Genomic DNA, 144179 nt, shown 5'->3' with positions numbered 1-144179 from the left:
TTTGTTTGCGTTTATTCTACAACATGCCATGACATTTATTGAAGCATTGCCCCATCCTGTAAAGTGGCACAAAATGTAATTTTTTTTACTTTGACAAAAATTCAGTAAATGCAATACGTATTAGATAAAGATTCAGAGCAAAGAAAATCCAAACGCTTATTGAGAGAGTTATCATATTGACAAAGAAGTTTACTTCTGTAACAATGCTAACAACTATTCAGAGACCTCTCTCAATAATATTTAGTACAGACTAGGCCTGATACAATGTAGAAATAGTAGCCTACTTTGACAGCAATTCAGTGAAAAGAGAAAACACAAAACACAGTTTTTAAAATGACACAATTTCCCTATAAGACTTGAAGGACAAATGTATATATCACACTGTCATGGTACATGGCACAGCCCCATCCTGCAAAGTGGCACAGAACACAGAACACCCAAAGGAGGTTTCTACACATTTCCCAGTCTTAGCCCTGCGTCCACTCTGGATGCACGCCACACACCCTCTCTTGCGCTCTTCAAAACTTCACCGGGGAGTGGCCAGCTTTCAAATTATGAGTAACAGCTCGGGTCCACACCCCATGGTGCCACACAATTGGCACTCTGTTTCCTTCCACTGTAGCCATTACAAAGTGAATGCACAAGCTGAAATTTGAATGCCTTCAGGGACCAGTACCTGTCGTTTCTGGGAAGGGGCCTTTGCAGGGTCCCCCACACTGGTCTACTGACACCACTGTCGTGTCGTGACTATCATTAATGCGATGGCTATTCATTGAATAATTACATACCACATTCAATTATTACGAGATTAAATTAATCATATAACAATTAATTAAGTAGTAATCTGGGGCACCACGGGAACATTTTGTTTAATGAGTTGCTGTTTCCCGAATTAACTCAAGGATAGGTCGGAATATCTCTATCATAGCCGTCATCCATCAATCATTTGCTAATTGTTACCTTATCAGTCCCATTCTGAATGTCGCAAAATTCTTGGATATATGCACGAACCCTAGCATTAATGAGGAATCAGCGATCTGCAAATTAGCTTAATTATTTGTTTACTAACTAACTAACTACACAGAAAAACACACACACCAGATAGTATATATTGGTTACTAACATGATGCAATGAAAAGTCCCTAGTTGACTAACCCGATATGATGGCTTGTTATACAATGAAAGAGGGGGGGAGAAATGGCGGGAGAAGAAGAGACAAAGGAATTCAACTATCGTACATACTGTTGAATAATACGCTCATTTTAAATATGGATATTTAGCACCCCAACAACCGCTCATTCGGATTTAGAAATGCAACACATATTTACGCTTGTATGTCCTTGTCGTCTCTGTTGAAATCAACCGGTCCATCTATGGAGAGTAATTCATCAGAAGTCTCTGGTTGTGTAAGTCTCTGGTTTTCCACCAGAGGTCACCATGTCCTTTGTAGTTGTAGTAGGTTGGTCTCGGCGTGTCTGTTAGAACTGGTCTTCCAGACGTACCAATGGTCGTTCGATAGGGAAATGTTCTTATTTGACTATTTTACATCTACAGCTGCAGACTGTGAATGTAAGGCCACACGTGGTCCCGTGTGGCTCAGTTGGTAGAGCATGGCGCTTGCAACGCCAGGGTTGTGGGTTCATTCCCCGCGGGGGGACCAGGATGAATATGTATGACCTTTCCAATTTGTAAGTCGCTCTGGATAAGAGCGTCAGCTAAATGACTTAAATGTAAATGTAATGTGTAGTCTTTATCTTCTACACTCGTCGAGAGTTCCTGACCATTTTTGACGTATTCAGCTCGTGCTGCACATATACTGGTCTGGTAACCATTTGTGACGTCCGGTTCAACACCGTCCGCCTGCTTGGTCTGATAGAGACTTTCTTCTTCTCTGATGAAAGTTTCAGAGCTTCTAGCCATTCCGTACCTTTCAGCTCACGTTGTCGGTCACGCTGATCTAATGTAAAGTCTAACCATTTTAAACATCCGGCTTACAGTCCGTGTTCTGGTACCAATGGTTGATTATTCACTGTACAGTTAGAACCATTTAACACGCCAGTAGCAACCCGGCAATGTACTGGTCTGATGTGAATTTCAGTCATTTGTTTGGGGAGTCTCCCACATGCCTTTTGGTGAACACCAAACGTGTCTGCTTATTTCTTTCTTTAACTTCTCTGCGCTACGGATCCCTTTTACGGGATCATTTTCCTAAACAACCGCTGAATTGCAAAATATTACTAAAAATATTTATAATCATGCAATTACAAGTGAAATATACCAAAACACAGCTTAGCTTGTTGTTAATCCACCTATCGTGTCAGATTTTGAAAATATGCTTTGCAGCGAAAGCAATCTAAGCTTTTGTGAGTGTATCAATCAATGCTAGAACAGTTAGCCTTATATTAGCTTGGTTAGCTTGGTCACGAAAGTCAGAAAAGCAATCAAATGAATCCACTTACCTTTGATAATCTTCAGATGTTTGCACTCACGAGACTCCCAGTTATACAACAAATGTTATTTTTGTTCGAAAAATATTACTTTTATAACAAAAGAAACACCATTTGGGTTGCGCGTTATGTTCTGAAAAACAAATCCTCGTTCTGTTCGACGAAAATTCCAAAAGTATCCGTAATGGTCGTAGAAACATGTCAAATGTTTTTTTATAATCAATCCTCAGGTTGTTTTTAAACAAACATAATTGATCATATTTCAACCGGACCATAACCTACTCAATAAGAGAGAAAAATAAAATGGAGAGCTACCCTCTCGCGCGCAGAAACTAATCTGAGGACACCTGACTACTTTTGAAAAATCTCGTTCATTTTTCAAAATAAAAGCCTGAAACTATGTCTAAAGCCTGGTCACAGCCTGAGGAAGCCATTGGAAAATGAATCTGGTTGATACCCCTTTAAATGGAAGAAAGACAGGCCAGGAAACACAGATAGAAAATAATAAATAATCACATCCGAGTTAGATTTTCTCAGGTTTTCGCCTGCAGAATCAGTTTTGTTATACTCACAGACAATATTTTGACAGTTTTGGAAACTTGAGTGTTTTCTATCCTAATCTGTAAATTATATGCATATTCTACGATCTGGACATGAGAAATAGTCCGTTTACCTTGGGAACGTTATTTTTTAAAAATAAAATAAATCTGACCCCTAGCGTCAAGAGGTTTTAAGCAATGGCTTTTTTTGGCCTCTCTTCCGTAAAGCCCAGCTCTGTGGAGTGTACGGCTTAAAGTGGTCCTATGAACAGATTCTCCAATCGCCGCGGTGGAGCTTTGCAGCTCCTTCAGGGTTATCTTTGGTCTCTTTGTTGACTCTCTGATTAATGCCCTCCTTGCCTGGTCCGTGAGTTTTGGTGGGCAGCCCTCTCTTGGCAGGTTTGTTGTGGTGCCATATTCTTAATTTTTTTAAATAATGAATTCAATGGTGCTCTGTGGGATGTTCAAAGTTTCCAATATTATTTTATAACCCAACCCTGATCTTTACTTCTCCACAACTTTGTCTCTGACCTTTTTGAAGAGCTCCTTGGTCTTCATGGTGCTGCTTGCTTGGTGGTGCCCCTTGCTTAGTGATGTTGCAGACTCTGGGGCCTTTCAGAACAGGTGTATATATACTGAGATCATGTGACAGATCATGTGAGACTTAGATTGCACACAGGTGGACTTTATTTCGCTTATTATGTGACTTCTGAAAGTAATTGGTTGCACCAGATCTTATTTAGGGGCTTCATAGCACGCACCACTTTTCCATTTTGAATTTTTTTAAACAAGTAATTTTTTTCATTTCACTTCACCAATTTGGACTATTTTGTGTATGTCCATTACATGAAATCCAAATAATAATCCACTTAAGTTCCAGGTTGTAATGCAACAAAATTGTAAACATGCCAAGGGGGATGAATACTTTTGCAAGGCACTGTACATACACTATAATACAAAGGTATGTGGACACCCCTTCACACAGCCATGCAATCTCAATAGACAAACATTGGCAGTAGAATGGCCTTACTGAAGAGCTCAGTGACTTTCAACATCACACTGTTATAGGATGTCGCCTTTCCAACAAGTCAGTTCTTCAAATTTCTGCCCTGCTCGGGCTGCCCCGGTCAACTGTAAGTGCTGTTATTGTGAAGTGGAAACGTCTAGAAGCAACAACGGCTCAGACGCAAAATGGTGGACCGCCGAGTGCTATAGCACATAGATAAATTGTCTGTCCTCAGTTGCAACACTCACTACCGAGTTCCAAACTGCCTCTGGAAGAAATGTCAGCACATGGACTGTTCGTCGGGAGCTTCATGAAATGGGTTTCCATGGCCGAGCAGCTGCACACAAGCTTGAGATCACCATGCGCAATGCCAAACGTCGGCTGGAGTGTCATAAAGCTCGTCGCCATTGGACTATGGAGCAGTGGAAATGCATTCTCAGGAGTGATGAATCACGCTTTACCATCTGACAGGCCGACGGACAAATCTGGGTTTAGCGGATGCCAGGAGAACGCTACCTGTCCCAATGCATAGTGCCAACTGTAAAGTTAGGTAGATCAGGAATAATGGTCTGGGGCTGTTTTCCATGGTTCAGGCTAGGCTCCTTAGTTTCAGTGAATGGAAATCTTAATGCTACAGCATACAATGACATTCTAGACGTTTCTGTGCTGGCAACAGTTTGGGGAAGGCCCTTTCCTGTTTCAGCATGACAATGCCACAGTGCACAAAGTGAGGTCAATCAGAAATTGTTTGTTGAGATCGGTGTGGAAGAACTTGACTGGCCTGCCAGAGCCCTGACCTCAACCACATGGAACGCCTTTGGGCCTGGCTCGCAGACTGCAAGCCAGGCCTAATTGCCCAAGATCAGTGTCCAACCTCACTAATGTCCCCGCAGCAATGTTCCAACATCTAGTGGAAAGCCTTCCCAGAAGAGTGGATGCTGTTATAGCAGCAAAAGCGAGACCAACTCCATATTAACGCCCATGATTTTGGAATGAGATGTTCGATGAGCAGGTGTCCACATACTTTTGGTCATGTAGTGTACATACATATGCCACGCAACCGCTTTGAGCAGCTATGTAGGTACATGCACTTTTCAGATCCAAATTCAACAAATGAGACCAACAAATTGCACAAAGTAAGCTGTGTGATACAAAGGTGAATGGTGAGACTTGGGACAGATGCACTCTAGTGGAAATGTAGGCTCCCCTCTCTGGTGTGCACTCCCTATTCCTCTCCCTCTCCATGTTCCTCTCCCTCCTCCTCTCCCTCTCCATGTTCCTCTTCCTCTTCATGTTCCTCTCCCTCCACTCTCCTCTCCATCCTCTTCACTCTCCTCTTCCTCTCTCCCTCCACTCTACTCTCGCTCCACTCCTCCCTCACGTCACATCTCTATCTTTCCAATCATCTCTAACTCTTCCTTCCTGCCTTCTTCTGCTGAGCCTGTACTCTCCACATCACTTCCCCCGCGTTCACTGACCTAGAGGACAAGAGTAACAAAGGGGGAGATAGTGAGAGAGGAATAGATAGGATACAATTGTGGTCAGGATCATAATCTCTCTCTCTCTGTCTCTTTCACTCACACACACGCTCTCTCTCTCTACCTTCCTCTCTTTATTTTTCTCAGTCATACACATACTCTCTAATAATCACCTCCTAGGGGTTGCCAAAGTAAATTGTGTGTTACAGTTACAACACGTCTCCCATTACCCTCCTACACACACGCACGCACGCACGCACGCACGCACACGCACACACACACACACACACACACACACACACACGCACGCACACGCACAGTATAATCATGTGATAACCCAGGAAGAGTAGCTGCTGCATGTGCAATAGCTGATGGGAATCCTAATAAACTCAACTAAATCATGATGCTATACAGCACTTTCAATCAATCAAATCCCATTACACACAAACACGTATATAGCATCATCATAACGCTATACAGCACTTTCATTCCATCAGTCAATCATCAATCAAAATGGCCAGATTGGTTTCTCAGTTCATTGAAAGAGCACACAAAAAGACATTCATAAATATGTTCATAGATGAACAGCAGGATTGAATTATAACCGTAAAGACTACATCTGGTACACACACTTCAAGACCTACGGTCAGAAGCTGGTTGTCTTTGTAGAGGAATGATCAAGTGACAGGGTTTTGTTGCCTGACAGACAACTACAGAGTTAGACAATGTCAGCTGATTAGTTCCGAAACTAGGACCGTTTTCAAATGAATAGCACCGGTAGAAACACGACAAAACAAACAACTTGTTAGCTGGCTATGTGAACAAATCCCACTGCAACTCAATATCATTTGAGCTCCACTGCATGGGCTTCTACCATAACACGACAGCTAAGCAAGCTGTCAAATAATAGGAAAATGAGGCAACATACTAGCAAACAAGGCCAACAGATGAACACAAAGTACTCTAATCTCTATTCCATGGCTAGTTAGCTGGTTGTCTGTATGGCTCACGTTAGGTAGTGAAAGTGGCAGCTTGGCATTTTGTGAGCGCAGCACACATTTAGCTAGCCTGACAGACAAACCTGACAGTTAACTAGCTAGTTAGCTGCTTTAGCTAGCTATAGCAAGCAGCTTGGGTCGTTTCAAGACAATGCCATGATAAAGTAATTTAGCCAAGACCATGGACGTATGTAGAATACATTCCAAAGAGCGGATTAAGGTGTGATAACTATATTTTGTATATCTTTTGTTTATGCTTTCATTCCTTTTCGGTTCAGTTCCCTTGACACTTAGGAAGTGATAGAGCCATGAACAAAGTCCCCATACAGCCATCACTTAGTGCCACAACGCCGCTTGTTTTGGAAAGAAATGTAATTATGTATTTTGAGAGTGTGTGTACGTTGCAAACATCTGCCTAAGTTACTGCCCAGATCTACCAGCCTGGACGACCAGACGACATGTCCTGAACGGCGATGCCCAACCCGGACATCCCCGGCCCATCCTTGGAGCGGCCAGAAGCTTGCAGAAATCCTTCCAGGGTAAACAACCAGGGGGGGACAGCAACGGCAATCTCCAACCAGGACATCCTCTGGCCATTCTTGTGGTGGCTTGCAGAAATCCTCCGAGGGTAAACCACCAGAGGGGGACATCAATGGCGATCACCAACCGTATCTCCGCTGCCCATCCTTGGAGCGGCTAGCAGCTTGCAGAAATCCTCCCAGGGTAATGGTATGAACTCTGAACTATTGATCACTCAAGAAGAAGTGAGTCCTAGATGAGAGCCTAACTGACTGCAGCTGGAAAGGTAGCAAATCTAGTACGAGAACACTGATCGACGTGGACGATTCTCCGGAGTGAAATTAACCTCTCAGACCACGTGACCACACGACAACCCGGGAAGATTCCACAAAGGACAGGGCAAACCAGAGCCTCACATCACCAGCTTCATGTAAATACAATGCATTGCTTTTCCGAATGAGCGATCGTAAGTGGCATATGTATTTATGTGAGAATAGCTTCCCATAGAGACCCATGTTCATTAGTTTCCTTCCAAAACCCCTTCTCTTCTCTGAATCTATCGTGTTATAACCAAACTGTTTTTGTTTAGTCCACTAGGGACGGTATAATGACATTATTTATTGTATATTCTGAAATTGTTTAATTAGTTAGTAAATAAATAATTGAGCCAATTGGTGTATGGATGATTTATAGTAAAGGCTGAGTTTGTGCAGATAACCAACAATTTATGACGTTCAGATGAGACTGACGTAATAATAATATTTCATTAATAGAAGACTAATTGATCAGATATTAAAATACCTGAATACCTGAAAAATATTCGGAAAATTATAACTTTGGAATCTGAACATTTTCCTTGGTGCCCCGACTTCCTAGTTAATTACATTTACATGATTAGTTTAATCACGTAATAATAATTACAGAGAAGTGATTTGATAAAATAACAGTCTTCACCTTTAATGATACTAAAGACACGACAACAGCAACACACACACACACACACACACACACACACACACACACACACACACACACACACACACACACACACACACACACACACACACACACACACACACACACACACACACACACACACACACACACACACACACACACACACACACACACACACACACACACAGAGACACTGACCTTTGAGAAAGGCCTTGCATTACAGGAGTGAAGGGAAAATGAGTGGAAAGTTCCGATGGTTTTGTGTGTGTGTTGTTGGATTCGCAAAAGGAGTCTTGTCCTTGAGTGCTTTTTTGTGTTCTGGTGAAGCTGCTGTCGTTATGTAGTGTAGTTATGACTGAGGTTCATGTCAGTGCAAGCCTTAGCACAAAGTAGAGAAAGAACGTCCTCATCCAACCTTTACTCTCTGATGCTAGAAGCCTATGCAGGCTGTTAAAGTTATATGCACACAGACATTCAGTAAACACACACACACTCTCTCCCACACTTCACCTCCATTGAATCTGCTCATATTTGCTCACAGATTCGTCTGCCCATCGCATCCGAACCATCACATCCAATGCCTTTATTAGGCCCTTTCTCCTCCTATCCCAGAATAATCCACTAGTCCTGCTCTGATGGGCATACATAGGCACATACAGCCCAGCCCACAGTGCCCACACCATCATAAAACCAACTTTGATGTTTGTTCAAGCGTGTCACATCAAAAAGGTTCCCCTGCTGGGATTACTGGAGTAAGAAGATTAAGGTAATTGGGGGTTTCAGAGGTGGAACAGAAAGTTTCCCGTTCTAAGGTTCCCTGTCAAAGAGACGCTACGGGAGAGAACAGAACAGTATGTCTCTGAGAACACTAAAGTACTGTACAGTAGGTTTCAAGACATACACATAGAGTCAGTGCTCTGGGTAATTGGTGGGTTAGGGTTTTATCCTATCCTAGGTATTCTTTAAGGAATACCTAGGATAGGATAAAGTAATCCTTCTCACCCCCCCCCCCCCCCCTTAAAAGATTTAGATGCACTATTGTAAAGTGGCTGTTCCACTGGATGTCATAAGGTGAATGCACCAATTTGTAAGTCGCTCTGGATAAGAGCGTCTGCTAAATGACTTAAATGTAAATGTAATGTTGTTGTCATACATTTGTGTTTGGGGTTACGTGAATGAGCTGTTTATTCAAAAACTGGGATTGGTGTTAAGATAATTTTTTTCTCTTTACCTCAGGGAGCTTGTTTGGACACATATGTGTTATTATGTGCTCTGTGTTTGTGAGTAAGTAAATACTAGATAATGATTCATGTGTGTATGTTTTTACAGGCTGGAGCTGAAGCTACGGTGGGTGTGTAAAGGGGTCTCCTGAGTAGAAGCACAGGGGCAGAAGCATAACGGTAAGACTGGGATGCCAATACATCACTCTGCTTTTCAACAGGTCTACAGAACAATAACAGCTCAATATAAATAAGTAGTGAGTGTGTGATTGGGCGCATGGTTATATTTAGTTCAGCGAGATAGAGAGGGAAAGAGGAGGAGAGAGACACACCTGAAAACCAGTGTGTGCTACCATTTTGTTTTTTGGAGGGACCGGCTGCCTCCGCTTTTGATTCCCTCAGGTGTGCGTGCTCGTGTGTGTGTGCTGTGTGTGTTTGCTCCTGTGTGTTCAGTCAAGTATGAAATGACTCTTTTAGTTACAATCTATTTTAACTTTATTGACCGTTCCATTGAACTAGTCTGAAATCAATCATTCTGAAAATCATTATGCCCAAACATGTTTGGTTAAACTGATTGATGGTTTATTTTAATTACATGCCATTTCATTCCACACTTAACTGTATGATCAAGCTAATTTCTGAGCTCTGTATCTTTTGTTCTCCTTGCTAGCGCACTTTAATAAAAAGCTTAGTCACGTACGTGTTTGTGTGTGTGTACACATCAGTCGATGCTGCAATAATCTCGTTCCCAGACACTTCGCCTAAATGCGCGGAAGGTCTATTGGAACACAAACTTGACCTTCGTTAGGATACAACCTCACGTAGCAGGCATAAGAGAAACGCCTGAAACTAGATTCCCCCACATTCTGGTCTTGACGAGATTATTTTTTTTTATGTTGGGGGAGGTTCTCTTCTGCACTGTTCAACCAATCCACTAAATGTGGAGGAGGAGTTAAGATGGAGTGTCGCCTTGTTAACGTCCGAAAGCGGAAGTCACGTCAAAGGCGCTCTCTTCCGTTTCCCCTGAAAACCGGAACATCAAGGTTGTTGATGACCCCGCTACGGCTAGGATACAAGGCGCATTACTCAATTGCTTAATCGGCTTAATCTACCAACCAATCACCTCCCGCAGCACCTACCCCCACGTGTCGAGGGCACCTCTTACGTGCAGCAGCAGCAGCTGAGCTGTCTCGATACTGCAATGACTCGGCGCAGAACAGGCAGTTGCTGCTTCATTAAAACGTGTTAATTGTGATCAAATGATGTCACTACTGTAGCTAGCTAACTAGCTAGCTAGGCTATTGAAGGAACATTGCATTTAGTGTTGCACTAGCTGCTTGCCTTCTCTTTCGTTTCATAAGAAGTGGCCAGGGTCAGTCATTGCTTCGTCCCACAACAAGCCATTGTTTACAGACAGATGGATCGTTGTTGAAACTTCCGTAGACTGGTGTCCTTGATCAACCAAATCTAAACTATTCGGTATCAAATAATAACGTTTCCAATCGGACAAATTGTAATTATTTTTGTAGTTGCTAGGTAACACGCAGAGATTCGTGGGAAGATGCTGCCCAGGGAACGCGTTCACTAAAATGAAATGGTGATAAATACTTTATTCAGTAGGTCACTCCAATAAAATGATATGGTCACTCCCACTAAGGCCATTAACCTGGGGTACGAGGTTAATGCTACAGTACCTTTCTGTTATTATACAAACAGAAGCTCAGTCTGTTGCTATGATGCATCTAGCTCCATGCTTGGACAAGCACATCGGCTAGATTCAATTCAAACTATTATGAGTGCAGTTCAGACGCTGTGAGTCATCCATAGTCCACCTTGCTTGGCTCATCACTAATTCAGCCATTTCATCAGATGCGAGTTGAAGTCACTGTACCTTTCTGTTATGATCTAAATAAGGTGCAGTTCACTGTAAGAACATTAGGTTCGTGCTCCCAATGGCGGTGGTAAGAGTTGAAGGAAGGTTTGACAAATGTATTTTTTTTCCTCTGAGGCTCTGACACCTTTTAGAGTCTCTTTCACTTGGCTAGTGATGGATTCTGGGTTCTGACTCCTAAACTTGGAATAGTGTTAATTATCAGGTATCCTATTGAAATATTGAGTGCTATGGTTCAGAGCAGGGGTGGGCAACTCCAGTCCTCGAGGGCCTGATTGGTGTCACACTTTTTCTCCATCCCTAGCAAACACAGCTGATTAAACAAATTGCATTCTAAACTGAAGATCATGATTAGGTGATTATTGGAGTCAGGTGTGTTAGCTGGGGCCCTGGGGCAAAACTGTGACACCAATCAGGCCCTTGAGGACTGGAATTGCCCACACCTGGTCTAGAGGGTCGACAACAGAAGTTAATGGTTATCGGTAGGAGGAATGTAAATGGTAGAGGCAATTAAGCTTGGAATGTACTGAGCGCATAGCAGACGACCACATGTTGTTATAATCTCCACCCGGCACAGCCAGAAGAGGACTGGCCACCCCTCATAGCCTGGTTCCTCTCTAGGTTTCTTCCTAGGTTTTGGCCTTTCTAGGGAGTTTTTCCTAACCACCGTGCTTCTACACCTGCTTTGCTTGCTGCTTGGGGTTTTAGTCTGGGTTTCTGTACAGCACTTTGATATATCAGCTGATGTAAGAAGGGCTATATAAATCAATTTGATTTGATTTGATTTTGGCAGTCACAGATAAGGGTGGAGAGCTGTGGATAAGTGAGGAAGGTGTGTCGAGGTCAGGTCAGGTCACCTTACGGGAGAAGGAACCGTTTGTGGCCCGTATCACTTAACTTCCTTCCTAGTAATAAAGATGTAATGTTTAGAGAGAAGGAGGAGACTCCACCCAAATTGGGGTATATATACTCAGTGATGTAAAGTACATAAGTAAAAATACTTTAAAATACTACTTAAGTTGTTTTTTGGGGTATCTGTACTTTACTTTGCTATTTATATTTTTGACAACTTTTACTTTTTCTTTGCTATGTTCCAAAAGAAAATAATGTACTTTTTACTCCCTGACACCCAAAAGTGCTTGTTACATTTTGACAGGAAAATTGTTCAATTCATGCACTTATCAAGAGAACATCCCTGGTCTTCCCTACTGCCTCTGATCTGGCAAACTCACTAAACACTAATGCTTCATTTGTAAATTAATATCTGAGTGTTGGAGTGTGCCCCTGACTATCCGTAAATAAAAAATTGAATAAAAACTGTGCCGTCTGGTTTGCATAATATAAGGAATTTGAAATTGATCGATTTACAATCGCTAGGGCCCATTTCTCAATACTTAGGTCACTTTTTCAAAACTCTTCACACAATGAGCACAACAGCCGTTTATGTGGGCTAAACTGTGGATCGTTTTTCATTGCTTTGACACAAAATGCATTCAATGACTACATCTTTCAAATTTCATGAATTTTTTTCTCACTCAGACACAACCACCACCAAAACTCTATGTACATACAGGCAAATTTGCACATAACACAAAATAACATAACACAAAATTGAATAAGACAGCAATTTACTACATTTCTACAGTAATACCGTATTGAAATATATTCCAAATCTAAAAAATGAAGTACTATAAAAAAGAATTTGACCAACCACAGCTGATTCCCATTGTAGCTGAACACCTATCCAGGTGTTAGTCTTTCAATTTCATTACCATCTATACAAAAGGGGACATCTTGGGAATAATGCTGTACTTTAATGTAAACATGGACCCAGCCAGAGAGAGTAGTGGCTGACAGAGGAGAAGAGTGGCTGAGAGAGGGAGAGGAGTACGTACGCGTGGTGGAAGAATACTGAGAGGAAAATCAAGAGCTGTAGTCTCAGATGAGATTAGGGCTACTATAATTGATCATGTAATAAATGGTGGTCTATCAATGAGAGAGGCTGGTCTGAGAGTGCAGCCCAATCTGCAACGCTCAACAGTGGCATCTATTGTGAGAAATTTCCTGCAAAACGACAGGCAAGATGTGCATTCTGCAAGGGCATCTGACTGAACTGCACATTACAGAAGAAAATTGAGCAAAGCCTCCAAACCCACTTGTGTGTAATTGTTTTTGTATTCCTGCTTAGGACCCAACGGTTACCTCCCACAGGCCGGAGAGGTAGGATTTTCACTGCTGTTCAGGAAACTGGAATCGTTGATATGGTCATCAGAAACAATGGCATAAAACTCAAAGAGATTCAGGACAGTGTTGGTAGACAACAGTACATTTGGAACTAACCTCCAGACGAGCTTCAATGCCATACAACTCTCCTTCCGTGGCCTCCAACTGCTCTTAAACGCAAGTAAAACTAAATGCATGCTATTCAACCGATCACTGCCCGCACCTGCTCGCCCGTCCAGCATCACTACTCTGGACGGCTCTGACTTAGAATACGTGGACAACTACAAATACCTAGGTGTCTGGTTAGGCTTTAAACTCTCCTTCCAGACTCACATTAAGCATCTCCAATCCAAAATTAAATCTAGAATCGGCTTCCTATATCGCAACAAAGCATCCTTCACTCATGCTGCCAAACATACCCTCGTAAAACTGACCATCCTACCGATCCTCGACTTCGGTGATGTCATCTATAAAATAGCCTCCAACACTCTCCTCAACGAACTGGATGCAGTCTATCACAGTGCCATCCGTTTTGTCACCAAAGCCCCATACACTACCCACCATTGCGACCTGTACGCTCTCGTTGGTTGGCCTTCCAGCAGGTATATCTCACTGGTCACCGCCAAAGCCAATTCCTCCTTTGGTCGTCTTTCCTTCCAGTTCTCTGCTGCCAATGACTGGAAAGAACTGCAAAAATCTCTGAAACTGGAAACACATCTCCCTCACTAGCTTTAAGCACCAGCCGTCAGAGCAGCTCACAGATTACTGCACCTGTACATAACCCATCTATAATTTAGCCCAAACAACTACCTCTTCCCCTACTGTATTTATTTATTTATTTTGCTCCTTTGCACCCCATTATTCTATTTCTACTTTGCACATTCTTCCACTGCAAATCTACCATTCCAGTGTTTTACTTACTATATTGTATTTACTTCGCCATCATTACCTTTTTTTTGCCTTTACTTCCCTTATCTCCCCTCATTTGCTCACATTGTATATAGACTTATTCTTCTACTGTATTATCGACTGTATGTTTTGTTTATTCCATGTGTAACGCTGTGTTGTTGAATGTGTCGAATTGCTATGCTTTATCTTGGCCAAGTCGCAGTTGCAAATGAGAATTTGTTCTCAACTAGCCTACCTGGTTAAATAAAGGTGAAATTAAAAAGAATTAAAATGTAAGCGTAACAACTTTTTCTAGAGTCCAGAAACAACATCAAGTCAGTTGTACACTGTCCCCTTTGAGAGGAACGCTGAACGAGTCAAGCTACTCAGGAACCAATATGTCCAGGTAAGATGACTATAAAATACAGAACTGGTTTTGAACAAAACCAAACAGGGCAGAGGCATACAATGGCATGTTTTTAGGTATAATGTAAACTACCGTAATAGCATAACTCTTATGTTGCCTCGTGTATTTATTTTAGAGAGTCATGGAGATTGAAGCCAGGCAAACACCCCACGTATTCATCTTTGTGGATGAGGCTGGTTTCAACTTGGCCAAAACACAGCGGCGAGGAAGGAATGTGAAATGGGAAAAGAGCCACAGTGGATGTCCCGGGCCAGAGGAGTGCCAACATCACAATGTCTGCAGCAATATCCTCTGATGGATTTCTGTTACACAAACCGCTAATTGGGCCATACAATGTGTTTAACTCACATCAAGGCGGTGACCCGTTCCTGTAGGTTCATGCTCTACAACATTCGCAGAGTACGACCCTGCCTCACACAGGAAGCAGCGCAGGTCCTAATCCAGGCACTTGTCATCTCCCGTCTGGACTACTGCAACTCGCTGTTGGCTGGGCTCCCTGCCTGTGCTATTAAACCCCTACAACTCATCCAGAACGCCGCAGCCCGTCTGGTGTTCAACCTTCCCAAGTTCTCTCACGTCACCCCGCTCCTCCGCTCTCTCCACTGGCTTCCAGTTGAAGCTCGCATCCGCTACAAGACCATGGTGCTTGCCTACGGAGCTGTGAGGGGAACGGCACCTCCGTACCTTCAGGCTCTGATCAGGCCCTACACCCAAACAAGGGCACTGCGTTCATCCACCTCTGGCCTGCTCGCCTCCCTACCTCTGAGGAAGTACAGTTCCCGCTCAGCCCAGTCAAAACTGTTCGCTGCTCTGGCACCCCAATGGTGGAACAAACTCCCTCACGACGCCAGGTCAGCGGAGTCAATCACCACCTTCCGGAGACACCTGAAACCCCACCTCTTTAAGGAATACCTAGGATAGGATAAAGTAATCCTTCTAACCCCCCCCTCCCCCTTAAAAGAGTTAGATGCACTATTGTAAAGTGGCTGTTCCACTGGATATCATAAGGTGAATGCACCAATTTGTAAGTCGCTCTGGATAAGAGCGTCTGCTAAATGACTTAAATGTAAATGTAAATGTAATACAACACCGAGCGTCTCATTTAGTTCCTCTATGGAAGGGTTGTGCCAGGTGAGGAAAGGGTTACAGTGAGGCGAAATTGGACAACGTTTGTAATTGTATGGGACAATGTGGCATTTCAGTCACAGAGCGGTATGCAGCCCATCCCAGGATGGTGTCACTTTTCCTCCCACCTTACTCTCCACTCCTCATCGCCATAGAGGAATTATTCTCCTCATGGAGGTGGAAGGTTTATGACCACCATCCACATGATCAACTGCCCCTCCTGGACACAATGAATGCTGGATGCCTGGACATATCTGCAGAAGATTGCCAGGGATGGACCAGGCATGCCAAAATATTATTTCCTCTGTGTATTGCCCAAGATGACATAAGATGTGATGTGGATGAGAACCTTTGGCCAAATGCAGTAGACAGGGTTGACTAGCATTGCTACTGTATCTGAATCGGTAGATGGTATATACACAAATTCTTTTATTTTGGAATCACTTAATGCCAAAAAATGACAAATCATATTGAACCATATTGCATCATGTTTGATTCTGTCACGATCGTCGTAATGAGGCAGAGTGGACAAAGGCGCAGCGTGATAGAACGACATCTTTTATTTATGAAGACGAACAAACAAACAAAAACAACAAACAGACGACCGTGAAGCTATTCAAACAAATAGTGCTGACACTAAACACTACACATAGACAATTACCCACAAAAGCCTACTGTCTATGGCTGCCTAAAATATGGCTCCCAATCAGAGACAATGAATGACAGCTGTCTCTGATTGAGAACCATTCAGGCAACCATAGACTTACCTAGACACCTACACTCAACACAAACCCATACACTCTACCAAAACCCCCTATACCATACAACCACCCCAGACGAGACAACTATACACAAACATCCCCCCTGTCACACCCTGACCTAACCAAAATATTACAGAAAACAAAGATAACTAAGGCCAGGGCGTGACAGATTCATTCCTGTAACATATACTGCAGTGAATTCTAAACAGTGGAGAGGTGTCATTCTTGTTTTGTAAAGACATTTTACAAAATAAAACATTGTGTAATGCTACCTGTTGTAGGTCATTGTTTTAGGTCATTGTTTTATGAGCGACAAAGTGTGCTTGTTGGGTGACAACATTTGCTAGTGTTATGGAAGAATGAGTTGATTTGAGACATGTTTGAAGTGTTTTGGTAATTTTAGTCCATTTTGGATGTGAAAATAACTGCTGTGCCAAGCTGAACGTTGGTTAGGAGAACTGTGTGAAGAGTTTTGAAAAAGTGACCTAAATATTGAGAAATGGGTCCTAGCGATTCAAAAAAAGTATATTTCAGCAATTCCATTTACTTTTGATACTTAACACCAAGTACTTTCAGACGTTTATTCAAGTAGTATTTTACGAGGTGACCTTCACTTTTACTCGAGTCCTTTTCTTTTAAGGTATCTTTACTTTTACTCAAGCATGACATTTGAGTATTTTTTCCACCACTGTATATACTACCACTGGTGGAAATACGTCTTTGTCTTATGCAGCTGTATCTACCCAATGGGTGAATAAACTTGGATTGAGCTTTATTAAACATCCGTGAGTTTTAATAGGTTTGTTTAGATCCTAACACTAGGTATTCACATCCTTGTTGCCGCTACGCTTATAAGTGCACAAATACAATATTCACATTCTGATTAGCTATACTGTATGTTTGTAATATACACACCAATAGATGTAATGACCCACTTAGCAGCTGACAAACTGTCAAAGCTTTTCCAAGCATTTGATGGTAATTGTGTCCATGTTAGCGTTTGTACGTGCGTGCGTGTCTGCGTGCGTGTCTGCGTGCGTATCATTATGCGTATAGGTGTGTATTTGTATACAGTTATGTGCACATGCATGTGTGAGTGAGCCCGTGTGCCTGCCTGTAGGTGTGCTTGCTTGCGTGTGTGTGTGTGTGTGTGTGTGTGTGTGTGTGTGTGTGTGTGTGTGTGTGTGTGTGTGTGTGTGTGTGTGTGTGTGTGTGTGTGTGTGTGTGTGTGTGTGTGTGTGTGTGTGTGTGTGTGTGTGTGTGTGAACATATCCTCTGGTGTTTATCCTCTAGTGTCCCCATTATCACTTCTACATCTACATACCGTACTTATGTAGGATCTTCATTTGAGCCAGGGTTGATATCGCGCTGTGCAGACTGGCAGGTGATTGTCCGAGCTAAGGCTGGCTGATTCCAGGGGAAAAAGGTGAGGACAGCTAGCCGTGGCTAACAAAGACTAGTAGCTAGTTAGCTGGCTAGCTCCTGATGGAAGTTCCAGTTATAAGGAATAAAAAGATCCGTACCACATTGGGTGAGGCGGGTTGCAGGAAAGTATATTTAGTTCGTAGATAGAAGTGAGATGAAGATATATATGAAAAAGACCGGCTATTTGCAAGGGATAAGACATGGGATAAGACAAAGACAGATATATACATCCTACTGCGCTGCCATCTTGGATTCCAGATGTAACGTGGATTTTGAGTGTGAGTGTGAGTGTGTGTGTGTGTGTGCGAGCATGAATGTGTGTACTTGTGCTTGTGTGTGTTGTGAAATTTCATGTTATGAAGGAAAAGTCTTGAAAATGTTAATCTTGTCTTTAGTGTCTTAAACAATCCTTGCTTCCTGCCTGTGCCTGGTAGAGATATGACCTTACCCTTAGGACCATCTGGCAGAATGCCCAGACTATGTTCTATAAATTACGATAGGAGACGGTGCCAGACACATGCCAGAACCAATCCTATGAACTATGCCTATGTAACGTGTCTGTAACCAGTATGTAAGGGAACTGACAGGACTGCCCCGTTAGAGCTCCTGACAGACGTTCACTATGATGCATCAAGTTTGTTGGAACCTCTCCAGTTAACTGATAATAAACAATGATTTATTTAAGATTGACTTCCACTGTCCCTGTGTAAGCAGTTCTACAACAGTGTGTTGCGTTGTGCACGTGTGTGGGTTCTGAAGGAGAAATTTCAGAAACTCAGCAACCCATTAATTACATAAGCAAATATCAGACAGGCAAATAAGCACATCAACTATATTGAGTAATAGGCACTAGGACTGTCCTATTATGACTGTGTCAGTGTACTGTGTACCAGTGTTACTTGGGAAAAAAGGATTTCCTAGGACCCATATGACAGTTTGTTAACCCTGCCACCTTCAGTCATTTCTGCTAGAGTACTCTCTCTCTCCATCTCCCAGTCTAGACCACAATAAGCTTTGTGTCCACTTCATTTCACCCTGCCTGCTGTGTAGACATAATCACTGTTTCCTTTTTCGCCTTATTCCTCTTGCTAGGGGCTAATGAGGCGATTTACCTGCCTGATGTCAGTGGGTCTCCGAATTGTCATTAGGACGCTCAACATCAGCTTCCATGTAGCATTTCTTCACTAGAATGGCTGTTGCTATTCTCTCAGGGTTTCCTACTTGTGTGCCTAGATATGGTGATGAGGACAGGGCCTTGAATCAGCATACAGTGCTACCAAAACCAACAATCTGTATAAAAGACCAACTGAAGCCGATGACTATGTGGTCTGCCTCACAAAAGTAAATGTCGGGGGAAACACTTCCCCCTGGATGAGATAGAGCAGGAGAAACACAACAGTAGTAGGAGACAGTAATAGCTGTGCTGAGTTAGTTTAGCCCCTCTGTCTCTCTCAGGACGATAAGGCTATATAGAAACTAATCCCTCTCCAATTCCCCGGAAAAATAAAGGCAAGAAAGAAAAACGAAAGCTGTGCAGCTCTCTCTAACTTGAGAGGAAGTTTCCTGGTCGGGGAGTTATCATAGAAACGGAGCGTGGAGATAACTGGAACTCGCTCCAGAGGGATCAGAGAGGGGATGGAGAGAGAGAGAGAAAGACATAGAGACTCAGAGACAGGGAATGAATGAATGACAGAAGGATATTTTACAAGAGGGATGGAGGAAAGACAGATGAGATTGAGGAGGAAACAGAACAGAAGCAGAGAGAGCGAGATAAATAAAACTGATAGCAGCATGTCAGAATGCCCTCTTAGAATATCCATCCTCTATGATACCCGTCATGGAACACATTATATTAGCCATGTTTCACCCCTGGTGTGTGTGTTGAATAGAGGGAGATTGAGCGTACAGAAAGCACCTCCTTGTCCAAACAGCTAGGCTGCCCATGAAACAGAACAGTACCTAGCCAATTGCTTTGCCCTAGTTTTTATCAGGCCCGCAATCTGGAGGCCGTGTAATGCAAGCCTGTGCACGTGGCCAAGACTGCCAAATATCAGCGCCACCATCTTGGACCTACACCCGAGGCTGAGCAAGCATACCACGAGGGGCTGGTATTTAAGCAGCTTCTCCGGCAAAGGCCTGCTCCATGTTGACGTCGAATGAGCAGGCCACTTCCAAGATGAGCACTCCCCCTGGCCTCCCCCATAACAACAGTATCTGGTGTGTTTGGCACACAGGAAAACACATCATCATCAACATCAAACCAGATACACCTTACACGAGAATGTTTAAACATGTGTGATGTTGGTGAGACTGCTTGTAGCATGTCAGCATGTCTGATTGCCTTTCAGGCCTCTTAGGAGATCCTTCCTCTCTGATACCCATTACATTAGCCATGTTTCAACCCTGGTGTGTGTGTGTGTGTTGAATAGAGGGAGATTGAGCAGCCAGCAGGGCAGAGAAATGCCTATGAACTGTGTGTGTGTGTGTGTGTGTGTGTGTGTGTGTGTGTGTGTGTGTGTGTGTGTGTGTGTGTGTGTGTGTGTGTGTGTGTGTGTGTGTGTGTGTGTGTGTGTGTGTGTGTGTGTGTGTGTGTGTGTGTGTGTGTGTGTGTGTGTGTGTGTGTGTGTGTGTGTGTGTGTGTGCGCGCGTGTGCGTGTGCATGCGTGCGGTTGCTTGCATTCGTGTGTGCGTGTGCACGCTCTGTGTGAGTGATTGAACTGATGGTAATTTGTCCTCTGTTGTTTCTCCTGTAATTCTCTCTGTGATAAGCTGTATACCTCACACACACACACATACCACTCCCTTAATAGACACTGCCATCAAAAACAACACCCACTAAAGACTCTATGAATGCCTATAAACAAATCCCATACGAATGGCAGTACTGCTGGCTGACTACAAAGGAGGGTACACAGAGAGAGAGAGCGAGAGAGCTGGTGGGTTTTTAAAATGTTTATTTGTATTTTTTTATTTAAACTTAATATAAAAAAAAGTATGTGGACACCCCTTCAAATTAGTGGACTCGGCTATTTCAGCCACACCCATTGCTGACAGGTGTATAAAATCGAGCACACTGCCATGCAATCTCCATACACAAACAGTGGCAGTACAATTGCCTTACTGAAGAGCTCAGTGACTTTCAGGAGGAATAATGGTCTGGGGCTGTTTTTCATGGTTCGGGCTTCGGCCCCTTAGTTCCGGTGAGGGGAAATCTTAACGCTACGGCGTATAATGACATTCTAGACGATTCTGTGCTTCCAACTTTGTGGCAACATTTTGAGGAAGGTAATTTCCTGTTTCAGCATGACAATGCCCATGTGCACAAAGCGAGGTCCATACAGAATCGGTTTGTCGCGATCGGTGTGTAAGAACTTGACTGGCCTGCACAGAGCCCTGTCCTCAACCCCATCGAACACCTTTGGAACACCGACTGAGAGCCAGGCCTAATCCCCCAACATCAGTGCCCTACCTCCCTAATGCTGTTGTGGCTGAATGGAAGCAAGTCCCCCAGCAATGTTCCAACATCTAGTCGAAAGCCTTTCCAGAAGAATGTAGGCTGTTATATCAGCAAAGGGGGGGGACCAACTCCATATTAATGCCCATGATTTTGAAATGTTCGACGAGCAGGTGTCCACACACTTTTGATCATGTAGTGTATCTTAAAAGACAATTCCACCACTTTATGACCAGTTAAAAGGAGATGATTGAGATGATTGAGGACTACAGGAAAAAGAGGACCGGGCACGCCCCCATTCTCATCGACAGGGCTGCAGTGGAGCAGCTTGAGAGCTTTTAATTACTTGTTACTTTTATTTCTTATTCTTATCTGTATTTTTTTTAAACTCATTGTTGGTTAGGGGCTCGTAAGTAAGCATTTCACTGTAAGGTCTACACGTTGTATTCGGCGCATGTGACTAATAACATTTGATTTGATTTATTATGCTGCTAGTATATATACACTACTGTTTTGATGTTTTATCATGATTGTTAGTCATACTGCACAGTTCCTATTTTTTGTCATTTTGAAGCTTCTGTATTTCCGTCGTCTATTGCATACTACGATTCCAAGGGTGAATTTCGTCTCCCATGATGCAATGCACTGTATAGTTAGCCTGCAGTTAGCTTAGCTAGCTTGTTATCAGACTAAGCTTAGTCTAAAGCTTAGTCTATAGTGCTTATTATGTCATAAGTTATGAGTGCATTTTACAACAGTCTAAACAAAATGTAGGCCTGTTAAAAGAACACAACATATATTAGGAAATTTACAGGCAAATTATTGCGTAATCCTAGTCTCTCAGCCTGTATCTTTGGTGCTAACGTTAGCAATGCTAGCTAGCTAAACCTGCTGCATCTGAAATAAAGTGTTTTCAATGATAACAGACAAGTACAGCCTCACCGACTGTCCAGTCAACCATCCAACAACACTGGACACCTATTGTAACTAATAAAAGTATTACGTTTATAAGTAATTCAATACAAAATATAGGCTGTTTGGAAAGGGCACAATGGCTTCCGGAGCTGCAACTTTGCTGTATTACATTAGTGGAAATCTGGCGGGTTTTGACTCGCAGAAGCAATTTTTTTTTTACTGGGATGACAGGGCAGCTAAGGTGAACAGTTATACGAGTGTGAGTGGCATACTCTTGTTCTGTAATACAAAGTCTGCAACAATAACAGAGGATGGACCTGCTACAACTCCAATAACTATTCACTTCCTTAAGTAGGGGTGCAGCTCTAACTCTCTCGCTCTCTCTCTATCTCTTTATCAGTGCCCGAATTCTTATCTGCTCCCATCCATTTCTCTACACTCATCCTCCCCCCGGTTTATCTCCTCTCCCTATCCCCAATCAATCACCTCCATATCTTTTCTCCATTTTCCAATATCATCTATCCAATTTACCCGCCCCCACCCCTCTCACCATTTTATCCTTCTCTCCTCTCTTTCTACATCTTTTTGCCATGACCTGTGTGTGAGATGATACAAAGATGGGATATAAAGATGCATCCCACTTCCCCTCTCAGTCCCTCTCTGCCCTTTCTATCCCCTTTCGCTTTCCCTTTCTGTCCCCTCCTTCCCTCTACCCACTCTTTCCTTCATCTGTCTCCTTCTCCTTCTCTCTCCCTCTCCCTCTCCCTCTCCCTCTCTATGTCCTCTGCCTCCCTCTCCCTCTCCCTCTCCCTCTCCCTCTCCCTCTCCCTCTCCCTCTCTCTCTATGTCCTCGGCCTCCCTCTCCCTCTCCTCAGTTCCTCCCCTTCTCTGTTCCCTCTCTCCCTACTGTTTGCCCCCTGTGCAGTGTGGTCTTCTAGCGTCTGTGTGGAGTTTTATTGGATGTAGATTAAACGGGTGGAGCTGTAATAAGATGCCTCTTTACTGCAGGAGTATGAATCTCCATCTACCTCCATCTACCCATGGTTTTCTGAGGTCCAACGCGCACATACACATGCACGCACCAGTGTCGAACCGCGACTATTGGAGCTAGGGCCTCATTCGCGGAAAAAGATCTGACGTCATACATATAGATAGGGAACTCGAATGCCTGTGTATGCAGAGCATGACTTGAGACCTTTCTTTTGCAGACCTATGTAGGGGAAGCAATTCTTTGATGACAGAGTCAAACGGTCCTAAGCCACGCCTCGGCTGTGGCTCACAGAAGCAGCACACGTACACAACGGTTGCAAATATCGATAGCAGGAACCACGTTAGAAGAAAATACGATTGCGTCGTTTCAACGAAACATTTGCCAAAACAAACAGTCACTCAAATAGCGGCGGAATGAATTCAACCACACAAGTAATCACATTGTTTCAAGACCACGGACAGTATATGCTGTCAGAGAGAAAAAAAAGTTGTGCTGTATTCAATGTTCTATCTCCAGCATGCAACAATAAAAAAAAATGCGCCGCAAGACGAAATGTCATGTACCCAGTACGTCCAATTGCAACTTCATTACCTTTGTTTCTACCACACAACCAGTGATCTAAAGTTGAAATAATATTTTACACATTGTATTCAAAATGATATGAACGAGATAGCTACAAAAGGCAAGCTCTAGATGAAAACAAGAAGTCATCATTATGATTATCATTTCAAAACAAAGTCCATTCTCCTGTCCTTCTTTTTTTTTTCTCCCTCACGACGCCAGGTCAGCGGAGTCAATCACCACCTTCCGGAGACACCTGAAACCCCACCTCTTTAAGGAATACCTAGGATAGGATAAAGTAATCCTTCTAACTCCCCCCCCCTTAAAAGAGTTAGATGCACTATTGTAAAGTGGTTGTTCCACTGGATATCATAAGGTGAATGCACCAATTTGTAAGTCGCTCTGGATAAGAGCGTCTGCTAAATGACTTAAATGTAATGTTAAATGTTTATGAAATGGGCAATGACAGGTTCATGTAGCTTGTCTTTTGATTTTAAAACCGAAATAAGTTATTTTTCGATTGAGATCAAAGCCAGGGCTGACTGTCGGGCCTGTCCAGTGGTGTTCCTGGAATATGTTTTCATCCTTTTTAGTGCAGAGACATTTCTTTCTACTGATGCAGTGGACACTGTAATGGTCAAAACTAGACAGGTAAAGCAGATTCAATTGGTGCATACTATCAATTAGTCTCTTCTGCTCGAGAAAGTGTGACAGATCAGCCGGGCTCTTACCCTCGAAGTCAGACTTTGAGTACATAACTGTGAGTTATGTTTTAAACCGCGGCAAATCAAAATTAAGGTCAAAGCTTTCCTCGAGACTTGAGAACGCAGCGCTTGGAAAGTTTGGCGTTTCCCTATATATTGGGAACTTTTGTGGGTCACGGAGGGCAAGGAACATGAGCCTTTCATGGTCATTGAACCTGTTTCTTAGCTGAGGGACAATGTTGTCGATGATCGCACTGTGTAGCTGTTGGTACTGCCCGCGAACGTCTCCTTGCATATGTGTCCCGCGCTCCCTTGGAACTCGGTCTCAATCACAGTGTCCTCGGAGATGGAATCGAATTTTAATTTTTCCCTCTCTGTGGTGTTGCAGAAGTTATCCACCCTGGACAAGCAGAACTGCATGTCAAACTCCCTGTTCTGCAACATTCCAAACAGCACGTCGGAGTATGCAAATATGGAGTAGAACGCGGATAGCAGAAAGCATAACTCGAAGCTTGCCAGGCGCATCATGTGTCCATCTGCGCTGAGAACGGTGTCTTCATGTATTCAAATGTATGTATGTATCTATGTATGTATGTATGTATTCAAAGAGTTCAATGAGTTCCGCCTTTTTTTCATACACTGTGCAAACTAAGCGTGAGGAGAGGTTCCATCCTGTTGGCATATTTCATCCAGTAGTTTTGTTCACTTGACAGATCTTGATAAAAACGCTGCTAGGCCAACAAGATGAGAGAAATGTTTTTTTGCATTTTTTTTGTTTACCAGCACCTTGTGACATGACCAGATTAAGAGTGTGCTCATAGCAATGAATGAACAGAGCTTGCGGGATAGTTTCTTTCACCTTGGTTTGTACTCTGTTTATACCAGAGGCCAGGACTGCGGCCCCATCGTAACACTTTGCCACAACTTTGGCCGTGCCTCTAAAAAGCTGATAATTCGAGCAGCTGCCCGTTTAACCTCAGTTACATCCTCAACATTTGAAAAACCTTTCCTTCACACCACCATCGGTAGTGTAACGCAACACATAAGACATTTGTGCTACTTTGCTGATGGCTGTTGTCTCGTCAACCGTGATGGTTACAAAGGGGGTTTTCATGACATCTGTCATTACATTCGCGACCGCGTGTATCAAGTCATTTTGGATTTTGCTGGAAGTGCCTGTGGAACACGGTAGGCGTAGCAAAATGGCAGTTTAACGGGCTGTCATACTCAGCCAAGAAATCCAGTATTTCCAAGTAGTTTCCGTTATTAGCTGATTCTTTACACTCACCATGACCTCTGAATGCTAATTCTTGCTTGCCTAAAAACACAACCGTGTGAATCTCCCTGTTGTGCCTGACTTTCATTGTGAGCAAGTGTCTCATTGCACCACTGCTCGTTAAGAAGAAGGTCTACTCTTGTTTCAACAAATCTTTTTCAACTCACTGTAGCTCGCAGGTGTGAAGTTGAGTTTTGGTGTCGAAGTGCTGACTTTGTCAAACAGGCTAAATCTTTGAAAACAATTGTCCAGGTTGAGCTATTATCGGTTCTGAAGAGTAGGCATTTCCAAAATGTACTCTAAACTCTGAATAGAATAGGAATGGATGTATAGGCCTACTCAGGCTGGTTATAGGCAGACTATCACATTTGACATATACTGTAGCCCATATAGCCGATATATCCTTTTTAAAAAGGACTGAAGACAGAAAAATATAATTTGGTTCCATTTTAACATATTTATAAGTGAAACCAAAGTTCTGTAACATATATAAATGAAATCACCAGAACTTTTCAAATGTTCAAATCAAAAGGCTATTGCACAGAAAAACGTGGACAGATGGGCACATCGCAAATTCAGAACCGCTGGACAGCAACATTATAAACTAAAGCACTGATCATTGGTAAGGAGTTAAGGCTTGATCCATACATTAAATAATGAAACAGGTAGCCTACAAAACTAAAACAATCCATATGTTCGAAACAAAAAGCCTGATTAACATGACATCAATAACGCAGACACATCCCGAGTCCCCGGTGCCGACACAATCAAATGATGGTTTAGTATTTCGTTTAAAAGGTCTGACTAAGGCCAAGAGAACAAGAAACACTTTTCAATTACAAAACAGAAATCGACTTTAGGTAAAAAAACTTTTTTTTTTAAAGACTTCTGTTTTCAAAGATGTAACCTACGATGCAATACTCGTGATACTTTTAAGGAAAAATAAAAACTACTATTTGAACACCACCACAGAAGCTTCGCTATTCAGCAAATTTACAATGAAGTAGCTTAGTTTTGTTGTTTGGCTACTTGAAGAGATCTAGTGCCCATCACTCGCAGCCCATATCTTCCAATGCATTGTGGAAAAGTGTGCATCGAATTCTACTAGATAAAGTGCCGATATGAGTATAACATCCTGGTATTTAAACCCACATAGTAAAAAACGTTCTATCTTCGCATACTGAGAATGCGTCATGCGCAAAATTTGTTTTCCGCTATTCGTTTATTTCGGTAGCGCATCCCCATTGATCTAATTGATCAGCTGTTGTCAAAGCCGAAATAAGTATGACATACCGAGCATTGAAAATACACTAGACTTTCGAAAATGTCGCATAGTATTCAACTTTATTTTTTCGCATACTCAAAAGGCCTACTATTTAGGACGCAGGTACGGGTATTTGGACACAAGCCAGTATCTATAGTCCTAGATTTTCCCCAAAGTCACGTGACCCCAAATCCCTCACCCCCCCTCACCCTTTTCCCAATCCCCCCACTTCACCCCGTGCCACTTTCGCTGATTGTGTTGTGAACGGATGATTAGGTCCCCCGCCCCCATGTCATGGTGTGGTTCGCTGGTTCACACACACTGCCATCAAAGCATACGGTCCTCTGACTGCTCTCCTCCTCCGCTTCGCTTTCTCTCATTTTTCTCTCTATTAACAGCATCGCTGTTACTTCGCACTTCTGGGGACGCCAGTATGTGATGCATTATGGATGTGTGTGTCTGGCGTGTGATGTGTGTGTGACTAGCGTGTGTGAGAAAGAGCTCTTTGATCTGGAGAGCCTGTCTTAAAGTGTCGAGAACACACACACACACCCGTGTTAAAGATGGCCATTAGAAGAGCCACTGTGCCACCTGGAGACTCATCAAATATTGACCATCTGTCTGGAACTGCGGCTCGAGCGGAACACACACTTCTCTCTCTCTCTCTCTCTCACACACACACACACACACACACACACACACACACACACACACACACACACACACACACACACACACACACACACACACACACACACACACACACACACACACACACACACACACACACACACACACACACATTCATACACACACACCAGTCGAGTGTAGCGGAGGGCACTATGAGGATGCTTGCGGTTGGTGTAACACTACACCAGCTCAGCCTCCCTTCTTTGGGAACTCTGGAGCTCCCTCTCTCAATGTTCTTAATGCTTTGTATACTTAGTGTGTATATGGAAGGCATAAGGTTGTTGGTCATAGCAACAGAAAGTTTGACAACCCCTGTTCGAGACTGAATCAACTTTTCAAGTACTCCCCGTTGTCCTTTACTATACTCACACACACAGGCACACACACACACCGCGCGTACACACAAGCGAGGCGCGCGTGCGCACACACAAACGCAAAATAGATGCACGTACACAGATGCCTACTGTACACACACACACACACACACACACACACACACACACACACACACACACACACACACACACACACACACACACACACACACACACACACACACACACACACACACACACACACACACACCTGCTGTCCAGAGTCCCGGCTCTCTGTGACTGTACAGCCATGACAGTGTCATATGGTCTATTAGCATTTCCACTCATGTTTTCTTATCACGCCTCACCGTGAGTGTGTTTGCACGTCCGTGTGTGTGTTTTAGTGTTTGTGTGTGTGTGCGTGTATACGTGTGTGTGTGTGTTTCTGAAACGGTGAGGGGACAGATTTTGGAGTTTAGAGCAGCAGAAGTTTAAGTGTCACAGCACAAAGTGTCTTTGTATCTGTGCTGTCCTTGAGTGGACCTTCTCTCTGAATTATTTGTGATATTGTGACTGTGTTTTGCTTCCTCTACAAATGTAGTCTATAGGCTAAGCAGTGTTTTCTTTATACGGAAAGACTTGTTACGTCACTTTCTTTCTGCTTTCTGTTGCTGCAGTGTTTGTCTGAGACATATGCAAATGCGGACACACATTCAGATGCACGACACAAACACAGAGGGCGAGAGAGAACCGTTGTCTGCTATTTTCCTGTAGTGCTCTGTCATGTCGAATTTAGCATTAGTAAGTTATATCAATGCTTCAAGTTTGAAGTATTTGTCACGTGCACAAGTACAGTGAAATTGCGAGCCCTGCCAACTTAGTGTATGTAAACTTCTTACCCACTGGAATTGTGATACAGTGAATTATACGTCAAATAATCGGTCTGTAAACAATTGTTGGAAATATGACTTGTGTCATGCACAAAGTAGATGTCCTAACCGACTTGCCAAAACTATAGTTTGTTAACTAGAAATGTGTGGAGTGGTTGAAAAACGAGTTTTAATGATTCCAACCTAAGTGAGTGTAAACTTCCGACTTCAACTGTATATACAGTGGGGAGAACAAGTATTTGATACACTGCCGATTTTGCAGGTTTTCCTACTTACAAAGCATGTAGAGGGCTGTAATTTTTTATCATAGGTACACTTCAACTGTGAGAGACAGAATCTAAAACAAAAATCCAGAAAATCACATTGTATGATTTTTAAGAAATTAATTTGCATTTTATTAGTAGCAGGATACATAGATAAATAGATACTAATATATGCATGTCAACAGGAGTAATAGTGACCAGTAGCAGGATGCATAGATAAATAGATACTAATATATACATGTAAACAGGAGTAATAGTGACAAGTAGCAGGATACATAGATACTAATATATACATGTAAACAGGAGTAATAGTGACCAGTAGCAGGATACATAGATACATAGATACTAATATATGCATGTAAACAGTAGTAATAGTGACCAGTAGCAGGATGCATAGATAAATAGATACTAATATATACATGTAAACAGGAGTAATAGTGACAAGTAGCAGGATACATAGATACTAATATATACATGTAAACAGGAGTAATAGTGACCAGTAGCAGGATAAATAGATAAATAGATACTAATATATGCATGTCAACAGGAGTAATAGTGACCAGTAGCAGGATAAATAGATAAATAGATACTAATATATGCATGTCAACAGGAGTAATAGTGACCAGTAGCAGGATACATAGATAAATATATACTAATATATGCATGTAAACAGGAGTAATAGTGACCAGTAGCAGGATGCATAGATACATAGATACTAATATATACATGTAAACAGGTGTAACAGTGACCAGTAGCAGGATACATAGATAAATAGATACTAATATATACATGTAAACAGGAGTAATAGTGACAAGTAGCAGGATACATAGATACTAATATATACATGTAAACAGGAGTAATAGTGACCAGTAGCAGGATAAATAGATAAATAGATACTAATATATACATGTAAACAGGAGTAATAGTGACCAGTAGCAGGATAAATAGATAAATAGATACTAATATATGCATGTCAACAGGAGTAATAGTGACCAGTAGCAGGATACATAGATAAATATATACTAATATATGCATGTAAACAGGAGTAATAGTGACCAGTAGCAGGATGCATAGATACATAGATACTAATATATGCATGTAAACAGTAGTAATAGTGACCAGTAGCAGGATGCATAGATAAATAGATACTAATATATACATGTAAACAGGAGTAATAGTGACAAGTAGCAGGATACATAGATACTAATATATACATGTAAACAGGAGTAATAGTGACCAGTAGCAGGATAAATACATAAATAGATACTAATATATGCATGTCAACAGGAGTAATAGTGACCAGTAGCAGGATAAATAGATAAATAGATACTAATATATGCATGTCAACAGGAGTAATAGTGACCAGTAGCAGGATACATAGATAAATATATACTAATATATACATGTAAACAGGTGTAATAGTGACCAGTAGCAGGATGCATAGATAAATAGATACTAATATATACATGTAAACAGGTGTAACAGTGACCAGTAGCAGGATACATAGATAAACAGATACTAATATATGCATGTCAACAGGAGTAATAGTGACCAGTAGCAGTATACATAGATAAATAGATACTAATATATACATGTAAACAGGTGTAACAGTGACCAGTAGCAGGATACATAGATAAATAGATATTAATATATACATGTAAACAGGTGTAACAGTGACCAGTAGCAGGATACATAGATAAACAGATACTAATATATACATGTAAACAGGTGTAACAGTGACCAGTAGCAGGATACATAGATTGATACTAATGTTAATGGAAATCAATAAAGATAATTATACTGGTAGTATTACATCTAATCAATAATCATTTTAGCTGCAGTTTAGGAGTGAGAGGCGGTGTGGGTATACTGTATGTGTGTAGTGTCGGTAATGACTGTGTGAGTGAGTGAGTGAGTGAGTGAGTGAGTGAGTGAGTGAGTGAGTGAGTGAGTGAGTGAGTGAGTGAGTGAGTGAGTGAGTGAGTGAGTGAGTGAGTGAGTGAGTGAGTGAGTGAGTGAGTGTGAGTTATTGTGTGTATGTGAGTATGTGTTTGCGCGTGTGAGTTATTGTGTGTATGTGAGTATGTGTTTGCGCGTGTGAGTTATTGTGTGTATGTGAGTATGTGTTTGCGCGTCTGAGGTAATGAGTGAGTGAGTGGTGTGTGTGTCTGAGTGGGTGAACAGGGAGTACAGGAAGTGGCTAAGCGGCACACATCCTGGGGTCGTGAGCTTGGTGACGGGCTTGAACGCTGAGTTGTAGTCGATGAACAGCATCCTCACACAGGTGTTCCCCTTTCTGGGTGGGAGAGGGCAGTGTGGAGTGCAATTGAGATTGTCTTGTCTGTGGATCTGTTGGAGCGGTATGCAAATTGAGATTTTTGGAACAGGAATGATGGTAGTCACCTTGAAATGTGAGGATTACCGACTGAGACAAGGAGAGGTTGAAAATGTCAATTGAGACACCTGCCAACTGGTGTGTGTGTGTGTGTGCATATGTGTCTGTTTGCGTATGTGGGTGTTGAAGCACGTGCGTGTGTCCGAGTTAGTGAGTGTTTAGTGTGATTACTCCTAAGTGTTAACCTGTGCCAATGTCTGAATCACCAGGGAGAGGGAGGGCCTGGGAGTGTGTGTATTTCAGTGTGTGGGTGGTCAGTGCTCTCCTATTGGCTGAAACCCGAGGGGGTGTATTTCGGGGCTGGGCCAGGGCTTATGGGGGAGGGGCCGTGCGTTCAGTCTTTCTCTCGCTCAGTCTAGAGCGGAGTGTGTGAGTGTGCACACCACAGAGAGAGCAGACGATAGAAAGAGAGAGCTGTTCTATTCTGGTTTTTATTCTGTCTATCCGTTTGTCTCCTCCAGACACCCAGGACTCCTCTGGCTCTCTCTACCCCGGCAGGGTGTTTGCTGTTGGTGTAACACTCGACCAGCTCAGCCTCCCTCCTGTTGGGAACTCTGGAGCTCCCTCTCTCGCCGTCTGTGTTTGCTCTCCATCGACTGGCTGATTTTCTTCATTTGGAGTGTGTGAGAGTGTGTTTTACTCGGCAGGATTAGGCAGTCAGTATGCACTGTGGTACAAGCTGGTGGAGGGCGTTTCACTCGTAGGTGTGTGTTGTTGCCTCTCGCTCTGTGAGCCGCACTTGAGTCTCGTACACTCGTCGGATCTAACGGAACAAGCACCCACCATTCCCAAGGATTTGGGATATTTGAATAAAGGTTTAGCCTTCCCTGAATTGTGGATACAGAGAGGGACTACACATTACAACTTCCCTGAGGAGTAACATCGTCTGAGCAGGTGAGAGAGACGTACCACTGCTTTCACTGGTTATCCACATGGACTGAGGTGTGTGCTTACGTGTGCCAGCTTTTAAATCTGTTCATGTTGTGGGTAGGGGATTCCATGGCGAGTTGAATAAACTAGAGTCTGGTTCAGAGGGAGCAGAGCTTATGTGCAGCTTTCTGCAGTAAATCATAAACTGAACTGAATATGTTGACAAGTATTTTCCGCATGGATGTTTGTCTGTGTGGTTTGTGGGCAGATTCCATGTTTTAGTGCGTCTGTGTATGTCAGTGTGCTTTTTTGGTAGTTTTCGTGTGTGTGTGTGTGTGTGTGTGTGTGTGTGTGTGTGTGTGTGTGTGTGTGTGTGTGTGTGTGTGTGTGTGTGTGTGTGTGTGTGTGTGTGTGTGTGTGTGTGTGTGTGTGTGTGTGTGTGTGTGTGTGATCAGGTACATGTGACTGGTCTGTGGGCTATAGCCGAGGAAAGGTTAGAGCTAAATTAACAACATTCTTCTCTGCTGAGCCTCAGAGTATGGAGACCTCCCCCTTACTATCCCCTTATACCCACATCTGCACACCCCTCACCCTGCCCCCTCACCCCCTATCACATCTGCACCCTCCCCTCAGGCCCCCTGCTTGCACCCCCTATTAAGGCCCCATTCCCCCACCCCCATAACCCCTATCCCACTCCTGTACCACCCCCCCCCCTCCCCCCACACACACACACACCCCCTCACACACACACACACCCTTTATTGCTTCCCCATCCTAGCTCACTCACACACACACACCCTTTATTGCTTCCCCATCCTAGCTCACTCACACACACACACACACACACATCACTGACCACCCCTGGGGTCTCGCTCAAACAGCTGTTACTTCCTCGACACTTTAAACACTTCGCTGGTCACAGGTTGAGGAATGGTTCAAAAAAAAAATCACAACATCCACCCGAAATGAACCTTACAAATCGCAGTGTTGGGCGATTTGGAAAGCCATAGTCAGTCAATAAATGTTAGAATAGTACTGGTAGGAAAGGCTTTCATCTTTAGCTCACAATCTGGGGACACTATACGATTAGAAAGGTTCAAAATGTAAAACATCACAGCACAATTGAAAAATGTATGCCACATGGGAACCAAACGAGGGTGGTCTATGGTGATAGGTGGGATGGGCTCAGAGTGGCTGAGGGGTGGGATTAAAGAGCTTATGGTTGGTAATGTATTATTGTTTTGTGATTGCTTTATATACAAGTACCATGTATGTCAAATATGTATGCTAAATGTGTATGTAATATGTATATGTAAAATGTATGTATATGTAGCAGAAAAGCTGTAAAAAACAAAAAAAAGATATGTGTCCTACGAAGGAGGTGGGGGGGTGGGTTAATAGTAATAAACGGAAAAAAATTAAAAAAAATCTAAGGAAACAAAAAAATCCAAAAAACTCTTGGTTGCTGCTTTTCTGCTCCTCTCGCCCTCCCTCCACTTCTCCTCTACCCTTCCTTGCTTCTCTCCCTCCCTCACTCGTCTCCTCCTCCACTTCTTCTCTCCCTTGCTCCTCTCCTCCCTTCTTTCATTCCTCATCTCCCCTGCTGCCATTTACCATCTACCACTCTATGGGCTACCGCTGCAACGAGCTCCTGTAAAACAGTAACCAGGTTGTGTGTGTGTGTGTGTGTGTGTGTGTGTGTGTGTGTGTGTGTGTGTGTGTGTGTGTGTGTGTGTGTGTGTGTGTGTGTGTGTGTGTGTGTGTGTGTGTGTGTGTGTGTGTGTGTGTGTGTGTCAGGATATGTTTTATGCCTTAGACCTTGTATCTTCTGGAGGAATACTGTATTACTTCTCTCCCTGGGTTCTTTACCTCCTCTCTCTCTCTCTCTCTCTCTCTCTCTCTCTCTCTCTCTCTCTCTCTCTCTCTCTCTCTCTCTCTCTCTCTCTCTCTCTCTCTCTCTCTCTCTCTCTCTCTCTCTCTCTCTCTCTCTCTCTCTCTCTCTCTCACTCACTCACTCACTCACTCACTCACTCACTCACTCACTCACTCAATTTTTCAATTCAATGTAAGGGCTTTATTGGCATGGGAAACATACACTGCTCAAAAAAATAAAGGGAACACTAAAATAACACATCCTAGATCTGAATGAATGAAATATTCTTATTAAATACTTTTTTCTTTACATAGTTGAATGTGCTGACAACAAAATCACACAAAAATGATCAATGGAAATCAAATTTATCAACCCATGGAGGTCTGGATTTGGAGTCACACTCAAAATTAAAGTGGAAAACCACACTACAGGCTAATCCAACTTTGATGTAATGTCCTTAAAACAAGTCAAAATGAGAATCAGTAGTGTGTGTGGCCTCCACGTGCCTGTATGACCTCCCTACAACGCCTGGGCATGCTCCTGATGAGGTGGCGGATGGTCTCCTGAGGGATCTCCTCCCAGACCTGGACTAAAGAATCCGCCAACTCCTGGACAGTCTGTGGTGCAACGTGGCGTTGGTGGATGGAGCGAGACATGATGTCCCAGATGTGCTCAATTGGATTCAGGTCTGGGGAACGGGCGGGCCAGTCCATAGCATCAATGCCTTCCTCTTGCAGGAACTGCTGACACACTCCAGCCACATGAGGTCTAGCATTGTCTTGCATTAGGAGGAACCCAGGGCCAACCGCACCAGCATATGGTCTCACAAGGGGTCTGAGGATCTCATCTCGGTACCTAATGGCAGTCAGGCTACCTCTGGCGAGCACATGGAGGGCTGTGCGGCCCCCCAAAGAAATGCCACCCCACACCATGACTGACCCACCGCCAAACCGGTCATGCTGGAGGATGTTGCAGGCAGCAGAACGTTCTCCACGGCGTCTCCAGACTCTGTCACGACTGTCACATGTGCTCAGTGTGAACCTGCTTTCATCTGTGAAGAGCACAGGGCACCAGTGGCGAATTTGCCAATCTTGGTGTTCTCTGGCAAATGCCAAACGTCCTGCACGGTGTTGGGCTGTAAGCACAACCCCCACCTGTGGACGTCGGGCCCTCATACCACCCTCATGGAGTCTGTTTCTGACCGTTTGAGCAGACACATGCACATTTGTGGCCTGCTGGAGGTCATTTTGCAGGGCTTTGGCAGTGCTCCTCCTGCTCCTCCTTGCACAAAGGCGGAGGTAGCGGTCCTGCTGCTGGGTTGTTGCCCTCTTACGGCCTCCTCCACGTCTCCTGATGTACTGGCCTGTCTCCTGGTAGCGCCTCCATGCTCTGGACACTACGCTGACAGACACAGCAAACCTTCTTGCCACAGCTCGCATTGATGTGCCATCCTGGATGAGCTGCACTACCTGAGCCACTTGTGTGGGTTGTAGACTCCGTCTCATGCTACCACTAGAGTGAAAGCACCGCCAGCATTCAAAAGTGACCAAAACATCAGCCAGGAAGCATAGGAACTGAGAAGTGGTCTGTGGTCACCACCTGCAGAACCACTCCTTTATTGGGGGTGTCTTGCTAATTGCCAATTGCTAATTTCCACCTGTTGTCTATTCCATTTGCACAACAGCATGTGAAATTTATTGTCAATCAGTGTTGCTTCCTAAGTGGACAGTTTGATTTCACAGAAGTGTGATTGACTTGGAGTTACATTGTGTTGTTTAAGTGTTCCCTTTATTTTTTTGAGCAGTGTATATACACACACACACACACACACACACACACACACACACACACACACACACACACACACACACACACACACACACACACACATACACACACACACACACACACACACACCTTTGTGTCTTTCCAAATCATGTCCAATCAATTGAATTTACCACAGTTGGACTCCAATCAAGTTGTAGAAATATCTCAAGGATGATCAATAGAAACAGGATGCACCTGAGCTCAATTTCAAGTCTCATAGCAAAGGGTCTGAATACTTATGTAAATAATGTATTTTAAAGTTTTTTGACATTTGCAAAAATAAAATAAAAAAACGTTTTTGCTTTGTCATTATGGTGTATTGATTGTAGATTGCTGAGGATTATAATTTTTTTTAATACATTTTAGAATAAGGCTGTAATGTAACAACGTGTAAAAAGTCAAGGGGTCTGAACACTTTCCGAATGCACTGTACTTGCACATTATAACACCGCTGTACATAGCCAATAACATGATATTCGACATCTACATTTTTTTTACAACTTTTGTGAATGTAATGTTCACTAATGATTCCCTTGTTTATTCAATTTTGAGAGAGCGAGGCCACTGTGAACGAGCTGAAAGACAAGGCAAGAAGGGCCTTCAATGCCATCAAAGGGAATATCAAATTTGACATTTGGATCTGGCTAAAAACAGAGCCCCAGGACAGCAACACAATTAGACCCAACCAAATCATGAGAAAACAAAAAGATAATTACTGGACACATTGGAAAGAATGTTCACCTCATTTAAGTTTGGGTCAGTCACAGTGGTCAGGTATTCTGCCACTGTGTACTCTTTTTAGGGCCAGATAGTACTCCAATTTGCGCCGTTTTTTTGTTTGATTCTTTTCCTGTGTGAAATATTTATATTTTTGCTTTCTCATAATTTGGTTGGGTCTTAATGTGTTTCTGTCCTGGGGCTCTTTGTTGTCATTGTAAATTGTAAATAAGAATTTGTTCTTAACTGACTTGCCTAGTTAAATAAAGATTCAAATTTAAATTCTCTCTCTCTCTCGCTCTCTCCCTCTCTCTCTGTGTGCTGATGCTTGTAATGCTTATAAAGATTTGGCATGAATTCAGTCATTGCACTTCAGACGTGTGTTTGGTTAGCCCAACAGCTAGCTGTGTGTCCTGGATGGACGGCGTTAACACCTGGGACACGATCAGGAGGCAGACGCTGTGGAACGTTGCAGATAGACATGTAATGAATAGAACTGTATCCACTTTATATTATGTTCACTCTACCTATTTGTATATAATGTTTGTAAACTTTGTTTAAACTCCTCTGTATGTCTTCTCTCTCTAAATCTTGTTAATCACTAGCCGCACCATATTACCAAGTAAAATTCGGAGTATGCGTCAATGTACGTGGTGAATAAAAGTGATTCCGATTTTGGCACGATTCCTAATTCTACATGTCCGAGAGGCGTGTTTGTTCTACATAATGTATTTCTATTCCATGCTCCCAGTCTACACTGATTGAATTCCAGCTTCAGTCTTTTGCTTTACCTACACAACTCTGGACATCCATGGGTTCTCCCAGTCCATTTCCCAGGTAACCTCTAGTGCCTAATGCAATATGTTAATGTGACGCTCTGATAAGAGCCACTGATGCGTAGCGTAGCGTAGCTGCCACCGTGAAGGAGCTTATCAGCCCATGTTAACTGGTGCAGCCTATTGGTAAGGTGTGTGCATCCGTGTGTGTGTCTGTGTGCATGCACGTGTGTGTTTTCTTCAGCCCATCTCTATCAAAGGCCCAGCCCTCAGCAGCTGAGACGTACGTATGCATGTATGTTTGTGAATCCGATTAGACTAAGTGTCAGTGCCACAAGATATGACTTTTTATGGCAGTATCAGTTTTAAGAGGAGTTAAAACTGGACCCTTCTCTTCTCGTATGAATGTGGAACCGAGATGAAACTCCGTGGAGAGATTAAAGATTAAAGGCGGTGACCCGTTCCTGTAGGTTCATGCTCTACAACATTCGCAGAGTACGACCCTGCCTCACGCAGGAAGCGGCGCAGGTCCTAATCCAGGCACTTGTCATCTCCCGTCTGGATTACTGCAACTCGCTGTTGGCTGGGCTCCCTGCCTGTGCCATTAAACCCCTACAACTCATCCAGAACGCCGCAGCCCGTCTGGTGTTCAACTTTCCCAAGTTCTCTCACGTCACCCCGCTCCTCCGCTCTCTCCACTGGCTTCCAGTTGAAGCTCGCATCCGCTACAAGACCATGGTGCTTGCCTACGGAGCTGTGAGGGGAACGGCACCTCCGTACCTTCAGGCTCTGATCAGGCCCTACACCCAAACAAGGGCACTGCGTTCATCCACCTCTGGCCTGCTCGCCTCCCTACCTCTGAGGAAGTACAGTTCCCGCTCAGCCCAGTCAAAACTGTTCGCTGCTCTGGCACCCCAATGGTGGAACAAACTCCCTCACGACGCCAGGTCAGCGGAGTCAATCACCACCTTCCGGAGACACCTGAAACCCCACCTCTTTAAGGAATACCTAGGATAGGATAAAGTAATCCTTCTAACCCCCCCCTTAAAAGAGTTAGATGCACTATTGTAAAGTGGTTGTTCCACTGGATATCATAAGGTGAATGCACCAATTTGTAAGTCGCTCTGGATAAGAGCGTCTGCTAAATGACTTAAATGTAAATGTAAAAATTAAACACCGTGATGTAAATGAATGTGGAACCGAGATGAAACTCTGTGGAGAGATTAAACACCCTGATGTAAATGAATGTGGAACCGAGATGAAACTCTGTGGAGAGATTAAACATCGTGATGTAAATGAATGTGTTTATGCAATGTAAGTGTAATTACGTGTTATGAGCACAGACGTGCACGTGCGTGTGCACGCACACACACGCTGCTCAGCCAGTGGTGGTCGGATGTGCTCTTTGACATTGTGACCTGTTGCCGTATCAACGGATGGACATTAATCATACCGAGAGAAGGGGAGACGGGCGTCCAGCCTCTCTAACGTTTTAGAGCGGTGGGCCAGTAACCGAATGGTCGCTGAGCAAAGAACTTAACCCCCTAATTGCTCCTGTAAGTCACTCTGGATAAGACTGTCTGCTTAATGACTAAACGTTCCCCCTCTGCCCTCCATGACTCATGCATGATGTATGACTTCAGAGTGACCCCTCTTTGTCCCATGGGAACCCCACAGTAAACCCTGTAAGTTCAAGCTTGTAAGTACCCTCCCCCCGGTTCTTTTAGTACTGATTGATGAACTGGTGGCGTGCTCTCTGGAGCGGATGACAAAACAATGATGCTTCTATTAGTTATCGACTAACGGAGATTACTAGGCCTGTACCTCACTCTCTCTTTCTCATACGCCCACATTCTCTCATTAACACTCTCGCTCTCTACCTCGTGCACTTTCTCTCCGTGGTTCATTCTTTCTTTCCCTCTGCAATTTCCTCACCATGTGTTCTGTCTCTCCCTTCGTTTGATCCTGTTTTCTTTCGATTCCTTCGCTCTTTTTGCTCAGCAGTAAAATGGCAGGGATGGCAGACATTTCCGTATTAAGCCAACATCTCTTTATTACACCCATGGCTGATTTATGAAAGACCACGCCCCACCCCCCTCTCCTCTCTTTCCCCCCATCCCTCTCAACCCTCCTCTAGACGCTCCCCTGTTCCTCTAATGGTAATGCGTTCTCCATTAACCCCACCTGATGGCTATGCGAGTAATTATAAGTCTATTGACGGCCCTGTGGCCACACACAATGAGAAATAAATAACGCGTTCGCCCAAGCAGAAACGCATTGGTTAGCTCTCTCCCTCCCTGCTCCCACCTCTCTCTCTCTCTCTCTCTCTCTCTCTCTCTGCTCCCACCTCTCTCTCTCTCTCTCTCTCTCTCTCTCTCTCTCTCACAACTCAAGAAGCTATAGGCCTTGATTTTTCCACAGAACTGCATTGTGCCTTACATCTCTCTTATTGGCTATTGTATGAGTTCTGACTCTCAGAGAGCCTCGCTCTATCATCTTCCCTTCAACAGCGAGGCTGTGTCCTTTATCCACATACCGTGTGTGTTCCACTCCTCGTCCACTCCACTTTCAACTCCACTCCCCCACCGCCATTATTATACGTATGCTGTGTTCACAAATAGAACTGGTGAATGATGTGAATAGGTTGTTGAGTCCATCTGTATTCTTCTCTGATGTATGTGGAATATTGTGTGTATGACCTATAGCCGTATCATTTTAGAGTGGAGCCATGGCCATATTATCCAGCCTTTTTCCCCCACATGGGCCGTCTTCCTATAGTATATGTAAAGCTTTACCGCTCTGTTGGTAAATCTAAATAGGCATATGTATGTGACTCCTATCCTTCCTTCACACTTGACTCCTTGCCTTCCTTCCTTCTGTACTGGTGAAAGCATACATTTGGTTGGCGTCACACTTGTCACTTTGACTTATCACTTGCTTTTAGATCAGGGCAAGAAAAAGTAGAGGAGAAGAAGCCACTTTATTTTGAGATGCAAACATTGACACTATTGTTATCGTTTCATAGTCATCTTTTCCAGAGGTTAGGGGTCATAGCGTCCTACATAACGTCAACCCGTGCTCCTCTGGACCTGCTGATGCTGTTAAGTTATTGAGGCAATTTCAAGTTGTTATAACTCATATTTCATTCACTTTGGAGTCATGCCACATTACTTACACTGGTATGATTTATCGTTGGTTGTTGGTCACTAAATCTCCACCGTGTGGTGTTGTGTGAGACATTAGGCAAGCCTAGGCGCCAGGATGATTTGCTGTGGTAGAGAGTCGCGCATGAAGACTTCTGATTGCTTGATTGATTCGAGGTCGTTGTTGTTTGCTTACTCACTTTGGATGTTTACTTCCACAGTATGCCCGAGAACGCTTGTCAGACTCATGGCTTAGGGGTCGGCAATAACCATTAACTAGTGTAAGTCAAACTATGCTGTAACTAAGATGGCGAATCAACGTTTTTACAACTCGTTTATCGAAGGCCCCCTTCTTGATTTATGCCATGTTGTGAAAATATCGTCCGATGCCGTTGTGTGCTCAATAATTGAATTAGGCACTCTGTGTACGCAGTGCTATTTCACTTCACTCTGCTTGGAGTTTAAGACCCTATCCTAGTTATAGAGACTCAAAGAGGGAAGGAGGCAGAGAGAGAATGGGGTTGGTAGAAGTTTAATATGAAATATTGAAGTACTACTACTTTGTTCCCTCCCGGTGCACGAAAGCATGCAGGAGGCATGTTGAAACAACGTGTTCACATCTAACGTTCATCCAACATTCATGCCACATTGTGGTGTATGTGTGTGTGTGTCTGACACAGAATGCCTGAGAGTAGGCCTACACTCCTCCAACAAACTACTTTCGAAAGGAGTGGGAACAAAGCAGAACACAGACACACAAAGAGATGATATATATTTTTTTAATAATAAGTTATATGATATAACTGTTCCTCCGTGTTGGTTCAGATTCTTATGGGCGTGTGTAATCACTATCAGCCAGGATATGCTCTCGATACTTTCTAGTTCTGTGTGCGTGTGCGTGTGCGTGTGTGTGTGTGTGTGTGTGTGTGTGTGTGTGTGTGTGTGTGTGTGTGTGTGTGTGCGCTTCCGAACTGAGGTCATTTCACTGCACTCGTTTTCCTGTAGACATCCAAAGCAGAGTCTGACGAGATAGCCTTGCAGCCATCCCTCTCTTCCACATGGTTGAACAGAGAGAAATGGAAGACAAGGAGGGATGAGAGTGGGAGCAGAGTATAAAGAGAGACTGGGGAGGATGGTTGATATCATGGCCCCTGTCCAACATTTTCCCACTCATCCTGCTCTTTTCCTATTGAGATGGGTGAAGGGAAGGGTCCCGCCAGGCAGACAGAGAGGAGTCAGAGTGTGCGCATGTGCATGTTTGTGCACGTGCGTGCATGTGTGTGTGTGTGAGACCTGTAGAGGAGTTGCCCCTCCTCATGCCCACTATTGTGCTCCGAAGAGATGGGCAGCACTTACTCAGTACCTATTATGTCGAACACTATAGGTGAGTGTGAGTCCAGGGTCATAGAGCTGCAGAGACATGCATGAGACTGAACGTGTGGCTGATTATTCAGTTTCATTCAGTGAATTTAATCCATGACACTAATGTTAGCTAGTCCTTTAGAATAGGGGATAATTCTGTTCTGAATAGGTAACTGGCACCTGCTTTATCCTCTCTTCCCCCTGCTCTATATAACATATGCATAGCTGTTTAATTGCTAATAGCCACTAATAGCTCTACAGGCCCCGATGCCTACATGACTGAATAGGCTGATAGGTGCTTTACATAGAAATACCCCCGTACTGTTGTGTGAGCGATTGTGTCTGTAACAGCTGCCCCAATAAGACCAGTAAATTCTACTCAATACGGCCCAGTACATCTTTTTTGAAGGTAAATACAGTATAATGTGACACAACATAACTTTTGTTGTACAATGCATTCTTACGTCCGTACAGTTACGTAGTAGAAAAATAACACTGCTACCTCTATGGCTCAAACTGCTATGTATTGTTTTGAAGTGGTGGGATCTGTGTAGTACAATATAGATCGGGTTGGAGTTCCTAATGGCATGACTTTCTATTGCTGCTCTGTGTATCTGTGACCCAGTTTGTAGATCTGTAAAGTCAGAGGGAGATGCTTTGTCCGCTGGCTGTGTTCCCGACCTCCCTATACCCGCGTGTTTAAAGGAGAGGTTCACCCATTTTGAATGTTATGGTTTTTGTGCGTCTCTGAGGGGTGCTCTATTGATTCCCAGGGTCATGTTTTCATGTGTATCTGAGCTGTTGCCATTCAAGCATGCAGAAAGTATGACGTAACGTTGCGATAAAGCCACTCTCACTACGCTGGAGGTTAATAGGAATATGATTTTTAGATCACGAAAAGCTCTGATATATGTCAGATTTCAATACTGGCCGATGCCATAGCGCAGAGCGTTGTCTTCTCTTGAATGAGCCATTGGTCGTATTTTTGCGATTTTCCTACTTCGAGAAATGTGTAATTTAACAGAGGATCTAGCACATTTCTCCTGTTTGTCTGCCTCTTCAGTCCAGGGTGCATTGCATGGTGCTGTTGCATGGCTGTTGTGAATGTCAGACTCCATTCTGTGAGGCACATCGATCTGCAGGTTGAATATGGTGAGATTGTTGACTCCTAAATTGATAGTGCAGTTTGTTTAGGCGATTTTACAGTAAACTAGCTACTTCACATGCTGATACTGACTTTGGTATTATTGTGTGTAGCTACGTTTGCTAGCTAGCTAGCTACCTAACTAGCCAGCCAGCCAGCTCAGAGAGAGCATTGCATTGTGGGTTTTGTAGTTGACTTGAGCTGCAACATATTTTCACATGTTGCTACCAACCTTATTATAATGACAAAATGAAACATTTGTTCACAAAAAATATTGTTCTCACATATTAGTGTTGTTTAACACTGTAAATGAATGAATTCATGGTTCTGGATAGGTTTATCCTTTTATCAGGAATCGTTGATCTACAGTGGTTCCTCCTTTAAAAGTTGCGTTGTACTGTGGCACGTCATTTTATCATCAGTCATTTTTTCTGTCACTGAAAGTTATTGCTAGTTTGACTACCAGAGGGCATCTTTGAGAAGCATTTGATAGCATTCCATATTGGCATTACCAGATAATTTTAAACCTTTTTTGTAATAACATAAAATATGGGATTGATTTTAAGAAATTTGAGTTAATTAATTGAATTAATATTATGGGGTTTCGATTCAGAGAAAAACAAAAAACTAAACCCTCGGGGTTTCCGTTAGGATGGAATGGAAAATATGGCGCTGTACAACGTGACTGTCGGGAGTAGGCTACAGGATTGGAGGATTCTACATTGTTTGCCTTCATTTGACAACTTGGTTCCAATATTTCTGTAAATCAGTGATATTTATTCCCATAGTAATTTGTTATGGGTCATTAACTAAATCAACATCTGCATTTTGAAATAGTTTTTTAAATCATTATTTTATTAACAAAATGTGTTTATTTGTTTATTAGGCTACTGTGCAGTCTACAATACACACTGTAGTCAATATGGGTAAGGGCCTAATTTTTATAACATTAACCGTGTGTATGTAGATGTGGACAGATAGATACCAATGATTTGTTTAAAGTTCACACCTAGCTCAAGTTGGGGCGGGGGGGTGTTTCTCACCTAGCTCGGCTATTAGACAATTCTTTAGTAAAGGTTGAATAGTCTATCGTTCAGCTAATAGCCCACCCTGCTACGTTTGTGAAAAACGAATAATAATTATTTTCCCCCTTTTCACATGTTAAAGACTCCAATTGATAAAGTGTTTTTAGCCACAATCGGCCCCAACCCCAATTAATACATTTGGGCACAGTCGATAGCGTTCTGGACTTCGGGCTAGAATGTTGAGGGGTTTGAAACCTGCTCCTGCTTGTTTCATTACATTATTATGCAGGTCTCAGAGCAAATAGCCTGGATTGTTACTCCCATCTCGTTTCCCGCTCTCTTCCACGCGTCATTCAGCACGCTTGTGGGCGTGCTGGCAGGATGTAATGTTTTTTATTCTGTATATATGAATTACAAATCAGCCTTTACTGAAATCATGTTTCTAGTCTATTGCGTAGTTACAATGTGTAATCATTGATGTCTCAGGAGCAGGAGTGGTAAACACTGTGTATAATTGTAATACATACATGCGGACACAGCAAAAGTCACAGAATGGAGTTTGATACACCTGGTATTGGATATGACAGAGAAAAAAAACTTGCTAAATAGCGATATTCGTAAATTAACTTTATGACAGAAAAATATGCACAATCGTTTGTCTCTACATTAACTAACATATTCCTCTCAATTGTAAATGTTTTGCTTGACTCGTTATGATGTTATAACTACTTACATTTGTTTCCTCCGTAATGTTTTGTCAGCCATCTTTGCTGAAGAAAGTCACCAGGGAGGAGTGGCTTGCGTCAAATTCGTCATTGGAACCACTCAATATGATTGGTCAAATAAAATTATTGGGACCCAAATGCATAATGAGTGCTCTAACTCCCCCTTGTGGTGGTTTGGAGAAGTGAAGCCATGACGCTGGGTATCTCCAAGTCCCGCGGTGTAAGCCCACAACTTTTAAAGGAGGAGCCACTGTATGCTCTCATCTTGTCTTTATAGTCTTTTTGATTGGCATGTCTATTCTGTGCCACGGTGTTGTGTGTGTGTGGCAGTTTGTGATGTAGCTGTTTGAGAGGGTGTGCGTGTGTGCGTGCCTGTGTGTGTGCTTGCGTGCGTGTATAGTATGCCCTCAGTTTCTTGACACACAGGAATAAGTGTTATAAAGATCTGTTCAAATACACCCCCAGGACGAATATGACACTTAAAACAAATCTGACAAGCTACCACTTAGATAAGGTCATTTTCAGTTTTTCATAAATTCTTAGAATGTTTGGGAGTTATGTATACTAAGGCATTTGTGAAAATTCTATAGCAATATAGAGTGGGAAAGCGGCCGTGCATTTGGACAATTTATAGACACTGCAGTAAATAAAACCCAAATAAAAACATCTGTCTTGTCCAGGACCAGAGTCTACACACAGACGTGTGCTCTATAGCCGATCAGAGCTACAGTAGGCCTTTACAGTGCATTCGGAAATTATTTAGACCCCTTGACTTTTTCAACATTTTGTTATGTTACAGATTTATTCTAAAATGGATAAAACAAAATAATCCTCATCAATCTACACACAATAACCCCAAAAAACAGGTTTTTAGAGATGTTTGCAGATATATTTCAAATAAAAAACAATAAAGAAATTTTGCTATGAGACTCAGAATTGAGCTCAGCTGCATCCTGTTTCCATTGTTCATCCTTGAGATGTTCCCAAAACTTGATTGGAGTCCACCTGTGGTCAATTCAATTGATTGGGCATGATTTGGAAAGGCACACATGTGTCTAAATAAGGTCCCACAATTGACAGTGCATGTCAGAGCAAAAACCAAGCCATGAAGTCGAAGGAATAGTCCGTAGAGCTCCGACACATGATTGTGTCGAGGCACAGATCTGGGGAAGGGTACCAAATAATGTCTGCAGCATTGAAGGTCCCCAAGAACACAGTGGCCTCCATCAGCTCTTCCTAGAGCTGGTCGCCCGGCCAAACTGAGCAGGCGGTGGAGAAGGGCCTTGATCAGGGAGGTGACCAAGAACCCAATGGTCACTCTGACAGAGCTCCAGAGTTCCTCTGTGGAGTTGGGGGAACTTTCCATAAGGTCAACCATCTCTGCAGCACTCGACCAATCAGGCCTTTATGGTAGAGTGGAAAGATAGAAGCCACTCCTCAGTAAAAGGCACATGACAGCCCACTTGGAGTTTGCCAAAAGGCACCGAAAGGACTCTCAGACAATGAGGAACAAGATTCTCTGGTCTAATGAAACCAAGATTGAACTCTTTGGCCTGAATGCCAAGCGTCACGTCTGGAGGAAACCTGGCACCATCCCTATGGTGAAGCATCGTGGTGGAAGCATCATACTGTGGAGATGTTTTTCAGCAGGATCGAGGGAAAGATGTACAGAGCAAAGTACAAAGATATCTTTAGGCGCTCAGGCTCCCCTTCCAACAGGACAACAACCCTAAGCACACAGCCAAGACAACTCAGGAACTCAACTCACAACTCAAGTTTCTGAATGTCCTTGATTAGCCCAGCCAGAGCCCAGACTTGAACCTAATCGATCATCTCTGGAGAGACCTGAAAATAGCTATGCAGCGACGGTCCCCATCCAACCTGACAGAGCTTGAGATGATCTGCAGAGAAGAATGGGAGAAACTCTCCAAATAGAAGTGTACCAAGCTTTTAGCGTCATACCAAAGACTCGTGGCTGTAATTTCTGCCAAAGGTGCTTCAACAAAGTACTGAGGAAAGGGTCTGAATATTTATGTAAATGTGATATTTCAATTTATTGATTTATTTTTGTCCCAAAATTTCTAAAAACCTGTTTTTGCTTTGTCATTATGGGGTATTGTGTTTAGATTGATGAGGGGGAAAACAACTATTTAAACAATTTTAGAATAAGGCTGTAAAGTAAAAAAAAGTGGAAAAAGTCAAGGTTATTTGTTATTATATTAAGATCCCCATTAGCTGTTGCAAAAGCAGCAGCTACTCTTCCTGGGGTTCACAAAACATGAAACATAATACAGAATTACATATTACAGAACATCAATTGACAAGAACAGCTCAAGGACAGAAGTACATACATTTTGAAAAAAGGCACACGTAGCCTACATATCAATGCATACACACAAACTATCTAGGTCAAATAGCGGAGAGGCATTGTGCCGTGAGGTTTTGCTTTATCTGTTTGTTGAAACCAGGTTTGCTGTTTATTTGAGCAATATGAGATGGAAGGAAGTTCCATGCAGTAAGGGCTCTATATAATAATGTACGCTTTCTTGAATTTGTTCTGAATTTGGGGACTGTGAAAAGACCCCTGATGGCATGTCTGGTGGGATAAGTGTGTGTGTAAGAGCTGTGTTTAACCTCTAACGAGCCTCTACCCCGGGTCCGGGATCACCCCCCACCCCCCCACACACTGATTAGCATAGCTAGCATAGCTTCACAAGTAGATAGTAGCATCTAAATATCATTAAATCACAAGTCCAAGACACCAGATGAAAGATACAGATCTTGTGAATAAAGCCACCATTTCAGATTTTTAAAATGTTTTACAGGGAAGACAAAATATGTAAATCTATTAGCTAAACACGTTAGCAAAATACACCACTTTTCTAACTCCATCAGTTTCTTACTACTTCAGGTGCTATCACCAATTCGGCTAAACTAAGATATTGATAGCCACTAACCAAGAAAAAACCTCTTCAGATGACAGTCTGATAACATATTCATGGTATAGGATAGTTTTTGTTAGAAAAAAGTGCATATTTCAGGTAGAAATCACAGTTCTACATTGCAGCTGCAATCTGAAATAGCGTTGGAAGCAGCCGGAATAATTACTGAGACCGACGTCAATTACCAAAAGAATCATCCTAAAACACTTCAGAAAAATAGACAGCCTACAGCAATCGAAAGACACAGATCTTGTGAATCCAGAGAATATTTCAGATTTTCTAAGTGTTTTACAGCGAAAACACAATATAGCATTATATGAGCGTACCACAATAGCCAGAATCACAACCGCATTTACCAGCTGTAAATGTTAGCGATCGTAACAACCCAACAAAAGATATATAATTTGACTAACCTTGATATACTTCATCAGATGACAGACCTGTAACATCATATTACACAATGCATATAGCTTTTGTTCGAAAATGTGCATATTTAGCAGCACAAATCGTGGTTATACTATGTAATCACTACAAACATTGCATGTATTCTGGCCGGCGCCATTTTGGATTAGCGCCTATTCTTATAAAAATACTATTCATAAACTTGACTAAAAAATATAAGTTGGACAACAATCGAAAGATAAATTAGTTCTTAATGCAATCGCTATGTTAGATTTTTTAAATTAACGTTACTAGACATATAGTGTGCGTTGCAGCCAGACCAGTGCCTGCAAAAGTGGCGCGCAAACACTATGACATTTTTCCACATAAATACATAATAACATCATAAATAGTTCCTACTTTTGGACGAGCTTCCATCAGTATCTTGGGCAATGTGTCTTTTCTTCAAAAGAATAGTTGCTTTGTTGTAAAACGTCCTCTTCACCTTTGGAACTAGCTGCTACCATTAGCTATGTCGCACACACATGTCCAAATCCTCAAACTAGATACAAAGGAAATTCAGAAAAATAGCACTATACTCGCATAAACTGATATAAATCGGTTTCAAATAACATCGTTATGATGTTTCTAACACCTATATTTAATTAAATTACAGACGGATACATCTCTGGTCGATAACTGAGCGTTCCAAAATTTCATCCTGACTTCTTGCCAGGCGCCATGACGAACGAGACAAAGAAAGGTACTCTCGTTCCATCCGGCTTTATAACCTCGGACAGCTACGCAGACAGACCATTCCACTTCTCATTGGTTACTGACATCCAGGGGAAGGCGGGTGCAGTTCAATTCCAGCCATAGGATATACACAGGCTTTAAAACTGAACCCAGATCAGAGGATAATTCTCAGACCTTCGCAAGTCATGTCAGGATTTTTGCTGTAGAGGTAGTTCTGGGTCACCCACAGACAAAATTAAAACGGTTTTAGAAACTAGACAGTGTTTTCTATCCAATATTAGTAAGGATATGCATATTGTACGATCAAGAATTGAGCAATAGGCCGTTTAATTTGGAGACCAAAATATGCTAATGCGGAACAGCACCCCCTATAGTTGCAAGAAGTTAAGTTGACTATGCAAACCAATTTGTGATTTTCAACACATGAATGTTTCAGTATAAAATAAAGAAGTGATGCAGTCAGTCTCTCCTCAACTCTTAGCCAAGAGAGACTGGCATGCATAATATTTATATCAGCCCTCTGATTGCAATGAAGAGCAAAACGTGCCGCTCTCTTCTGGGCCAGCTGCAGCTTAACTTGGTTGTTCCTTGCAGCACTGGACCACACGACTGCACAATAATCAAGATTAGACCAAACTTGAGCCTGCAGAACTTACTTTTTGGAGTGTGGTGTCAAAACACCAGAGCATCTCGCCATCTTTACAACCATTGAATCTATATGTTTTGACCATGACAGTTTACAATCTATCAGTTTTGAATTTGGCGCCCTGCAATTTCACTGGCTGTTGTCGAGGTGGGACGCTGTACCAGACAGGTTAATACCAGTGGCAGGTCATTGGTAAAAACAGGAAAGAGTAGAGGGCCTAGAGAGCTGCCCTGTGGTACACCACACTTTACATGTTTGACATTAGAGAAGCTTTCATTAAAGAAAACCTTTTGAGCTCTGACCAATCGTATCGATGACCAATCGTATCAAGTGGTTTCCATGACGAATTTGACGCTATACCTTAACATGTTTGGTATAAATATTAGTTGTGAACCTAGCTATGAACCTCCTAAGCGGGTTGAATGAACTTCAAAATAGTCTGAATGAGATTAAGTAGAATATCATGGATTGAGTAGAATATAATATATCTTTGTTCCAAGGATGCAAGTCGTAAATACATGTAGTTATTATCAAGCATGAGATCCCCACATTGTAGCTTGTACATTGAATATATTCACTGATCATGTACTCTACCTAGGCAAATAAAGGTTCAGTTTAGGTATGAATGTCTGAGATATTCTTTTTCAGTCATATCCAATACCAGGAGTATCAGACTCCAGTCTTTGAATGATACTGTGTCTGCATGTATGTATTACAATTATACACTTCAACAGGGTTTATCAATCCTGGTCCTGGGGCATTGTTACACATTGTAACTATGCAATAGACTAGAAACATGTTTTAACTAGTTCAAGGCTGATTTCTAATCCATATATACAGAAACAGAATTTTAAAAAACTGTACACTGCACTTCCTATACATCATGTAAATACTCTAAAACCGGTTCCTCTCAATATCTATTTTCCTTCATCTGCATTGATCTGATAAACCCAGGATAGGTGTAGTATTTCATACAATTAGATACTTATTTTCAACCAGTAGAGAATGTGAAAAGCTTTATTGAAAGAAGTTCCTTATCCAAGTGTTATAAATACATAATGCATGCATTATATTATATTTGTAATATTATATTATAAATACAAGTTCAAATTGAACTTCAATGCACATCTGGTGTCCATTATAAAAACAGAGGGAGAAAGAGAAGGTGGGAAGGGATGTGCGAGAGAGTGTAAAAGACAGAAAGGGAAAGAGGTAAGAACAGAAGAACAGGGAAGACAACATATGATTAATGAATCACAGTGCTACTAAACTTAATATTCTCTCAGTTCCTCACAATTACATTATACATTATAGTTATAGTGTTTCTAGCTGTGTCTCCTTACCAGCCTTGGGCTCCCAGTTGGCATGAAGGTTATCTTAAGAGGGGATGAGGTGACGATGATGGGACTGGGGATTGGCATCCTCTCTCACATCCAAACATGCCTGCAGACAAGCGACAGATGGATGGAGAGAGAGCATGATTAAGCCTTGTGTTTTTTTTTTATTCTAACACTATCAGTCATCTTAATCATCAGGAGGTGAAATGCAAAACTGACCTTGGATCATTAACTCTGGGACTACTACATCTCTATCTGTATTTTAATGTGAAGCATCTCTTGAATAATACTTCATGTTGACCCGACCAAGTGACCTCAAACCTCTGATCACGCTGTGCCTTCTATGTAGCCAGTTCAGATGCGGGAGGGTTCACTGACAGTGCTGATATAACCTAGAGGATTTAGGGAGAAGGGGGGGACAGGTGTAAAGTGAAGGAGAGAGACTGTTATTGAGAAAATCAGGTAGTTAAAGAGACAGTGTTCAACAGGCATCTGTGTGTGTGGCCTCACCCGGTGTCCACACTAAGTGGCTGCAGAGTACTTTATGCTGAGAAACATGCACAGACACACGAGGACAAACAATATAGCGTAGTTATAGAAATAATGACGTGTCTTACTATTCTCCATGGTTGGTCCTCCTGCCTATTATTTTAAGGTGGAAGGAGACACAGTAACACACCTGAGCCTGCTTACTGCACAACACAATCCGTCAATCAGATTGATACACGAGTGTGTAGGTGTGTGTTATAGGGTGTCTAATTGTTCCATATTTTTCCAATATGGGTGACTCTTAAAAGAGCCTGTTTTGTTTTTGTACAGACATCACCCTTACCTAAACAGCACCCTCACCTGAGAAGTAGAAGTCAAAGGGAGAGAAACTGGGAATTGAATAACTGCAGTTGACATAGCTAAGTAAATGGGAAAAGACTATTTTTCCAATGTGGGTTGAGCCTTTGGTTGTGAGCCTTTGGTTGTGTATAGTGTAGTCTATGCTGTTGCCAGGGTATAGCACCCTCTTCGATAAAGTAGGAGGTGAAGATCTCCTACACACGTATTGCCTCCCATGCTGCGATGTTGGCCCCCATCCTTGAAACATCCTGCAGAGCAGCAGACTTCTCTGGCACATGGTGGCGAGCTGCAGATCCCCTCCATCGTCATGAATTTATTCAGGACACAGTTAGCTTTCACATGCCTGAATTCCCCTAGGAGGCAGTCCCAGATGGCCCTGGTCACCCAACCTTGCAGTGCCCTACACAGTGACTATAGGCTATCGAAATGAAGGAATCTCCAGTTGCAAGGTATCTGTAGGAATATGGAAGATAATGTTATCATTAGACTTTTACACCAGGTCATTATGGATTACTGGAGTATGAGTATATCTCTTCTAACAAATCATGATAACATTGGATAGATAGATGCATGCACACACATGTGCACATGTAGCATGTGACAACAGCATGGTCATATCAAGAATAGCATCACAAATGAATACATAAATACCACTTGAAGCTTGATGATGAGTTGATCATTTGAATCAGCTGTGGAGTGCTAAGGCAAAAACAAAAATGTGCACCCCTTTGAGTTCCCAGGACTGAGAACCACTGCTCTTCATTGGGACATCTTCATCTACAGACAGGCTTTCACAGCTCTCTGTATCCGAGGACAGAAGATATCACAAGAAACAGACTTCATTATACTCAAATTAGACAGCACTGAATATTATGTTACTATTATATCTGTCCTCACTTCTATGGACTGGAACTACACAAAAGTACCTGCCCTATCCAGAATAGCTTACTCTCTCACTTTGACAGTTGGGGCTGCTATCCTTTCACCCTTCTCCATGGCTGGTAGCTAGCTACCTACAAATGCACATATAGATAGCTAATATGAAGTTAGGTAGCTGGTGATATGGAATCGACTTAGCTAGCTAGCTATACAGTATGTAGAGTTTGTTAGATAGCTAGCTAGCTACATTAGCAGCTCATTTTCGAAATGTATTTACTTACTTGAATAGGTTCTCCCAGCCATGTGGACCATTGGAAACAACGCAGCAAAGTTTTTTTTGTGACCAGAGCAGTTTAGAGCATATTATAGTGCCTTGCTAAAGTATTCATCCCCCTTGGCGCTTTTCCTATTTTGTTGCATTACAACCTGGAATATAAATTGATTTTTATTTGGATTTCATGTAACGGACATACACCAAAATAGTCCAAATTGGTGAAGTAAAATGAAAAAAATAACTTAAATAAAGTCCACCTGTGTGCAATCTGTGTCACATGATCTGTCACATGATCTCAGTATATATACACCTGTTCTGAAAGGCCCCAGAGTCTGCAACACCACTAAGCAAGGGACACCACCAAGCAAGCGACACCATGAAGACCAAGGAGCTCTCCAAACAGGTCAGGGACAAAGTTGTGGAGAAGTACAGATCAGGGTTGGGATATAAAAGATTATCGGAAACTTTGAACATCCCACATAGCATCATTAAATCCATTATAAAAAAATGAATATGGCACCACAACAAACCTGCCAAGAGAGGGCTGCCCACCAAAACTTACGGACCAGGCAAGGAGGGCATTGGTCAGAGAGGTAACAAAGAGACCAAAGATAACCCTGAAGGAGCTGCAAAGCTCTACAGCGGAGATTGGAGAATCTGTCCATAGGACCACTTTAAGCCGTACACTACACAGAGCTGGGCTTTACGGAAGAGTGGCCAGAAAAAAGTCATTGCTTAAAGAAAAAAATAAGCAACATGTTTGGTGTTCACCAAAAGGCATGTGGGAGACTCCCCAAACATATGGAAGAAGGTACTCTGGTCAGATTAGACTAAAATTTAGTTTTTTGGCCATCAAGGAAAATGCTATGTCTGCCTTAAACCCAACACCTCTCATCACCCCGAGGACACCCTCCCCACAGTGAAGCATGGTGGTGGCAGCATCATGCTGTGGGGATGTTTTCATTCGGCAGGGACTGGGAAACTGGTCAGAATTGAAGGAATGATGGATGGCTTTAAATACAGGGAAATTCTTGAGGGAAACCCGTTTCAGTCTTTCAGAGATTTGAGACTGGGATGGAGGTTCACCTTCCAGCGGGACAATGAACCTAAGCATACTGCTAAAGCAACACTCGAGGGGTTTAAGGGGGAACATTTAAATGTCTTGGAATGGCCTATTCAAAGCCCAGACCTCATTCCGATTGAGAATCTGTGGTATGACTTAAAGATTGCTGTACACCATCGGAACCCATCCAACTTGAAGGAGTTGGAGCAGTTATGCCTTGAAGAATGGGCAAAAATCCCAGTGGCTAGATGTGCCAAGAGACTTGCAGCTGTAATTGCTGCAATAGGTGCCTCTACAAAGTATTGACTTTGGGGGGGAAATAGTTATGCCAGCTCAAGTTTTCCGTTTTTTTGTCTTATTTCTTGTTTCACAATAAAACATATTTTGCATCTTAAAAGTGGTAGGCATGTTGTGTAAATCAAATGATACAACCCCCCCCCCAAAATCTATTTAAATTCCAGGTTGTAAGGCAACAAAATAGGAAAAATGCCAAGGGGGGTGAATACTTTCGCAAGCCACTGTGCTATTTACCTGTGAGTAAATTAATGAAATAGAGAATGGATTAAACTATTTACCCATTTAATAACCAGATCATACAAACTTACAATGCTGGATTCTTGATGCACAATCGAACGTGCTGCTACATTCTGCCAGCACACCCACAAGCAAGCCACTCTGGGCTTCCGGAGTGGCACACAGCAATTTACCACATACTAATGTATCCAGGGAATTAGTGTACGTCATGGAATGTTGAGTCAAATATAACCTTTTTTTAAAACCTATTATGAAGTTGGTTTTATAGCATAAAATGTGCATTTGATATTTTTGACTGATATTATGATTGTCTGTTTTTTCGTATCTGCAAAGTAGTTAAAAACGCTGTCACTTTCACTTTAAACGTTAGGTCACCGGTTACTTTGTGTGCCAAATGTGAAATGTTTTTTCGCAATAGGAGGTAATAGTTGTACATTTCAATTGAGAAATGCTTAATGGTTGTGTTTTTGTATTCTTATGATTGGGACCGACTGGCTTATTATGTCCGAGTTTATGGACTGCTTATTGTTTAACATCATACTGTGTGTGACTGCTGTCTTTCCATCGGCCCTATGCAATGGTGTAGTGGTGCCTGGAAGTTCCCAAATGGCCCGCCCAGTGAAGCAAAGGCACCCTGTGTGGAAAATCCTATGTTTTCCAATAGAATTTTCAGATTTTCATCCTCAAAATCAGACCTTTATTTATATAAAAAAAATATACAGTATTTGATGGTCTAAGGCCACAACAATGCTTAAACCACATCAATCTCCCCAGTGGGTGGGCCTTGTCCACCCAGGCCCCATCCATGTGTACACCCCTGATGCAAACAGTGCATAATGACAATTGCGCAACACAAATAGCCTAGCAACCAACACTCCAGACTAATTTTTTTCAATATCCGGTTTGCATACCAATTGTTGCCGTAGTTAGCATTTACTGGTAGACAAGTGCACAACTTTGGTTTTAGACGTGGGATTTTTTTATCCAAGCAGATAAACACTCCAAACAGCCTACCCGACCACGCATTTGTATGGTCCTAAACCACACCGTTGCCCGGTTTTGTATCACATTCGAATGATAAAACAGGGGGGGGGACAAAAATGCTATTTAAGAATGTATGTGTGTGTTGGGGGGGGGCATGTCCCAGTGAAAGTTGTGCCCCTGCTGGTAGATATCTTCAATTGAAACGTCTTTCCTACCCTTCAGGCTACCGATGTCTTTCTTCTGTGAGCTGCTCCATGCCAAAACCAGTTCAGGGCTGCACAGTCTTGCTCCCTGCAGATTATATTCTGCTGAAACTAGGCTATGTGTGCGGCGCACATTTGAATATAGTTCATATGCTTTGCCATTGTGTCGGCTACTTTGTTCATGATTGCTCTATTGTACTACATAATTGATAAGTCGTATACCTCCCCTGTGCTACTTTGATACGCATCGGTAGGGATTCAGAAGTGAGTATACACAATGCCCACTGAAAATAAAATGTGTATACCCTCCGCTACACCACTGGCCTTTGTGTTTTACAGAAAGTGTACTCTCCTACATGAGTGCGCTGGTATTACGGTTGCTGTCCTTTCAGAATCACCAACCTGTCACACACTGAAGGTCTATAGGTTCACCACTGTACTAACCTGTCACACACTGAAGGCCTATAGGTTCTCCACTGTACTGACCTGTCACACACTGAAGGTCTATAGGTTCACCACTGTACTAACCTGTCACACACTGAAGGCCTATAGGTTCACCACTTTACTAATCTGTCACACACTGAAGGCCTATAGGTTCACCACTGTACTGACCTGTCACACACTGAAGGTCTATAGGTTCACCACTGTACTGACCTGTCACACACTGAAGGCCTATAGGTTCTTTACTGTACTAACCTGTCACACACTGACGACCAATAGGTTCTCCACTGTACTGACCTGTCACACACTGAAGGCCTATAGGTTCTCTACTGTACTAACCTGTCACACACTGACGACCAATAGGTTCTCCACTGTACTGATCTGTCACACACTGAAGGCCTATAGGTTCTCTACTGTACTAACCTGTCACACACTGAAGACCTATAGGTTCACCACTGTACTAACCTGTCACACACTGAAGGCCTATAGGTTCACCACTGTACTAACCTGTCACACACTGAAGGTCTATAGGTTCACCACTGTACTAACCTGTCACACACTGAAGGCCTATAGGTTCTTTACTGTACTAACCTGTCACACACTGACGACCAATAGGTTCTCCACTGTACTGACCTGTCACACACTGAAGGCCTATAGGTTCTCCACTGTACTAACCTGTCACACACTGACGACCAATAGGTTCTCCACTGTACTGACCTGTCACACACTGAAGGCCTATAGGTTCTCCACTGTACTAACCTGTCACACACTGATGACCAATAGGTTCTCCACTGTACTGACCTGTCACACACTGAAGGCCTATAGGTTCTCCACTGTACTAACCTGTCACACACTGAAGACCAATAGGTTATCCACTGTACTGACCTGTCACACACTGAAGGCCTATAGGTTCTCCACTGTACTGACCTGTCACACACTGAAGGCCTATAGGTTCTCCACTGTACTAACCTGTCACACACTGACGACCAATAGGTTCTCCACTGTACTGACCTGTCACACACTGAAGACCAATAGGTTCACCACTGTACTGACCTGTCACACACTGAAGACCAATAGGTTCTCCACTGTACTGACCTGTCACACACTGAAGACCAATAGGTTCACCACTGTACTAACCTGTCACACACTGAAGGCCTATAGGTTCACCACTGTACTAACCTGTCACACACTGAAGACCTATAGGTTCTCCACTGCGCAGACATGTCTATAATAGATAAGGCTCTTAAAATACTAATGTTTCAAAAAAGGAGTGTATATATCTGGCCTGGCGAAGCAGTTTTATGCGCTGACAGAATGGAAGCTGATAATTGTTTGTTTGTTACTGGGCTGGTCTCTGGTAAGTCCTCACTGTCCGCGACCGATACATTTGTACATTGGTGTTGGATACATTTGTACTCGGTCTTGACCGAGTCTTGAGTACTACAAGTCTACAACACTGGATTTAAAGATTTAAAACATTTGTCTGAAAGTGTCTCAAAACATGACAATTGTACATCACATGTAGACAATGCTTTTAAACTCGGATTAGTGGTGAAATTAAACTTTGGGGCTCAGTTAGAAACAGTGGCGTGCATTCATGGATGTTAAGGGAAGCCTTCCCCAAAAAATGGACCAATAAAAAAGTATCTTTCCTCTCTGTGCTTCATAATTTCCCTTCAATTGGCAAGATGCTGAATGTATCTCACTGGAGAAAGCATACGAGTGAGAGAAACAGGGCCCCTATGTCTCTGTATGTGAAGACTGTAATGCTCGTCGTTGGAATGAGGTGAGGACCAAAGCGCAGCGTGGTAATTGTTCATCATATTATTTATTAAACAGAGAACACTAAACAAAATAACAAAGGAGAACGAAACGCAACAGTTCTGTCATGTGACATAAACACAGACCAGAAAATAATCACCCACAAAACACAATGAAAAACAGGCTACCTTAATATGGCTCCCAATCAGAGACAACGACTGACACCTGCCTCTGATTGAGAACCATACTAGGCCAAACACATAGAAACAGATAACCTAGACATACAACATAGAATGCCCACCCACATCACACCCTGACCAAACAAAACATAGAAACATACAAAGCAATCTATGGTCAGGGCGTGACAAAGACCATCTACAGTGCATTCGGAAAGTATTCAGACCCCTTGACTTTTTCCACATTTTGTTACATTACAGCCTTATTCTAAAATGGATAAAATAGTTTTTTTCCCCCATCGCCAATCTACACACAAAATCTACAAATTTTTGCAAATGTATAAAAAAAACGGAAATATCACATTTACGTACATATTCAGACCCTTTACTCAGTACTTAAATGAAGCACCTTTGGCAGCGATTACAGCCTTGAGTCTTCTTGGGTGTGACCTTATAAGCTTGGCACACCTGTATTTGGGGAGTTTCTCCCATTCTTCTCTGCACTACCGCTCAAACTCTGTCAGGTTGGATGGGGAGAGTTGCTGCACAGCTATTTTCAGGTCTATCCAGAGATGTTCGATCGGGTTCAAGTCCGGGCTCTGGCTGACCCGCTCAAGGACATTCAGAGACTTGTCCCGAAGTCGCTCCTGTGTTGTATCAGCTGTGTGCTTATGGTTGTTGTCCAGTCAGGTCCTGAGTGCTCTGGAGCAGGTTTTAATCAATGATCTCTCCAAGTGGGATGTTTTACTGAGGAGTGGCTTCAGTCTGGCCAATCTACCATAAAGGCCTGATTGGTGGAGTGCTGCAGAGATGGTTGTTCCTCTTGAAGGTTCTCCCATCTCCACAGATAAACTCTGGAGCTCTGTCTGAACTCTGAACCTTCGGGTTCTTGGTCACTACCATGACCAAGGCCCTTCTCCCCCGATTGCTCAGTTTGGCTGGGCGGCCAGCTCTAGGAAAAGTCTTGGTGATTCCAAACTTCTTCCATTTAAGAATGATGGAGGCCACTGTGTTGTTGGGGACCTTCAATGCTGCAGAAATGTTTTGGTACCCTTCCCCAGATCTGTGCCTCAACACAATCCTGTGTCAGCGCTCTACGGACAATTCCTTCGACTTCATGGCCACCACAGGTGGACTCCAATCAAGTTGTAGAAACCTCTGAAGATGCACTTGACCTCAGTTTCGAATCTCATAGCAAAGGGTCTGAATACTTATTATTTTTAATACATTTGCAAAAAATGTCTAAAAACCTGTTTTCATTTAGTCATTATGAGGTATTCTGTGTGTGTGTGTGTGTGTGTGTGTGTGTGTGTGTGTGTGTGTGTGTGTGTGTGTGTGTGTGTGTGTGTGTGTGTGTGTGTGTGTGTGTGTGTGTGTGTGTGTGTGTGTGTGTGTGTGTGTGTGTGTGATGTTTAAAAAAATATATGTTTTATCCATTTTAGAATAAGGCTGTAACGTAACAAAATGTGGAAAAAGGAAAAGGGGTATGAATACTTTCCGAATGCACTGTAGGTTTATATTCCAGCACTCTCACACAGAAAACCCCCAAAGGCAAAAAGCTTCCTCAGCAGAGATTCTATAAAGGTAAATAAATAAATAACAAATCATTCAGGACTATATTTGGTGCCGCACAGTGGAGGCTCCTCAGAGGAGGAAGGGGAGGACCATCCTCCTCAGTGAATTTCATAAAAAAATCTAAATCTAAAACTATACTAAATATATTAATGTCACCAAATAATTGATTAAAACACACTGTTTTGCAATGAAGGTGTACAGTAGCCTCTGCAGCACTCTGTGGGGTAGCACCATGGTGTAGCCGGAAGACAGCTGGCTTCTGTCGTCCTCTAGGTACATTGACTTCAATACAAAAACCTAGTAGACTCATGGTTCTCACTCCCTTCCATAGACTTACACAGTAATTATGACAATTTCCGGAGGACGTCCTCCACCCTATCAGAGCTCTTGCAGCATGAACTGACGTGTTGTCCACCCAATCAAAGGATCAGAGAATGAATCTAGTACTGAAAGCATAAGCTACAGCTAGCTAGCACTGCAGTGCATAAAATGTGATGAGTCATTGACTCAGAGAGAGAAAGACAATAGTTGAACAGTTTTGAACAAATTAATTGAGTTATTTTTATTTGTTTTACATAGCTAGCTTAGGCTACTCAAATAGAGAGGGATGCTATGTTAGCTAACTGGCTATGACTATTCAACATTAGAACTTCCAAGTCAATGTAATCTTTTGGTTTTATTAATTTATTGCCACGAGGGCCGCCGGTGTAACTGCTAAGCTGCTTTCAGCTAGATGCAGGCAAGAGTGTGCAAGGCGGTATTGAATGGAGGTACCTGTGCACCTACATTGTCCACTTTAATTCAGAGCTAGGTTGTAGCCACCTCATGATGGATACAGGGAGTATCGCGTAGTACTCTCAACCTATCAATGTTACATTGAGTTGGGTGAATGGAATATGACGACGTTCATCCAACATGCTGTAATAGAAATAAGGCCAAGCTCATAAAGAAATGATCATCCTCCCTCATCTTAAACAGCAACGACCGCCACTGGTGCAGCATCACCCAACCTCACCCACACCCCAAGATATTTGTCTTTCCCATAAGTGTGGAACAGTCTGTTCACAACCAGGCTAGTTGTGATTCCCTCCCTTCCTCCCTAATCTCTGTCTCTCCCTCTCCTTCCCTGTGATTCTCTTTTTTTGTCCCTACTTTCTCTTTATCTCTTCTCTCTCTCTCTCTCTCTCTCTCTCTCTCTCTCTCTCTCTCTCTCTCTCCCGTGAACCCCAAATATGATCTGAATGCCATTTCTCCTAAAGTGACATAAAGGATGGCAGCGTGGCTGAAGAGAGCAGCCACAGCTAAATTCTTTTCTGACTACAGAGGCCAGGCGGGGGATGCCGAGTAAGGACAAAGTGACAAGCTAAATTGAGGCGCGAGAACTAATTAAATATTTCAGGAAGGTCAGGGGGAGCAGCTGCTTTCTGCATGGGAGTGTGTGTGTGTGTGTGGATTTGATGATTGAGGTTTTATGTTTGGTTGTTCCTATAGTTCTATTCAGACTGACATTCTGTGCAGAGAGCAACACAGAGGAGAACATAGGCAGCGTGACACATGAAGGGATGCAGGGTAACGCAGAGGGAGGGAGGGTAAGATTGAGAGGCAGAGGGAGAGAGAGGCAGAGTGAGAGAGAGGCAGAAAGATAGGGGAGGAGAGACAGAGGATGGAATGGAGAGGCAAGGTAAGGCTGAAGACTTAAAGACCTGAGCTTCCTTCTCTCTCCTCTCTTTGCCTCTCTCTTTCTCTATTAAATTAAATAAAATTCAAAGGGCTTTATTGGCGTGGGAAACACATGTTTACTTTGCCAAAGCAAGTGAAATAGATAATAAACAAAAGGGAAATAAACAATAAACAATAGTGGGGCGCCAGGTAGCCTAGTGGTTAGAGCGTTGGGTCAGAAACCAAAAGGTTGCTAGTTCGAATCCCTGAGCTGGTAGGTAAAAATCTGCATTTCTGCCCCTGAACAAGGCAAGGCACTGTTCCTAGGCCATCTTTATAAATAAGAATTTGCTCTTAACTGACTTGCCTAGTTAAATAAAGGTACATTCTTTTACAGTATGTACATTACACCCACAAACATTCCAAAGGAATACTTTTCAAATGTCATATTATAGCTAAATGCAGTGATGTAACGATGTGCAAATAGTTAATGTACAAAAGGGAAAATAAATCAACATACATATGGGTTGTATTTACGATTGTGTTTGTTCTTCACTGGTCGCCCTTTTCTTGTGGCAAAAGGTCACAAATCGTGCTTTTGTGATGGCACAATGTGGTATTTCACCCAATATATATGGGAGTTTATCAGAATTGGATTTGTTTTCAAATTATGTGTGTAATCTGAAATAAATTATGTCTCTCTAATATGGTCATACATTTGACAGGAGGTTAGGAAGTGCAGCTCAGTTTCCACCTCATTTTGTGGGCAGTTTACACATACTGTAGCCTGTCTTCTCTTGAGAGCCATGTCTGCCTATGGCAGCCTCTCTCAATAGCAAGGCTATGCTCATTGAGTCTTTACATAGTCAAAGCTTTCCTTCATTTTGGGTCAGTCACAGTGGTCAGGTATTCTGCCACTGTGTACTCTCTGTTTAGGTCCAAATAGCATTCTAGTTTGCGCTGTTTTTTAAATAATTCTTTCCAATGTCAAATAATTATCTTTTTGTTTTCTCATGATTTGGTTGGGTCTAATTGTGTTGCTGTCCTGGGGCTCTGTGAGGTCTGTTCGTGTTTATTAACAGAGCCCCATAACCAGCTCTCTCTAGGCAGTGTTAATATTGATGATGTGATTGGTTTCATAAGCACTTTTAACCTGGTCTAAAAGACTTGCATGCATGTGTGGGTATGAAGGGGTCTGAGTCATAGCGATAGTGTGTGGTAGGTACACTCCTCCACTTCTACACTTCTCTGCCTCTGTTCCTTCTATATCCACTGTGTATGGGGTCTATATTTATATAGCTGTAGCAGGGTAAGCCCATGCGTGACTGGGGTATGTTGTGGGTGTCTGGTGTCGTGTCTTTGGCTATGCCGGATTAAGTGATATTACATGCTATTCTATAAAATCCTTTCTCCGTAATTAATATTACCTGATTGAGCTAATCATGTAATTAACTAGAGAGTCGGGGCACCACGAAATAATATTTATAGAGCTGTTATCTTCCGAATAAACTCTTAAAGACCTAGTAATATTTTACATCAATAGCAGTCAATATTAATTGTCACCTTAATTCAGTCTCATCTGAAAGTTGTAAATTATTGGTTATCTTCATGAACCCTGGCTAACAAGTTGAATCAGCAATACAAAATTGGGTTTAATTATTTATTTACTAAATACCTAACTAATCACACAGAATTACATATACACAGAATGAATCATACCTTGATTACAAATTATGTCATAAAGGAAAACGTCCCTAGCGGGCGGAACAGATATGACAGCTGGTTACACAAAAGAAAAGGGGGCTGGGTTTGAGTGAAAGAGCGGGAAGACTTGAGGAACCAAGGGAGAAGCCATGCTATCGTAAATACAGTATCTTCTTCTAAATTACCGCCCATTTGGAAAAGGAAAATGCTATAAATGTTTACTCTGAGCTGCGCTTCGGTAGGTTGGTGGTAGATGGAAGGCCGTGTTGTCCAACCGAGTCCTTTGTCCTTTGAAGAATGTTTCTGCTGGTAAATTGGATACGTTGTAGTAACGTCGTGTGTGGTAGACGGGATACTCTGTCTGTTCTTTCCTAATTTACGTTTGCAGCTGCTGTTGCTAACTCAACGTCTAGGAGGTATCCCTTCTGTAGTGAATAAGAGTTCAAAGTTCATACCATTCGCAACCAAAGCTCACGCTGATGTTGGCTTAGTTCTGTAGTTGACATGTTAGTCATTTTAACGCAGAGGCTGCAGACCTCACGTACTTGGAACAGGAGGTTACATTTTCATCAAGGCTTTATATAGTGGAGCGAGAAGAGTGTGTCTGAAAAGTTTTATAACCCATGTCTCTTCACAGGGGCGGGCCACTGATTGAGCAGAGCCCTAACCTTATGAAAACCCAAATCTCTCATTTGGAAGCTAAAATGACATTTAATCTCTTCACCAATCATTTTATATTCAAACATTTAAATTGAACAACAATTCCATGTGACTCCGATAACTACAATGTGCAGACTTTCCACTGTAGAGTTTATGTCATCCTATCATTGATGAGAATGTCCCAGATGACACACGAACTGACATCATATTCATTACGTACCACCGCATATGTTCAATTGGTCGGATTACCAGAATATAGTTCATTTCCCCCCACCTTCTGATTTTCCCAGAATCTCTATGTTAACCACGGGGTTTTCAAATTTCACATCAGTAGGGTAGAGAGAGGAAAAAAGGGGGTAAGAGGTATTTATGACTGTCATAAACCTACCCCCAGGCCAACGTCATGACACTGGTTTTGCAGTGAACAGACAAGGCTTCTCACCCACTTCTAACCAGACTATAAGTTACCTGTGTTCGTGGTTATTACATTAGAATAACGAGACAGATATTTCACCGGATGGTAGTGAGAGGAAGCCCAGTGGCCGGCAGTGGGAGAAGATGGAAAGAGGGGGATTTTGTCCGACATTCTGAAAATTGTCTCATCAATATATATATTTTTTAATTTAACCTTTATTTAACTAGGCAAGTCAGTTATGTCATAACTCTCCTGTGACGATCTGAAGGATCAGGTTACAGTGGGTCCGTCTCTACAGCGTGCTCTTTCTCGTAGAGGGGGAATGTCATGACTCTCCTATGACGATCTGAAGGATCAGGTTACAGTGGGCCCTATCTACAGCGTGCTCTCTCTCGTAGAAGGGGAGAGCGGGAAGTTTGCTGTTTTATGACGGTCATAAAATGCGCTGCCTCTATGCTCTGTAGTGTTTGAGATTGGAATGTAAACTGTGGAACACAGAGAGGCCCTTGCACATCAAACGTTTTAATAATTAAACAATATTTCTACTTTTGAGAATGTGGGAGTTAAGGAACAATCCTGTCAAAGTTGTTTCATTTGGAAGGCAGGAGACCCACATTACTGTACCTCTGTTTGTCTGTGTACACTTTTTAATTATCAGATTTACATCTAGATGTTGGATAAAATGAATGAGTAAATATGTATAAATGAGAGTATGTATTTTTATACAAAGTTCAACTAGTCAGTGGCCACGCCCCCGTGAGGCCAAGGAATCGCCCATTTTATAAAACCACTTCCTACAAAATGTACATGAGGTCAGAGAACGCCGGGACGGGGTCCCCACATTGGAATGGATACAATTCTATAGGCCATTAGATCACAAAATATGGAGCTGATGCTACATGTTGAAATGGTTACTAACTACAACTCTATAGGCCCAGGAGACCAGAGGGTGTGTAGTGTTGACTACACGGCTGGAAATGGTTCAACTCTGAGACTATCGATCACTACAGAATAAGAGCAAATCTTAGACGTATAATTACTAGTCTGCAGCTGAAAATTACGTAAGTCTAGTACGAGAATACTGACAACCGCGGAAGCGTCTATTCTATGCAACGACCATCTGTACGCCTGATGTATCCATTACGACAGACACTATCCAGAATTGCTGAGAAATCGACAACTACGAAAGACATTGACTCTCTGATGAACTGACTCTAACAGCAGACAGACCGGAGATTCCAACAGAGAAGACAACAACATACGGGCGTAAATATATACATTGCAAATATTTTCATGTGCAAACGATTTAGCATTTCAATGAATATAATTATCAACTGTGTGTAGTGAATCCATTTTGTCTTTCCTGCTTTTTATCTGTCCCCAGCCCTTTCCATTGTCTACCAAGCCGTTATACCGGTTTAGCCCACTAGGGACTTATCAATGCATTGTGTTAGTAATCAATAACTATATTGTTTGTTTATGTATTTCTGTGATTTGATTAGTTAGTTTGTAAATAAATAATTAAGCCAATTTGTATATCGCTGATTCATTATGGAAACTAGGGTTCATGCAGATATCCAAGGGTTGGCGACGTTCAGTAATGAGAACTGATGAGGTAATAATGATACATTAATACAAGACTGTACTCGATAAGATATGAAAATATCTGAAGAGTCGATTCGGGAAAAAGAGACTCTATAAACATTTTCCCGTGGTGCCCCAACTTCCTAGTTGATTAAAGTTTACATGATTAGTTTAATCACGTAATAATAGTTACACATAGAGAATTGATTTGATAAAATAAACAGTCTTCACATTCAATGATAGTTACAGACTCGACAGATAAGAACAAATTCTTATTTACAATGACGGCCTACTGGGGAACTGCCTTGTTCATAACAACATAATTTTACCTTGCCAGCTCAGGGATTTGATCCAGCAACCTTTCGGTTACTGGCCTAACGCTCTAACGACTAGGCTACCTACCACCTCAATCAATGAAACATTTGCTCTTAATACAGTTTTCTGTTCCCAAAACTAGAATCTGTTTAACCTGTTTTCCCTTTGCCTATGTTTTTTTTTCAATTGCATTGTTTAGAATGAGTGCAAAGGCGAATTGAGTTATTGCACACTCGCACTTCAGAGTAGGCGTTCCCTAACGGGAATATGCAAATGTGTGCTAGAACGCGCCAATAGGATCTCGCTAGCTAGTGCGTGGTGATGCCCACCTCCTTGCTTGTTCTGCCCACTATGACTCATTTGTTCCCATTTGAAACGATGGGATGTGGTCTATCTTGGTTAAGTTGTTACAGGGGAGGGCCTCCAGAGAACAGACAAACTCACTCACTCACTCACTGGTGGAGGTGAAAGGAAGCTTAATTAGAAGCCAGTTCAACTATCTTAAAGTAAATTGCTTGTGCTTGTCTGTGCTGGGACGCACACTAAAAAGGTAAAAGAAAGAAAGGGGGGAAACAAAATAATGATAGGGAGAGGGAGAAGGAAACATGGCAGATGGGCAGCAGGTAGCCTAGAGATTTAAAGCGTGGGGCCAGTAACCGAAAGGACTATGGTGAAAAATCTGTCAGTGCCCTTGAGCAATGCACTAGAACCCTAATTGCTCCAGGGTCGCTGTGATAACGGCAGACCCTGTGAACCCACTCTCCGAGGGTCTCCGGGGGAGTTGGGGTATGCAAAAACCACATTTCCAATTCACACATGCGTATAATACACACACTTGTACACTTGAAACAGGACAAATATAAGCACCCACACACGCACTATTAATGTTACCCATAATTAATGCAAACTGTATTTTGCCGGCGCTCCTAAATTCGGCGCCCCGAGCGGACTGTGTGTGGACGAGTCAGAGCCCGTCAGGCTATGTGTTTGTTTCTTTGTGTCTGTGTTATCTCTGTATATTCTATGCATGCCTGTGTGTGTGCTTCTTTGAGTGTTTGTGTGTGAGTGTGCGTGAGATTGCTGTCTATGAAGACATTTTAGCCTAATGCAATTCCATCTCAGTGGAGGGAGGGGGTGACTTCAAGCTAATTCCCTGGTAAATGTCAAACCCAGGTTCTTTGAATACATGTTTGCATCGTAGAGTGTTTGCGTGTGTACACGTGTCGTTAACATTGCTGTGTGACCAACAGGAACTCAGTCTCCCTTTTGAAATTCAACGTTTTATGGGCAAACATACTTTTTTAACTGTTTAGTTTCGGCATTCATTCCAGCGGGTTAGGGCTAAGGTTTTGGGATAGGATTAACACACACACACACACACACAGTGGAAACACAAGGTGCTGGGATTCAGTCAGGTTGTGTATGTATGTGGGAAGTGTGTGTGTGTGTGTGTGTGTGTGTGTGTGTGTGTGTGTGTGTGTGTGTGTGTGTGTGTGTGTGTGTGTGTGTGTGTGTGTGTGTGTGTGTGTGTGTGTGTGTGTGTGTGTGTGTGTGTGTGTGTGTGTGTGTGTGTGTGTGAACCCTCCCCTTTTACCACACTCTGATACCTTGACTGTTAGTTTGGTGAGAATCACACCTCTTATCGCCATAGACATCACACGCCAGTGTGTGTGTTTGCATATGTGTGTCTGTCTGCGCATGTGTACTTGCGCTTGTGTGTGTGTGTCCTAGCCTTTTGTCTGCTGCTGTTCCCTTAGGGGTGCGTTCAGAGGCTAGCATTCATTCACACTTGACACCATATCCAGCTGCATCCACAGAGAGTGCGGTTGGATCGGTGACAATGTGTTGAATGCAGCTATAGTTTTATAGGGTTGCTAAATTGGACCGAGCTCATTCTGAAAATCCTCTTCAACTTCATCCAGGTATTCAACAATCTCCCAGAATAGCTTTACTGCTCACCAGGTGGTAGAGCCCTATTCTGGGAAGCCCAATGTAGCAACCCTATATTGCTAGCACACTGGTGTGGTCGTTGTTGCGTCGCTAACTGCATTGACAGTGGGAGATGTGCTGTGGTGTGTGCTAAGCTAAAGAAGTGGCTGTGGGAAATTGCTACTGTTGCGCTGTATGCTAAGCTAATTTAGTGTTGTGCTCCTTTGGGAGCTACGGCTACTGCTGTGCTGTATGCTAAGCTAATGTAGCACTGTGCTACTTTGGGGGACATGGGTGTAATGGAGTAGAGAGAGATTATCTTCATTATCTCTGTGGTCGTTCCTGAAGAGACAACAATATCGCGTTAGCTTTAAATGGGATTGTTCTTAAGGGCAGTGTGTGTGTGTGTGTGTGTGTGTGTGTGTGTGTGTGTGTGTGTGTGTGTGTGTGTGTGTGTGTGTGTGTGTGTGTGTGTGTGTGTGTGTGTGTGTGTGTGTGTGTGTGTGTGTGTGTGTGTGTGTGTGTGTGTGTGTGTGTGTGTGTTTTGGCTAGTCATGCATGGGATTTTTTGAGGGATACAGACACACGCGCACGCATATCTGTCTCATAAAAAATACTCATCTCACACAGGTCGCACTCTTAACACGCACAATTGGCCTACACACCAAACTCACTCACTGCTCTCAAACTTGGCCAAACTATTAACCTCAATTTGAGAGGTTTTATTCTGGATTTGTATATTGGAAACTTAAAAGAAAATGTATCCTTATCTTTGGCCTGTTAAGCTATCGTGACTACATCCAAGCTCTCTTGCGCACAAGGAATTAATGTCATTCGAAACAGCAATGTACTTTTTTTCAGTGTTTGCTGCTAGCAGTAAGAAGTCATCTTTTTAAATCGCCTTGTTGGAGCCACCGCTCTCCCTCTCCCATTCTCTCTTCTCTCTTTCCCGCTTCTTACTCCTCTTTATCTCCCTGCCCCTTGTTCTCTCTTTCTCTTTTTCTCCCTCCCTCTCTCTCTCTCTCTCTCTCTCGCTCTTTCTCCTTCTTACTCTCTTTTTTTCTCTGATTCTTGCCTCTAATTAACTTGTGTCCATATGTACAGCCAAGACCCTGCTTGATTGATGATGAGTCAGAGTATCGGACTTGAATGACTGAACTGCTTGATTAGAGGGCAGTGCTGTCTCTACTATCTCCCTGAGTGTGTTATCTGTGTAATATGTCAAGAGACACTGATCTTCCCTCCCTACCTATCCCCATCTCTCCCTTCACCCCTCCCTCCCCTCCTCTTCTTTCATCTCACTTCACCCCTCCTCTCCCCCAGACAGTGTGGCTCTGTTTACCTCCCATTACCACTGGTCGTATAGAGCTTTACAGCATAATTTCCATTATGGGCCAATCTGTCCCAGTCATGTCACCATCAGTGGGCTGTTACCACACCGGGCTGCTTTTAACAGGCAAACAATGGCAACACTCCAGCTATTAACAGTCAACAGGAGGAGAAGAATAGACGGAGACCTCATGTGGATCTGAGAGTGTGCGTGTGTGTTTGATTGCATGCGTGCGTGCGTGTGTGTGTGTGTGTAGCTCTGGGTGTACCTTTAATGCTTCAGGCCCCTGCTGTCAGTGTCTAGTATGGAGACTGTTGTGTAGGTGAGGATGTGTCTACTCCGAGTACAGCAGGGCCCAGGGCTCAAAGGCAGCCATTTCTGGAGCTTTTGACAGAGGTCACGTCCTCTAAGAAGGAGATGGCCATCTGGAAACACAGCAAGGAGGAGAGAAGGATGGGCAAAGGACATAATACATTTATTCTGTTACTTACTCTCTTTGCTCTCGCTTCCATCTTAAAATACCCCACTCTTTTCAGCCTCCCTCTCAGTCTCTTATAATGTAGTACCATGTGACTTAGACACTCTCAAAGTCTGTAATGAACTCTCATTCACTGTCTTTATTCACTGTATGTCTGGGCAACATATTTATTTTTGATTTATTTAACTAGGCACGTCAGTTAAGAACAAATTCTTATTTATCATGACGGACTACCCCGGCCAGACCCTAACCTGGACGACGCCGGGCCAATTGTGTGCCGCCCTATGTCTCCCAATCATGGCCGGCTTTGATACAGCCTGGAATGGAACCAGGGTCTGTAGTAACACCTCTAGCACTAAGGTGCAGTGTCTTAGGCCGCTGCACCACTCGGGAGCCCATGTAATTGAGAGGCTACAGAAAGTGAAGCTTTTGCGAAAAGATAGGCGTTCTCTGGCACACTAGCGCACACTTGAAAGCGCTGTAAAAAATATATATATATTTTTTTATATAACATATACTAGGATTGATTGATTAAACAAACTCCTGTTGTTATTGGTAATTTTGATCAACTTGTGTGCTACTCGGGATCCATATCTCAAACTTGATTTGAGATATGATTTGAGCATGATTTGATGTTATTTATCTTTAGCTGTAATGCTCACTTGTTTCCCTGTTTCTTTCCAGGTTGAGAGAGGGAGGAGTTCCCTCTTGTTTTACCAGGCTGACCAGTGAGGTCTCTTAGTATTGAGGAGTTGCTTCTCCCATTGAAACGGAATTTCAGAGAGCGAACCTGGTGAGTAACCAATGGGAATTCTGGAAGGGCGTGTGCCTGCATGCCTGTGCATATGCGTGTGAATGTGAATGTGCGTTTCAAACTGTAGCCTGTTTCAAACACATACAATGTGGTTCAAGCAGCCTCTGTGCAGCAGCGCCGGACTGGTTCTTTCTGCTGATATCTGTGTCGTCCCCTATCTGTCACCTGAGATTTACTGTGCTGTCAAATCAGTATCCTTGATCTTCTGATTTTGTGTGAGGACAATGTTTTATGCACTGATCTTTACAGGAAACCTATTGATTGTAACAGTTTGTTGAGGGCTGTCACGTTCTGACCATAGTTCTTGTGTGTTTTGCTTGTTTTAGTGTTGGTCAGGACGTGAGCTGGGTGGGCATTCTATGTTGTGTGTCTAGTTTGTCTGTTTCTGTGTTTGGCCTAATATGGTTCCCAATCAGAGGCAGGTGTTTTGTGTTGTCTCTGATTGGGAATCATATATAGGTGGCTTGTTTTGTGTTGGGGTTTGTGGGTGGTTGTTTCCTGTCTCTGTGTTTTCTCTGCACCAGCTAGGACTGTATCGGTTTGCCACTTTTTGTTACTTTGTATTTGTAAGTGTTCTCTGTTTATCGTTTAATTAAACATGTTGAGCACTGGCTACGCTGCGTGTTGGTCCGATCCCTGCTACACCTCCTCTTCTCTTGAAGAGAAGGAAGGCTGCCGTTACAAGGGCTTCCCTTGAAAAAACAGTTTTCCCTACGGCCAATTCTGTCAAATCAAAAGAATTTGCAAAAAAACAATCAGATTCCGACGGAAATATGCCTGAGACGCAAAGAAAGTTCAAGGAGAGGGGGTACAAAAATGGTCCGATTTAATACTGCCATTGAGAAAATTAACAACAAATCGAGACAAATCTCTTTCAAGGACAGTCTGGCAAAAAGAAGCATTAATGCGTTCTAACTACCCGCTATTCAAAGTGCTCTGAACAAATTGAGGCGATTGTTCACAAACATTGGCCCATTCTAAAATCCGATGACAGTATCGGTAATGTGTTTTCGGGCCCTCCCTTGGTTGTATTCTCACGGGGCAGAAATCTCAGAGATCAATTGGTAAACTCTGATTTACCACCGGAAAATATCCCTGCACAACTTTTATTTGCTCCTCTACCGGATGGAAACTACAAGTGTAATGACTGCGTTCCAATGCAATGGCACTTACAAATGTAGATCCTTCAAACACTCCCAAATAGGGAAACAGATCCCAATCAAAGGTGTTATCACGTGCTCCACTAAGGCAGTTATTTGTCTTATAACTTGTCCTTGTGGTAAAAATGATGTGGGTAAAACCAAGCGTGAATTAAAAGTACGTATCTCAGAGCATCGTAGCACCATTAGGTGCAAAAACTCGACTTACCCAGTTGCCGACCACTTTTTGGAAGAAAACCACTCGATTTCGTCTCTGCGTTATATCGGCATTGAACATGTCACCCTCCCTAGGGGAGGGGGTGACCTCGACAATTTATTTTTAAAACGAGAGGCTGCCTGGATCTTTAATTTAAAGACCCTTGCTCCCTTCGGTCTCAACGTAGACTTTGATCTGAAGCCATTCTTGTGATTATTGTGATTTTTCTATTCATTGTAAATGTTTGTAGGCCTATGTAGCCAAATTGTATCTATGATCGTATGCTATCATTCATGTTTTTTTGTATATTTTTATATCTAAGAATGAACCAATGATATCAGGCCACACCCGGCCATGATTGCAGACACCTGTGTGTGTCCTTTGACAGTGTATATAAACTAGTGACCAGCAGTGTTTGTCATTATACTCTGAAGACAGCTTGTCTGTCGAAAAAGTTGGATATTAGGTTATTAAATGATTGCATCTGAGCTCCTAGAGTGTGCGGCACTCCTTTTCTTTTTTAAGTGTTCTACTCCGCTAGCCAGCACCTCGCCTAAACAGGCGTGCGTTTCCTTCGCCTCCAGATCCCCTATTTGTCAGCCTGCTGTCCGCCTGGCCTCCATTGCTTTGATCCAAGCACACTTAACATTGCTGCAAATGGCTTGGTTTTTATATTTGTCCTCATTAAACATTTAAAACACAATCTATATTCACAGCCAGATGTGGTGATGTGTGGGTAACTTTGTGTTGTGTGTGTGTGTGTGAGTGATGCGGTCCCCGCGGTTATGTCCAGGGGGCAGGTGCATTTAGGGTCACGAACAATTGTGTGGATGAAGGGCGGGTTGAATAAAGAGAAAGCAATAAATGTATCATTCATGTGCAATTTATATTTATGGGTTATATTGAGGTTTTTCTTTCATTATTTTTGGCTATCTGGCATTATTAGTGCGTAAGCTTTAGGGCCTCCTTAACAGCTTCTACCCCCAAGGCATAAGACTGCTGAACAATTAATCAAATGGCCACTCGGACTATTTACATTGCCCCACCCGTTGGTTTTTACACTGCTGCTACTCGCTGTTTATTATCTATGCATAGTCACTTTACCCTTACCTAACCCCACACATTGACTCGGTACCGGTACCCATTTTATTTTTGACTTTAGTTTCGATTTTATTTGTCACGTCCTCTGCATCCATTTTGCTGTCATGTGTTACGGTGTTCAGAGTTTGATATAAACGATTCATTGATGTGATTATGATATGCTATAGGTCAGGCACTATTGTGCCCTATTTGGACTGGATTCGTTTTACTGCGGGAGGTCGGGTAATGTAATCCTATGCATGAGCACAAAACAGAATTTTAGTCCCGTCTGAATCTGCCATGGCAGTCATTTTTACATGGCAGCAGAGTAACAATTCCAGCCAGAATAACCTACTGTTTTTTGGGCTAACTACTAGTCCCGTGCGAATCGACTTCCCTGTTTTGAAAGAAACGTCTGAGTTTGACAGGTGTTGATTGCGGTTTGCTGCGCATAAGCTACAGTATATATGAATGGCCTACCTGTGGCCAGTCAACTTTCACAGTGAATGCTTTTGTTAATATTTTTTGTGCGTATGAATTGAATATTGCAAATTGCATCAGTAAAAAAGATATTTAGGCTGTTTAATGCAACCCTTGCTGTTAATAGATCGCAAAGCAGCATTCAGCTGACCTAAACGTTTGGAAATGATCATTTAACTTTCTCGACCCATAGCCTTTTAACAGTGTTTAACTCACATCTGAAGGCTGGGGGGTATTTAAGATCGTACTGCGGATCACTAAAGTATCCTAATGATTATGATCACACTTCCTCAATTAAATATTATGGCGACACTATACCAAAAATGTTTTGCTCTGGTTTAGAAACTTGGGAACCAAGTTCGAGTCATCAGTGTGGCCCTATCACCTGAACATGTTGAAATACTGTATCTTCATGCCTAGAATAAAAACCTCCAGGCTTCCGTCCCAGGGGGCAGTTTAGAATAAACTAATCCCGTCCGAATCGTCCTCGGGAATAATGGACATTCTGGAGTAATAATTACATAGTCAACATTCTCTAGTAATGCTAGTCCCGTGTGAATAGGTCTTTGGTCACGTGCATGCGATGCGTACATGTGGCAAGTAAAGGGAGCAAGTGTTGAGGGAATAGGGAATGTTTTTCCTCAACAAATGAGGGATTTCGGTTACAGAACTTTTCAGTCACAACTGGCTGTGATTATGTTGCAGCTTCAGCAACACGGACAGCGCGATAAAGACTGATGTTCTGTGGTGGTCGTTGCAGCAAGGAGGAGAGGGAGACGACGGGTGCTAGTCACACAGTTACTCGCTGTCTTTTTTTTATTAACACAGTGGAGCAAGTCTGAGCCTGGCCCGGCACAATCAAATCAATTGCTGGTCGGACTCCCCCAAGTCATTTGTCTGTCTCATTTATTTAATCAAAGAGTGTGCTTAAAGCATCAGACAAGCTCGGTGAATATAGTTGATTCGATTGAAACACATAGGGTGTGTCAATATATGGAAAAATCACGTTTTAAAAATGTTGACTAATTAATTGGTCGAAAGAACAGACGACTCTTGGTCGACTAAGATATATTTTAGTCGGGGACAGCCCTAGTGAGCATGCATATGTGGGTGGGTGCATGTGTTCATCCTTTGTTAAACACACTCTCTCCCGGTTGTGCTGTGTGACAGGCTATATCCTGTGAGACTCGTATAAGGTCTCTGTCAGGGCATTGGATCATAAACAAATCGTTCACACTGACATGCGGGTGGTGGGGATCTGATGTGGTTCACAGGCTCTCATAGGCCCTTAACTCTACTAAAACACACACACACACACACAGCATCCCACTGGTCCTCTCCTCACAGGAGCCAGACACATAATTTCAGAGCTGACCGGTTAGGCACAATAACTCTCTCGCCTCTCTCGCCACCTCTTGACCTCAGACCCCTGACCAGTGGAAGTGGAAGGCGCTTATTGTCTTTACCACTGCCTGATTGGCTCTCCCACAGGGCTTAGAGGGTCAGGTGGTGTTCTGACTATACACTTTGCACACAGGGGAGGGTAGAGTATCTCAGAATATATCAGAGCCTGCTGTGCTGTGTGCTTATGGGCAGTGCCATGCAGTGGGGGTTGTGTATAGGTACACTAAGTGTACAAAACATTAGGAACACCTTCCTAATATTGAGTTGCACGCCCTTTTGCCGTCAGAACATCCTTCATTCGTCGGGGCAAGGGCTCCACAAGGAAGTCAAAAGCGTCCCAGAGGGATTCTGTCCCATGTTTGACTTCAATGCTTCCCACAGTTGTGTCAAGCTGGTTGTATGTCTTTTGGGTAGTGTGGACCATTCTTGATACACATGGGAAACTGTTGGGCGTGAAAAACCCAGCAGCGTTGCAGTTCTTGACACTCTCAAACCGGTGCACCTGGCACCTTCTACCATTCACCTGGTCAGTCTATATCATGGAAAGAGCAGGTGTTCCTAATGTCTTCTGCACTCAGTGTATATGTTTTAGGGATGGTGGAGGGCAGGGGTGTTATAGGGATGGAGATGGGAGGCAGTGGGGTGGAAGTTTTAAATTGTCCAGTGTGTGAGTCCACCAGTAGTTATTGACAGGGATAAATGCTAACTGTTTGTTTAGATTGAGGGAGTATATGAGGGAGTATATGAAGAGTTTATATACACTTTTCAAGTTTTTTTTTCTTCACGGTAACCAATTGGTAGTTACAGTCTTGTCCCATCGCTGCAACTCCCATACTGTCTCAGGAGAGGCAAAGGTTGAGAGCTGTGCATCCTCCGAAACACTACCCATCCAAGCCACACTGCTTCTTGACACAATGCCCACATAACCTTGAACTCAGTCACACCAATGTGTCAGAGGAAACACCGTACACCGGGCGACCGTGTCAGTGTGCATGTGCCCGGCCCGCCACAGGAGTCGCTAGAGCGGGATAAGACAAGGACATCCCGGCCGACCAAACCCTCCCCTAACCTGGACGACGCTGGGCCAATTGTGCGCCACCCCATGGGTCTCTCGGTCGCGGCAGAGCCTGGACTCGAACCAGGATCTCTAGTGGCACTGTAATGCAGTCTGTAATGTGGCCTCCACTCGGAAGGCCACTAACCTTTATTGTTTAAAGAACTTAGGAAAGAGATCGGTGTGTTTTTTTTCACTATATAATCATGGAATTGGGCTGTTCAATGACATACATTTATTTGTTTAAAATCTATCACATTTCATGGTTTCATTTCAGAGACAAATAATCATGTTTTTTTTTAAATGCTATATATCATCCGCCTCACTCTCAAGAAATAAGTAGTACTGCTAGGTTTTACAGAGTGAAATGTAACAAATAACTACATTTTTAGAAAAGAACTGTACAAATGATACAATTGTGACATCAATGTGTATTTATTTTTTTTTACAAATAGTTCAATACAGTAATTTGAGATATGTATGTAAAACATTTACATTTGACATTGTAGTCATTTTGTCACACCCTGGTCTGTTTCACCTGTCCTTGTGACCTTTGTTCTCTGTTTGTCCGTTGCAAGTTCATCTTGTTTGTCAAGTCAACCAGCGTTTTTGTTCTCGGCTTTTCCCGGTCTCTCCTTTTTCTCACCCTCCTGGTTTTGACCCTTGCCTGTCCTGACTCTGAGCCCGCCTGCCCCTGACTCTGAGCCCGCCTGCCCCTGACACTGAGCCTGCCTGCCATCCGGTACCGTTGCCCCACCTCTGGTTTACTGACCCCTGCCTGCCTTGACCTGTCTATTGCCTGCCCCTGTTGGAATATTAAACCATTGTCAATTTGACGTGTCTGCGTCTGACCTTGATTCCTGATACATTTAGCAGATGTTTTTTAGCCAGAGTAACTTACAGTTGCATTCCTCTTAACTTAACCTGCATTCATCTTAAGATAGCTAGGTGAGACAACTACATATCACAGTCAAACATACAGGATACGAACATTCCATTCCAGCTTAACAATTGATATATACCGTAAAAGAAAATAAACGATTTTGATACACATCGAAAATCAGTCATATTTTACACACACATGAACATACCCATAAGCAATCATTTCTGATGAAAAAACACAACTGTGAAAAATTGGTTGACATTGCGTTTTGGAAATAAACTCTTCATATTGAAAGAGCAAAAAATAGGGAAGAGATTAAAAGAGAGGAGATGTGATTCGTACAGGCTCATAATGGAAGTCTCGCCTATCCCCGAAGTAAGCATCCTCATCCCTTCCTCATCACCCCTCTCTACACTTCTGCTGTCCTCATTGTCTCTCTTCCCCTCTTTCCATCTGTTACACTTCTCCCTCTCTCCATCTCTAAACCTACCTCCACCCTCTCTCCTCTTCTCCCCTTCTTATTGCCCTTACCCCCTTCATCTTGTCCATCTTATCCACCCCTCCTCTCTTCCACCTCTCGTCCACTACTCTTTCAGAGAGATAAATGCCTCTCATCTTCTGCTTTGGAAGGTAAGAAATGGAGCTTCTACTCCACTGGGGAAATAAACTCCCACCCCATCCTTTATCATCCTTCTCTCCACTCCTCTCATCTCCTATTCTCCCCCCGTAAACAGTCCCTCTTTCTTCTCCCTTTTCCCATAAGGCCTACTGTCACACGTCCATCTCTCTTTCGCTCTCGCTCGCTCTCTCCCTCTCTATTCCTCTTATTTCTCTCTCTCAGATGAGAAACCCTCGCAGTTTTCTCTCTCATACATGGAGATGTTCTCTGATATTACACGTTCTTTATGTTCATGATCTCTGTTTTTAGCGATTCATTTATTTTCTTTGAGTGCCGGCCAGCTTTGGATGATTAACTACTAAGTTAAGTTAATGATGGTGTTGTTTTTTGAAGGCTGTACCGACTTCAGACGGGTGCCAAGACGCATCGTGTTCGTAAGAGTCCCATCTTTCGATAGAGGGGTCATAATAGTTTGTAGGCTAAACCGTTCAGACGCTACAGATGATTTTGTTATTATGCTCTCTCTCTCTCTCTCCTCTCTCTATTTGTTTCCTTCTATTGAATTATACACTGAGTGTACAAAACATTAGTAACACCTTCCTAATATTGAGTTGCACATCCTTTTGCCCTCAGAACAGCCTCTACTCGTCCGGGCATGGAATCTACAAGGTGTCGAAAACATTCCACAGGGATGCTGGCCCATGTTGACTTCAATGCTTCCCACAGTTGTGTCAAGTTGTCTGGATGTCCTTTGGGTGGTGGACCATTCTTGATACACATGGGAAACTGTTGAGTGTGAAAAGCCCAGCAGCGTTGCAGTTTTTGACACAAACCGGTGTGCCTGGCACCTACTACCATACTCCATTCAAAGGCACTTAAATCTTTTTTCTAATCTATTCAAATCAAATCAAATTGTATTTGTCACATGCGGCGAATATAACAGATGTAGGCTTTACTGTGAAAAATAACTAATAGTTAAAGAGCAGCAGTAAAATAACAGTAGTGAGGCTATATACAGGAGGTACCGGTACAGAGTCAATGTGCGGGGGCACCGGTTAGTCGAGGTAATATGTACATGTAGGTAGAGTTAAAGTGACTATGCATAGATAGTAACCAGAGAGTAGCAGCAGCGTAAAAGAGGGGGTGTGGGGGACAATGTAAATAGTCTGGGTAGCCATTTGATTAGCTGTTCAGGAGTATTATGGCTTCGGGTAGAAGCTGTTACGAAGCCTTTTGGACCTAGACTTTGCTCTCCGGGACAGCTTGCTGTGCGGTAGCAGAGAGAACAGTCTATGACTAGGGTGGCTGGAGTCTTTGGGAATTTTTAGGGCCTTCCTTTGACACCGACTGATATAGAGGTCCTAGATGGCAGGAAGCTTGGCCCCAGTGATGTACTGGGCCGTACGCACTACCCTCTGTCGTGCCTTGCGGTCGGAGGCCGAGCAGTTGCCAAACCAGGCAGTGATGCAACCAGTCAGGATGCTCTCGATGGTGCAGCTGTAGAACTTTTTGATGATTTGAGGACCCATGACAAATCTTTTCAGTTCCCTGAGGGGGAATAGGCTTTGTCGTGCCATCTTCACAACTGTCTTGGTGTGTTTGGACCATGTTAGATTGTTGGTGATGTGGACACCAAGGAACTTGAAGCTCTCAACCTGTTCCACTACAGCCCCGTTGATGAGAATGGGGGGCGTGCTCAGTCCTCCTTTTGCTGCAGGCCACAATCATTTCCTTTGTCTTGATCACGTTGAGGGAGAGGTTGTTATCCTGCACCACACGGACAGATTTCTGACCTCCTCCCTGTAGGCTGTCTCATCGTTGTCGTGATCAGGCCTACCACTGCTGTGTCGTCGGCAAGCTTAATGATGGTGTTGGTGTCGTGCCTGGCTATGTAGTCATGGGTGAACAGGGAGTACAGGAGGGGACTGAGGACGCACCCCTGAGGTGGCCCCTGTATTGAGGATCAGCGTGGTAATGTGTTGTTACCTATCCTTTCCACCTGGGGGCGGCCCGTCATGATATCCAGGATCCAGTTGCAGAGGGAGGTGTTTAGTCCCAGGGTCCTTATCTTAGTGATGAGCTTTGAGGTTACTACGATATGTTCACCCTCTGAATGGCACACAATCCATCTCAATTGTCTCCAAGCTTAAAAATCCTCTCTCATCCCCTTCAGCTTTACTGATTTGAAGTAGATTTAACAAGTGACATCAATAAGGGATCATAGCTTTCACCTTGATTCACCTGGTCAGTCTATGCCATGGGAAGAGCATGCTAGACCTAGAACCACAGACAGCTCAGCTGCTGCTGCAGCAGTCAAGTGCAGTGGAGGCACGAAACAAAAACAGAGAGACACACACAGACACCGACAGATGTACTGCCAGTTTTATGTTTTGTCTCTAAATTATAGTGTAATAGTAATTAACCCTTAGGATAGTAGTTAGGCTTTTAGGTGCGTGGGGCAGGTGTGGCTAAAATGCCAGGGCAAATTGTTGTGTGTGTGTGTGCGCAGCCGCGATTGAGTTTCTGTCTATATGCGTGTCTGTTGCGTGTGTGTTTGTAGCAGTTATCTGTCTTGCTCGGTGGTGCTGAAAGCCAACCCATTAGTTGTCTCTGCGGGGGAGAAAGGCAGTGATCAGATCAGCCCAGTGTCTGCAACTCCTATGGAGAAGAGATTAGCTGTCTGGCAGTTTGTTTATCCTGTGTTTTTAACACAGTAGCAGCCTTCCCTGCCACGCCTCCTTTTGAAGGTAGAGCAGACAAGTGGCACTGAGATGGGGCTACTGTGTTAATCATAGGACGCATGGAGGAGTTCCAGAATGTTTGTGGAGGGCAAATACAGCCCCCGCCCACCCCACTCCTCACTATTTCCTACCCACCTATTTATGTGGAACACACTTGGGAGCCAGGGAAACCTAAACCATGTCATCTCCCTTCTCTCTCTTCCCCTTCCCACATATTTTATGGTGGTGGGGAAACCCAATCCTGGGCCCTGGCCACTCTCCCCCGTCTGAGACTGTACTCTCTGCTCCTCAGCTCAGTTCAATCTCCCTTCAGACTTTCTCCAGTTATTACCGCCTCTAATAGGGGATCGATCATCACAGCTGAATTTAGATAGCAGGCCAGACGCAGGCGCCAACTAGCTCTCTGTTTAGCAAAAACAGCATTGTGTCTACTTTAATTAGAGAGCTGTACTCCCCCGTCGCATGAGCTCACACACTCACACACACACACACACACACACACACACACACACACACACACACACACACACACACACACACACACACACACACACACACACACACACACACACACACACACACACACACACACACACACACACACACACACACACACACACACGTTCCCTACTTAAGTGATAATGCCAGAGAAGCCGGTGTTTGGAGGATATATTGGCACAGGTGTTGTTAGGCCCGAGATCGAGCTAAAAATGCAGGATACTTAGTATGTATCCATAAAAATGATGCCTTCTGACTAAAGCTGTCTGCCTGTCTGTCTCATCCCAACATGTTCATTACTATGGGACAGCTGGAGATCGAATTTGAATATCGAAACAATGTTGCAAATGTCAGAGGGACAGACCGCGAGGTTTATACAAATCTCCGCTGTTGAAAACCCAACGCTAGTCTAGAATAAATGGGAGATAATGTCTAGATACTTTTTTATAGCGGAGATCAACTTTATAAATTGCGTGGCTGGGCTGATGAGATAGTGGATTGCTCAGTGAGATGGAACAGAGTAAATAGGCATTTCAACTTCATCGCTTTAGCTGGTGGTAACTTGTGGAATAGAAACTGACTGAAATGAGGTTTTAACCAATGAAATTCGGTACATTTCTGAATGTAATTTAATTCAAACAATACATTTTAATTTGAATTATCCACACCCTACAGGAAGCAGAATAAAATGTGAATTGAAGGAGTGCACACACACACACACACACACACACACACATACATACACTGTTAATCATCCACTCTTTGGAATCAGGTTACTCAGTCATGCAGAGTTAACCCAGTCTCTGCGTTAAAAGAGAACGCAAAAGAGAGCAAGAGACAATGAGAGAGAGTCCTGCATTCCTGAGCTCCAACCAACTCCTGTCTTTTGTCACAGAGGGTTAACCGTGTGCACGGTGACACCACTCCCCCTTTCTCTTGCTCTCCTTTCAGCTTCTCTCGACCCTTTTTCTGAGAGAGAGACTCATTGAAAGCGTGGCTGTGCACAACGACGTGGACTCGCAGCTACACGCTTGGCAGACACTTAACACACAGGGAGGAAAACGATTGGAGCTTACACAAACACGCCTGGGTCGAAAGAATGTTCAAAGGTCATAGCAGCTTTTTATTATCGACTGTGTGGGTCTGTGTTTGTCCACTTGGTGTGTGTGTGTCGGCTTTGTTTTCACTGTCAGCTGTCAATGTTCTTGTCAGACCTACAAGCACGTCTTGCAGATGGAAAGGTGAGAGAGAGACAGAACAAGAGTGTGTGTGTGAGAGAGACTGAAAGAGAGAAAGAGACGTGTGTGTGTGTTCCTGTGTGAACAGGAGTGAGAGGTGAGCGGCACTCCTCTCTTCTCTCCTTCCGTTCCCCCTTGAGTGAATAGAGCGTTTGTGCTGTCCTTGTAGCCCTTCTGTGCCATTCTTTTCTTCTGTCCCTCTCTTCCTACAGTATCTCTCTCTGTTGTAGTCTACCTACAGAATGTTTGTGTCCTGCATCTCTACCTTTTCTGATATCTTCTCTCATAATTATTTTCCTTAAGGTACTATCTCCTAAAAGTTTTCCCCCAGGAATTTGACCTTGGTGTGCTGTGTTTACTATCTCGGATGTCCTTCTCTAGACTGTGTGTGTGTGTGTCCTCTGTTATGTGTTCTGTCTTTTGTTTCATGTTGATATTGAGTCATCCAGTGTGTTGTTGTTTTAGTGAGTGAGCCGTCGGAGGCGACAGTATGTTAGAACAACAAAGTAGGGCAGATGAGACAAGGTAACTATCTCTGCAGTTGCTGTTATTTCTGCAGGCCATTGAAGGATGCTCAACTGAATCTGTTGTAGCGTCACTCTGCACAGGGGGCTGAGGAGGACGTGTGTGTGCCTGTGTGAGCATGTTCGTGAGCATTAGTGCGGCGGCGTCCGTGTGTGTTTATGCATAACCGGGCAAATGATTGACCGTAAACTGAGGTGAGATGAGTTAGTCTGTTATCTACCTTCAGCTCCATTGTTTCTCAAATTAAATCAAATGTTATTGGTCACATACACGTGGTTTGCAAATGTTATTGGTCACATACACGTGGTTTGCAAATGTTATTGGTCACATACACGTGGTTTGCAAATGTTATTGGTCACATACACATGGTTTGCAGATGTTATTGGTCACATACACATGGTTTGCAGATGTTATTGGTCACATACACATGGTTTGCAGATGTTATTGGTCACATACACGTGGTTTGCAGATGTTAATGCGAGTGTAGCGAAAAGCTTGTGCTTCTAGTCCCAACAGTGCAGTAATATCTAACAAGTCATCTAAAAATTCACAACAACTACCTAATACACACTAATCTAACAAGTAATCTAACAATTCCCCAACAACTACCTAATACACACATCTAAAGGGGTGAATGAGAATATGTACATATAAGTATATGGATGAGCGATGGCCGAGCGGCATAGGCAAGATGCAGTAGATGGTATATACATGTGATATGAGTAATGCAAGATATGTAAACATAATTAAAGTGCCATTATTTAAAGTGGCAATGTTTAAAGTGACTAGTGATCCAATTATTAAAGTGTCCAGTGATTGGGTCTCAATGTAGGCAGCAGCCTCTGTGAGATAGTGATTGCTGTTTAGCAGTTTGATGGCCTTGAAATAGAAGCTGTTTCTCAATCTCTCGGTCCCAGCTTTGATGACCTGTACTGACCTCGCCTTGTGGATGATAGTGGTGTGAACAGGCAGTGGCTCGGGTGGTTGTTGCCCTTGATGGCCTTCCTGTGACATCGGGTGCTGTAGGTGTCATGGAGGGCAGGTAGTTTGCCCCTGGTGATGCGTTGAGCAGACCGCACCACCCTCTGGAGAGCCTTGCGGTTGAGGGCGGAGCAGTTGCCGTACTAGGCTGTGTTAGAGCCCGACAGGATGCTCTCGATTGTGCATCTGTAAAAGTTTGTCAGGGTTTTGGGTGACAAGCCACATTTCTTCAGCCTCCTGAGGTTGAAGAGGCGCTGTTGCGCCTTCTTCACCACACTGTCTGTGTGGGTGGACCCTTTCAGTTTGTCTGTGATGTGTACGCCCAGGAACAACACTTTCCATCTTCTCCACTGCTGTCCCTTTGATGTGGATAGGGGGCTGCTCCCGCTGCTGTTTCCTGAAGTCCACGATCATCTCCTTTTGGTTTTTTGACGTTGAGTGAGAGCTTGTTTTCCTGACACCACACTCAGAGTGCCCTCACCTCCTCCCTGTAGGCTGTCTCGTCGTTGTTGGTAATCAAGCCCACTACTGTGGTAGTGATTTAATTGGAGGTGTGCCTGGCCACATAGTTGTGGGTGAACAGGGAGTACAGGAGAGGGCTGAGCACACACCCTTGTGGGGCCCCAGTGTTGAGGGTCAGTGAAGTGGAGATGTTGTTTCCTACCGTCACCATCTGGGGGTGGCCTGTCAGAAAGTCCAGGACCCAGTTGCACAGGGCGGGGTTGAGACCCAGGGCCTCCAGCTTGATGATGAGCTTGGAGGGTACTATGGTGTTGAATACTGAGCTGTAGTCAATGAACAGCATTCTTACAAAAATATTATTTTTGTCCAGATGGGATAGGGCAGTGCGATGGCGATTGCATCATCTGTGGACCTGTTGGGGCGGTATGCAAACTGAAGTGGGTCTAGGGTGGCCGGTAAGGTGGAGGTGATATGATTCTTGATTAGCCTCTCAAAGTACTTCATGATGACAGAAGTGAATGCTACGAGGCGGTAGTCATTTAGTTCAGTTATCTTTGCCTTCTTGGGTACAGGAACAATGGTAGCCATCGTGAAGCATATGAGGACAACAGACTGGGATGGGGAGGAATTAAATATGTCCGTAAACACACCAGTCAGCTGGTTTGCGAATGCTCTGAGGACGCGACTAGGGATGCCGTCTGGGCCAGCAGCCTTGCGAGGGTTAACATGTTTAAATGTTTTACTCACGTCAGCCACTGAGAAGGAAAGGGCGCAGTCTCTGTTAGCGATCCGCGACGGTGGCACTGTATTATCCTCAAAGCGAGCAAAGAAGGGTTTTAGTTTGTCTGGAAGTGTTCTCCTTCCCCTGTGTCCCTGTGACGGCTGGGGTTTAGCTAAGCAAACAATCCTCCATATTGTAAACAAACATTATATGATTATGACATTGACCTTTTATTCAAACTAGAATTTAATGATCTTAACCAGGAATTTCCTTTCTTTTTACTATGGCTCTGAATGCGCACACACACTCTCTCGCTGTGTGGAGTATGTGTGTGTATGTGAGAGAGTCCTTGCATTCATGCGTGAAGATTAACAGATTTTCACACAGTTCAGCGAAAGCCAAATACACCGTACACACTGCTGAATAACCTTTCTTTCCCATTAGGAGAAGAGTTTCTTTACATTTTTCAAACCATATTCTGAAAGTCTGTTTCTCTGGGTCTCTGTGATCGATGCCGATGATCTATGATAGATAAGGGATAGCTAACAGATAGGTAATGAGTCATAGATATTTGTCCAGAATCCTTTATTTTGCTTCTTGCTCTCTCTCTCTCTCTCTCATGTTTCTGCAGGCTGCTGCAGAGCTTTAGTTAAATTTAAACAACACACTTTCTCTCTCTCCATTTGGCCCTCAGTAGCCTGAAAACCATTCCCACCTAGAATTCCTAGACTAGAGTCCTCTATAGATGTATCTCTGTCTCCCAGGAATGCTACCCTAGTCTGCCCTCAAGCATGTAATTCCCTCATGCCATGTGTTTCTAGTACTACATGTGCTTTCTATTCCTCTGTATGTGCACTACCATTCAAAAGTTTGGGGTCAATTAGAAATGTCCAGGTTTTTGAAAGAAAAGCACATTTCAGTCCATTGAAATAACATCAAATTGATCAGAAATAGAGTGTCGACATTGTTAATGTTGTAAATGACTATTGTAGCTGGAAATGGCTGATTTTTAATGGAATATCTACACAGGCGTAGAGAGGCCCATTATATGCAACCATCACTCTTGTGTTCCAATGGCACATTGCGTTAGCTAATCCAAGTTTATCATTTTAAAAGGCTAATTTATAATTAGAAAACCCTTTTGCCATTATGTTAGCACAGCTTAAAGCTGTTGTGTTGATTAAAAAAGCAATACAACTGTCCTTCTTTAGACAAGTTGAGTATCTGGAGCATCAGCATTTGTGGGTTTGATTACAGGCTCAAAATGGCCAGAAACAAATACATTTCTTCTGAAACTCGTCAGTCTATTCTTGTTCTGAGAAATGAAGGCTATTCCATGCGAGAAATTGCCAAGAAATTGAAGATCTCGTACAACGCTGTGTATTACTCCTTCACAGAAGAGCGCAAACTGGCTCTAACCAGAATAAAAGACGAGCGGGAGGCCCCAGTGTACAACTGAGCAAGAGGACAAGTACATTAGAGTGTCTGGTTTGAGAAACAGACACCTCACAAGTTCCTCTGTCCAGTGTCTGTGTTCTTTTGCCCATCTTAATCTTTTATTTTTATTGACCAGTCTGAGATATGGCTTTTTCTTTGCAACTTTGCCTAGAAGGCCAGCAACCCGGAGTCGCCTCTTCACTGTTGACGTTGAGACTGTTTTTTTGCGGGTACAATTTTATGTTATTTTAACGGACAAAAAAAATGTGTTTTTCTTTCAAAAACAAGGACATTTCTAAGTGACCCCAAACTTTTGAATAGTTGTTTTGCATGTCAGCCATTAAGTTTTCAAGATTTGTAACTTTCAAAATACGGAAATCTGGCCTGTATGATGCATTTTGCATCAGATGATGCTGGGTTTTGCAGTTTACCTTTAATATCCCCAACTGTTAATCAAACCCATTGTTTGTGACTTGTCGAGGCTGTGAACAATCAACTTGGATTGGCACTGGAGAAGTGTTCATCTTCCCATTACCAGAGCAGTAGAAGTGCTCTGATATAGGACCGAGGGCGAGATGGGAAAAGAGGAGAAAATTAGGAAAAGAAGGGACTTTGAGACAGACTGATAAAGGCTGATTTTAGAGGGTCGTCAGACGAGAGGACACGTATTAGCTCGGGTTCAAATGACCAACAGACCATGTAACGCTGAGTAGGTGTGTGCGTGCTTGTGTGTGGCTGTTGAAAACAGAGCCGAGTGGAGTTAACAACTTCACAGTCGCCCTAGAACTATTCCACGATCCTTATGGCAAAGCTACTGCAGTTCACTTTCTCACTCTCTCTGTCTTTCTGCCATTCTTTCTCACTCTCTTTCTCTATGTCAATCTTCCTTATACAGTGCCTTCGGAAAGTTTTCAGCCCGCCTGACTTTTTCCACATTTTGCTACGTTACAGCCTAGTTCTAAAATGGATTAAATTGGTTTTTTCCTCATCAATCTACACAAAATACCCCAGAATGACAAAGCAAAACAGGTTTTTAGAGATTTTTGCAAATGTTTTCAAAATCTAAAACTGAAATATCACATTTACATACGTTTTCAGACCCTTTACTCAGTACTTTGTTGAAGAACGTTTGGCGGCGATTACAGCATAGAGTTGTCTTGGGTATGACGCTACAAGCTTGGCACAGCTGTATTTGGGGAGTGTCTCCCATTCTTCTCTGCAGATCCTCTCAAGCTCTGTCAGGGTGGATGAGGAGCGTCGCTGCACAGCTATTTTCAGGTCTTTCCAGAGATGTTTGATCGAGTTCAAGTCCCAGCTCTGGCTGGGCCGCTCAAGGACATTCAGAGACTTGTCCCGAAGACACTCCTGCATTGTCTTGGCTGTGTGCTTAGGGTCGTTGTCCTGTTGGAAGGGGAACCTTCGCACCAGTCTGAGGTCCTGAGCGCTCTGGAGCAGGTTTCCAACAAGGATGTCTCTGTACTTTCCTCCGTTCATCTTTCCCTCGACCCCGACTGGTCTCCCAGTTCCTGCAAGAAATAAGACTCATAAATATCAAAAAGAAGTAACAAAGACAAATAGAAACACATTTTTGTTGATTTGGCACTCAAACATCAGTTCATTACCCATCCCCCGACACTGTCAACCAAGAGTCAAGACTAAACCAATTCACCTTGGTGGTGTGCAGACTGGTTTATTAAGATTATTCTTAACGAGTTCACACAAACCAGAAAAAAATACAGCAATTTGTCTGTGAAACTGTATATTCACAGTATTATGAATGAATTGTGGTTCATTTGGTAGTATTTCGTATTGTGACTGATTTTACGAATGACATTAGTACTGTACAAAGTTAGCACGCATCTATTTGATAGATTCCCCCGCTCCCCCTACCTCGGCCTTCCAGTGGGGAGACCTGAGGTCAACCTACCTGTCACGCCCTGGCCTTAGTTATCTTTGTTTTCTTTATTATTTTAGTTAGGTCAGGGTGTGACATGGGGGATGTATGTGTTTTGTATTGTCTAGGTTTTTTTTGTATGTTTATGGGGCAATGTTTAGTCTAGGTGTATGTATGTCTATAGTTGCCTAGATTGGTTCTCAATTAGAGACAGCTGTCTATCGTTGTCTCTGATTGGGAGCCATATTTAGGCAACCATAGTCATTAGGTCGTTTGTGGGTGATTGTCTATGTCTATGTGTAAGTTGCCTGTGTCTGCACTTGTCATTATATAGCTTCACGTTCGTCGGTTTGTTGTTTTGTTTAGTTTGTAAGTGTTCTTCGTCTTCGTTGATTAAATATGTGTTCATTTCACGCTGCGCCTTGGTCCTCCTCTCTTTCACGTAACGACGATCGTGACACTACCTCCGCCCCCCTCCCCATCTCGTACTTCTGAGTGGGAGACCTTCCCAGGCAGTAGCCTGCCTAGCTCACAAACTAGAATCAGGGCGCCCACTCCGACAAGGTTAATTGACCCACAGTCCCACACGGTGACATGATATCATTGACGTGACGTGCAAATGAGCGATAGAAATTTGATCGCGCAAATGTCACCTTTACGAATTTTATGGTGTGGGTGCCCCGATGCCGCCCCTGGCAAGATGCCGCCCTGGGCGGCTGCCCACGTCGCCTATATGTAAATCCGCCACTACTCACACTCACACTCACACACCCACATGAACAAAGAAACACACACACTCTTATGATAGCAGTCAGAGCTGCAGCAGATGTGATATGAGCAGCAGAGTCTAACTGTCTAAATTGCAGTTTCATGTGAACTCCCTGCTGTTACTGTGAAGTGTGTGAACCATCACGTGAGCACAGATTATTGACCGGGGTGATAATTGGGTTTCTTACCCTGCTCTGAGAAAAATGCAGAAGAGAGAAAGGTGTGTGTGTGTGTGTGTATGCTGCGTCTCTCTGTCATCTCCCCGACACATGCCTGAACAGACTCCATTACCGTATATTGCCCCAAGTGACATAAAGCCTGATTTGACCTGATTTGAAATGAACAGAAGTGATCTAGGGAGGCTGCAACAACAATACACGATGACACATAGTCAGCCAACCAAACACTAACACACATTCACACACATACTAGTGGTTGTTCACCCGCCCAAAATTGCTAATAAATATAGAAACTGCGCTGTAGGCTACAGTCAGAGAAGGAGCAATGGTTTTTTGACAGGGGGTGCAGAATTGTTTTTTGCCTAATTTAAATATGTTTCTGCTTATATTTTCTGACATTTTGGTAGGCTATTTGTTAGTCAACTTGTCTGTAATTAGATACATGCAGCTTCCCTTCTGTCAGTATATGTTACCCTTGAAGACTAAATAAACTCTTGCTCACCAGAATGTTTATTTAAAAATATATATATATATTTAACTAGGCAAGTCAGTTAAGAACGAATTCTTATTTACGATGACAGTCTACTTGTAAAGCCCCCCTCGTGCAAACCCTCCCCAAACCCAGACGACACTAGGTCAATTGTGCGCCGCCCCATGAGACTCCCGATCACGGCCAGTTGTGATACAGCCCGGGATCGAACCCTGGTCCTTGATGACCGCTGCGCCACTCGGGAGTCTACACTGTAAAAATAAAGTGCTTTGTAACACCAAAACTAGTGGCAACTGAGCTGCCACCAACTTGAAGGAGACGAAACCTTAACTTTGCTGGAGTATTGAAACACATTATCCTGAGATGTTTTGAAACATAACGCGGTGTGTTGTAACGCCACTTAAGTGTTGCGCAACACCTTGCCAGAGACTGGGAGCACTAAAAAGAAACGATTGAAAACACTATTTTGGTGTTTCGAGTCCTGTTTAGTGGCGAATTAGATACCTTCTCTTTTGGTGTCGTTTCCTCACTCTAAAGCTTCTAAACACCGTTATGATTTGAATCCTTTCTTATGCATAATTAGATCCCTTTTTCTGAAGTGTCTTAATGTTTAACATTGTTTTATGTATTTGATCATTTGCCATTGTATAACGTTTTGGCAGGTATTGTCCAGCTCAGTGTTCAAACCATCAACACTAACTGGAGGTTGAACAGCAAAACTGTGGGACTCTGCACTTGCCCTCTTCCATTGACAATCACGAAGGCTTGAATGGGTGCTGTCCTCATTGAACATCAACTTGCCTGATGGTTTTAATATCCATTCCTCATGATCCATTGCACCTCATGGCACAACAAGCGTATTACTAATATAGAAATAGACTTTTCTTTCATCAAACATGCATACAACATTGTGTGAAAGATTTATGAAGTCAATTTTTTTTTGAATGATGCACAATCCTTTCAAATCAGAGTCACATGGCAGGGTATGAAATGCAAGGTGATTAAAACCAAAAACTTCCAATGAGTTCAATCATCGCGTTGTCTCTCTTTGGCTATCCTCATGAAAGCTACTTCCATTTTGAGGAATATATTTGAGTTGGATTTATTCTTAGATTATTTTGGTAGAATGAAATGATTAAATCATTGAAATAACTTGCATCTGTATTTTTTAAAGATATTTTGTTGGTATTTTGACACTATTGAAACAGTTGTTAAATGACAGAGGGGATACAGATAGGTGGGAGAAACAGATTGAAGGGTTGGAGCGGGGAATTTAAGCCCCGTCTTCGGTGGATAGAGGGGTGACATGTCTGAGCCGTGTGCGTTATCGCTAGACCACAGGCACTACACGACTTGCATTCATTTGTATGTTTATTTTGAGTTCATTTCATTTAACCCCAGAATAATTTCTTACAGTGTGGCTGTGTGGGTTGAGTGTGTCAACTTCCAACAAAATGTACAATTTTACTGCCCTCCTGTTACTAATCTGTCTTAATAAAGCATTGAAAAAAGGTGGAATTCCACAACAAATATCCTCCATGGGCCCTTGTCATCAATCAATATTTAGGCTATAAACCATTGATTGTATGAGGAACAGTTTTTGTGTTTCGATGATGCCTTTTATGTGCTCTAAAACCCTCAAAGTGTTTCACAATACTCTCTTCAATACAACACTATTAAGGTTGAAGAATGACTTTGGGTGTTTCAGAGTACTTCATTTCTGTTTAAAAACACATTCCTGTGCATTAAAACACTTGTATTGGGTTTACATTCAAACAACCTCCAAACACCAGATCTCAGCTTAGTTTTCATGGTTTCATTACACCATCATGGTGTTTTGAGACTTTTTACTTTTACAGTGTAGGTGACATTGCAAAACGTCTTCTGTTTAAGAATGATGGAGGCCACTGTGCTCTTGGGGACCTTCAATGCTGCAGACATTTGTTGGTACCTTTCCCCAGATCTGTGCCTTGACACAATACTGTCTCAAAGCTCTGCAGACAATTCCTTCGACCTCATGGCTTGGTTTTTGCTCTGACATGCACTGTAAACTGTCGGACCTTATATAGACAGGTGTGTGCCTTCCAAAATCATGTCCAATCAATCGAATTTACCACAGGTGGACTCCACTCAAGTTGTAGGATGATGATCACTGAAAACAGTATGCACCTGAGCTCAATTTTGAGTCTCGTAGCAAAGGGTCTGAATACTTATGTAAATAAGGTATTTCTGTTTTGTATTATTATTAACTTTGCAAACATTTCTAAAAACCTGTTTTTGCTTTGTCATTATGGGGTATTGTGTGTAGGTTGATAAGGAAAATGTTTTATTTAATCAATTTTAGAATAAGGCAGTAACGTAACAAAATGTGAAAAAAGTCAAGTGGTGTGAATACTTTCCGAATGTACTGTATGTATTATATGTATATATTGTATATTTATATTCATGCCTCTGACATTGCTCATACTGATAATTCTTAATTTCTTTATTTTGTCTGGATTATGCGTGTATTTTATAAATGTTGTATTATTATTGCTAGGTCTTACTGCACTGTTGGAGCTAGAAACACAAGCATTTGGCTGAAACTGCGATAACATCATCTGCAAATCTGTGTACGCGACCAATAAACTTTGATTTGATTTGCCTCTCTCTGTCTTTCTATCTTTCTCTTTCACACACACACACACACACACACACACACACACACACACACACACACACACACACACACACACACACACACACACACACACACACACACACACACACACACACACACATACACACAAACACAGAACAAGACAGGTCAAACAAATGCAGAGGGACCCAATCCGTTTGTGCACAGATACACTCACAGACATACAGACAGGGGTAAACGTATCCACTCTTGAATGGATGGTTTGGTTTTCAATCAAGAATCTAATCTCAAGAGTGTGTGTGTGCGTGTGTGTGTGTGTGTGAACCCTTGGCTGAGGTCAAAATAGAGAAAGAGAGTAGATGATTAACCGTCTCTGTTATCATGGTTCTCTGATGCAGGAAGCGCCAAACTGATTATGCCCTAATCAGATATCTCCCTTCCTGATTAGCGCAGTGCTAAAAGGCCCTTCACTTTGGATGGGGAAGCTACCGTTAAAAGCCTTTACACAATGGCTTCAGCTCTTAATTGCACTATTACTTGCATTATATGTTTCTCAGGAGCCATGTTTTATTGACAGCCATGCTTAGAAATAAAGGAACAGGCAGGTTTCCCTTGGCACCATTCACTATGCTCTACAATAATGTGAAATGGAAAACTTTGGCTGTTTTGTACCGAACAAATTAAGAATTTCTGTGTTGTATTCTGTTTAGTTTCCATTCTTTTTCCAACATATCTCATGGTCTGACTGCAGTGTTCGACTTTTGACCATAAACATAGACATTTTGACGGTTAAGTTTAGGCATTCATTCCAAATGGTTAAGATAAGGGTTCAAGTTTGGGGTAGGATTTAAACCAGGGTTTGGAACCGGTTCAGGGAACAGAGCCGAAAACTGGAAAATAACAAACTTTTTCAAGGAACAGAATCAGAGCCGGTAACGGAAGTGATCTATGCTGAACAGAATCCTTGTTTTAAAAGCATGGGAACTGGTTAATAACGTTATTTTACGATCTGGGCAAGAGGGAGGGAGGGAGGAGATAGGGAGGGAGGGAAAGAGAAAGAGATCGAAACATGACCTCAATGTTGAGGCTACGCTTACACCTGTGGTGTAAATCATTTCAGAATGGGTTTATCTTCAGCACACACACAAACACAGAAGAAGAAAAAAATGAAAGATCAGAGAGAAAATATGAAAGATTAAAAAGCAGATGTCTTGCAGTATTTATCACTTGATGCAGCCAAGGGTTTCTGGGAAAAATCCCCTTCCTGATCTCACCTTGACCAGGTGTTGTAGCTCTAGGGCGTAACCTCAATACTATGTGGATCACATGTCCTATTAATGTACTTTGGCAGGCAAAGAGCAGTAACTGTGCTTATAAAAGCACAGCAAGGAAATGTATGAGGTATTTGACGTGAATGGATTTTGAGGTTATATTTGAATCAACTGTGGATTTGAGGGGATTGTTGAACTATCCTTCTAAGGCAGGGGTGGCCAACTCTCCTCCTGAAGAGGGGCTCGTTGAGGTGGATGAATCTGTTGAACACCACTCGCCTTTCTCTTCTGTATCTGCAGGCCTTGGCTCTCTTTCCCTATCCAACGTACAAAGTCTCTCAACAGCCCTCACTTACTCTGACTGTTTTTTAAAAATTGTATTTATTTAACTAGGCAAGTCAGTTAAGAACAAATTCTTATTTACAATGACGGCCTACCTGAAAGCAAAAGGCCTCCTGCGGGGACAGGGGCTGGGGCTTAAAAATATATTTTTTTAAAAATAGGACAAAACACACATCACACAAGAGAGACACCACAACACTACATAAAGAGAGACCTAAGACAACAACATAGCATGGCAGCAACACATGAAAGCACAGCATGGTAGCAACACACCATGACCACAACATGGTAGCAACACAACATGGTAGTAACATTATTGGCCAGAGACAACAGCACAAAAGGCAGGAAGGTAGAGACAACATGACATCACGTGAAGCAGCCACAACTGTCAGTAAGAGTGTCCGTGATTGAGTCTTTGAATGCAGAGATGGAGATAAAACGGTCCAGTTTGAGTGTTTTTTGCAGCTCGTTCCAGTCGCTAGCTGCAGCGAACTGAAAAGAGGTGCGACCCAGGGATGTGTGTGCTTTGGGGACCTTTAACAGAATGTGACTGGCAGAACGGGTGTTGTATGTGGAGGATGAGAGTTGCAGTAGATATCTCAGATAGGGGGGAGTGAGGCCTAAGAGGGTTTTATAAATATGCATCAACCAGTGGGTCTTGCGATGGGTATACAGAGATGACCCATTTACAGAGGAGTATAGAGTGCAGTGATGTGTCCTATAAGGAGCATTGGTGGCAAATCTGATGGCCGAAAGGTAAATAACATCTAGCCGCTCGAGAGCACCCTTACCTGCCGATCTATAAATTACGTCTCCGTGATCTAGGATGGTCATCTAAATCAGGGACTGTGAGCCAGCTATGGCTTTGGTTGTTGTGTTATTAATGTTATTAATAGCATTTTCTCTAGAATTATACTTTTGGTTAATATACTGCACATGTCGGAGCGGCTCTCCAGCATGTTGTGGTATTGTTGCTTCTCTCTCTCTCTCTCTGGCATTATCAGCAGTGCTCTTTGTCCTCGTCGTTTTAGAGTCCGCTAGCTGTAGGTGCTGTGACGAGATGAGAGTTGAACGGGGTGACGAGAATCCATTGGAATGAGAGACCTTGAGCAAACACACACACACACACACACACCTTGAGCAACCAATTTAAGCATCTGTTTTAAGTAAAGTCGCACACTGAAGGGCAGGATGTTGATTTGACAGTCTTGAGGGTGTGTGTGTGTGTGTGTGTGTGTGTGTGTGTGTGTGTGTGTGTGTGTGTGTGTGTGTGTGTGTGTGTGTGTGTGTGTGTGTGTGTGTGTGTGTGTGTGTGTGTGTGTGTGTGTGTGTGTGTGTGTGTGTGTGTGTGTGTGTGTGTGCGCACGTGTCAAGTAGATAAAAACCACAGGTTAGCGTTTTTCATCATGTATCTTGTTCTGGAGTCGGCTCTGCAAAGTGGTCACAAGCTGCCACAGTCATAAAATCAGACTTTAAACCTTAACCACACTGCTAACGTTAATGCCTAATCCTAACCTTAAATGTAGTTTTCATGACCTTTTGCAACATAGCCAATTTTGACTTTGCAGCTGGCCCATTTAGCAGGAATCGCTCAGTTCTGCCTCCAGGACAAGACTCATCCCAATAAACGTCAACCTGCATTAAAAACCTGGGTCAAGGAGTTCAGCTTAATCTCACCCCTATGCCGTCCACCCATTCCACTTTCTCCTCCCTCTCCTCCCTCTCTCACCAGATTTGTCACACCAGCAAAACAAAGGCCAGACGCACTCTTCATAAACTCCCAGATATTTTTTTGACTTCTCTTTTTTAATTGGCAGCTGCATCCAATCTTGTTTCCTTCAGGCCTGCATCTAATTAAAGTGAAACGTGATTAATTAAGCTCATCATAAAACAAAGAGAGGACCTGGAACTCTTGTAGCCTTTATAGATAGAGGGAGGTAGAGAGAGAGGGAGAGAGAGAGAGCGAGAGTCTGCCCGCACTTATTGCCAATTGAGCCTGGCTGTGAATAAACTGTGTGTGTATGTACGTGCTCGCTTGCACATGTGTGTGTGTGCACACACACACAATGAATGTTTTGCGCATTCATACGTGTGCTCGTCTTTGTGTTATAAGAGTGAGATGACATCATATTTTAATTGTGCCCCCGACATTTCCGTGTCCAAACCTCTGCTTTGCTTGAATACAAACTGCACTGTTATGCCACTAAAGCGTTTTGTGATAGCATCATGCTAACCTTCTCCCTCCTCCTCTCTTTCTCCTCATCTCTCCCTCCAGATGAGAGGATGCAGCAGGAAGCAGATGTGAGACTGAGCCCCACCTGAGCCCTCACCTCCCACCCCCGCCCCCACCCGGCCGTCCCATCATGCACATGCCGTTTCGAGGTCGTCTGAAGCTGCTGGTGGCATCTCTGACCGCCGTCATCCTGCTCACCTGGCTCTACCTGCTGGCTGGGAACCTGGAGAGTAAGTAGTACCTGCCTGTCGCCATGGTTACATGACTGACCGGAACTACTTTTCCACTGAACTGCCCTAGGAAGGAATAGGAAACACATGTATGCATGTACTGTAGCTACTTTAAAAACACGTTAAACAACGGTATACAGATGCCGTATCTTAATTTGAGCATCCTGTTGTTGCAGGAATTTGGAGATGCAAACTTGTAGTGCATTCAAGGTTTAAAAAGGCTTCTAAAGATTGTCATTTCCATTTTGAAATGTCAGACTCAAAATAATGTTTACGACCTCAAATAACAATAACTGTAACGATCCTTTGTTTACAAACTTGTATATCGACTTTGCCACTTCAGCATGCTTATGTGGCACGGTTCATGTCATGCAGGCCTTACGGGCCAGAAGGTTCAAAAGCAGCGTGTGAAATTAGGGGATCATTTGGTACAACCACTAGCAACAATTTAGTGAGTACTTGCAAAAAACTGGACCAAAGCTATTATACTTACGCATAATCGATGAATATGGTACAGTAGGCAAAATAGAATAAAGACTCTGCTCCTCTCTAAAAACAACAAACTCTGTGTAGCAGGTACAACTTCGCATTGATGTGACGCTGATGGCAAAGCAACACAATGCATATAGTGGAGCTGAAGAGTAACACTACGATCAGAGCCGGCTGCAGAAAATGATCAGCTAGGGGAAATGAGATGTTCATATAATTATAGAAAATATTTGCACAAAAAAAGATAACGAACAGGTTTCTGTGCCAATGCACCCCACAACCAATAAAGAAAGCATACCGACTTCGGGCACTTCTATATCATGGTTTGCATTTTCAACACCACAATAAATAGATGCCAATCTCGACAAACATAAAATGCGTCCCTCCATACTGACCTAGTATCAAAGGATTGGCTTGACAATCACCGAATGTCATTCAACTTTTTGGTGTTTTATAACAGATGTCTCTTTCCGTTAATCAAATGTTTCACTGCACAGTTTGGATGGATCTGAATGATTCAGTAAAAACAAATACATATACACACAGTACAGCAATTTTTCAATGTGACCGGGACTGCACAATAAAGTCAGACTTATTTCCATTGCGGTCCCTATTTTCTTGCATAGATACATAATGACATTTCATAGATAGAGACACATTACAGAGACACAGACAAAAGAATGCTCGCCTCTAGATGAGTATGAGGGGGGAGTTTAAGTACAATTCTTACAAGCTTATTTCGGCTTGGTCTGTAGCTTATTCTTTAGATGTTTGGCACTGCTGGTGAAACACTGTACTAGCACACTTGTCAGAGTCTTTAGGGTGTCCCTATAGCGAGCTTTCCATCCAATTGGTGACAGATTTTCAAGTGAATATGAAAAAATCTGCATAAAAACAATATCTTCCCATCAGAGTTGTGTTTCCATCAAATTGACTCTATTGCGTAAATATGTAGTCTACATAAAAAAAACTTTTGCGGTTAGATTCCCATGTAGCGGAAAAAAAATACAAGGTAAATGAGTTTCCATCCATTTAGTCCTACTGATGGTTTTAGTCCTACTGATATGCCCACTCAATATCAAGCCATTTTGAGGAGGCTGGAACTATATTTTTCACAAACGTGCGCAAGCCTACAGTAGACTTTTGAAGTAGCACATATAAAAGATAATACGTTTTTAAAGTTTATATTTAGGCTACATTGAAGCGTCAGGTTCTAGGTGTACAAGGAATGGCCGCTCGGATTGGAGAGGAAGCAGAGCGTGTGTTAAGCTTTCCTGAATAGCTGGGCCTGCCTAGAGCATACAGTTGTATATGGCCACATTATTATTGGAAGACTTGGGAGAATGATTATCTGCAACAGACAGCGCATCTCAGTATCAGAAGTAAAAATACAGCCAGACTGGTGCGCTACTGTGCAGATAAACCCACAGCTGATCCAAATGGAATGAAACATTAAAATCACAGGGTTTTTACGTCATTATTCAAAGGACATTTTCACTGCAGCCTAGAGTAGAATTTTGTATTGCCCCTATACAAGATCATGTCTTCAATGTTATTTTATGCACAATGATGCACCTTGCTTCTGGACTGCCTATCAGCTATTCCTATTCGTTCTTGTGGATTTATATTGAAAATGTTTGCAGCTTTGAATGCTTTTATGTGAGGCATGATTGCCAGTTAGCCTCTTGCAGACCTTGACAAACGGTGCACCTACCACTGTTGTCACTATGAATGGTGGATAGAGGGCAGGATAGACTGGTAGACTACATTGAGTACACCAAACATTAGGAATACTTTCCTAATATTGAGCTACCTGCTAACCAGGCTCTGTCGCAGCCGGCCGCGATCGGGAGACTCATGGGGCGGTGCACAATTGGCCCAGCGTCGTCCGGGTTAGGGGAGGGTTTGGCGGCAGGGATGTCCTTGTCCCAACGCGCACTAGCGACTCCTGTGGCGGGCCGGGCGCAGTGCATGGTGACACAGTCGCCAGGTGTACGGTGTTTCCTCCGACACATTGGTGCGGCTGGCTTCCGGGTTAAGTGGGCATTGGGTCAAGAAGCAGTGCGGCTTGGTTGGGTTATGTTTCGGAGGACGCACGGCTCTCGACCTTCACCTCTCCTGAGTCCCTACGGGAGTTGAAGCAATGAGACAAGACTGTAATTACCAACTGGATACCACAAAAGTGGGGAGAAAAAGGGGTAAAGAAATATATATATAGTTATTTGAGACGTGGCCTACATCTCTCTTCACATAGAAACTGTAATCTCCATGAACCACTATCGATCGAACTGAGCCCTCCCCGTTTTGCCCTCAGAACAGCCTCATTTCGTCAGGGTTTACAAGGTTTTGAAAGTGTTCTACAGGGATGCTGGCCCATGTTGACACCAATGCTTCCCACGGTTGTGTCAAGATGGCTGGATGTCCTTTGTGTGGTGGACCATACTTGATACACACGGGAAACTGTTGAGTCTGAAAAACCAAGCAGCGTCGCAGTTCTTGACCCAAAACGGTGCGCCTGTCACCCGTTCAAAGGCACTTAAATCTATTGTTTTGTCCATTCACCCTCTGAATGGCACACATACCCATTCCATGTCTCAATAGTCTCAAGGTTTAAAAATACTTTAATCTGTCTCCTACCCTTCATCTATACTGATTGAAGTGGATTTCACATGTGACATCAAGAAGGGATCATAGATTTCACCTGGATTCACCTGGTCAGTCGATGTCATGGAAAGAGTACGTGTTAATGTTTTGTATAATCAGTGTATATTGACCTGTGGTATAGTAAAAGTAGTCCCTAACAATTCACCTTTCTTCTTGCTGCAGGATTATAATCTTTCTGTGTGAAACTGGCTCAAATTAAGATACGGCATCTGTACTAATAATCTTGTAGGCTGAGATTCGAGATTCCGAGATATCTTTGTCCGAGAATGTGGTTAAGTATCCTGTTGTAAACAAAAACGATAGACCCTGGACGTGCTGTCATACACTCCTAAAACCAATTTATGAAGCGCGCCAAAATTCATGAGCGCACACATGTGCATGCAAATCCTCTCTCACACATACTGTACCTAAGATGACTGATGGGGTGTTATAGTGCAGTCTGTTCACTTCAGCTCTACGGAATAGCCATAGGAAGCAGTGAATTACTGTGTACACACGAGAGGACAAGGCTGTCCTTGTACAGTATCTGTGTCAGTATTAGGTCTATTTCTCTCTCTCACCCACTTTCCTCTGAGCGACCAGGAACAGGGTGTGAACATTCCCAGAGTGCCACATTTCAGCTGTGTCAGCTTCGTGTGATATACAACTCTAGAAATGAAAGATTTTATTCAACCCTAATCTTAATTCCCCTCTATCCCCTCCTCGCCTCCCCCTCCCCCCTTTCCAGATGGGCGTTCTCTCCTCCTGTCCCCCTGTTTGTCAGAGACCCCCGAGGCACGGGTTCTAGAGCGGGCGGTTCTAGAGTCGCGGGTGCGCGAGATGGAGGAGGAGAACCGGCAGATCCGCCTGCAGCTCAGCCAATTGCAGGGCACGGCCGGCCAGCCCGCCGACGGTGGTAACTACGGCAACGCGGCGTGGGGGGCGTCAGCTGACACTGGGCCCGAGGATGTGGAGAACACGGCGGAGGAGAGAGCCAATCACACAGAGTGTCCCCGTTCGCCCACCGTACTGAAGTGTGAGGTGAGCCAGGATCAAATACTCCTTTTAGCGCAGCTCTGTGTTTTACCTGCGTTCGTTTAGCTTCACTGTTTGGTCATTGGTGTTAAGTTGATATGTCAAATCTACTGCCATTGGTGTTTATGTGTTTTGGATAAAATCACATAGACACAGTTAAATAATATGGCTGTAGTGCTAAAATCACAACAGTGTTGATGGCATGGCTTCTCCCTTTTCTGCGCAGCTGATCCATGTAGCGTGCGTGTGTGCCGGTCACAACGCCAGCAGAGATATGGTCACCCTGGTCAAGTCCATCCTGTTCCACAGGTAACACAACAGAGCTTCACATACAACTACACCTGCTGCTTATAGCCACAGCTACACCTAATATGGCAACAGTAGTTGTTTGTTCGACTCGATGAATCCGGAGCAAATGAGGATGAAGTCCATTCGAGGGCCACTTATACAAATGAGAATAATTTATTCATTAATTATTGGACGTTTAGGAAATGTTAGACATTTCATGATCAGAGAGATTAAGCACTTGAGTAGCTCTTGGCATATGTTTCTCTTTCTCTCTTTCTCTTTCTCTTTCTCTCTCTCTCTCTCTCTTGCTCTCTCAGGAAAAACCCTCTCCATTTCCACTTCATCACAGACGCAGTAGCCAATCAGATCCTGAGTTCTCTGTTCCAGTCCTGGATGGTTCCGTCTGTACAAGTTAGCTTCTACGACGCAGATGAACTCAAGGTAAATGACAACGATGGTTGAAAGAGAGGAGAAAGAGAAATCCAGTAGACACTTCACAAGGACTGGAGACCATACATGCTCTCATTCAATTTGCCTTGTTCTACATGCTCTTTACTCCCTCCTTCTCTTTCCTTTCCCTACTCTTACAACAGTGATGTGTCACCTCAGTCCTTCTACTCCTCTGGCCTCTCCGCTCAGTCACTGTGTGTCTGTGTAAATCGGAAAAATGGTGCGTGTGTGTGTTGGAGGGGGTGTATGTATGCATGTACCGTGTCTTTGTATGTGTGGTATGTGTGTGTTGCGTGCATGTACTGTTGGTGGGTGGATGTGTGCGTCTAGCTTTGGCTCTTTGCTATTGACAAAGGGTTCATACAGCAACATGTCGTTGCTCAACTCGCGTAGCAACCTGCCTCGACCTGTAATATGGCTTGGTTACGTCTCTGTCCCCATCCTCAAATTCTCTCTCATCCTCCATAAGCTTAGCAGGAACAAAAGCTCCTTGTGCTCTCAAACGTTTTAACCTGCTCACGGTTTTCATGAACTCAGTTCAAACAGAGACGGAAACACTGCATCTTCTGAGCTGGTTATATTTGCACATGATTCACTACTGCAGATCCCGTTCTGTAGAATCAAGAGGGATGAATAAATGATCAGACATGGTTGCCCAGATGCATGCCAAGAGTTATGCAGGTTTCAGTATTCATTTGGGTATCCTGGGCATAAAAAGAGATGATCTTTTTTAAAGATTGATGCTATTGAGTAAACGGTAGTAATGCTCCAATTGGTTCACCTCTGCTTTAAAGGGACTTTTATACCAAAGGGATCTTAGGAAACGGATGGGTGTCTGAGCATGTTAGCTATTTAAAGGAAGGAGAATACCCTTACACACCTGACAAAGATCCACAGTGGTGATGCTTCTAAATACACTATTTTTCATACCTTGCAACTTTATGTTCCCTTTCTTTTTTTAAATCAATATTTGTGACGTCTGAAGTGGTTCAACCTCCCTCTTGCTTTCTCTCTCCATCCCCCCACCTTCTCTTCTCTTCCAGTCTGAGGTGTCATGGATACCTAACAAGCACTACTCGGGTATCTACGGCCTGATGAAGCTGACTCTAACCAAAGCGCTGCCCTCTGACCTCACGAAGGTCATAGTCCTGGATACGGACATCACCTTCGCCACCGACATCGCTGAGCTCTGGGCCATCTTCAGGAAGTTCACTGGTACGACCTTTGACCTTGATAAACATTTCTGGTTGATTGATTGAATAATGAATTCATTGGTTGAGTGATAAAGCAAATTAGTGAATTGTACCTTTTTTTATGCTATAAAGCAAAAATCCCTTGAGGGCAAAAATGCCTAGAGAACAAACATTTAATTTGATAAACTAGTACTTGAAAAGCTGTCTATATGCTGAAGAATACACCTCATTACCAATGATAATCAGCATTTTAAAATCCGGATGAATGATGATTGGTGATGCTGTGATTGCAGACAAGCAGGTGATAGGTCTGGTGGAGAACCAGAGTGACTGGTACCTGGGGAACCTGTGGAAGAACCACAAACCCTGGCCCGCCCTGGGACGAGGCTTCAACACTGGGGTCATCCTGCTCTACCTGGAGAGGCTGCGACGGATTGGCTGGGAGCAGATGTGGAGGCTGACCGCCGAGAGAGAGCTAATGAGCATGCTCAGTACCTCGCTGGCTGACCAGGTCTGTTTATTTACTTTTATTCTAGTCTATTATTTTTATTCAGAATATTATTAAATACTCTTTAGATCATTACTTTTCTTAACATATTTTAATATAGGGCAGAGATCATCAACTAGATTCAGACAATGTTTTTCTTGAACGGATGGTCAGAGGGCCGGAACATAATTGCAAATAATTTGTAGACTGCAAATTGACTGCAAGAAGCCCAAACAGATATAATGTTAGATTAAAACATAATCATTTCAAACCTTACTCACATTTGTATACAATCAAGTGACTCTCTATTATGCGTGGAAATAATTGGATTAATAAAAATCACTTGAAGCTGATTTCCTGATGTTTTTACAGTCTTCTATGTCCAACAATAAAAAATACAAATAAATATATATACAGTTGAAGTCGGAAGTTTACATAACCCCTAGCCAAATATATTTAAACTCAGTTTTTCACAATTCCTGACATTTAATCCTAGTAAACATTCCCTGTTTTAGTTCAGTTAGGATTACCACTTTATTTTAAGAATGTGAAATGTCAGAATAATTGTAGAGAGAATGATTTATTTCAGCTTTTATTTCTTTCACCACATTCCCGATGGGTCAGAAGTTTACATACACTCAATTAGTATTTGGTAGCATTGTCTTTAAATTGTTTAACTTGGGTCAAACATTTTGGGTAGCCTTCCACAAGCTTCCCACAATAAGTTGGGTACATTTTGGCCCATTCCTCCTGACAGAGCTGGTGTAACTGAGTCAGGTTTGTAAGCCTCCTTGCTCGCACACGCTTTTTCAGTTCTGCCCACACATTTTCTATGGGATTGAGGTCAGGGCTTTGTGATGGCCACTCAAATACCTTAACTTTGTTGTCCTTAAGCCATTTTGCCACAACTTTGGAAGTATACTTGGGGTCATTGTCCATTTGGAAGACCCATTTGCGACCAAGCTTTAACTTCCCGACTGATGTCTTGAGATGTTGCTTCAATATATCCACATACTTTTCCTCCCTCATGATGCCATCTATTTCATGAAGTGCACCAGTCCCTCCTGCAGCAAAGCACCCTACAACATGATGCTGCCACCACTGTGCTTCACGGTTGGGATGTTGTTCTTCGGCTTGCAAGCCCCCCCCTTTTTCCTCCAAACATAATGATGGTCATTATGGCCAAACAGTTCTATTTTTGTTTCATCAGACCAGAGGACATTTCTCCAAAAAGTACAATCTTTGTCCCCATGTGCAGTTGCAAACCGTAGTCTGGCTTTTTTATGGCGGTTTTGGAGCAGTGGCTTCTTCCTTGCTGAGCGGCATTTCAGGTTATGTCGATATAGGACTCGTTTTACTGTGGATATAGATACTTTTGTACCTGTTTCCTCCAGCATCTTCACAAAGTCCTTTGCTGTTGTTCTGGGATTGATTTGCACTTTTCGCACCAAAGTACATTCGTTTCTAGGAGACAGAACGCATCTCTTTCCTGAGCGGTATGACAGCTGCGTGGTCCCATGGTGTTTATACTTGCGTACTATTGTTTGTACAGATGAACGTGGCACCTTCAGGTGTTTGGAAATTGCTCCCAAGGATGAACCAGACTTGTGGAGGTCTACAATTTTCTGAGGTCTTGGCTGATTTCTTTTGATTTTCCCATGATGTCAAGCAAAGAGGAAATTAGTTTGAAAGTAGGCCTTGAAATACATCCACAGGTACACCTCCGACTCAAATGATGTAAATTAGCCTATCAGAAGCCTCTAAAGCCATGACATAATTTTGGGGAATTTTCCAAGCTGTTTAAAGGCACAGTCAACTTATTGTATGTATACTTCTGACCCACTGGAATTGTGATACAGTGAATTATACGCCAAATAATCTGTCTGTAAACAAATGTTGGAAAAATTACTTGTGTCATGCACAAAGTAGATGTCCTAACCGACTTGCCAAAACTATAGTTTGTTAACGAGACATTTTTGGAGTGGTTGAAAAACAAGTTTTAATGACTCCAACCTAAGTGTATGTAAACTTCCGACTTCAACTGTATATAAAAATGTTGGGGTACAAATAAAACCACCCTCGGCCAAAATTTGACCCACGGGCCGCCAGTTGGGGACCCTGATATAGGGTAATCTTATGCCTCAAAGCAAACTGTGTATGAGGCAAATGGTAATTTAAGTGTGTAGGACATCTCTAATGAACATTTGGCGCATGTGTAAATGTGAATGTTTACGATTGTGTGCCAGAGTTCTATATGATCTTAATGTCAAAATGAGTGTGTATAATACACTCTTAGAAAAAAAAGATGCAATCTTGAACCTAAAAGGGTTCTTCGGCTGTCCCAATAGGAGAACCCTTTGAATAACCCTTTTTGGTTCTTGGTAGAACCCTTTTGAGTTCCATGTAGAACCCTTAACACAGAGGGTTCTACATTGCATCCAAAAGAGTAAACATGGGACTAAAAAAGTGTATCCCATGGGGACACTGAAGAACCCTTTTGGAACCCTTTTTTTCAAGGAGGGTATTACACAGGTGTTTAATGTGATCTTGTGTGCAGGACATCTTTAATGCGTTCATTAAGCAGAACCCAGTCCTAGTGCATCAGCTGCCCTGCTTCTGGAACGTTCAGCTGTCTGACCACACACGCTCCGAACAGTGCTACACAGAGGTGTCTGACCTCAAGGTAGGGCTATGCAGTGAAATACACACACACACAAGCACACACACACACACACTCAATATAGCAAAATCCCTGACTTATTTCCGAATGAATGTACCGCGTCTAGTCATATGGCTACAGGTCACCATGGTGACATGTTTATGTCCCGTGTCAGGTGATCCACTGGAACTCTCCTAAGAAGCTCCGCGTGAAGAACAAGCATGTGGAGTTCTTCAGGAACCTCTACCTAACCTTCCTGGAGTACGATGGGAACCTACTGAGACGAGAGCTGTTTGGCTGCCCCAGCCGTGCCACCTCAGAGAGTGTACAGGTGAGTAAAACATTACCGTAACGTTAACCCTAATTATGTGATCAATCAAAACAAATCAAGTCACAGTTTATTTGTCACATTGGCCGAATACAACAGCTGTAGACCTTACAGCGAAATGCTTACTTACAAGCCCTTTAACCAACAATGGAGTTTTAAGAAAATACCTTCAAAAAAGTAAGAGATAAGAATAACAAATAATTAAGAGCAGCAGTAAATAACAATAGCGGGGCTATATACAGGGGGTACCGGTACAGAGTCAATGTGCTGGGGCACCAGTGTCGAGGTAATTGAGGTATTACAGTATGTGCATGTAGGTAGAGTTATTAAAGTGACAATGCATAGATAACAACAGAGAATAGCAGCAGCGAAGAATGGGGGGGGGGGGGGGGGGGGGGCAATGCAAATAGTCTTGGTAGCCATTTGATTAGCTGTTCAAGAGTCTTATGGCTTGGGGGTAGAAGCTGTTTAGAAGCCTCTTGGACCTAGACTTGGCTCTCCGGTACCACTTGCCGTGCGGTAGCAGAGAGAACAGTCTATGACTAGGGTGGCTGGAGTCTTTTTTAGGGCCTTCCTCGTATTTTTTAGGGCCTTCCTCTGACACCGCCTGGTATAGAAGTCCTGGATGGCAGGAAGCTTGGCCCCAGTGATGTACTGGGCCATACGCACTACCCTCTGTCGTGCCTTGTGGTTGGAGGCCGAGCAGTTGCCGTACCAGGCAGTGATGCAGCCCGTCAGGATGCTCTCAATGGTGCAGTTGTAAATCCTTTTGAGTACCTGAGGACCCATGCCTATTATTTTAAGTCCCCTGAGTGGGAATAGGTTTTGTCGTGCCCTCTTCATGACTGTTTTGTTGTGCTTGGACCATGTACGTTTGTTGGTGAGGTGGACGCCAAGGAACTTGAAGCTCTCAACCTGCTCCACTTCAGCCCCGTCGATGAGAATGGAGGCATGCTCGGTCCTCCTTTTCCTGTAGTCCACAATCATCTCCTTTGTCTTGATCACGTTGAGGGAGAGGTTGTTGTCCTGGCACCACAAGGCAAGGTCTCTGAACTACTCCCTATAGGCTGTCTCATTGTTGTCGATGATCAGGCCTACCACTGTTGTGTCATCGGCAAATTTAATGATGGTGGTGGAGTTGGCTGTGCCTGGCCGTGCAGTCATGAGTGATCAGGGAGTACAGGAGGGGACTGAGCAGGCACCCCTGAGGGGGCCCCCGTGTTGAGGATCAGCGTGGTGGATGCGTTGTTACCTACCCTTACCATCTGTGGGCGGCCCGTCAGGAAGTCCAGGATCCAGTTGCAGAGGGAGGTGTTTAGTGCCAGTGTCCTTAGCTTAGTGATGAACTTTAAGGGCACTATGGTGTTGAACGCTGAGCTGTAGTCAATGAATTGCATTCTCACATAGGTGTTCCTTTTGTCCAGGTGGGAAAGGGCAGTGTGGAGTGCAATAGAGATTCATCTGTGGATCTGTTGGGGCGGTATGCAAATGGGAGTGGGATACTGGTGTTGATGTGAGCCATGACCAGTCTTTCAAAGCATTATCTACAGACGTGAGCGCTACGGGTTGGTAGTCATTTAGGGCAGGTTACCTTAGTGTTCTTGGGCACAGGGACTATGGTGGTCTACTTGAAACATGTTGGTATTACAGACTCAGACAGGGAGAGTTTGAAAATGTCAGTGAAGACACTTGCCAGTTAGCCAGCGCATGCTCGGAGTACACGTCCTGGTAATCCGTCTGGCCCTGCGGCCTTGTGAATGTTGACCTGTTTAAAGGTCTTCGGGTGCGGAGAGCGTGATCACACAGTCATCCGGAACAGCTGATGCTCTCATGCGTGTTTCAGTGATGCTTGCCTCGAAGCTAGCATAGAAGTTATTTAGCTCGTCTGGTAGGCTCGTGTCACTGGGCTGCTCTCGGCTGTGCTTCCCTTTGTAGTCTGTAATAGTTTGCAAGCCCTGCCACATCCGACGAGCGTTGGAGCAAGTTTAATATGATTCGAACTTAGTCCTGTATTGACGCTTTGCCTTTTTGATGGTTCATCGGAGGGCATAGGGGGATTTCTTATAAGCTTCCGGGTTTTAGTCCCACTACTTGAAAGCAGTAACTCTACCCTTTCGCCCAGTGCAAATGTTACCTTTAATCCATGGCTTCTGGTTGGGGTGTGTATGTACAGTCACTGTGGGGACGACTTCCTCAATGCACTTATTGATAAAGCCCGTGACTGATGTGGTGTACTCCTCAATGCCATCGGAAGAATCACGGAACATATTCCGTTGTGTGCTAGCAAAACAGTCCTGTAGTTTAGCGTCTGCTTCATTTGACCACTTTTTTATTGACCGCGTCACAGGTGCTTCCTGCTTTAATATTTGCTTGTAAGCAGGAATCAGGAGGATAGAATTTTGGTCCGATTTTCCAAATGTAGGGCGAGGGAGGGCTTTGTATGTGTCTCTGTGTGTGTAAAATGCCCTTGAAGCTGGTGTTTGGAGGGTATATTGGCATGGGATTTGCGGCAAACCGTGTCAATATATCCTCCAAACACCGGCTTCAAGGGCATTAGCACTTTTATACAACAGGTTACCAACATGTTCAAATAATGATTGGCATATGTGACCGACTGCCTTGATTCGGTCTTATGTAGCAACATTTGAAATGTTTTTTTTTTGTTTTTTTTACATTGGATTAAAGCAGAGACACAGAGCTACAAAATGGTATATTATACACTGCATTTGTAAATTGATAAACTTGTATCCTCACTTTTGAGAAAATGGCCAATGTTTTGGTACCTACCGGCGAGCTCTTCTTTGTCTACAACCATTCAGCATCGATCACACCCTCTTAAGCTTTAGCCCCACCCGTCTCTTTAAGAGTTGACCCGAGCGTTCTGTCCTAACAACAACAGTCAAGCACCCAAGCTAACAGCTACTTCCAGACACAAATGAGAGAACAGCTCATCGACCATTTTACTCGTCCTAGCAGTGCTGGTTAGGCTGTTTTTATGTTGGTGACTGCAGATGTGCTGCTGGCAACAATTTACACTTTTTAAAAAACGTTTACTGACAATAGAACAGGTGTTGAGCGTGTTCAATGTTCAACAGGTGTTGAGCGTTCGTAAATTCCTCAGTTATTCTGCACTCTGGCACACTCAGACGAGAGTGCTCTGAAATCGGATTAGATAGCCAGAGCGAATTTACCAGCTAAGTCTATCAACAGTTGTCGCAGTGACATTCAATTGAAATGGTTACTTGCATAGTGGAGTCTTTTGTTAAGACATGTAGCTAGCTAGCTAGGTAGCTAAACAATGAACCATAATCCCAACTCATGACATTACAACCCTGCATGAATCTGCAGGTAGCTAACCAACCAGGTCCAACGCTAGCTACTGTAGCTAACATTAGGCTATAACTAGCAAAGTAAATGCCTCTGAGATACGAATAATAAGATCATACACGTAACAGTAGCTAGTGAGCCAGCCAGTGAACTTTAGCTAGCTAGATAACAGTACAATGTAATTTGAAATGAAAACGACTTTCTGTCAAAATTTAAAACGTGTAATATCTGAAAATGTAGCTAGCTAGACTATCTTATCCGTATACATCATGGATGGATGCCTCTCCCTGTCACGGATGCCATGGTTGCCCTTCGTTTGAAGATGTAATCCAGAGACAGGTGTTTTCTCCATCTCCTTAGCTATCGTACTCTAATTCCACTGATTTCAAATCTCGGTCCTCCAGAAAGTGGAAAGCAACACTTATGCAGTTCTACTATGTGATACATAAAAAAAGCTCTGTTTGACAGGATTACCTTCACATACTGACCAGCTCAAAGCGTGCTATATGGCAGACCAATCCGAACGTATCTTTCGGCATGTCCAACCCACTCATTATCTCAGCCAATCATGGCTAGCGGGAATGTTGCTCGCTTTTTCTGTGGCTAAACCAACTGGGCTCGTAATTTAACAATTGTATTCATATTTACAGATGGCATACAAGTCTGTTATTAACGCACATGAAAGTTCACGTTCCAACGCGTTTTGATTAAAAAAGTTTACATTCAATTGGCTCTCCTGTGAAATAGTGACCCGCGACATTCACCTAGTTTCCTGAAACGAGTCTCATATTTTCATTAAAAACGTTATTTTGATGAATTTATTCATACTGTTTCATCCTTCCACAGGATATAGTCCCACACAAATCTAGGGTTGCTACCCAAGCCGCCTGGTCGTTTGTTCTATCAGTTCAGTTGCCAGAGATGCGACCCAGACGTTCAGTCTTTTTGATTTGCATCTATGGACGCGACCCAGTTTTTCGTTCTAAATGTTCTATTGCCATACTGGCTTGCAACGTTCTTATCCTTTGCTTGCTAGCTAGACAACTAAGGCTAATTTATAGTCCGGTCAACCAGTGCAGCCAGAATAACAACAAAGTAGCTTCATTTGCGTGTGATAAAGCTGTTTTCTAGTGACATTTATTTGGGTACATCCATAACAATGAAACTTAAAGCAGGCATGATATACAAAGAGTAATATAATCATTTAGTAAAAAAAAAATACAAAGATATTATAATACAAAAAGTTTTTAAAAAAAATAATAATGATGCAAATTCTAATTTGGGTTGGTTTATGGAGTTGTGAAATCAGCCGTGTCCTTGTCTTCTACAAAGGATAGGAACGGTTGTCAGATATTATAAAATGTAATTGCAGATCCCCTAACGGAGTAGCGTATGTTCTCTAGCTCGAGATGTTGCATAACTTCCTTTATCCAATGGTTAAAAGTAGGATCCTTCCACTTAAATCGTATAAGACGTCTAGCTGGAAGAATAGTAAATGTCAGCATGTTGGCCGTAGAACTGTTTAGAGGGGCCTCCTGTGGTGCCACTCCATAGAACTGTTTAGAGGGGCCTCCTGTGGTGCCACTCCATAAAACTGTTTAGAGGGGCCTCCTGTGGTGCCACTCCATAGAACTGTTTAGAGGGGCCTCCTGTGGTGCCACTCCATAAAACTGTTTAGAGGGGCCTCCTGTGGTGCCACTCCATAGAACTGTTTAGAGGGGCCTCCTGTGGTGCCACTCCATAGAACTGTTTAGAGGTGCCTCCTGTGGTGCCACTCCATAGAACTGTTTAGAGGGGCCTCCTGTGGTGCCACTCCATAGAACTGTTTAGAGGGGCCTCCTGTGGTGCCACTCCATAGAACTGTTTAGAGGGGCCTCCTGTGGTGCCACTCCATAGAACTGTTTAGAGGGGCCTCCTGTGGTGCCACTCCATAGAACTGTTTAGAGGGGCCTCCTGTGGTGCCACTCCATATAACTGTTTAGAGGGGCCTCCTGTGGTGCCACTCCAAATAATGCAATGAAGGCAGAAGGTTCTATAGGTCTCCCCAGTATCTTAGAAAACGTCAAAAAAATTGATATCCAGAAATCTGTCAATTTCGGGCATGTGTAATAAAGTAGCAGGAGGCTGCTTACATCGGTCACGAGTGGGATGTATTTCTGGTCTAATCTTGAATAATTTTGCCTTTGACGAATGCAGCCGATGAACAATTTTAAATTGAATTACAGCATGTCTTAGACACACAGATGAAGAATGTATTCTCTGAAGCATATTCTGCCAAGTTTCGTCTGTAAATTGTTCACATAAATCCTCTTGCCATTGGTTCTTAAGAGAGTACAGGGAATCCAGATTGTGCGAGTTTAATAACATATAGATCAAGATTATGCCCCCTTTGATATAAGGGTTCACTTTAAAAAGAGAATATAGAAGGGAGGTAGGTGGGCGTGATGGGAAGTTACTGGAGTATGATGTCACGATCGTTTGTAGAATTAACGGACCAAGGCGCAGCGTGCGTAGAGTTCCACATGTTTAATTAATGAAACTCACCAAAACAATACAGAACAAACGAAACGTGAAATCAAATGCAGTGCTCACAGGCAACTACACACAAACAAACAAGATCCCACAAAAACCCAGTGGGGAAAGGCTGCTTAAATATGATCCCCAGTCAGAGACAACGATAAACAGCTGCCTCTGATTGGGAACCATACAAGGCCAACATAGACATATAATACCCTAGATAACACACCCTAGTCACACCCCGACCTAACCAACATAGAGAATAAAAGGCTCTCTATGGTCAGGGCGTGACATATGAAGATACAAAACTACACAATTGCAGGTATCTAAAGAAATGGGATCTAGGAATTAAACTTTTGTACTAACTGTTCCAAAGATGAAAAATCCTTACCAATGTACAAGTCGTTCAGTGAGGAGATCCCTTTTCCCGACCAGAAATGAAACGCACGGTCTAATACTGATGGAGAGAATGTATGGTTCTTTAATATTGGGGCAGAAGTTGAAAATTCACTGAGATCAAACGATCGCCTGAACTGTTTCCAGATTTCTAGAGAATGTTTCACAATAGTGTTTTTAGTGTATTTGGAAACGGGCTCAGCTAATGCAAGTCTTGAGAAAAGTAAGGCAGCTATGTAGGTGGGGCCACAGGATAAGATCTCCAAGGTCAACCATTTCGGGCCTGTAACATCAGGGATTTCTGTCATCCAATATAGAACGATTCATATATGAGCTGACCAGTAATAATATTGAAAGTTCGGAAGTGCTAGACCACCCTGGGGACGAGATCTCTGCAATATGCTCTTACGTATTCCGAGGGTTTTTCTTGTTCCAGATTAAAGCCTATAACAGTTTATCTATGGAGATTAAAAATATATATTTTGTTAGAAAGATAGGAATACATTGAAGTAAGTATAAAAGCTTAAGTAATACATTCATTTTAACAATGCTAATTCTTCCGGCCAAAGAAAGAGAAAGTAAACCCCACCGTTCAGGATCCTGTTTCAGGCAGAATATCAAGGGAGGGAAATTGGCATTATAGAGATCTTTTAAATTGTGCGTGACCCAAATTCCCAAATATTTCTGCATAGTCACTCTGAAGGGCACATAACTAAAGTAAGTTTGCATGGCAGAAGGATTAATAGGCACCATTTCACTTTTTTGTAGATTAACTTGATAATGAGGTGCGATTTCACATGGCATAGAAAATGTGCTCACTCGTCAGGACACTATTGTTCAGAGGAGCTAGCCAACAACACAGCTAACACAATCACTTCAAACTGACGCTGGAAAGACTTCGTTTTACCTTCTTTCTATTGACATTTTTTTTGTATACACCCATAACAAATGATGCCAGCTGATTCATGATTTCGACTGGCTGAGAAACGCTGCCTGCCTGTCTGTCGCAGTCCCGACTCCCCAACGTTCATTACTATGGGACAGCTGGAGATAGAATTTGAATATTGAAACAATGTTGCAAATGTCGGAGAGACAGACAGCAAGGTCTATACAAATCTCCGCTGTTGAAAACGAAATGTTAGTCTAAAAGAAATGTGAGATCATGTCTAGATGCTTTTATTGTGGAGATCAAGTTTATAAATTGCCTGGCTGGGCTGATGAGACAGTGGATTAGTCAGATGGAACTAGGTAATAGGCATTTTAACGTCATAGATTTAGCCGGTGGTAACTTGTGGAATAGACACCGGCTGGAATGCGGCTTTAACCAATCAGCATTCTGGATTTGCATCACCCGTTGTATAACATTTAACAAACCACTCCCTAACACCTCAAGTAGGTTTTAACATTCACCATACCTTTATTCACTATACTATCATGGACATCCAGACAGAATACAACAGAGTGTACAGGTGTGCCGCATGCTCTCATGAAACCATGTTAGCCTATTAGAGGGAATATTTACAATCTGAACATTGGTTTTGACCTCCCTCTGTCCATCCCTCTCCAGTTACAAGGAGCTCTGGAGGAGCTGGATGAAGACGACCAGTGTTATGACTTCCGGCGGGAGCGAATCACAGTGCACCGCGTGCACCTCTACTTCCTGCAGTACGAGTACACGCCCACCGGGGACGACACGGACGTCACGCTGGTCGCACAGCTCTCCATGGACAGGTAAACACTCACCTTATAGTGCTGACCCTACTGGCCTTTGGTTGACTAGTTGTTGGAGATGTGAGCTTGAATTCAGTATCACGTCATGGCTAATCAGGAGTGCACCTCTCCACAAATATGATTGTATTTTGCTTATTTCTCTACTTCTTCCTCTTCCCCCTCCTCCATCTTTTCTTCTCCACTTCCACCGCTGCTTTTAGTATCATTATACATGTGTGTGATACTATACTACTCTGTATGTATGTCGTCTCTATTTCTCTCAGGTTACAGATGCTGGAGGCCATATGTAAGCACTGGGAAGGCCCTATCAGCCTGGCCTTGTACATGTCAGACGCTGAGGCCCAACAGTTCCTGCGTTACGCTCAGGCCTCCGAGGTGCTGAAGAACCGTAAGAACGTGGGCTACCATATCGTTTACAAGGAGGGCCAGTTCTACCCCGTCAACCTGGTGAGAAATGTGGCCCTGAGGAACGCCAAAACGCCGTATGTGTTCCTGGCAGACGTGGACTTCCTGCCCATGTACGGCCTCTATGATTACCTCAGGTGAGTTGTAGTTCTTCCCGAAGATGTTCCATCCTAAACATAGACAGAACACTGGCTGGGATTTTTGTTGTTGTTGTCATTTAGCCGCCATTTTAATCCAAAGAAATGTACAAACAACATATGTATGATGTTTAAATATTGCCCATGTGGGAGTCAAACCCACAGCTAAGTTGTTGCCAGAAATGCATTCCAACCAACTAGTGGCAGCTGTGGCTCTAGCTGATGAAGAGGATTCATTGTAAATGAATGGTTTCTCTATCTTATCCCCGCAGAAAGTCAGTGGTCCAGTTAGACATGGCCCACACTAAGAAGGCTCTGGTGGTACCGGCCTTTGAGACGCTGCGCTACCGCCTCTCCTTTCCCAAATCCAAAGCTGAGCTGCTCTCCATGCTGGACATGGGGACCCTCTACACCTTCAGGTACACCAGCACTAACAGCTCCCATTGGTCGATCTGGCTTGTAAGATCAGGAGGTTTGAATGGCCCTTCTGAAATAGACCCAGATGACATAACTTGGAACAGCCCTCCTGATGTTGATACTATGTTTATTACATTGATTACATTGATACATTGAAGTCATTTGATAATATATACGGTACCAGTCAAAAGTTTGGACACACCTACTCATTCAAGGGTTTTTCTTTATTTGTAATATTTTCTGCATTGTAGAATAATAGTGAGGACATCAAAACGATGAAATGACACATGGATTTGTGAAACAAATCAAGAATATATTTTATATTTGAGATTCTTCAAAGTAGCCACCCTTTGCTTTGATGACATATTTGCACACTCTTGGCATTCTCTCAACCAGCTTCATGAGGTAGTCACTTGGAATGCTTTTCAATTAACAGGTGTGCCTTGGTAAAGTTAATTTGTGCAATTTATTTCCTTCTTAATGCATTTCAGCCAATCAGTTGTGTTGTGACAAGGTTGGGGTGGTATACAGAAGATAGCTCTATTTGGTAAAAGACCAAGTCCATATTATGGCAAGAACAGCTCAAATAAGCAAAGAGAAATGACAGTCCATCATTACTTTAAGATATGAAGGTAGAAAGTACACTGTAGAAAATCCCTAGGTGTGTCCAAACCTTTGACTGGTACTGTATACAGTGCATTCGGAAAGCATTCAAAACCCTTGACTTTTTACACATTTTGTTACGTTACAGCCTTATTTTAAAATGTATTATATAAATAAAATCCTCTTCAATTTACACACAATGCCCCAGAATGACAAAGCGAAAACAGGTTTTTATAAATGTTTGAAAATGTATCAAAATAGCAAACAGAAATACCTTATTTACATAAGTATTCAGACCCTTTGCTATGAGACATCCTGTTTCCATCGAGTCCACCTGTTTTAAATTCAATTGATTGAACATGATTTGTAAAGGCACACACACACACCTGTCTATATAAGGTCCTACAGTAGACAGTGCATGTCAAAGCAAAAACCAAGCCATTAGGTCGAAGTAAGTGTCCGTAGAGCTCCAAGACAGTATTGTGTCGAGGCACAGACCTGGGGAAGGGTACCAAAACATTTCTGCAGCATTGAAGGGCCCCAAGAACACAGTGGCCTCCATCATTCTTAAATGGAAGAAGATTGGAACTCCTAACACTCTTCCTAGAGCTGGCCACCTGGCCAAACTGAGCAATCGGGCGAGAAAGGCCTTGGTCAGGGAGGTGACCAAGTACAATCTCTGTGGAGATTGGAGAACCTTCCAGAAGGACAACCATCTCTGCAGCACTCCACCATTCAGGCCTTTATGGTAGAGTGGCCAGACAGAAGCCACTCCTCAGTAAAAGCCACTTGACAGCCCACTTGGAGTTTGCCAAAAGGCAACTAAAGGACTCTCAGACCTTGAGGAACAAGATTCTCTTGTCTGATGAAACCAAAATTGAACTCTTTTGGCCTGAATATCAAGCATCATGTCTGGAGGACACCTGGCACTATCCCTACGGTGAAGCATGGTGGTGGAAGCATCATGCTGTGGGGATGTTTTTCAGTGGCAGGGACTAGGAGACAAGTCAGGGTGGAGGGAAATATAAACAGAGCAAAGTACAGAGAGATCCTTGATAAAAACCTGCTCCAGAGCGCTCAGGACCTTAGACTGGGGCAAAGGTTCACCTTCCAACAGAACAACGACTCTAAGCACACAGCCAAGACAACGCAGGAGTGGCTTCGGGACAAGTCTCTGAATGTCCTTGAGTGGCCCAGCAAGAGCCCAGACTTGAACCCGATCTAACATCTCTGGGGAGATCTGAAAATTGCTGTGCAGCGATGCTCCCCATACAACCTGACAGAGCTTGAGAGGATCTGCGGAGAACAATGGCAGATACTCCCCAAATACAGGTGTTCCAAGCTTGTAGCATCATACCCAAGAAGACTCGATGCTGTAATCGCTTCCAAAGGTGCTTCAACAAAGTACTTTTGAAAGGGTCTGATTACTTATGTAAATGACAAACATGTTTTTGCTTTGTCATTATGAGGTATTGTGTATAGATTGATGAAAAAAAATAAAGATTTAATCCATTTTAGAATAAGTCTGTAACGTACCAAAATGTGGAAAAGTCAAGGGGTCTGAATACTTTCCCGGATGCACTTAATGCAATCTTGTTCAAAACTATTATTAACAGACCTGTACACTTCGCTTTCTCCTTGCCTTCCCCAGGTATCACGTTTGGACCAAGGGCCATGCTCCTACCAACTACGCCAAGTGGCGGACAGCCACCACGCCCTATAAGGTGGAGTGGGAGGCAGACTTTGAGCCCTATGTGGTGGTGAAGCGGGACTGCCCTGAGTATGACCAGCGCTTTGTGGGCTTTGGCTGGAACAAGGTCTCCCATATCATGGAGCTGGATGCACAGGTACAGTATGGAGGATAATGGTGGGGAGTTAAAATATAATATATTTATTTTCCTCCAGGACACATTATCACACCACAGTACAGTTGCACACATTGGGTAGACCAAAAAACCATAGCAGACAAGACTGGCAGATTAAGAGATGTAGTTAAAGTCTGCATATGCTCATCTGTTTATGGCTCGTTGAGAAGAGAAATGGTTGTTAAAGTTATTGTTCACATTTTATCCTCAGACTCTACTCCCAAATAATCTGCACATAATAACTCCTTTTAATTTAAATGTAATTCAAAACCTCAACTCATCTTTGGAATTCAGTTAAGGTTATGCTAATGATTAGAACAGATTTGATTCGCAGTAGACCTCTGTTATTAGGTTTAATGCTTTCGCTAAGTCAGGAATAATAGCTATTGTAATGGCCCATAAATCAAAGTCAAGCCGTGACACTTCAGTGTTCAGCACCTCAGAGCCACGAACGTGACTTTGTTTCTCGAGTCTTAAATTATTCAGTCACAGCCTGGGACTGCAGATGAGTATTAGCTACGTAGCTCAAATGTGGTGCCTGTTGTACACGGACCGTGTCCGATAAACAAAAAAAATAAAACACGTTTTCACCCCTTTCCCACCCCCCAGGAGTACGACCTGATGGTTCTGCCCAATGCGTTCATGATCCACATGCCACACGCACCCAGCTTCGACATCTCCAAGTTTCGCTCCAGCCCGGGCTACCGCTACTGCCTGCAGACCCTGAAAGAAGAGTTCCACCAAGACCTGTCCCGGAAGTACGGCGCAGCTGCCCTCAAGTACCTCACTGCTCAGAGGAACATCTAAACCAGGACTCCCAAGGGCCACTGGGCTCCATATCTAGGGCCCCAACGGCCCAACTGGCCCCCATGCTGCTCCCTGGCAAGTCTGAAGGGGTTTGGGAATATTGGCAACTATCTTGGATATCAAGATGGAGCTTTAAAGTCTTGTAGAAATTTCTGGAGATGTGTTAAACTTTCTGGGGTGGTTTGGGCTGGGATGACCCTCCCAACTCTGCTATAATGGATTATGGCCCAAACTGGAATAAAAACAATGAACCAAACAGAACAGACATGACAGTTGTCACACGATGTTGGGCTCACTGGGAAGACGTTCCTCTGAGAGGGATGAGTGGTTGACTGCTTTAAGTCTGGGAGTATGTGACAATTATCATGATTTGTTCGGACAATCGGGGCCTTTTCTGAGGAAAATACATTTCAAACCAATACGTCCACATGGGATATCTGGACCTGACCTCAAGGACAGGACGTTTGGGAAACACAGAACTGAAAGAAAGGGAAGTTGCATCTTCCCTGGTCTCTTCAAGGGGACGAATCGGAATCACGTTCGGAGTGACCAATCGAACTGGAGAAACGTTTAAGCCTTATAATTTTCCATTATATTTAATAAGATATTTAATGATATCAGTTTTTTTCTCAATGTAAATGATTAGCAATTAATAACAAACAAATATGGCAAATATAGGTTTTGGTTATGATGTTGCATAATAATTATATTATTTTTCCTTTCTCTATTTTTGGGCCCCCTGAAAGGAAAGAGTATGTCCTTGTTTGAAAGCTTCTGAATGATTGAGCGGGGAGAATAGCCAGGCATCATGGTTAAGCTGGACATTCTGTATGTGTGTGCACTCACTGACTAAATGAGCTGCTCACTAAGTCACCATGCTATGTCATACTACATTCTTACCACTCAATGTCATATAATTTTTTCTTTCCTCTACATCATACTAATAACCTGCGTTTATCATCCTGCATCTAAAGAATACATATATACAGTATCAGTCAAAAGTTTGGCCACACCTACTCATTCAAGGGTTTTTCTTTATTTTGACTATATTCTACATTCTATGAACTAGCACATATGGAATCATGTAGTAACCAAAAAAGTGTTAAACAAATCAAAATATATTTGACATTTAAGATTCTTCAAAGTAGCCACCCTTTACCTTGATGACAGCTTTGCACACTCTTGGCATTTTCTCAACCAGCTTCATGAGATAGTCACCTGGAATGCATTTCAAATAATTTAGCTGTACCTAATTTGTGGAATTTATTCTCTTCTTAATGCGTTTGAGCCAATCAGTTGTGTTGTGACAAGGTTGGGGTGGTATACAGAAGATAGCCCTATTTGGTAAAAGAAAAATACCATATTATGGCAAGAACAGCTCAAATAACCAAAGAGAAAAAACAGTCCATCATTACTTTAAGATATGAAGGTCAGTCAATCGGGAATATGTCAAGAGATTTGAACGTTTCTTCAAGTGCAGTCGCAACAAACATCAATCGCTATGTTGAAACGGCACTCATGAGGACCGCCACAGGAGAGGAAGACTCAGAGTTACCTCTGCTGCAGAGGATAAGTTCATTAGAGTTAACAGCCTCAGAAATTGCAACCCAAATAAATGCCTCACAGAGTTCAAGTAATAGACACATCTCAACATCAACTTTTCAGAGGAGACTGCGTGAATCAGGTCTTCATGGTCGAATTTCTGCAAAGAAACCATTACCAAAGGACACCAATTAGAACATGAGACTTGCTTAGGCCAAGAAACACGAGCGAAGGACATTAGACCGGTGGAAATCTGTCCTTTTTTTTTGGTTCCAACGCTGTGTCTTTGAGACGCAGAGTAGGTGAACGGATGATCTCTGCATATGTGTCCCATCGTGAAGCATGGAGGAGGTGTGATGGTGTGAGGGTGCTTTGCTACAACAGCATTTTATATCAATACGCCATCCCATCTGGTTTGCGCTTTCATTTGTTTCGCAATAGGACAATGACCCAACACACCTCCAGCCTGTGTAAGGGCTATTTAACCAAGAAGAAGAGTGATTGAGTGCTGCATCAGATGACCTGGCCTCCACACTCACCTGACCTCAACCCAATTGAGATGGTTTGGGATGAGTTTGATCGCAGAGTGAAGGAAAAGCAGGCAACAAGTGCTCAGCATATGTGGGAACTCCTTCAAGACTGTTGGAAAAGCATTCCAGGTGAAGCCGGTTGAGAGATTGCCAAGTGTGCAAAGCTGTCATCAAGCCAAATGGTGCCTACTTTGAAGATTCTAAAATCTAAAATCTATTTTCATGTGCACACTTTTTTTGTTCACTTCATAATTTCATATGTGTTATTTCAAAGTTTTGATGTCTTCACTATCATTCTACAATGTAGAAAATAGTAAAATAAAGAAAAACCGTTGAATGAGTAGGTGTGTCCAATCTTTTGACTGGTACTGTATAGGTATTAATATTAAGATTCTTGTTTTTCCTTCTGCATATATTTATCCCCTCTAAGCCAAATATTTACCCGAATTCAGCCAAAAATACAAGCCACCACTGATTGGGACCACCGCAAACAGACCCCCAAAAAATCAAAATAGCAACAACAAAAAAGCATCTCGCTAGAAATGCAATGGCTGCAAATGAACGGCCTGTTGTTGAATCGTTAACAATCACTACTGAAATTCCATGAGCGATTGGAGCTTTACCAGTGCCATGTCTAGATGAGTGTTACGCTGTATGCTATGTGCCATCTACTGTAACAAACCTTGTCATCTACCAAACAAACCTTTCTCCTTTTACGATGAACCTTTCCCCTTTTCTTTAAAACGTAATTCCTTTTTCTATTGACCCATTCCTTGTTTTTTTTTGTATACCATCCTGAAACCCACTCCTGTTCTCACAAACCATCCCTTCTTTCTCTAATCCCAACCCCTTCCTAAATCTCTATACGCTATTACTACTGTTTTGAACTCTATAGTACACAGAATCCATGGGACAACCCGGGCAGTAACAAATCAACCTTTCAACCCCAATGAACCTACCACTCCAAATGCCAAATAATAGGCATACGCCTAAAGTCACGAGAAACGGCACAAGTGTTCAAGCCTATTTGCTACTGTAATGACTTTGTAATGACTGAATGGTTACATATAATGCCACTATGGGGTCGGCACATACAACACAACTATGGGATGGGCACATACCCTGCATTGTTACTATGGGTTAGGTACATACACAGCTGCCATTGAATTGGCTACCAAGTAATGGATCCAGACACCACCTCTCCCTGCCACCTTCCATGCCTCCCACAACCCCTGTCGACTGTTCTGATTGCAGTAAATGCTAGTGCCTTTGCTGTATTGTGAAACTGGATATTGATTGTACTGCTGTACGTTACCAATGGGGCCTGAGGATAGTCAGGCACTCTATTTATTATTGTCGACTCAAATCAATCATATTTTTCTATGTCGGGGACAAAGTGCTTTAAATAAATATGCCCTTTTTTCTACCAGTTTGTCTGAGGTTTGTCTCCATTGGAACATAAGTGGAACAGATTGAATGATATGGTATCACCACTATAAGTGTGGAATTATACACGCATTATTTATTTTCCGAGTTAATTGGTTTTAAAACATCAAGGATTCTCCTCTCATTAATGTTTTTATATGAAGACATGTCTGCAGTGACTTCATGAAAGGAAACACACACACACACACACACACACACACACACACACACACACACACACACACACACACACACACACACACACACACACACACACACACACACACACACACACACACACACACACACACACACACACACCACCAAGGAGGGAAAACAAATTGTAATTCTCCGTCAGCTGTTTGTTATCTTCTGTGACATTTATTACCAGCCTGAAAATTGAATTGTCTCTTAGAGATGTATTGCTTGTCCTAAGAAAATAATCGGCCGCCAGGCAGGCAGTTTTCTTTCACAAAAAAATAGAATAAACATTGTTAAGCATTTCTTCATATCCACTTTGCCATCTCCAATATCTTCAGAAACAACTGTGGCATGATTATAGTAATCTATGGAAATAGTTTTGTGTCACTCCGCTGCATAAGCAATAAAAAGTCAGATATTTTCATATTACAAAAGGTAGAATGGATCACCGAGACGATCTATTAATGGGCGTTCACTCCCAGAAGGCACAACTAATCTGCAAATCGTCATCACCTAAGTGTGACATGAATTGCTGAATACGGATCATTCAAAGATTAGTGGGAAAAAGTCAAATACAAATGATATACTTATACTAAACGTTTTAAAAACTTTGTAACAGGGGCCGTTGTCAAACAAAAAGACGAGACATAATGGAATAAATATCTGTATTCTCCTTACGAGAAAGAAAAAGAAGGATAGATCGGGCTGATCTAGCGTAGAGCTGCAGTATCGTTAATGGCCTTTTCAAGGAGCCACATCAGTCCTATCAAACCATTAGACTGACACATTAGGTATTCAAAGATGAGCACAATTAAAAAATGAATTATCTTCAATGACATTTATTGACCTTTGAATGACCCTGGTAGTGGTAACCATCTAAAGACTTGTTTGACCTCTCAACATATACAGGGTCAAGTTGTTCTGAAGTTCTTCCAAGCCGGATGGAGGGAAGAGATTTAGGGTCCATCTTGAATGGATGCAATGCTTCTTTCAAATTGAATTAAACACTTTATGTAAACCCTCATGACACTTTGTAGGACAAATTTACACCACCCTCACTTTCTCCTTCCCTCCATCCGTCCCTCCTTTCCTTCCTCCCCCTCTCTTATCTGCTGGCTAGTAATGGACTAATTGCTGGATGAGGTCCTTTATGACGTTATGAATCATCTCGCCCACTGCACACATTAGACGGGCCTGACACAAGCACTCTTAATATAACAGGAGGTCACATAAGACCAACCACGTAGAGGCGTACTGGAAGCTTCTCAAGAGGAGAAGATCCAGCAAAAATCCAGAGAAGATCCAGCAAAAATCCAGCAGAGGAATGTACTCTTGCTTTACATTGAATTTCAGATAGGTGTTTATGAAAATGCTGACTCTATTTTGTTGTTCAAGCCTTTTCTAATTTGTGATTCATGAATGGCTGGCAAAATTGGTTTGTTTCTAGTTATGAAATGCTCGACGTGGAAGCACGTAGGTGAGCTTGAGAGCTATTTTTACCCACTTTCGTTTTTTGTTCCATTTGCTTTGCAGAAGCTTAAACCGTGTGCAAGGCTAGATATATTTAGAAAGAGTTGAACCTTTGTGCTCCAAACAGACACAAAATCTGAGCTACACAACAGTTTCTAAGATCGCCTATCAATGTACAAAGAGAAGGAAATTATTCAAAGTGTTGCAAATGAGTTGGATGATGTGATCAATGATGTTCTGTTTCCAAAAAACAAAGGGGTCAACAATTATGTTAGCAAACTGTAAACTTGGAAAATCTAGAGGGTATGCAACAAGATGCAGCCGAGGGCAATTGTTTTCAGATGATGATCATTTTTACACTGCAAATTGATCTCAAATAAGCCCAAAATAGATTTGAAAAAAATAACGTCACACCTTGATTACATTGAGACACGATCATATATGTCTCTTTTTTTATTTGTGGGAATACTTGGGAACAGATTTCCTTAATTAAATGATTTTTTTGCTGTATTCCTGGTGATTTCATGGTATTTGTTATACAAAAAACTGCCTATATAGATAGGCCCAAGCAAGTCTCTAATTATTGACGTCCTTTAGTAGTAGTTTCTTTGCAGCAATTCGACAATTAAGGGCACACAGTCTCCTCTGAACAGTTGATGTTGAGATGTGTCTGTTACTTGAACTCTGGGAAGCATTTATTTGGGCTGGAGTTTCTGAGGCTGGTAACTCTAATGAACGTATCCTCTGCAGCAGAGGTAACTCTGGGTCTTCCTTTTCTGTGGCGGTCCTCATGAGAGCCAGTTTCATCATAGCGCTTGATGGTTTTTGCGACTGCACTTGAAGAAACTTTCAAAGTTCTTGAAATGTTCAGGATTGACTGAGCTTCATGTCTTAAAGTAATGACGGACTGTCAATTCTCTTTGCTTATTTGAGCTGTTCTTGCCATAATATGGACTATTATGGTATTTTCCCAAATAGGGATATCTTCTGTATACCACCCCTACCTTGTCACAACACAACTAATTGGCACAAACGCATTAAGAAGGAAATAAATTCCACAAATTAACTTTTAACAAGGCACACCTGTTAATTGAAATGCATTCCAGGTGACTACCTCATGAAGCTGGTGAAGAGAATGCCAAGAGTGTTTAACGCTGTCATCAAGGCCAAGGGTGGCAACTTTGAAGAATCTCAAATATATTTAGATTTGTTTAACAATTTTTTGATTACCTCATGATTCCACATGTGTTATTTCACAGTTTTGATGTCTTCACTATTATTCTACAATGTAGAAAATAGCAAAAATAAAGAAAAACCCTGCAATGAGTAGGTGTGAACAATATTTTGACTGGTACTGTATATAAACTCAGCAAAAAAAGAAACATCCTCTCACTGTCAACTGCTTATATTTTCAGCAAACTTAACATGTGTAAATATTTGTATGAACAAAACAAGATTCAACAACTGAGACATAAACTGAACAAGTTCCACAGACATGTGATTAACAGAAATTGAATAATGTCCCTGAACAAAGGGGGGGGTCAAAATCAAAAGTAACAGTCAGTATCTGGTGTGGCCACCAGCTGTATTAAGTACTGCAGTGCATCCCCTAATGGACTGCACCAGATTTGCCAGTTCTTGCTGTGAGATGTTACCCAACTCTTCCACCAAGGCACCTGCAAGTTCCCGGACATTTCTGGGGGGGATGTCCCTAGCCCTCACCCTCCGATCCAACATGTCTCAGACGTGCTCAATGGGATTGAGATCTGGGCTCTTCGCTGGCCATGGCAGAACCCTGACATTCCTGTCTTGCAGGAAATCACGCACAGAACAAGCAGTATGGCTGGTGGCATTGTCATGCTGGAGGGTCATGGCAGGATGAGCCTGCAGGAAGGGTACCACATGAGGGAGGAGGATGTCTTCCCTGTAACGCACAGTGTTGTGATTGCCTGCAATGACGATGACGATGATGCTGTGACACACCGCCCCAGACCAAGACGTACCCTCCACCTTCAAATCGATCCTGCTCCAGAGTACAGGCCTCGGTATAACGCTTATTCCTTTGACAATAAACGCGACTCCAACCATCACCCCTGGTAAGACAAAACCGCAACTCGTCAGTGAAGAGCACTTTTTGCCAATCCTGTCTGGTCCAGCGACTGTGGGTTTGTGCCCATAGGTGACGTTGTTGCTGGTGATTTCTGGTGAGGACCTGCCTTACAACAGGCCTACAAGCCCTCAGTCCAGCCTCTCTCAGCCCATTGCAGACAGTCTGAGCACTGATGGAGGGATTGTGCGTTCCTAGTGTAACTCTGGCAATTGTTGTTGCCATCCTGTACCTGTCCCGCAGATGTGATGTTCGGATGTACCGATCCTGTGCAGGTGTTGTTACACGTGGGCTGCCACTGCGAGGACGATCAGCTGTACGTCCTGTCTCCCTGTAGTGCTGTCTTAGGCATCTCACAGTACGGACATTGTAATTTATTGCCCTGGCCACCTCCTTGCAGCATGTCTAAGGCACGTTCACGCAGATGAGCAGGGACCCCGGGCATTTTTCTTTTGGTGTTTTTCAGAGTCAGTAGAAAGGCCTCTTTAGTGTCCTAAGTTTTCATAACTGTAACCTTAATTGCCTACCGTCTGTAAGCTGTTAGTGTCTTAACGACCGTTCCACAGGTGCATGCTCATTAATTGTTTATGGTTCATTGAACAAACATGGAAACAGTGTTTAAATCCTTTACAATGAAAATCTGTGAAGTTATTTGGATTTTTACAAATTATCTTTGAAAGACAGGGTCCTGAAAAAGGGAAATTTCTTTTTTTGCTGAGTTTATATTATTTGAAAAAACACTTTGGGGGTTCAATCACTTGCGGGATGTTTTTTTCCCCGTGGGCCACCTGTTGTCAACCCCTGATACAGTATGATTACTCTCTCGGTGTCATTTTGTGCCACAGTGCTGGCAGACAGTCCCAGACAGGCGAGATGCCAAGGAGTGCTTGAGATAGACCCATCAGGGGACAGAGTGGGTGGCACCAGTCTCATTATTGGTGTCAGCTGTGGGATCGATGTCCTACCTCCAAGTCTCCAAATAAAAATGAACTCCCACGACCGCCCCCCTCCACACCACTCTTCCACCGCTGCCTCCACTGAATCAATGGCAATAACCTCTCCCTCTCTTTATTTTCCCCTCCGTTTGGTCAATAAAGTGTCCCCTAACAATCCATCCCACTCTACTGTGATAGTGCCTCCCGGTTGGGGGAATGAAAATATACCTTTCATACTTGAAGGTCTTTATTGTCCTGCCCTATAGGGATACTCTTATGGAGCAGACTATTTGTTTACTGGAGGATCATTGTATTTGTTTAGCGTATTTCTGGAGGGTTTCGTTTGTTACTTGATACCTGTAATCCCAGGCATTTTCCCTCCTCTAGGCTACATGGATCAATATGGTCAAAGGGCGCAGGTCGTGAGGGGTGGCGGTGGCATTTACAGTCATCAACAAGGGTCAGGAGAGCATCTAGATCTATAGCGCCTTGTAATTGTTTTTCTCCAATTGGATTTTTGCAGCTAGAGCTGATTGTGGATACAATGACTTGTTTATTGTACTGAGGTTCAGTTCACTAATGCTTATGGACTCTGTCTTGTTTTGCACTCATCGTACAAAATAATAAAATGCAGTACAACAGGATATTTCTTAACGTTGCTCTTTATTAGCTAGCTATAACTGGCATGTTCACGTGTCTCATACCATGACCAACCGAAGATGACATCACCACCTGGTTGGTCTTAAGCAATCATAGCACAGTATGATGTGGCGGTAAAATGCATCCAATTACAATTCAGTATGTTTACACATATGAATAATACATCCCCCTTCTTTTAAAACATTATTATTTTTATTTTTTTTACATATTCTAAGTGTTTCTTTTGAATACATGCTCTGTAGTTTGAACTCAAGGTAAGTAACCATTTATACTCCATACTGCACCAACTAAATCAACATAACAGACTCTGAAACAATGATTCAGCATACTGTTACTTTTAGAATGAAGAATTCTCAGCAACTCCGCTTTCACTCTAGCAATGACATCTTAACATTTCAAACAAATACAATACCAAAGCATTTCAAGTCAACTTTTCAATAACAAGTTTACAATCCAGAACTCTTTTAGGGCAGCGATCCGCCTACAGCCTTTGACATTTCACAGGTCTAGGACAACACTGGGCTTGACCTCTCTTCCTGACCTTGTGTGATATGATGCTGAGCGTGCTTCTCTGCCAGTCAACAGTTCTTGTGGTGTTGCAGGTAAGTATGTGTGTGTGTGCTTAGTCCATCACATTCTCTTTCAGGGGAACGGTTCATCTCGACAGTGTGTTGTTCTTTTGTGTTCAGTATGTGACGACGATTGCGGCGGTACACTGCTCCTTCTGCGGTGCGAACGTGATATGAACGTTCAGTGTCAGCTGGCTGGATGACGACTGCTGGCTTCCAGAGGCCATGCTCCTGGATTCTAACTGACTCTCCGTCGTTCAGTGGCGGCAGTGGTCTAGCTGACCTGTCGTAGTATCGTTTTTGTTGTTGTTGTCTCTGTGCACATTTTCATGCATTTCCTTTTAGCTGACAACCTCCGGCTGCAGCTGCTGGTTGGTGCTGGGAAGGATTGAGCAAAGTCTGCGGCTCATCAACAGCTGGGCCGGTGATTTGAAGCTGTCAACTGGAGTGTTGCGGTATTCAAGGAGACTGAGGTAGTGGTCTCTCTTGTCTGCTTATGCTTTGTCCATGCATGATTTAGCAATCTGCACAGATTTTTCAGAAAGGCCATTACTTTGAGGGTAATGTGGGCTTGTGGTGACATGTGTAAACTCCCATGCTTTTGTGAAGGATTCAAACTCATTTGATTTGTAACAGGGGCCATTGTCAGACATTAAAGTCTCTACAATGCCATGCCTAGCAAAGATTGCTTCCAGGATTGTGTATCACAGCTGCAGATGTGGTGCTGTGAAGCTTGTCATGTTCGAAGTATCTGCTGTAGTAGTCCACTGTTACGATGTAATCCTCGTTGTTCCAGGTGAACAGATCGGTTGCCACAACCTGCCAGGGTCGGTCTGGGATACAGTGAGGTAACATTGGCTCTTTGGTGTTTGAGCGGCGTCGTTCAAGACAGGCGGGGCTTTTACCAACAATGTCCTCTATTTGTTTGCACATTCTGGGCAAAAATAAAATGTCCTGTGCTCGCTGTTTGCAATTTTTCCATACCCATGTGTCCAGCATGGATCTTTGTCAAAACCTCTTCTCTGAGACTGGTAGGAATGATGATTTTCTCTCCTTTGAAAATAATTCAGTTGATCTGTGATAGTTCATCACGATGGTTTCATAACTTTGAGACACTTGGAGGGGATTTTCTCCTCTCCTCAGGACATCCATCCTATATGACTTTCCTCAGCTGTGTGAGTTGTGTGTCCTTTTCTGTTTCTGCTATTTTCGTAGTTGAAGAATCATTCTCTGTAGCTTTGGCGAGGCTTGCAGCTAGTGGTTTCCTTATGATTGACTCGAGGGCCTTGTGGTCGGATTCCACAATGACTTGTCATCCATATACGTACTGATGGAAAAGCTTACATCCGAAAAGAGGGGCGTACAGCTCCTTTTCGATTTGAGCGTAGTTGATTTCACAGTCTGTGAGAGATTTGGAAGCGCTAGCCAATGGGCTTTCCTTCTTGCAGTAGCACTGCACCTCCACCATACTTTGACGCGTCCACTTGGAGTCTGAGCTCTTTTTTGGGGGCTGTAGTAGGCAAGGATTGATCCTGGTTCTCTTGTGATCAAGTCCTTCACTCTCTGGAATGCAATGTCGTGTTGCTTGTCCCAGAGGAACTCACTGGACTGCTTTAGCAGCTGACACAGGGGTGAATTAGCATTAGGGAGGCTGGGTGCGAACTTGGCTAAGTAGTTGACCATGCCAAGCACTTTTTCCAGCTCTGCACTTCTCTCCATTTCTTTTATGGCTGAGATCATCTGTGGATCTGGCTTGATTCCATTCGCTGTGAGAAGATGTCTGAAGTAGCTGACCTCTGTAGCGCAGACTGCTCTTCTCGGGGTTGAGCTCGACTCCTCTCTCGCGGGACCTTTGCAGCATTGCGCGAAGGTTTCTGTTGTGTTCCTCTTTGGTTCAACCATAGACAAGGATGTCGTCCACAATTGCCACAACTCCGTAGAGGCCTTCGTACACTTCGTTGATCCTTTGCTGAAACTCGTCTTGGGCTGAGATAATCCCGAAAGTCAGGCGCCGAAACCTGTAGCGTCCAAACAGTGTGTTGAACGTTGTGAGCTTAGATGACTCTTCTGTGAGCTTGATAGCCCAGTAGCCTGATCTGGCGTCCATGACACTGAAGTAGCGTGCTCCCGCTAGCTTGTGTGTGATGCCATCTAGCGTCGGTAAAGGGTAATGGGGGTGTTTGATAGCCTTGTTCAAGTCTCTTGGGTCGAGACATACTCTGAGCTTTCCTGTGCGTGGTGCTCTCCACCACCACCAATGCGTTTACCCAATCTGTCGGTTCTGTAACCTTGGTGACTATGTCAGATTGCTCCATGCTATCCAGCTCTTTCTTCAGACGGACACGGAGATCAAGGGGAATCTTTCTCGGTGGATGGACCACAGGGGTTGTGTCTGGGTCAAGGTGAATGGTGCATTCTCCTGGGAATAGTCCTATTCCTGTAAAAACATCAGCAAACTCCCCCATTACATGTTCTGTCTCTACTGGTGCTGTCACTAACAAAACTAGCTTGATGAGGTCCGTGTCTAAACATGCTTTAAGACCTAGCACTGCAGTTGCTCGAGTGTCAATTATGTAAAAGTCCAACATGTGCATGTGCCTTTTACTGGGAGCTGTTCACCACCATAACCAGTCAGTCAGTCTGCGCGTGGTGGGCTGTAGCCCGCACTCAGATGTCAAGCTGCGGTAGTTATTCAGAAGAATAATGCAATATCAGCATTTTACTCTTTGATTGACATTTTATCTTCACTCACTGCGTGTACTGTTTTTTCATGGTAAGCTCTGCACACTTTTGCAAAGTAATTCCATTTCCTACATTTAGTACACTGTTTGCCTTTAGCTGGGCAATTTCCCTGTTCGCCATGTACTTTGTATCCACAATATCCACATGTTTTGAGGCGTTTTGAATCTGTCTCGCTCTGTTTTGGAGTTCTGTCTCTCTCAGTTCTGAAGTGTGCTCTCTAGCCACCGGAGGTGTGCTTTGATGTCTGCCTGACTGCCTGCACTGCTTGTTCACGTGATGCGCTCGTGCTGCAGCCCAAAATGGTTTTCATCTGAACCTGTGGTAGCTCGTGAGATCTGGCTATGTCGATAGCTTTGTCCTGCGTTGGCTCAGACCCAACATTCAAAAGTGTCTCTCTCACTCGCGGTCCCTGACTCATCCTTGTTTGCATAATGACAGTCTTTCACAAGCAGACGCAGCTCAGTCACAAACTGTTCAAACGATTCGCTAGCTCCCTGTACTTTCTCATGGAATTTGTACCTAGCGAAAATCCTATTGGTCTTCGGCACAACATATGCTTCAAAACGATCGTAGTATGTTTTCAGTACCTTTGATTCAGTCTCGGTAAGTGTCATGTGTTATAAATATCTCTCCCTTTTTCACCGATCCAGAGGAGCAGGTGGCTGCGCTTTTCCTCTTTCCTTCAGAGGACCCGTGAACATTAGCTCCACATGCTGTTTGAACTTACGCCATGCATCGGGTAAGTTTGTATACTCCCAGTTCATTCGAGGTGAAGGAACTCCATCTTTTAGTCCTTTCACTCTGTCACCATGTCTTGTTTTGCACGCTTTGTACAAAATGATCAAATCCAGTACGACAGGATATTTCTGAGCGTAGCTCTTTGTTAGTTAGCTATGACTGGCATGTTCACATGTCTCATACCATGATCAACAGTAGATGACCTCACCACCTGGGTGGTCTTAACCAATCATAGCGCAGTATGATGTGGCGGTAAAACGCATCCAATTACAATTCAGTACGTTTACACGTATGAAAATTACAGACTCCCATTGACATTGTGAACTTCTGTATATTTTTCATGGTGGGTATGCAAATACATAAACCCAAAATCTTCGTCTGGCCTTCCAACACCTTCTTGAACATCTAAACAGCACTTTAAACAAAAAAAAAGTGCAGGCTCTATCATCAGATAGGTCTTCCGTAGCTTAAACTGCTATAAAATCAAGTAGACCTGAGCATTATATTGATGTCTTCTGAGTTAAAGTTCTAAAGATGAATAGTTGTTTGGGGAAGGCAAAAGGACGGGACCAGACAAAAAATGACAGCCAAGTTTTTCCATGATCTTCAATCAGTCTGGACTTGACTGATTACTGTATGTATGTAAAAAGGCTGTTATTGATATATTTTGAAAGGTGTGTTTGGCCTTGTCTGGGTGTTATTATGTAGAAAATTGGCATTTAGTTGCCGGGGAGAGTTTGGAGTGAGCCTGCCATCGAACAAACACACACACGCACACACACACACACGCACACACGCAAGCACACACACACACACGCGATGGATAAAGATGATCTACATACACTTCAGAATCATGTGCTCTCATTTCAAAGTTTTGCACGGGGAACAACACTTGAAGCGTTTACCAATGTAAAAGCAATGAAGTGTGAATCATATTAACAGCAGTTTGAGGTGAGATCAGTAGTGTAGTTTACCCAGTTTTTTTTTCCAGAAAAAATGCATTGAAAGTATATGGAGCATTACTTGTTTTTCACTGCAACCGGTGACCAATTTTTTTACAACTACAAAGCTGGGTGAGATTGATGTTCTGTTGTCACTTTGTCTCTTTCTCAATTCAGGAAAGCCTTGATTCCTCCACATCCTCTCTCATCGGCTCCTCAAAACACATTTGTGGAGAAGGTCTGAGGGGAGGGAACTTAGACCTTCTTCTCCAATACAGTTGAGAAGGAGGTGAGTACATAAGATGTTAGGAATTGAGGATGAATTGAGATAGGGCCATTAAGTACTATGTCATGGGCATCCCAATCTTTCAGATGGTTTATTAAGTCCATTCAAACTAAAGTCTTACAATCAAACGTATCTATTAGCAGCAAGCAGAAAATCGGATTATTGGGGAATAACTGGAATCTCCGGACACTGTTATTGACTAGAACATGTAGAAAGATCTGCATTGTGTCACGAACCAGCTCGTAACCCGTAACAAAGAGGGAGACAATGTGGAGATAAGGAATAACAAAAATATATTGATTAACTGAGGTAACCTATATACAAATAAACAATGGTGTGTGTGTGTGTGTAGTCAGTAATCAGTAGTGTAATTGAGTGGTTGCGTGTATAGATGGGATAATGAGGAGTGTTGAACGATGCCAAAGCAAACAAACCGGCCACAAAAATGCCACAGCCAAAATCAAACAGTGTGTCTGCATGGAGAGAGTCTCCTCAATGAATGGGGAAAAGGTGTATTTATCCCGGAACACACCCGGGCCCAGGTGTGTCCCATTTCGCTGACGACCCTCCCGGCTCCGCCCACAGACATCCTATTAGGAGGGTCGTCACAATTGGCCCAGATAGCCCTCAGGCCCTTAATAGAAGAACATCTATCATCAACAAGTTACATATTATAACCAGTGGTGTGTATTCATGGATGCAAAGGGAAGCCAGGCTTCCCCAAATATTTGACCCAATTTTTTTTTTTACATTATAAAATAATTTATCTTTCGGCTCTCTCTGTGTTTTCATAATTGTACGTCAATGGAAACAGCGCCCCTCTATCTCAGTATGTGTAGCCCATGTCTCTGATGTTGTCTTGACCAAAAGAGTATAACATGTTGCCGCCTTAGCATTTTATTGATTGATGCCAGCAAGCATTTGGCCTCCCCTGAATCAGTGTTGAGCTCAACTGTGGGTTGTACTGGTGCATCAAAAGCCCCCCAAGAGAGGCCAGTTTGGATTTGGCTTCAAACCAATCAAATCACTTCCTTTGAAAAACATAATTTTCAGAAAAACGTGTCTGTTTCTGGTCTGCTTGTGTTGACGTGCTGCGGTTGCTAGCGTGCTAAATGTAGCCTAGTAGGCTCACGTTAACTAGCTAGCTAGCTAGCTAGCTAAGTTGGTTCATTGTTGCCCATGCGAGGAAGTCAGGCTAGAGAGCAACCTAAACTAAAAGTGTACTGTATGACAGAGCCATAGACCGTTTTGCCAACATGAAAGAGAAGAGGATGGCATTGGCATTCAACTAGTCTATAAGTAGGGTGAGTAAAAAATGCGCACGCATGGATGCCCACACATACATACAAATCAAATCAAATCAAATCAAATTTTATTAGTCACATACACATGGTTAGCAGATGTTAATGCGAGTGTAGCGAAATGCTTGTGCTTCTAGTTCCGACAATGCAGTAATAACCAACAAGTAATCTAACCTAACAATTCCACAACTACTACCTTACACACACACACAAGTGTAAAGGGATAAAGAATATGTACATAAAGATATATGAATGAGTGGTGGTACAGAACGGCATGGCAGATGCAGTAGATGGTATAGAGTACGGTATATACATATGAGATGAGTACTGTAGGGTATGTAAACATAAAGTGGCATAGTTTAAAGTGGCTAGTGGTACATGTATTACATAAAGATGGCAAGATGCAGTAGATGATATAGAGTACAGTATATACATATGAGATGGGTAATGTAGGGTATGTAAACATTATATTAAGTGGCATTGTTTAAAGTGGCTAGTGGTACATTTTTACATAATTTCCATCAATTCCCATTTTTAAAGTGGCTGGAGTTGAGTCAGTATGTTGGCAGCGGCCGCTAAATGTTAGTGGTGGCTGTTTAACAGTCTGATGGCCTTGAGATAGAAGCTGTTTTTCAGTCTCTCGGTCCCTGCTTTGATGCACCTGTACTGACCTCGCCTTCTGGATGATAGCGGGGTGAACAGGCAGTGGCTTGGGTGGTTGTTGTCCTTGATGATCTTTATGGCCTTCCTGTGACATCGGGTGGTGTAGGTGTCCTGGAGGGCAGGTAGTTTGCCCCTGGTGATGCGTTCTGCAGACCTCACTACCCTCTGGAGAGCCTTACGGTTGTGGGCGGAGCAGTTGCCGTACCAGGCGGTGATACAGCCCGACAGGATGCTCTCGATTGTGCATCTGTAGAAGTTTGTGAGTGCTTTATGTGACAAGCCGAATTTCTTCAGCCTCCTGAGGTTGAAGAGGCGCTGCTGCGCCTTCTTCACAACGCTGTCTGTGTGGGTGGACCAATTCAGTTTGTCCGTGATGTGTACACCGAGGAACTTAAAACTTTCCACCTTCTCCACTACTGACCCGTCGATGTGGATAGGGGGGTGCTCCCTCTGCTGTTTCCTGAAGTCCACAATCATCTCCTTTGTTTTGTTGACGTTGAGTGTGAGGTTATTTTCCTGACACCACACTCCGAGGGCCCTCACCTCCTCCCTGTAGGCCGTCTCGTCGTTGTTGGTAATCAAGCCTACCACTGTAGTGTCATCCGCAAACTTGATGATTGAGTTGGAGGCGTGCATGGCCACGCAGTCGTGGGTGAACAGGGAGTACAGGAGAGGGCTCAGAACGCACCCTTGTGGGGCCCCAGTGTTGAGGATCAGCGGGGTGGAGATGTTGTTACCTACCCTCACCACCTGGGGGCGGCCCGTCAGGAAGTCCAGGACCCAGTTGCACAGGGCGGGGTCGAGACCCAGGGTCTCGAGCTTGATGACGAGTTTGGAGGGTACTATGGTGTTAAATGCTGAGCTGTAATCGATGAACAGCATTCTCACATGGGTATTCCTCTTGTCCAGATGGGTTAGGGCAGTGTGCAGTGTGGTTGCGATTGCGTCGTCTGTGGACCTATTGGGTCGGTAAGCAAATTGGAGTGGGTCTAGGGTGTCCGGTAGGGTGGAGGTGATATGGTCCTTGACTAGTCTCTCAAAGCACTTCATGATGACGGAAGTGAGTGCTACGGGGCGGTAGTCGTTTAGCTCAGTTACCTTAGCTTTCTTGGGAACAGGAACAATGGTGGCCCTCTTGAAGCATGTGGGAACAGCAGACTGGGATAAGGATTGATTGAATATGTCCGTAAACACACCAGCCAGCTGGTCTGCGCATGCTCTGAGGACGCGGCTGGGAATGCCGTCTGGGCCTGCAGCCTTGCGAGGGTTAACACGTTTAAATGTTTTACTCACCTCGGCTGCAGTGAAGGAGAGCCCGCAGGTTTTGGTAGGGGGCCGTGTCAGTGGCACTGTATTGTCCTCAAAGCGGGCAAAAAAGTTGTTTAGCCTGTCTGGGAGCAAGACATCCTGGTCCGCGACGGGGCTGGTTTTCTTTTTGTAATCCGTGATTGACTGTAGACCCTGCCACATACCTCTTGTGTCTGAGCTGTTGAATTGCGACTCGATTTTGTCTCTGTACTGGGACTTAGCCTGTTTGATTGCCTTGCGGAGAGAATAGCTACACTGTTTGTATTCGGTCATGCTTCCGGTCACCTTGCCCTGGTTAAAAGCAGTGGTTCGCGCTTTCAGTTTCACGCGAATGCTGCCGTCAATCCACGGTTTCTGGTTTGGGAATGTTTTAATCGTTGCTGTGGGTACGACATCGTCAATGCACTTCCTAATGAACTCGCTCACCGAATCAGCATATTCGTCAATATTGTTGTTGGACGCGATGCGGAACATATTCCAATCCGCGTGATCGAAGCAGTCTTGAAGCGTGGATTCAGATTGGTCGGACCAGCGTTGAACAGACCTGAGCGTGGGAGCTTGTTGTTTGAGTTTCTGTTTGTAGGCTGGAATCAACAAAATGGAGTCGTGGTCAGCTTTTCCGAAAGGGGGGCGGGGGAGGGCCTTATATGCGTCGCGGAAATTAGTATAACAATGATCTAGGGTTTTCCCAGCCCTGGTAGCACAATCGATATGCTGATAGAATTTAGGGAGTTTTGTTTTTAGATTAGCCTTGTTAAAATCCCCAGCTACGATGAATGCAGCCTCAGGGTGTGTGGTTTCCAGTTTACAAAGAGTCAGATAAAGTTCGTTCAGGGCCATCGATGTGTCTGCTTGGGGGGGAATATATACGGCTGTGATTATGATTGAAGAGAATTCCCTTGGTAGATAATGCGGTCGACATTTGATTGTGAGGAGTTCTAGATCAGGTGAACAGAATGACTTGAGTTCCTGTGTGTTGTTATGATGATCACACCACTTCTCGTTAATCATAAGGCATACCCCCCCGCCCCTCTTCTTACCGGAAAGATGTTTGTTTCTGTCGGCGCGATGCATGAAGAAACCAGCTGGCTGCACCGACTCCGTTAGCGTCCCTTGAGTTAGCCATGTTTCCGTGAAGCAGAACACGTTGCAATCCCTGATGTCTCTCTGGAATGCTACCCGTGCTCGGATTTCATCAACCTTATTGTCAAGAGACTGGACATTGGCGAGTAGTATGCTAGGGAGTGGAGCGCGATGTGCCCGTCTCCGAAGCCTGACCACGAGACCGCCTCGTTTGCCCCTTTTTCGGCGTCGCACAGGGTCGCCGGCTGGGATCAGATCCATTGTATTGGGTGGAAGGCAAAACACTGGATCCGTTTCGGGAAAGTCATATTCCTGGTAGGAACGATGATGAGTTGACGTTAATCGTATATTCAGTAGTTCCTCCCGACTGTATGTAATGAAACCTAAGATTACCTGGGGTACCGATGTAAGAAATAACACATAAAAAAACAAAATACTGCATATTTTCCAAGGAACGCGAAGCGAGGCGGCCATCTCTTTTCGGCGCCGGAAGTAACCGAAAAGATACATACATACACAGAAATTAATACCATGGACATCACATGACATTTAGCAACATTGATTGGACGAAATTGTTTTTGGTTTGTTTTCAGTGTATTAAAGTAAGCATATTTAGCCTTGTTGATTTGATGATGTTTAAATTGAAAATGGTGCAGGGATAGCAGTGCTCCTGTTGTCGTTGTACTGACTTGCAGTAACTCCGTGGTTCTAAATCAGTAGTTGTTTAGTAAACTGTTGAAAACATTAACTTGCTTGGCCATGCTGTAGGTGCTAACTATTTGTATGCAATATTTGCTATGAGGACTTCTCCAGACAGATGTTGCTCTCCGGTTTTGTGATGAAAGAAACGTCCGTGTAGTTGAACTAACTCCGCCACTCTGTGACTGTTGTATTTTTGTTGTCACGGCCTTGTTGTGTATCACGTGGCGTATGAATGAATTGGTTATAGAGCAAACAGCGCAATTATCATAACATAGGTTGTAGTATGGCTTTTTACTGGATTGGCTTCCTCATTGATTTGACCCACACACCACTACAGATTGTAACATGCTGTAAAATGATTGGCCACCCAGTCCTGGCACTCAGTGTGTGTGTGTGTTGGTGTAGGGTCTCCCTGCTCCTGGCCTCCAATTACAAGCCAAACTCCTCATCTGGAACACAGGCCAAAACACCTGTTCACAACAGCTGCTGAGATCTCGAGGGAACATTTTTGTGTTTGTGTCCTGAAGACACATGTCTGAGGCCAGAGCTAATACCTAGACATACTGGACGCAGAGACATACAAATAATATCCATGAGTTCATCTGACTTTGGGTAAGTAGAAAAAGACAAACTGCCAAAGTCTCGCACCATCCCTGAAAAGTCTGAAAGGTTGTATCACTAACTTGTCTGTGATCAAGCTTTTGTCGAGCCGGGGAGGATGAGGTGAAATGAGGATGACTTTGTTCTGACAAGCCCGTAAGAGATGAATTCTAGAGACTTTATTTTCAACTCACTACAGTTTATGATGTCAAAAATGCTTTTCTTAGAACTCTACATTTCTAAAATACATTTCAAAATGTGACTGTTTGATTTTGTCTTTGTGTTCTGTTAATCAGAGGTATGAAGCAGAGAACAGAGAGTGTGCAGAGGAGAAAAAGAAAGAGAGATAGAGAGAGAGAGAGCAAACAGACCGTCAGAGAGCTAGGGCATTTAATAATAATCTGTCTCCGACGGCAACGTTGGACGGTGAAAAGCTGATTGATGTGCTATGAGATCATTACAATAATTAAACACTCAGATGCTCTTATCAAATGGTGTTTAATTTGACGCAGCGTTATGATGCGTAATGGGAGAGACAAAGCGTGTGTGTTAGCCAACCTTCATTAGACTAATTGAATAGCACACTGTCAAGCCAAACGCTGTTAAAATCAGCAAACAGGCTAACAGTTTAGCGAAGCGCTACAGAAAGCATCTCGCATCCGCCCTCCAACACATCAATAACACTTCCGCTGTGTCAAACTTAACACTTACGGCAGCTGGAGTGTGTTTGTGTGTGTGTGTGTGTGTGTGTGTGTGTGTGTGTGTGTGTGTGTGTGTGTGTGTGTGTGTGTGTGTGTGTGTGTGTGTGTGTGTGTGTGTGTGTGTGTGTGTGTGTGTGTGTTACCTACCACAGCAGTAGCTGAGGCTTCCTGTCAAAACTCTTTTAACGTCATCTCGTATTTCTCTCTCTCTTTAACACATACATCCATCTCTTTATCCTGATCCCTCCATCTATCACCAAGCTGATAAATATGTGTCCACCGCTAATGGCAAACTGTCTCCCAGCCAAACCCCTCTGTGGGTGGCTACAGCTCTTCCACATTGATTAAAGTATACAGGGGGTGTTCTATCTACATCCTCTTTGTAGTGATTTGTGTTATACCCGGATCCTTTCAGCTGAACGTTTTTGTAGGCGTTTACTTGGCATTTTCCCCTTTTTTTTCTCCCAGTTGGTGTAGATATTTCCCAAAAATTTCCTAAATATTTCCTAAAAATATTTACCCTCATTCTATTCGGTGATAGGATGTAACAGACTAAAGATTTCAAATGTACTGTTTCACGCAGTTAGACACTTTGTGACCCACAATGTTCTATGTATTTTTTATGTGTGTAGGCTGTGGGCTCCGCCCCGGTCGCTGGCTAGCCCCACCCAGTCATTTCCTGGTAAAATAGAAATCTTTGGTAACTAGAAAACTGGTCATAATTTAAAAGCCCAGGGTCTACAGTGCATTCGGGAAAAGTATTCAGACCCCTTGAATTTTTCCACATTTTATTACGTTACAGCCTTATTTCTTCCTCATCAATCTACACACAATACCTGGTAAAGACATAACAAAAACAATTTTTTATAAATAAAAAACTAAAATATCACATTTATATAAGTATTCAGACCCTATACTCAGTACTTTGTTGAAGCACCTTTGGCAGTGATTACAGCCTCGAGTCTTCTTGGTTTTTCAATACACCTCATTTGTTTTTCAACACATCTCCATTTTGTCTAAGGGCTATTTGACCAAGAAGGAGAGTGATGGAGAGCTGCATCAGATGACCTGGCCTCCACAATCACCCGACCTCAACCCTATTGAGATGGTTTGGGATGAGTTGGACCGCAGAGTGAAGGACACGCAACCAACAAGTGCTCAGCATATGTGGGAACTCCTTCAAGACTGTTGGAAAAGCATTCCAGGTGAAGCTGGTTGAGAGAATGCCAAGAGTGTTTATAGTTGTCATCAAGGCAAAGGGTGGCTACTTTGAAGAATATAAAATATAAAATATAGTTTGATTTGCTTAACACTTTTTTGATTACTACATGATTCCATATGTGTTATTTCATAGTGTTGATGTCTTCACTATTATTCTACATTGTAGAAAATAGTAAAAATGAAGAAAAACCCATGAATGAGTAGATGTGTCAAATTTTTGACTGGTACTATAAATCTTCAGTCTTGTAGACGAACACACTACAAGGGCCTAAAATGTATATTACATTACATGGATATGTACACCTAAATAAAGTCTTACAACGATTTATGTGTATTTTTATAATGATCTACTTTGTGTCATATGCGTTATTTGACATGAGGACCAGTGCCCAGATTCACAAAACCTTCTTAAGAAGTAATTTCTTCTTAACTGCCAATATTTCCATAACTATAGACTTAAGAAGAAAGTGAAGTAAAGTTGCTTTTCCTCCAAAAAGGTTTTTGGAAATGTTTTTGCAGTATTTCTCATGTTTCTCCTTAAGCAAAAAGTTAAGCAGAAATAAAATTCTTGAAAATCAAGTTATTGAAAATGTTATTGCGCTAATTTCTTATGTTTCTCCTTACGCAAAAAGTTAAAACAAAATTTGATTTTTGAAAATACATTTATTGGAAATGTTCTTAATTCTAAGACAGCTAAACCTTTGCCTTAAACTCAGGGCAGTGAGAGAAAAAGCTCATGAAAGCAATAGATTTTTTTTTTTATTCACTCAAACTTCATCTGAAAGTTTCAGTATTGATTATTTTAAACCCAAGAACATGTTTCAGAACAGTAATTTCAGTAAGAAATATGCTAACATGATTGCCATTGCTAGCTAAATAGCTAGCTAAAACAGTTTCCTAGCAACAAACATCTTATGAAGATATTTGAGAAGTCCGTAAGAAAATCATAAAATCTTTAGATATTGTTTAGGAATTGCACTTACAAACTATCTTATGAACTTCTTATTTTTTATCTTGAGAAGTTTCTTGAGTTTTTGTGTAAGAAGTGTTTTGTGAATCTTCGCCCAGCAGTGGAGCGTTATTTCCTCAAAAAAAACTTTGGCCAAAATGGTATTTGAACTCACAGCTGTCACATCCCACAAACTTCAAACCTAATAAAATACAGCTATTTAACAAGACCACCATCATCTTCATCTTTTTTAATGACATAGCTATGAATGTAAACATATAATCCTTCTACATGTTTGACTTGCGGTAGCCAGACGGCTAATTGAGCCAGGTTTGCCCATGAGAAAAGTAAGCAGCTAGACATTTTAAACCAAAGGTCTAAACCTCAGGTAGGACGCAGTATAGACCCGGTGTCTCCTCACGCCATACAGGACGAGAACATTCCATAGACTTAGATAGACGACTCATCTTTGTATCTGTCCTATTAAGGCGTCTGTGAGATTGGACATTGCCATTGAGGCCATCCCACCCAGTTGACTATACTTCAAAATGGCGATCGTCCTCAATGGCGCCACCCATTAACTTTTGTGGACTACTTTCCTTTGGATTATTACACAGAGGAACAGCGGAACTGATAAGATCAACCCTTATTTCATTTCTTGCACCAGGATTTTTTGGGGAGGGGGATTTTGGGACTGAACTCAATAGAACATTTACTTTTATTGTAAGACAAAGGCATTGTTGTCGCTCAACTACTAAAACAGAGACAGAGTTTTCTTATTCATTTGAGTTAATTATTAAATTAAATAACATTTAGATTAGATTTTTATTCATTTTAGGGAATTTTGGTTTGGTGTCTTTATGCCAGCTGATTTATTTGTGAATACACAATTCTTTGCATGACATTCCCTTGTTTTTCTACTACCGACGAGAGCATATTTTTTACAGGGTTTCTCAGAGTTAACCTTGGTGGTGTTGTCAGCAGATGTCTGTGAAGAAGCAGAGTGGAGGGCAATTTCCCCGGGGCTCCAAACTCTTCTGTGTTGGGCTGGGATGGTCTCGGCTGGACTAGGCTGGGGAGAGAGGCAATGAGGTGGGCAGAGGGACAGTAATGATGTGCAATATTCTTTCCAGTTGTTGACAGTATGAGGACATGTTCTCTGAAATACACTAACATACAGTACATTTTTGACAGAATGGGTTTCAATAATATGGATCGGAGGATGAGGTATACTCCCTGGGAAACAGTGACAAGTGTTACTCCTGGCTAAAATAAATAAAGTGTTACAATTAGGTAATGGGAGTATACTATTTGTATTTATTATGAATCCCCATCCCCAGCTACTCTTCCTGTGGTCCGGCAAAATGAAGGCAGTTATACAATTTCAAAAACATTACAATACATTCACAAAAGATTTCACAACATATTAAGTGTGTGCCCTCAGGCCCCTACTCTACTACCACATATCTACATCACAAAACCCATGTGTATGTGTGTGTATATAGTGCATATGTTATCATCTGTTTGTGTTGGTTCATAGTCCCCACTGTTCCATAAGGTGTATTTTTATCTGTTTTTTAAAATCTAATTTTACTGGTTGCATGAGTTACTTGATGTGGAATAGAGTTCCATATAGTCAGGGCTCTATGTAGTACTGTGCCATAGTCTGTTCTGGACTTGGGGACTGTGAAGAGACCTCTGGTGGCATGTCTTGTGGGGTATGCATGGGTGTCCGAGCTGTGTGCCAGTAGTTCAAACAGACTCAAACAGTTCAAACAGCATTCAACATGTCAATACCTCTCACAAATACAAGTAGTGATGAAGTCAATCTCTCCTCCACTTTGAGCCAGGAGAGATTGACATGCATATTATTAATGTTAGCTCTGTGTACAGTGCCTTGCAAAAGTATTCATCCCCCTTATTTGGACTTCATGTAATGGACATACACAAAATAGTCCAAATTGGTGAAGTGAAATTGAAAAAAATACTTATTTCAAAAAATTATAAAAAAGAATAATCGGAAAGTGGTGCGTGTAAAGGTATTCACCCCCTTTGCTCTGAAGCCCCTAATTAAGATCTGGTGCAACCAATTACCTTCAAAGTCACATCATTTGTTATATAAAGTACACCTGTGTCTAAGTGTCACATGATCTGTCACATGATCTCAGTATATATACACCTGTTCTGAAAGGCCCCAGAGTCTGCAACATCACTAAGCAAGCAGCACCACCAAGCAAGCTGCACCATTAAGACCAAGGAGCTCTCCAAACAGGTCAGGCACAAAGTTGTGGAGAAGTACAGATCAGGGTTGAGTTATAAAAAAATATCCAAAACATTGAACATTCCACGGAGCACCATTAAATCCATAATAAAAAAATGGAAAGGATATGGCACCACAGCAAACCTGCTAAGAGAGGGCCGCCCACCAAAACTAATGGACCAGGTAAGGAGGGCATTAATCAGAGATGCAACAAAGAGACCAACGATAACCCTGAAGGAGCTGCAAAGCTCCACAGCGGAGATTGGAGTATCTGTCCATAGGACAACTTTAAGCCATACACTCCACAGAGCTGGGCTTTACGGAAGAGTGTCCAGAAAAAAGCCATTGCTTAAAGAAAAAAAATAAGAAAACACGTTTGGTGTTTGCCAAAAGGCATGTGGGAGACTCCCCAAACACATGGAAGAAAGTACTCTGGTCAGATGAGACAAAAATTTAGCTCTTTGGCCATCAAGGAAAATGCTATATCTTGCGCAAACCCAACACCTCTCATCACCCCGAGAACCTCATCCCCACAGTGAAGCATGGTGGTGGCAGCATCATACTGTGGGAATGTTTTTCATTGGCAGGGACTGGGAAACTGGTCAGAATTGAAGGAATGATGGATGGCGCTAAATACAGGGAAATTCTTGAGGGAACACTGTTTCAGTCTTCCAGAGATTTGAGACTGGGACGGAGGTTCACCTTCCAGCAGGACAATGACCCTAAGCATACTGCTAAAGCAACACTCGAGTGGTTTAAGGGGAAACATTTAAATGTCTTGAAATGGTCTCGTCAAAGCACAGACCTCAATCCATTTGAGAAGGTCAACATGTTGAAATGATACGAACACCCCAAAAATCTATTTTAATCCCAGGTTATAAGGCAACAAATAGGAAAAATGCCAAGGGGGGGAATACTTTCGCAATCCACTGTCCATCCAAGGACCAGCCGTGCTTCCCTGTTCTGAGCCAATTGCAATTGTCCTAAGTCCCTCTTTGTGGCAGCTGACCACACGACTGAACAGTAGTCCAGGTGTGACAAAACTAGGGCCTGTAGGACCTGCCTTGTTGATAGTGCTGTTAAGAATGCAAAGCAATGCTTTATTATGGACAGACTTCTCCCCATCCTAGCTACTGTTGTATCAATATGTTTTGACCATGACAGTTTACAAA

General features: G+C 43.0%; 1 protein-coding gene across 3 annotated transcripts; it reads left to right on the top strand.

The window, feature by feature from the left end:
* Positions 1-31967: 31967 nt before the first annotated feature.
* LOC139562764 (xylosyl- and glucuronyltransferase LARGE2s-like) lies at positions 31968-121571 on the top strand. 3 transcript variants are annotated; one of them, XM_071380761.1, is made up of 15 exons: positions 31968-32515; positions 70643-70751; positions 96109-96296; positions 100177-100469; positions 100690-100772; positions 101069-101192; positions 102245-102416; positions 102688-102905; positions 105439-105564; positions 105716-105871; positions 113676-113839; positions 114103-114381; positions 114654-114800; positions 117053-117248; positions 117876-121571. In XM_071380761.1, exons 3-15 carry the CDS (start codon positions 96197-96199, stop codon positions 118071-118073), a joined length of 2256 nt encoding a protein of 751 aa, XP_071236862.1. In that variant the 5' UTR covers positions 31968-32515; positions 70643-70751; positions 96109-96196; the 3' UTR covers positions 118074-121571. The 3 variants fall into 3 exon arrangements, with proteins under 3 accessions (XP_071236862.1, XP_071236864.1, XP_071236865.1); XM_071380763.1 differs by lacking the exons at positions 31968-32515; positions 70643-70751 and adding an exon at positions 81881-81996; XM_071380764.1 differs by lacking the exons at positions 31968-32515; positions 70643-70751 and adding an exon at positions 82025-82128.
* Positions 121572-144179: the final 22608 nt, after the last annotated feature.

This window comes from Salvelinus alpinus, chromosome 33, assembly GCF_045679555.1.
Source record: "Salvelinus alpinus chromosome 33, SLU_Salpinus.1, whole genome shotgun sequence".
Classification (NCBI taxonomy): domain Eukaryota; kingdom Metazoa; phylum Chordata; class Actinopteri; order Salmoniformes; family Salmonidae; genus Salvelinus; species Salvelinus alpinus.
Note: the sequence above shows the minus strand (reverse complement) of the source record. Positions and strands in the feature narration are given on the sequence as shown.

Bases quoted from the DNA above. Each gene is read 5' to 3' on its own strand.
- LOC139562764 (XM_071380761.1), top strand. From the start codon at position 96,197: ATGCACATGCCGTTTCGAGGTCGTCTGAAGCTGCTGGTGGCATCTCTG. The intron at 96,297-100,176 runs GTAAGTAGTACC...CCCCCTTTCCAG, and splicing joins GCTGGCTGGGAACCTGGAGA to ATGGGCGTTCTCTCCTCCTG. The intron at 114,382-114,653 runs GTGAGTTGTAGT...TTATCCCCGCAG, and splicing joins GGCCTCTATGATTACCTCAG to AAAGTCAGTGGTCCAGTTAG.